This window comes from Sciurus vulgaris, assembly GCF_902686455.1.
Source record: "Sciurus vulgaris genome assembly, chromosome: 6".
Classification (NCBI taxonomy): domain Eukaryota; kingdom Metazoa; phylum Chordata; class Mammalia; order Rodentia; family Sciuridae; genus Sciurus; species Sciurus vulgaris.
Window position 1 is genome coordinate 31,061,539 of NC_136466.1, and position 126,245 is coordinate 31,187,783.

Sequence of the window (126,245 nt, forward strand, 5' to 3'; positions counted from 1 at the left end):
ATAAACTTGACTTTGAAACTTGAATACTTTTCCTCCAAAGAAGATATATGAATGGGCAATAAGCACAGAAATCATTTGTTTTATTGAAATGCAAATTAAAACTATAAACGAGATACGGTCTCACACTCTTTAGGATAACTGCTATTTAAAAAAAAAGTCAACAACAGAATTAACAAGTGTTGGTGAGGATGCCGAGAAACTGAAACCCTTATGCACTGTTGATGGGAATGTAAAAAGCTACAGCTGCTGTGAAAAACAAGATGGCAGTTCCTCAAAAGATTGAACAAGAATTGCCATGATCCAGCAATTCCACTTTTGGGTATACACCCAAAAGAAATGAAAGCAGGGTCTCAAAGAGGTATTTGTACACCCATGTTCACAACAGCATTATTTACAATACCAGAAACATGGAAGCAACCCAAATGTCCATAGACAGATGAATGGATAAACAAAATATGATATGTACACGCAATGGAATCTTAAACTTTAAAAGGGATTAAAATTCTAACAATTGCGACACCACAGATGAATTTTGAGGTCATTATGCTCAGTGAAATAAGCCAGTCACAAAAAGACAAATATTGTAATTGCACTTCCACAAGACTATTAAAAATAGTCAAAAATTATAGAGACAGAACGGTGATTTCCAGGAGCTGAGGGAGGGTAAATGGAGTTATTGTTCAATGGGTATAGATACGCAGTTTTGCAAAATGGAAAGATGGAAGGTGGTGATGGTTGCACTATGTTGTGAATATATTTAATGTCACTGAGCTATATTCTTAAAATGGTCAAGATTTTAAATTTTGTTATGTGTATTTTACCACTTTAAAAATTGGGGATAAAGGGTCTTTAATTTTTCCCATTGTTTTATTACACTGGAGTGCCAACTAAGATATTCATATATATTTTTGATATAATTTGTTGCATTGATAATTTTAAATATCTCTTGTAATAACTTATGTGTTCCTGTCCTCTTACTTAGTCCAAGTGACTACTTGTCATTGGCCCTTCCCACTTGCATTCCTAAACACATGAAATTTTTTGGTTTATGTATTAGGTTCTGTACATTATTTTCTTTGGATTGTGTGACTGGACAGCATTTCCTACATTTTCCAATCTCAGACAGCAGCAAATTATATCATCACATTAATCTGAAGTTTTTGATTTTAATGTCTTCCAGAATTTTTTTTTTTTACATTTTCAAAAATTTACCTATAGGTCCTTTCATGTTGTGTCCTTCCGCGGTTTGTTTCCAAGAAAGCAATATTCTCAATTTCGGAGGGTGATTTCTCTTTCCCTTATTTTAAAGGTATCTATCCTTGCCAGGTGCAGTGGTGCAGGCCTGTAACCCCAGTGGCTTGGGAGACAGAGGCAGGAGGATCCCAAGTTCAAAGCCAGCCTCAGCAGTTTCGTGAAGCCCTAAGTACCAATCCTTGGTACCAAGGGTGGAGGGTGGAGGGAAGGTATCTCTTTCCTGTGGAAGTGCTGTTAGGACTGGATTCCCTTACATTCTATATATTTGTAGAACACTCATGAGTCCTATCATAGCATCGGATTCTGGTCTACAACAGCAGTTCTCAAGATTGACTTAAAAGCCCCTTTACACTCTAAAAAATTACTGTTGCCTTGCCTTCAAACTGTATTTATGTGAATTATAGCTTCACTGTCAATTAGAAATTAAAATTGAGTTTCTTTTAACTGTAAGAATATACAGGTACACATTCCACTGCAATGACGTCTTAACACCATGTGATCAAAGGAAACCACTGGACATTAGCGAGTAAGAGTGAAAAAGGAAACTTTTCTATTGTTAGGAAAATAGTTTTGTCATTTCTGAAACCCGATTCCACTCCATTCCAAGAGGCCCGGGGATGACGCTCTGAGAAACGCAGTGGGGTCCATCGTAAGCCAGGGTCTTCCTTTCACTTAATTCGTGCCTCTCGTGCTGCCCCGCCGCCAGCAAATTTTAAGTCCGCAGTCACCTGCAACGACACCTGGGCCCGACACTCTACCCGAGGCTCAGCACCTGGAAGCCGGCACTGTGCGTGTCTCAGGTCCCCCGATTCCCGGCGTGCATCGGGCGTGCGGCGTGTGACGTGGACGCGCTCGGGCCCACGTGACCTGCGAGGACGCCCAGGCGGGAATCTGTGCGTTCGCGCGGTCGCAGGGTCGCTCGGCCTTTGCTTTTATCTTCGGGCCGGCAGCCCCGGGCCGGTCCCCGCCCCAGCTCTTGCCTTCCAGCAGGAACGGAAGCCAGTGTGGAAGGAAGGGCTCCAGCCTGAGCCCCTGCCCACTGTCGCGGCTCGCCCTCGGACCTTTTGGCCTTCCTGCGGCTTCTTCGTCCCGCGCTAGCCCTGCTGCAGCCTCACTGTTAAACCTCGGTGGGCTCCAGGCTCTTTGGTGTCGAGATACGAAACATTTGCAAACATGTCCCGGATTGAAAAGATGAGCATTCTGGGCGTGCGGAGTTTTGGAATAGAGGACAAAGATAAGCAAATTATCACTTTCTTCAGCCCCCTCACAATTTTGGTTGGACCCAATGGGGCGGGGAAGACGGTAAGTCCTGAATAGCCGCCTTCAGTTTACTCGCCCCATCTTACGAGTCCATAAAATAAAATGCCTGGGGAGTGCAGGATTCTGATTAGGGAAAGGAGAGGCGTTCCTACTACTCAGCCTCCGGAGGCCTAGGAAGCGTCTCGGGGCGTGGCCTGGTGTGCCTTTAAGTCACCCCAGTCTCGGGCAGTTCCGGTGCCCCGGACAGCCCTGTAGACAGGTTTGGTTGAGAAACCCAGAGACTCTTAACTCAGGGTCCTACGAGAAGCCCTTTGGCCCTTGCTGATGTTCTCCACCTCTGCTTCCCCGCTTTTGAAGCACAGTATTCACTTCCCAGTAGTTGGCCCATACAGGAATTCCTTAAAAAGTTCTGAAATATGATAAATATGCAACACTTGGGAAAGATGCCCACTGTTAAGCCCAATAAATGGAAAACAGTGACTTTAAAATGAAACTGATGTCGTGAGACTAGTTAAATTGGAGAACTGTATTTTTTTTACTTTACCCGGTTAAAATAAAGTTGGAGCACAGCTTGATGACTGCTGTTGTTAAAAGACTAGGTAATATTAGAAATTTGAGTGAAAGGTGTAGCCAAGAAGTGTTCTAGTCCGGAAAGAATAGCTTGAGAAAAAGCAAGACATTTTCAGTACAGCAACGAGTATAGTCTAAGGGAAGAATTTGTGAAAAGCATATAGAAAGGGAAGGTTGAGAGTTGAATGCTAGACTGTCTCCTTCTATGTAAAAATGTTATTTATTGAATGTCTATTATGTTGTAAGCATTGTACTAAGTGCACTACTGGAGGGAAGATATTAAATATTAAAGTGTTTTTGAGCACTGGCCTCCTGAATACAAATTTTTTTGCTTCATCATTTATTACCTGTGTGACTGCTGGCTAGTGACCTAACTTCACTGTTAGATCTAATTTTAGGTCTTGATTCATAAAATGGGGTAAAAATAGTCTCTATAGCCTAAGGTTAATGGGAGAAATCACTACTTGGCATATATAGGAAGCTCTGTAATTGTTAGCACTTGTCCTTTTTAGTTTAAAGGGTTTTGATTGGAAATAGAGAATTATTTTTCTTCTAAATTACGAATTATCTTAGGATACTTTTTAAATTATATATCTTTCTATGAACTTACAGCAATCATAATCATATCCTTATTATGAGTGTACATTATCAAATTTTTTCTGATCATATTCTTATAGTCTCCATGATAAATATTTTAGTAATGAATTAATATTTATGGTAAACTTAAGCAGTTCTTTTATAACTAATATAATTTTCCATTTCTTTAGACCATCATTGAATGTCTAAAATATATTTGTACTGGAGATTTCCCTCCTGGAACTAAAGGAAATACATTTGTTCATGATCCCAAGGTAATGGTGCTAGTAAAATTTTTTACTTTCAAAGTAAATTTTTTATAATTATAAAAGTGATAGTAACATTGTAGAAAAATTGTTAATGGTTAAGTATAGAAATGAAAATCACCTATACACACAGTCTTAACACCCAGTGATAACCATTGTTGATATTTTCATGTATTTTTCTCTTCCTTTACATACTGTTTTACATAACTGAGGTCACAGTGTATCTAATTTTGTATTCTGGGGTTTTAAGTTTTGATCCCACTACACATTATCATAAAAGTCCTACGTCATTAAAACACCATAATACATTTTTTGTATTCAGGGTTTTAAATTTTTTTCCCCTCTACGCATTTTCGTAAAAGTCCTACATCATTAAAACACTATAATAAATTCTTAATATGGGCTTATGTTACATGATTGCTTCTTTTCAGTCTACGTTTTATAACATTTTTAGTAGTTGTATTTTTTTTTTTTTTGCTCTTAGATTTCTTTTAGTTTTTTCATTAAAATATACCAAGTTGAACATCTTTCTATATGAGTCCTTATTTGAATTTTGGTGTTTATACAATTACTGTGTGAAAAGGACATAGGAAGCCTGGGGAGATAGCTCAGTCGGTAGAGTGCTTGCCTTGCAAGCACAAGGCCCTGGGTTCGATCCCCAGCAGTGCAAAAAAAAAAAAAAAAAGGACCTAGGATTTGGCCTATATACGAAGCAAAAATGTGTATATGTTCAGGAGGTTATGTGCTTCTCTCACTGGTCCCTGCTCTGAGACCCACTAAGTTAAGAGTTCATTATCTTTTCTTTCAGGCCTTTTTCCACCTTTATAAAACCATGCCCATGTGGTTATATAAATATACTTATACATTTATCTTTAAACAAATCAGTAGAATTTTATTTTATAGTGTAAAATTTATTTAGTGACATACGGTGGATCTATTAGTATATACACACGTTTCTCTTTCATTGTTTTAAGCTACCAAGTAATATTCCATTGAGTTTATATCCTGTAGTTTAACTGACCCCCTACTGGTCAGCTAAGTTGTATCCACTTCTGTGTAACTAAAGATAATTATAATTTTAAAAGTGTTTATGAATTTTCATCTTAAAGTTATAATACTATTTGGTACATTTACTGAGTACATATAATTGTTTTTCTAAAATAACTATTCTCACCTATCTCCTTAAATCCATAATGTACTCTCCTCAATTAATGATCTTGCCTTGTATTTTATTGAGAAATAGGAGGAATCAGATAAATTCTCTCATTTTCCAATCATGAAATCTATGAAACTACCATATACACGTACTTATACAGTTTCCTCTCTTATATTAAGGGTAAATTGTTTTTCATTTTATCTAAACATGAACCAACTCATTTTGGAGACTGGAGTCCATCCATCCCTCTCATCAACTAAAGGATTTTGCTCTTTAGTTCCTTCTGTCAGTATTAGCAGTTTCTCCTTTGTAGGATCATTCACATCAGCATATAAACATGCTCTGGCTGCTCTACTGTTCAGATAAAAAGTTTTTCCTATAGTCCAAAACATCTTCTAGCTATTATCTTTGCTTTCTTCCAGGTTGTAGCAGAATTCACAAGGGTCGTATACACAAATTGCCTTCTCTTCATTGCCGCCCATTTTCCCCTTAGTCTACTCTTCAGATTTTTTCTTTTTTTCTTTCACTAAAATTGCCTTGTAAAGTCACCAGGAATCTCTATGTTGCCAGATAGAGGGGTCAGTTTCAAATTCTCATTAACTTCTCAGATTTGATTCAGTTATTCTTAAAAAAAAAAAAAAAAAAATTCCCTTTTGCTTTTTATGATGTCATAATCTTAATGATTTTCTCCTTTTTTTTTTTTACTTGCCATTTCTTAGTCTTTGGTGGATCTACCTTTGATTTCTAAATACTGTTTTTGTGCCAAGACTCAGCCTCTTTTCTGTCTTCTCTCTTCTTGGGTGATCTCATTCAGTCTCAAGAATTTAAGTACTGATTATGTACTAATGACTCCCAAATTTATATACTTAACCCTGATTTCTTTCTTAAGCTTTAGGTATATATGTCCAGCTGTTTGGATATTTACTAGGCATCTCAAACTTAGTATGTTCAAAATAGAACTTTTGATTCCTGTATCCCCATTCCTCCTACATTGTCAAATCTGCTACTACCTCAGTACACCAGTTTAGTAAATTACATCATCATCCACACATTTGCACATGCCAAACTCTGTGGGTGGTCCTTGATTGATTCTTGCACCTCACCTGGTTTCCAATTCATCAGCAATTCTTAGCTACTCTTTTAAATTGTGCCCAGAATTTGTCCTCTTCCTTCCATTGCCACTACTTTCCTGGTACATGCCACCATCATCTTCCCCTTGAACTGTTAAATACTAGTCTTCTAAGTTTTTTTTCCTGCTCTAATTCTTGAAATTCTCTCCTTTTCACACAACAAGCAGTTATCTTTTAAATATTCATTCAAGGGGAGTGAATTGTTAAGAATCTGGGGGAAGGTACCATTAAATTTTAATATTTAAGTGCAAAGTCCCTGAGGTATGAACATGTTTGGTGTTCTTACCAAGAAGAGCAAAGTGAGGGGCAAAATGGTAGAAAATTCAGTCTCACAACAATAGAAAGGGCTAAATTCTGTGGGACCTTGGATTCTATTTATCTTCAGGGTGTGCTGAGGTTTGAACCCAGGGCCTTATGCATGCAAGGCAAGCACTCTACCAACTGAGCTATATCCACAATCCTGAATTCTGTTCTTTCTTAAGTAGAAATCTATTGGGAAGATTTTGAACAGGGAAAGAACATGGTCTTATTTATGTTTAAAAGTGACCAGGTTTTCCTAAAAACAATATTCTAAGCCAGATGGGGTGACCTACACCTGTAATCCCAGCAGTATGGGAGGCTGAGGCAGGAGGTTCACAAGTTTAAAGCCAGCCTCAGCAACTTAGCGAGTCTGTCTCAAAATAAAAAGGGCTGGAGATGTGACTCAGTTGTTAAGTACCCTTGAGTTCAATCCCTGATACCAAAAAATAATAGTAAAATAAGGGACCAGTTTGGTTGCTGGGAGAAGGCCATCTGTTATCTGTAGCAAAGATAGGAGAACAGAGACTAATTTAGGGGTTTTTGATAATTTGGGTGAGAAATATTGATGGCCTGATTAAGGTAGTGGTAGAAGTGGTGAGAAATGCTTGGATTTGGGATGTTTTGAAGGTAGAACCAAGAGGTGAGCTAATAGTTGGGATAATAGTGTAGAGAAGTAAAAGCACCTAGCATGACTTCAAGGTTTTTTGCTTGAACAGGTGGATAAAAAAGTTTGACCATTTATTGTAGTAGGAAAACTCTAGAAGAGATTTGGGTGGATCTACTTTAAACATGTAAATTCGGGATGCCTGTTAGGTACCCAGAGGAGCTGTCCATTTGGCAAATAGAAGTTTATCCAAGGGAGAGGTTAGGACTAGAGAAAAAATATTAGGAAACACTGATATATACACTTAGTTCTGTATATTCATTTTTAAAGGTTGATTAAATCAAAGGAGGGATGAATAGAAGAGATCCAAGAGCATTAGAGCTAATGCATTTAGAAATCACAAAAAGGAGGAGCCAGCAGAGGATACTATAGTACAATTAATAAGAGGAAAATTGTGAGAATGAGATCTTGGAAGACAAGCAAATAATGTGTTACAAGGAGGGGGCTATCAGCTGTACCCATGCCAATACTTAAATAGGAATGTTTGGATATGTGGTCCATTGCTGCTTTGGTAAAACTGGTTTCAGAGAAAGGAGGAGGCAAGGAAGTGAAACTTAGAATAATTTTAGGAGTTTTGTGAAAACTAACTCAGAAACAGGGCCATAGCTAAAGAAGTGTGCAGGACAAAGAGGAGTTCTGTTGGTTATTTTTATTTTGTTATGTTTTTAAAAGTGGAATATACTGGAACATTTGAAGACTAATGAGAATGAATATGGATAAAGGGAAAAATTGATGCAAGAGAGGGGATATTTGCAGAGCAAAATCCTTGAGAAAGCATGAAGAGATAGGATTCATTGCCTAGCTGGAAGGGTTTAACAGGAGGTGTATTGTTTTTCTAATATAACAATATATGATTGGTAAAGTAAGCAGTGAAAGAATAGTAAATTCTCTTTTGGTTGCGTCTATAGTCTCAATAGAAAAAAGAAGTGAAGTTTTTGTCCTAGAGTGGGAAAAGGGATTGATTTAGGCTTAAAAAATGTGTGAAATGATTTTTACCTCATAAAATAAATTGACTAGGGAAGTGCTATAGGGCTGTATTACAGTGTCAGGAGTCACTTGAAGTTTATATATGAAACATAAAGAGATTTTTTTCACTCCTGTTCAATTATTCAGTGTCAAACAGTAAGTTGGAGAGTTGAATTTAACCAAGGTTGGGGCATTTGCCTGCTTTTAAATACAATGAAGAGAGTGATAATCAAGAAACTAACTACGGGGGCTGGGGTTGTGGCTCAGTGGTAGAGCACTTGCCTAGCATGTGTGAGGCTCTGGGTTCGATTCTCAGCACCACATATAAATAAACGAATAAAGTAAAGGTCTGTCAACATCTAAAAAAAAAATTTTTTTAAACTGACTATATTCTGAACATATTTACTAATTTGATCAATCCCCCTATATGTAATGAATTTGCCATCACCGCACCAGGACTCCAATACCCAATGGTGGGCAGATTGGGCTTCTGTATTTGACCCTTCTTTACTTTGTTTGGGCTCTTAATTCCTCAGCCGGCTCCTTCACATGATGCTGTCCCATTCTACTTGGGCTCTGTCTTGCTGTGCTGATGGACCTCCTCATTCCCCTCCCATGGACACCTTTCTCACCTTTCTCAATTTCATACTTTGTACCAGCTAAAGTCTTGGAGAGATGTTCTCTCTTCTCTAATCTAGATCCCCCAGAAGTTTCCCCTTCATGGGGACCCCTTTTGCGGCATTGTCAGACTCTGAATCCCCCAACCCCACCCCCCCCAGCATGACCACGTACCTTCTTTTGTCCTATCTGATAGTTTTAGGTATATATTGTTTGGAAAGGGAAGGGCCTATTTTGTATTTTATTCTTCTGAATAGAAATTGTCCTCAAGTATAATACACATTGCTTGGCCTATTAAGATTAACACAATCTAAACTTTGAAAGTGACTCTTAGTAAGAACATCAACAACAATATTTTGATAGAAAGATACCCTTTGCTTGAATTCCATTTACTAATTTGATATTTAGTAGATAGATATACCTTTCTAGAAAGATAGATGCCATGGAAAATGAATATGTGTATTTTGGCCTGCTAGTCATGGCATTATAAACAAATTAATTTTCTGGTGCTTAGGTGCATAGCTCCTTAGTTGAACTGCTAGAGATTAAACCCTTAAGACTCCTCTGTTTGGGATGGAATGACAGAATCAAGTCTTCCAAGGCTTTCATAGCTTTGGTTTTTTTTTTTTGTTGTTGTTCAAATTTTTTTTTGGTTGTCAGTGGACCTTTATTTTATTTATTTATGTGTGGTGCTGAGAATTGAATGCAGTGCCTCACACATGCTAGGCAAGTGCTCTACCACTGAGCCACAACTCCTAGCCCTTCCATAGCTTTTTATTAAACTCTAACCACCTCGTCTCTATCCTGAGAGGCTACTTCTAGTCAGCCAGTCTGGAACTCTCTTCCTTGTTACTTGCATCCTCAATGCTAAAACCCTTGTTCATGCCATTTTACTGCCTTACTTCAGTTCAGTCTCTTCACCCTAAAGAGAAAATGATTCTTCTGAAATGTTTACTACATGTAATTCCTCTGGTTCAAATCCTTCAGTGCTTTCTTCTATCACTGTAAGTCCAAAAAACTACATGATTCAGAAAGCTCTTAATTGCTGGGTTCATTGTTTCTCTTTACTTTTCCTTACTTTCTACACCAAACATTTTGAAATTACAGTTGTCCCTTGGAATCCAAAAGGGATTGGTCCCAGGAATCCCTTCCCTCACAAAATACCAAAATTCCACCTATGCTTCAGTCTCTTATAGAAAACATAGAGACAGGTAATATCATATTTGAATATAACCTATGCCCATCCTGTCATATACTTTAAATCATCTCTATACTTATAATGTCTAATACAATGCAAATGCTATGGAAATGGTTGTTATACTCATTTGTTTAGAAAATAATGATAAGGAAAAAAGTCTACATATTCAGTTTAAATGCATTTTTTCCCCCAAATATTTTCTATTGAAATTTGGTTAAATCTGCAGAGTTGAACCCTGTGAGGCCTGCTGTACATGAATCATTCAGTGACTCAGTTCTCTTTATCTAATTCTTTCTCATCTGTCAGGTCTCAGTTTAAACATTCTTTTACAATACCTTTTCCCTGTCCTCTTCTAAATAGATGAGATGCCCCTGCTTTCTGCTTCCTGAGCGCCCTGTCCTTCACTTTATGATGGTGTTTACCATATCTTTTCTACTCTTGTTTAATCTATCAATTTTCCATGCTCTAAAGAAAAAAATTGTCATTTTAAACAAAAAACACATGAAAGCTACAAAATACTTTATAAATATTTATTGATTTATGACAATATCAAAGTCATTGAAACAATGAAGAATATTTTCTAACTTAAAAAAAGCAGAACTTAAGACTTCTAATTTGGTCAGAATAGTGAGACTAGCAGAACAGTTATACTCTCAAGATGAACAACTATGAAAATGGAAAAAATATTTGAAGCAACTGTTTACATGCATTTGACAACAGATCATGTTCATTGAGAAAGAGGAGCATATGAAGTGACTATATTTGTTCTGGCTTTTTACTTAGGGACATTTTGTAAACTTTAGGACATGGAATTTCAATTCAACAGAGAACAGGGACATGGATAAGCAAATAAAATAAGTTTGGGTTTGCTGAGGTGACTGGAATTTATGGAGCAGAGTCCTGGAGTAGGGTCATTGGGGGCACTGGAAAAGTATATAAGGATCCTTTGAATCTTTGGGAAAATACAAGCTAAACATATACAGAATGAGATTAAATGGTGGCCAACAGAGAACAACTACTGAACAGGGTGAGGGCTGGCACCGTGTGCTGAATGCTGATTGTGGAGGTCACACAATGCTGGAAGATGTTTGATTCCTGACATGCCAGAGTGGAAGGACCTTATGGAACTCTCCAATGTTACAGTTGAGACCTCTATCTATCATAACAGAATCTCCAACCAAGCTTTGACAGACTCAAGCTAAGCTGCCAATAAATTAACTGCTAGAACAAAACCCCAGCACCTTTTTAAAAGAAGTCTACAGAATCCAAACTCTCAATGTAACATCCACAGTGTCTAGAATATAGTAAAAATTAAGTAGAACCAGCCAGATGTACTGGCACATGTGTGTAATCCTAGCTACTCAGGAGGCTGAGGCAGGAGAACAGCAAGTTTGAGGCCAGTCTTGGCAACCTCTGCAATTTAGTGAGACCTTGTCTTAATTTTTTTTTGTACTGGGGAATGAACCTAGGGCACACTACCACTGAGCCACACTCCCAGCCATTTTTATTTTGAGACAGATTCTCATTAAGCTGCTTCAAGCCTCACTAAGTTGCTGAGACTGGCCTTGAACTTGCAATCCTCCTGCCTTGGCCTCTAGAGCCTCTGGATTACAGACATGTGATACCACTCCCAGCACAAAATAAAATATTAAAGGGCTAAAGATGTAGCTCAGTGGCAGTACCTATGCATTCAATCCCCAATAAAAAAAATAAATAAATAAAATTAAAAAGGTAATTTGTCACAATCAGACTTATAGAGGAGTTTTTTGAGGCTGAAGGAAAATAATACTAAAGTGTCAGTAAATTTACAAGGAATAAAGTCATACAGAGTGAATTCTCTGACCACACCAGACTTAAACTGTAAATCGGTAAATAGATATCTCCTCAAATATTTGAAAATATGCAGCACATTTCTAAATAATACATCAATCAAAAAAAGTCACAAGAAAAATTAGAAAATATTTTGAGTGAATAAAAACACAGCATATAGCTGGGCACAGTGGTGCAAAACAGTAATCCTAATGTTTGGGAGGCTGAGACAGCAGAATTGCAAGTTCAAAGCCAGCCTCAGCAATCTAGTGAGGCTTAAAGTAACTTAGTGAGAGCCTGTCTCTAACTAAAACATAAAAATAATTGGGGATATGGCTCAGTGATTAAGCACCCCTGGGTTCAATACCTGGTACCAAAAAATAAATAAAAAAGCACAGCATATAAAAATTTGTGGGATGCTTGGAGAGAAATTTATAAAATCAAATGTTTGAAAAGAATAAAGATCCAAAACCAATGACTTTAGTGCCCATCTTTTTAAAAATTTTTTTATTTGTTCTTTTTAGTTATACATGACAGTAGCATGTATTTTGACATACATACATGGACTATAACTTCCCATTCTTGTGGTTGTACATGATGTGGAGTTACACTGGTTGTGTATTCAGATATGAATATAAGAAAGTAATGTCTCATTCTTTCTACTGTCTTTCCTGTTCCCATCCTCCCTCCCTTCCCTTCATCATTCCCTTTTGTCTAATCCGAAGTACTTCTACCCTCCCCCCTCATTGTGTGTTAGCATCTGCATATCAAAGAGAACATTTGACCTTAGGTTTTTGGGGACTGGCTTATTTCACTTAGCATGATAGTCTCCATTTCCTTCCATTTACTAGCAAATGCCAAAATTTTATTTTTCTTTATGCTGAGTAATATTCCATAGTGTGTATATATATATATATCACAATTTCTTAATCCGATCATCTGTTGGTTGGTTCCATATCTTAGCTATTGTGAATTGATCTGCTATAAACATTGATGCGGCCATGTCATTATAGTATGCTGACTTTAAATCCTTTGGGTATATACCTAGGAGTGGGATAGCTGGGTCAATTGGTGATTCCATTCCAAGTTTTCTGAGGAATCTCCATTCTGCTTTCCAGAATGGTTGCACCTATCTGCACTCCCACCAGCGAAGTATGAGTGTATTTGAGTGCCCATCCTAAGAAACTTGAGCTGGGGGCGGTGACATATGCCTGTAATCCCAGAGGCTTTAAAGCCTGAGGCAGGAGGATTGCGAGTTCAAAACCAGCCTCAGCAATTTAGTGAGACCCTGACTCAAAATGAAATATAAAAAGGACTGGGGATGCAGCCCCTGATTCAATACCTGGTATACACACACCCAAAAAAAAGAGAAGAAACTCGAAAAAGAGACTAATAAAACTCAAAATATGCAAAAGGAGGGAAATAATAAAGATGAGAGCAAAAGTCAATGAAATAGAACACATAGACAGTAGAGAAAATCTGTGATGCCAGAAGCTGATTCAGTGAAAAGATTGATAAAATTAATAAACCTCCAAGTAAAGTGATAAAAAAGACAAATTACCAAGATTAGGAATGAAAGAGAAGACAAAGCTACAGATCTTACAGGGAATGTTCTGAACAACTTTATGCCAAAAAATGTAATAAGGGAAATGGACAAGTCTTTTGAAGACACATGCTACTAAAACTCAAGAAGAAATATATCTACTAAAGCAATTGATTTGTAGTTTAAAACCCTCTCAATGAAAATGCTGGAGGGGAGAGGGCGTAGGAATGGGAAGGACAGAGGAATGAGACGGACATTATTACCCTATAGACATGTGTGATTGCACTGAGTATGATTGCACAACCATGTGATTGAAGGACTTTGAAGGACCAGTGTGACTCTGCACCATGTACTGCCAGAGGAATGAGAAGTTGTGCTCCATTTGTGTACAGTGTGTCAAAATGCATTCTGTCTGTATAACTAATTAGAACAAACTCTTTGGTACTTTCCTTTATTCCTGAATAATTAAGTCCAAAAACCATTAGGTGGGCTGAATTATGAATGCATCCACAAAAACTATTGTAGCCTGTGGGGGATTGGAGCCCAAGTAAAGAATCCATGAACTCACACTTATGCAAAAAAAAAAAAAAAAAAGAAAGAAAAGAAAAAAATAGGGAAAGAACAACACTCTTTCTTATAGTAGAATCTTTCTTGTAGTAGAACTAGAAAATTTCTGTTTGGTAGGTCTCATAATAATTCAGATAAAAATAATAGATGCTAAGACAGGTAGAGGAAGTTGGTAGAGAGCTGGCAGATACAACCTTATCAGGAGATTGAAGTTAATGCTCCCAGTAATGAGATGAATTGAAATTCTGTTGTACCTGATGAAAGGCAGAAGAAATCATCATCACTTCTATAATACAATACCAAAGATGGGTAACTTGATTCCGATCATGAGGAAGTGCCAAATGCAAATTTTAAACACATCCTACAATATAATCTTTAATTTTCTAAATTATCAATTATAAAAGTAAAGGCAAATTTGAGCAACTCTTCTAGACTGAAGGAAACTAGAGATATGACTGCCAAACGAATTACACCAAGTGTATAATTCTGAACTGGATCTTTTTGTTGTAAAGGACAACAGTTTGTAGAACTGGAATGGGATCTGTGAACTGCATGGTATTAAAATATCTATCAATTTCCTCATTTTTGTGGTTGAAAAGTTTTTGCTTTGTAAGAAATATTGGTGACAGGATATCAGATCAGCACTATACTTTGAAATGATTCAGGAGTGTGGGAGGTATATATACTTTTTATTTCCAGTTTTCTGTTATGATTTTTTTAAATTAAACAACATTTTTGGTACTTAAAAAGATAAAATTCATTTATTTGAAAAGTCCAAATACCCAGTCTCCTAATAATGTTGAGTATAGAAAGTAAATAATACATTATCATTTTAGTAAATCAATTAAACAGTATTTTTCCTCTCATATTTTGAATAGCTTGTAAAAATGTGACTTATTTTGAATGTATTATTTCTTTTTTTGTTCGCTCATTTTGAATAAGTAAGATTGTTTATGCTTTTTCTTTCAGATTGTGCTTATTATGGTAGCATGATTTTTCTGTTTACCTTCAAAGGTTGCTCATGAAACAGATGTGAGAGCCCAGATTCGTTTGCAGTTTCGTGATGTCAATGGCGAGCTTATAGCTGTGCAGAGATCTATGGTGTGTAGTCAGAAAAGCAAAAAGACAGAATTTAAAACCCTGGAAGGAGTCATTACGAGAACAAAGTAGGTGTTTATATTTGTTTAAATGTTGTTCATTTTTAGTCTTTTAGATGTATAAGACCATGGATTTTTTTTTTTTTTCTGTTACTTTATTTTTAGGATCTTATTGGTTTTCTTTCAACAGACTATTTTTAGAGTAGTTTTAAATTTACAGTAGAAAAAATTGAGTAGAAAGTAAAGTGTTGCCTTATACTTCTCACCCCTACACACACACATAGGCTTCCCCACTATCAACATTTAAAGTTTTGTTTTTTTGTAAACTGGGAATTGAACCCAGGGGCTCTTCACTCCTGAGCTACACCTTAAGTCCTTTTTATTTTTTATTTTGAGACAGGGTCTTGCTAAGTTGTTTTGGGCCTCACTAAGTTGCTGAGGCTGGCCTTGAACTTGTAATTCTCTTGTCTCTGCCTCAAGTTGCTGGTATTACAGGTGAGTGCCACTGAACCTGACAACATTTAATTTTTGATACTATTTATTAGTTAAATAGAGTGATCACATTAAAGATTTAGTGATAATGTTCCATTCCCTTGAGTAATTTATGAACAATTGCAGAGTCAAAAGTATATAATCATCAATTATAGATTTAAAAAAAAGTGCTAGTGTCGCATATAGAGATGAGAAGCAGACAAGTAGGGAAGAAGAATAATTTGTCCCTTTTAGCTGTTATTGTGTTAGAGTCAAGTAATGTCTTCTAATAGATACGGGTTTCGGAATTTAGCTGCTCTGGATTCAGGCTTTTCTCCTTGTTTAGCAAATTACTTAACTATTCACCTCCTCCCCTCATTTTTCTTGTTAAACTGAGCAGATCTTTAATTAGCCAATAATGTTTTGCACCTAGCTAGAGGCACTGTACTGGCCACGGGTTTCTCAAGTAGGTTCTTTTTTCTGACATACATTTATTCATTCATTCATTCATTCATTCATTCATTCATTCATTTACTCATTTATTTTTTGGTACTGGGGATTGAATCCAGGGTTGCTTAACCACTGAACCAGATCTCCAGCCTTTTATATTTTTTTATTTTGAGACAGGGCCTTACTAAGTTGCTTAGGGCCCCACTAAGTTGCTGAGGCTGATTTTGAACTTATAATTCTCTTGCCTTAGCCTCCCAAGCCCCTGGGATTACAAGTGTGCACCCAGCTTTTCTGACTTAAATACACTCAAGTCTGTCTTTTATCTTTGTATTTCTTCCTGTTCTAATTACTGCCTGTTTCCCTCTTCCCCTTTACAGCCCTTTTTCTCAAGGGTTATTTAATACTTGCTGTCTGAGTTTCTTCATCTCTTTTCCTTCTCCAGTTCCATTCTTCCATTAATATAGCTCCATCTAAGGTCACTAATAACATCTTTATTAATTAAAATAATGCTGTTGCTATATAAAGTAAGCCTAATAGCCTGTTTTCTTCATTTGTAAAACAGGGGTTCATTACCCCTGAGTATATCTTTGAAAAAATGTAAGGATTGAGCTAATGCATATAAAATGCTTATTATGTAGTAAGAGCACATGGATTAGTTTTCTGTAACTGCCATAACCACAAACTTGGTGGCTTCAAAAACCATAAATTTATTATTTTATAGTCCCATAGGGTAGAAGTCTGAATTCAGGAAATTAGAATGTGCACATCTTTGGAGGACCGTTGTTCCATGTACCACAGATCAGTAAATGACAATTGTTAATCAGCCCTTACTTCAAAATTCTTTTTTTAGACCCCCTTCATGTAACACTCTTTCTTTCTTATTACAACCTCATCCTGCTTCATTTATCCAGTCAATAAAGGTTAGAGTCAGACAGGCTTAGTCCTTTATCTTCTATTTTGGCTCTATATTTTCTTCCTAGAAAATCTCATTCATATCCATTGTTCAGATTACTGTATGTCTTGAGGGGATGCATAAATCAGATCTCTGCTTCTAGACCCATTTATTCAATTATCTCTCTCATTTCCTACCTATTTCAATAATACCTTGGATTCAACATGCCCAAAACAAAGCATGTGATTTGCTTTGTTTGACCCCTCCTAAAAATCTTTCTGGTTTTTGCAGTACTTTTCATCTCAGTGAATGACACTACTATCCAGGCAGTGACACAAGCCAAGAACCTAAGCCTTGATACCTTCCTTGTCTTCTATATCCAGTTCATTACCAAGTACCATGGATTTAACTTATATGTTTCTTGAATTTGTTTCCATCTCTACAGTGACCATTCTAAAAAATCCAAACTACCATCATCTTTCCCTGGTCTAATGTGATAACCTATGGTCTTATGTGTATACATTCTCATCCCCTACAGGACATTCTCAGTACATTCAGTATAGTATTTTCAAAATTTGAATGTATTCAAAAAAACAAAACAAAAAAACAGTGAAGACAGGTACTGGGTCTACCTGCCTAATCAGTCCATTATTGAACAACCCATTTTCTAAAGTACCTGTTCTTAGGTGTTTATAAGTTGTCTTTGCCTGTCTGCTATTGATCATTGTGTTTTGTTTTACTCATTTAAGTCTCTTATTTTTTATTTCTGTGATGAAAGAGTGTATTTTTGCTGTATGTATTAAGTGTAAATATTTTAAATTATCTTAAAGTTCAAATAGGTAAAAAACAAATTCTTTACTGTACCACCATATTTTACCTAATCTTGTCATCAGTAACCTGCTAAATCATTTAAGAATAGTACTTTTTAGCATGAGGAAGCTGTTGTAACAAGATAGGTGAAGGGACTAGTTTTTGAAAGAAGTACAGTACGATGGATTGACTAAGCAATAGAATATGTATGACCAAAGATTATTTTACTCACATTCTTGATTTTCTTCTCCTCCAGACATGGTGAAAAGGTCAGTCTCAGCTCTAAATGTGCAGAAATTGACCGAGAAATGATAAGTTCTCTTGGGGTTTCCAAATCCGTGCTAAATAATGTCATTTTCTGTCACCAAGAAGACTCTAATTGGCCATTAAGTGAAGGAAAGGCTCTGAAGCAAAAGTTCGATGAAATTTTTTCAGCAACAAGGTTTGTAATTCTTGAATGTACTTTGTAGCCTTTAAGTGGTTGAACTTTTTTTTTCTTTCCATTTTTTGTGTTAATAGGGATTGAACTGAGGAGGATCTCATACATGCTAAGCATATATATTCTACCACTAAGTTCCCTGAGCCTGTTTTTTTTTTTTTTTTTTTCCCCTCTCCCTTGTATTTTGACACAGTCTTCTATGTTATTCAGGCTGGGCTCGAACTCTTGACCTCAAGGAGTTTTCCTGTTTTCACTTCCTGAGCAGCTAGGGCTATTGGCACACCCTACCCCAGAGCTGGGATTTTTTTTTTTTTTTTTGATAGTGGAAATTGAACCCTGATACATTCTACCTCTGAACTATATCGCTACACCTATTTTTGTTTGTTTTGTTTTGTGTTTTTGTTTTATTTTGAGACAGGGTTTCACTAAGTTGCCCATGTGGGCCTCAAACTTTTGATTCTTCTGCTTCCTGCATAGTTAGAATTATGGGCATGCACCACCATGCCTGGCTGGATGCTTCTTTTATTTTACTAAAAGTTTTTTTTTTTTTTTTTTCATTCGTTAATGGACCTTTATTTTACTTATTTTTATTTGGTGCAGAGAATTGAAACCAGTACCTCATACATACTAGGCAAGTACTCTACCAAGTGAGCTACAACCCCAGCCCTAGATGCTTCTTTTCTTAAAGAAAAAACTTAAAAAGCAAAAGGTCATCACTTACTATTTTTTACCTACTGGCAACCATTAAGCATATTTCCTTTCAGTTTTCTTTCTGTACTATGTTTATTTACCAGATTGATAGCATAAATGCAATTTTTTCATTTACCATTATGTCAGGCATTTTCTAAGTTACTGAAATTGGATTTGGAAATTGCCAAGTTTGGATTTGAAAGTAAAGAAATTTATAGCATCACACTAAAACTAGTAGCGTGGATCACTAACTGTCAAATAGCAGTTTAATTGCTCAGTCTTACTATTCTGTGTTCCTAAGATTGTTTTTTTGAGAAATATTTCTAGAGAAAGTTTATAATTTGAAGGCTATTTTTGACATGGCACAAAAAATTTAATTGTAAAGGTCATCTTAAAGACTGACTGGGGATATAGCTCAGTTGGTAGAGTGCTTGCCCCGCAAGTACAAGGCCCTGGGTTCAATCCCCAGCACCACACACACACACACAAAAGAAAGACTGCATAATGTTCTACTGTATGAATATGTCATAATTTACTTAGCCAGAAATTCTATTTTTATTTTCTGTCTTCAAAGGTACATTAAAGCCTTAGATACGCTTCGTCAGGTACGTCAGACACAAGGTCAAAAAGTAAAAGAATGTCAAACAGAGCTGAAATATCTGAAGCAAAATAAGGAAAAAGCTTGTGAAATTCGTGATCAGATTACTAGTAAGGAAGCCCAGTTAACATCTTCAAAAGAAATTGTCAAATCCTATGAGAATGAACTCAATCCATTGAAGGTAATTTGATTTCTATTTTTAATTGACAGATAAAAATTGTATATATTTGTGATATAATTAATGTAAGTATACATTGTGAAATGGCTAAATCAAACTAATTAGCATGTACATTACCTCATTTTTGGGGGGGGATTCTTAAAATCTTTTCTCTTAGCAGTTTTCAAGTACACAATATATTGTTATCAATTGTAGTTATCATCATGTTAAATAGTAGTTATCTGATATACTAGGAAGAAAATAAATTTTTTTTTACCATGATGGCTTTTGCCGCTAAAGTATTTTTATATGAATTTGAATGGCATGTATATTTCTTAAAAAATTATCAGAGACCATATTATTATGGCTAATGTCTTAGGTCTGTATTAGATGACTAGTCTTTAAATTGCCAAGTTTGAAGTTGAAAGTGAACAAATTTATAACAATACACTAAATTAAACTAGTAGTGTAGATCACCACTTGTCAAATAGTGTAAATTCTTGATCTTACAATTCTATGTTTTTAAGATTTTTTTAAATTGAGAAATCTTTGTAGAGAATGTGTATAATTTAAAGGATTTTCTGGAACATAGTAGACATCAATTAGCTATAACTTATTATTAGTAAAATAACTTTGTTCAAGTAATAAAGCTTTTATTTGGCTAACATTATACACCTGTTATGTGATTAGGGATACAGTTTGGGAACAAAGTAAACGAAGTTCCTGTTTCTATGGTGATTATATATTCTCTTAGTATACAGATCACAAGATATAGTATTAGCATAATTTTAATAAATGACAAAGTTGAGGTTGCATTTTGATTGCTACGAAAGTTTACGTTTGATATCTAAAGTTCTGGTAACTGAAGTGTAATATGTTAGTTTCAAATTAGGTTCTAAAAATATCTGGTTGGAGTTGACCAACTTTGGAATTATAGAGCCAAACCTGGGAAGAGTACCCTCAGCTTCATTCAAGGAGAGAATGCTCTGAACCGGATCATACATATTCCAGGAGATGAGACAACCAACTGCCCCTGAAAGTAGGCCTTGGAAACAGGCCACTGAAATAATTTGTTATGTCCCTCTAGCCATACCCCTTCTCAGAGTCCTCTTGTGTTTGAGGACGCTTGGAATTATCATCTTCCATGTAAATTTTCTTGCACACTCAAAATGCATTGCTAAGTCTCTGTGAGTTTTTGGTCCAATCATTGCTTTTGATACTTAAAAAAATAAATGAGAGCTGGGTGTATAGTTCATTTGTAGAGTTCTTGCATTACCATCTGTGGGACCTTGGGTTCAGTCTGCAACACTACAAAATAATGAGTAATAATAGTAAAAAATAAATTCACCTTTTAAGGATTACTTCTTAAACATGGTACTTCCAATACTTTAACTCACAGTACCTTACAAATGAATGATTTTTGTAGAAAGTATTGAGGGTAGGGCATGGGCTTTGGAGTTTTAAGGGGAGTTTAATTTCTTCTTTTATCAGCTAGCTGTGAAAAGTCAGGTAAATTACTTAACATCTCTGAGCCTCAGTATGTTAGCTTTTCATCACTGTGACCAAAAATCCTAGTAAGAACAACTTAGAGGAAGAAAAATGTATTTTAGTCTCATGGATTCAGAGGTCTCAGTCTGTGTATAGCCATCTTCATTACTATGGGCCTGAGGTGAGGCAGAACATCATGGAAGAAGGACATGGTGGAAGAAAGCTGCTCAGCTCATGGCAACTGGGAAACAGAAAGAAAGAAAAAGGGAGTGCCTGGCACATGCATGCAAGGAGCCAGGCATAAGATATAATCCCCAAGGGGATGCCCCCAGTGACGACCTTCCTCTAGCTATACCCCTTCTGCCTAAAGTTATCATCTAGTAGTCCATTCTGATTGTTAATCCATCAAATGAATTAATCTATAGATGAGGTCACAGCTCTCATAATCTCATCATTGCCTAAAAGCCCCACCTCTGAATCTTACTGTATTGGGGATCATACTTGAAAAATTTGAGCTTTTCAGAGGACATTTCTGGATCCAGATTGTTATACTCAATTTCTCTATGCTTCCTTTACATTGCTGTTTTGGTATCAAATGAGATCACTTTTACTAAGAGCCTGGCCCTTGCATGTTTTATTTTCATTCATCCGCAGTGTAAACTAGAATGAATTTTTTTTTAACAAACTGATTCTTTAAAGAATTTTATTTTATTTTTAGGTCTAGATAGACACAGTACCTTTATTTTATTTATTTTTATGTGATGCTAAGGATCGAACCCAGTGCCTTACACACGTTCTAGGCAAGTATTCCACCACTGAGCCACAACCCCAACCCCTAGAGTGAATTTTATTTCTGTAAAATGTTTCTTTGTTTTCAGAATCGCCTAAAAGAAATTGAACACAGCCTCTCTAAAATAATGAGACTTGACAATGAAATTAAAGCCTTGGATAGCAGAAAGAAGCAAATGGAAAAAGATAATAGTGAACTGGAACAGAAAATGGAAAAGGTTTGTGGTAGCAGAATTTTGTTCTGCTTGAAAACTTGGGGATTTATTGAAATGAACCTCATTTCTAGTTTTGCCACCCACATTTTGGAATTTTTGTATTTGTTTATAACACATCTTAATGTTTGTTACTTCTATGTGTATGTTTAAATGAAGGATACTGAATAAGATTTGATTTATATTTGATATCTCAGGATGATTATACCTTCTTATATTTATACATTAAAGCTTTTATTTTGATCCCTCACAGGTGTTTCAAGGGACTGATGAGCAACTAAATGATTTATATCATAATCATCAGAGAATAGTAAGAGAGAAAGAAAGGAGATTAGTAGACTGTCAACGTGAACTGGAAAAACTAAATAAAGAATCTAGACTTCTCAATCAAGAAAAATCAGAACTTCTTGTTGAACAGGGTAGGACACAGTGTTTAGCTGTTCTTTTTGACTACTACAATACATTTTTTGCATGAATGAAGAAACTCCAAGGAATTATACTGAGTGGAAAAAAGCCAGTCTCAAAATGTTATATATAGTATGGTTTCACTTGTATAACATTTTTAAAATGTCAAAATTAAGAAATAGTGGGCACTTGGGAGGCTGAATTGTGAGTTGTGAGAATTGTGAGTTCAAAGCCAGCCTCAGCAACTTAGTGAGACACTGTCTCTAAATGAAATATAAAAAGGGCTGGGGATGTGGCTCAGTAGTTTAACATCCTGGATTCAATCCCTGGTTTGAATACATATGTGTATATGTTTTTTTTTTTCATGGTACTGGGGATTGAATCCAGGAACCTCACGTGTGCTAGGCGAGCACTGTACCACTGAACTACATTCCCTGCCCTTTTTATTTTTATTTTGAGAAAGGGTTTTGCTAAGTTGCTCATGTTGGCTTTAAAGTGATCATCTTGCCTCAGCCTCCCAAGAGGCTGGGATTACAGGTGTGTGCCACTGTGCCTGGCTCATGTTGTGTTATTTTTTAAAAAATCAGCTGAAGAGAAGAATTATTGATTTTTTTTTTTTTTTTTTTTTTTTTTTTAAAGGTCGTCTACAGCTACAAGCAGATCGCCATCAAGAACATATCCAAGCTAGAGACTCATTAATTCAGTCTTTGGCAACACAGCTAGAATTGGATGGCTTTGAGCGTGGACCATTCAGTGAAAGACAGATTAAAAATTTTCACAAACTGGCAAGGGAAAGACAAGAAAGGGAGGCAGAAACTACCAACCAACTAATGGTAATATTTTGAAATATAGTGTTTGCTATTTTCTTTTGTATCAGATTTACTACTTGAATTGTTTAATTTTTGGATGAACCCTATTTTGGAATATTTTTAGTGTTAAATTAGCATCTGCCTTTTAGTGTTAAATTAGAAAAAAGCCTTTATGAAAGCAAATTTTTAAAAATTTATAAGGATAAAAATATGAATAAAATGTAGACCTATTTTTTTATTTGCTTTTAAATAAAATCTCTTAAGGCTAATTTCTGAAGAATGTTCATAATTATTATTATTTCTGGGTGATGCTTTTTATATTTTTTAAAACACTTTATTTTCTTCAGTATACATATGTTACTTTTGTAAAATAGTTTTTTGTTTTATGAAAAAATTATTAACGTAAATTCTTCATGTATGTATTTAGAATGACTTTGCAGAAAAAGAAACTCTGAAACAAAAACAGATAGATGAGATAAGGGATAAGAAGACTGGACTGGGAAGAATAATTGAGCTAAAATCAGAAATCCTAAGTAAGAAGCAAAATGAGCTGAAAAATGTGAAGTACGAATTACAGCAGTTGGAAGGATCATCTGACAGGATTCTTGAACTGGATCAGGAGCTCAAAAAAGCTGTAAGATATTCAGTAATCTAATAATCTCAAGTGCAAGACATTTAGATCTTGTATTCTGAGGCATTTTATCTAATCTTTATTTAACATTATGACACTTTAATAAAAATGTCAGCCTTTGCTGACATATAAACAAACTTATTGGAATATCTTGATCACCCAACTCTTTGGTTCTGGAACCTAGTGGGTTGAAAATTAGAATTACCTTGGGAGCTTGTTAAAGATACCTGTGTTTCTTAAAGCTTCAAACCTTCAAAATCAACTTAATTTTGAGAGAGAGGCATGGGACTGCATGTTCCAAACAACAAAACTAGGTAATTGTTATGAACATCTTGGTTAAAAAATACTTACCTAAGTAAAAAAGCAAGTATTTGTCTTCTAGTTTCCACACACTGCAATTTCACAAGTTTTTTACCTTCTTTTTTCTGTGATGAAAAACTTTCTTAGCCATTCTAAGTCCAAATATTCTTTGTTTCTTACCTGTCCCCTTCCTTCACATTTTTATCACCAAAGTTATCATCCTAAAGTTTGCAAATCCTTTTTGAAATTCCATTTTGATCATTTAAACTTTTTTTTTCCTCCTTAACTCATCATCATACCATATATTTTTATCATTTTTGGCACATATCACAATATTCTTTTGTTGGGGTAAGGAAAGACCAGTCAGGAACTACATCACACTCTTTTTGTAGTTTCTACATGCCAGATGATATTTACATGGCACTTAATTGTTGACTGAAGAGTCATTAATCTAAATACTTAGACATATTTCTCCTAATTTTGCTCTAATTCTCATTTTTCTTTTCTGTTTGACCCTTATAGGTTTATTTACTAATTCTTTACCATTATAACCTAATAAGGTAACCCTAATGAGATTTTTCCCTAAGATATATACAGCCTTATTTTTTTTTTTTTGGATACTAGCAAACAGTAATACTTTGGCTATTCTCAGGAGTAATTTCCTATACACTTTGTCATTATTTTAATTCTGATACAAAATATATGAACTTGGGGCTGGGGTTGTGGCTCAGTGGTAGAGCACTTGCCTAGCATGTGTGAGATACTGGGTTTGATTCTTAGCACTGCATGTAAATAAACTAAATAAAAGACCATCAACAACTAAAAATATATACTTTAAAAAAACAAAATATATGAACTTGTGCATTTGTTTGAATTATTGATTAGGAACGTGAGCTAAGCAAGGCTGAGAAAAATTGCAATGTAGAGACCCTAAAATCAGAAGTAATAAGCCTTCAAAATGAGAAAGTAGACCTAGACAGGACCTTACGTAAATTGGACCAGGAGATGGAGCAGTTAAATCATCATACAACAACCCGTACCCAGATGGAGATGCTGACCAAAGACAAAGTATGATTTTTTTTTTCTGTTCTCATTATACTGTCTGGCATTTAAAATAGCTTATCTTGCATTCATAATTGATAGACTATGAAGTGTTGATTTGGTATTGACATTCTATTTAGAACTCTCTAAATGAGCTTAACACTCTGTAAAGTGAACTGTTAAGCTTAAAAGTTGTTTTTGTTTGTTTATTTAAACAGGGTCTTGCTGTGTTAACCTGGTGGGCTGCAAACTCCCAGGCTCAAGTGATCCTCCTTGCCTTGGCCTCTTGAGTAACTGGGATTACAGGCATGCACCACTAAGCCCAGCAAAAATTTTATTTTTAATTACAAAAAGTTAATAATGCAGAAGTATATAACTAAACATGTATGCTATTAACTTTTAACATACTGAAATTTTTAATTTTTACATTAGATTTGTTGTTCTTCTGTTATGGCTTAGCACTACTATCCCCAGTCGAAGACTTCAAGAAATTTATATTTTCTTTTTGCAATTTTGTAGTTTTATTTAAGTCAATCTAGTTATTTTTGTTCTTGATATCAAATGGAAATACAGACTTGATTTTTAAAAGTTTTTGATTGTTTGTTTGTTTGTTTTGACCTATAGGCTGACAAAGATGAACAAATCAGAAAAATAAAATCTAGGCACAGTGAAGAACTAACTTCATTATTGGGGTATTTTCCCAACAAAAAGCAGCTTGAAGACTGGCTTCATAGTAAATCAAAAGAAATTAATCAGACCAGAGACAGGCTTGCCAAATTGAAGTAAGTTTTTTGAACATTACCATTGTAATACAAATGTCTTTTCATGCTTTTGTTTTTTATTGTTTTCAAATAATTTATTGTTACACAACGATAGTATATCATTAATTGACCTGGTTTTTGTAAGTTAAGTAAATAGTAACAGGTGATGATTTGGGCCTCAGGTCCCTTGAAAATTTGTAGATCTAACTAAGAGGATTAAAATTCTAAACTTCTGCCAGGCACCATGGCACATTCCTGTAATTTCAGCAGCTGGGGAGGCTGAGACAAGGAGGATCATGAATTTAAAGCCAGCCTCAGCAAAATCGAGGTGCTAAGCAACTCAGTGAGACCCTGTCTCTAAAAAAATACAAAATAGGGCTGGGGATGTGGCTCAGTGGTTGAATGCCCCTGAGTTCAATCCCCAGTACCTGGAAAAAAAAAATTTTAAAATTCTCTGTACATTTCTGTAAATAAGCCATTATAAAAATGATTGTTTTTCTTAGATGTTGTCTTAGCTGGTGGTTGGATAAGAAGGTGAGAAATTTCACAGAGATTTTTGTGGGGTTACATTAGATTCCTGGGAAACACCAGGATTCCTGTAGAGGAAGAGGAACAAGTGAAGAAAACAGAGACAAGCTGAGGGATTCAGGGTGGGAGCCAAGCAGGAATGGTATCTAGAGTGCTGTGAGAAGATAATCCTCCAAGGAGAGGGCAACAATGTTTGGTGCTTTTTCAAGATAGTTAGAAGAATGTTCTTGGCATTTAACTTTTTGGTGACTTTGATGAGAAGTGCTCAGTGGAGCCTAAAATGGTGAAAGTATCATCTATATCAATTATTTTTCCCATATTTTTACCATGATTCACAAGGGTAATATGATGAAGTGTGTGTGCACTCACATTTATCTGAAGCAAATTTTCAAAATAACACTTCCACATACTGTTTACTCTAATATATTATGTTCTTTTCTATTTCATTTTTAAGAATATGCTGAGTACAATGCATTAAGTTGATTATATGATTTGCTGGTATATCATAACCTGCATGAAAAAACACAATATGTGTGAACCTTGAAGTTGATCATGATTTAAGAATTAAAGTGGAGATAAATTATACTAGTAAGCAAAATCTTTGATGAATGAAAGATAGAAGCAATTGTAATTAGGTAGATGACCACAACAAAGAGAGGGGACAAAGGAAAGGCTTTTATAGGAAAGTAGGGAGGTAATATTTTTAAAGGAACCCAAGGGAACTAGGAGATGCCTTCTTTTCTTTATCCCTTCTAGTAGACAAAGTGTCTTCAGCATGCTGAGGCTCTTAACCTGGGATTTAAGATTGTGACCCTCCCTCTCCCAAATCAGGCAGAATTATGCCTTTTACATTTTTCTGGGAGAAGATAATGAACAGGATTGGCAAGTGAGTCTGTGTCTGGGGAGCTAATGTTCATAGAAGTGAATTGTTGCCATGACTTATGAAAAAATTATTTGGGCTAGGGCTGTAACCCAGTGTAGAGCACAAGCTTACAGGTCCTGGGTTCAGTCCCTAGCACCTAAATAAATTAGGTAGGTAGGATGGATGGATGGATGGATGGACAGATAGATAGGTAAGGTAGGTAAATAGAGGGAAGGAAGCTATTTGGGGAAAGTATTTGATCACACCATACCCTTGTAATGATTTGTTGGTAAAATTTTTCTTCTACCTAATCAAATTTCTCTCATGTTTATAATCCACATTTATTTTTATTTTAGCAAAGAACTAGCTTCAGCAGAGCAAAATAAAAATCATATAAATAGTGAACTAAGAAGAAAGGAAGAGCAGTTGTCCAGTTATGAAGACAAACTGTTTGATATTTGTGGTAGCCAGGATTTTGAAAGTGATTTAGATAGGCTTAAAGAGGAAATTGAAAAATCTTCAAAACAGCGAGGTAAGTTACCTACTTTATATTATGAAGGCATTTTGACACTTCTGAATTTTTATTCATAGATAAGTAACTATTAAGAATGGGAGATTAAAAAATGTTTTTTAGTTCTTGATGGATTTTTATTTTATTTATATGTAGTGCTGAGAATTGAACCCAGTGCCTCACACATGCTAGGCAAGCACTCTACCACTGAACTACAACCCCAGCCCCAAGAATGGGAATTTTAGAATCTTGTAGTCAAACGGCTTGAACTTTAGTTAAGGCTCTATAGCTTACTGTCTGACTTGGGACGACTTACCTTCCTGAGTGTCAGATTCATTATCTATAAAATGAAGATGCAACTACCTACCACCAAGGGTATTAAAGAGTAATAAATGATATTATAAATGTAAAGTCCTGAGAGCAGTGCCTGGCACACAGCTCTCTCTCAATAAATGTTATTCTTTTTGTATGTTTTAAAAATAACTTGTACATGTATAATGTGTTCGTAAACCAAAAGGAACAATCATACATCTGTAGAAGAAGGTAGATATTTTTCTCATCAGAAATTTATTTATTTTCTTAAAATAGCCATGCTTGCTGGAGCCACAGCAGTTTACTCCCAGTTCATTACTCAGCTAACAGATGAAAACCAGTCATGTTGCCCTGTCTGTCAGAGAGTTTTTCAAACAGAAGCTGAATTACAAGAGGTCATCAGTGATTTGCAGTCTAAGCTGAGGCTTGCTCCAGATAAACTCAAGTCAACAGAGTCAGAGCTAAAGAAAAAAGAAAGGCGGCGTGATGAAATGCTGGGACTTGTGCCCATGAGGTGAGAACAGGGATTTATCATTGCTGTACATGTAGCCGTTGCCTTGTAAGGCCTGGCCACTGTGCCTGGCATATGGTAGGTGCTTGGTAAGGATGTGTTGAAAAATTAGAAATCAAAGTCAGGATTCTGAACCAGTAATACCTTACCTTGTGTTATTTATATGATAGAAGAATCAGTGATTTTGTTTAAAGGTAAGCTTGTTTTTAAAACTAGGTGTATTCTTTATGTGTGTGTGTGTGTGTGTGTGTATAATTCCTGAGGCATACGTTTTGATAGATTTAGAACTATTTGTTGATAGTCACTCTCTAGCAAAAGAATTAAAGTCCTGAAAAATACTTTCAAAGATCAAATTTTAAACTTTTTGTCTTTCCCCCTTCAAAAAGGATGAATCAGATTGTTTCTGTTGTGCTGTTCCCTCACTTACCCAAGAAATTTATTCATTTTTCTCTTTCTACATCTTCATTGGTACATTGTAGTTATACATATGATGGGATTTTTTGTTACATATTCATAAATGCACACAGTATAACAATATAATTTGACCAATATCACTCACCAACACTTCCCCCTTCCCTTCTCTCCTCCTGCCCACTGGGCCCTTTCCTCTACTGATCTTCCTTTGACTTTAATGAGACATCCCTGCCATCTTTCTTTCCTTTTTCCTTTCTAGCTTCCATATTTGAGAGAATATTTGACCTTCTGAGTTTGGCTTATTTTGCGTATCATTCTGTCCATTTTCCTGCAAATGACATAACTTCATTTTTATTTATGGCTGAATGACGCTCCATTGTGTGTGTGTGTGTGTGTGTGTGTGTGTGTGTGTATACACACCTCATTTTCTTTATTCATTCATCTGTTGATGAACACCTAGTCTGGTTCCATAGTTTGGCTATTGTTAATTAAGCTGCTGTAAATAGGAATATACATGTATCACTGTAGTATGATGACTTTAATTCTTTAGGATAAATACCAGGGAGTGGCATAGCTGGATTATATGGTGGTTCCATGCCTAGACATTTGAGGAAACTTCATACTGCTAATTTACAATCCTACCAACAGTTGCACAAGAAGTTTAGATGGTAGTTTTTGTTGTTATTTTGTTTGGTTTGGTATTGGGAATTGAAACCTAGGTGTTCTACCACTGTGCTACATTCCTGTTCCTTTTTATTTAGTTTTCATTTTTTGAAACAGGGACTCACCAAGTTTCTGGGACTGCCCTCAAACTTTTGATCCTCCTGCCTTAGCCTTCTGAGTCCTGGGATTACAGGCTTGCACTGCCACACCTGGCTAGATGATGATTGTCTTTTTATAAATAAAATCAAGTCAGGAAATATATAATGATTGCCCTGATATATCCCAGAACATAGAGTACAAGTCTGATCACAGAGACCAGTAAGATATGATCCAAGAGGAGTCTAATTAAAAAGAGATAAATTCTCAATATTAGATAGAAAGCTGGGCTTAATAATGTGCTTAGAAATACACAAGTTAAAAAAAGAGAAGCCATTGGATACAGAATGAGATAAGTGTTTTGAGAATGAAGTAGGAATGAGAGTATAAAACCTGGAGAAGTCTGTATGACTCAGTTAGAAGGAGGAAAGGGAAGAGGGAAATTAGAACCCTTTATGCACAGGAAGAGCAGTAGGACTTGTGCTGCCACTGAAGTGTTATTTGGTATTTGAGAAATCATTCATAGGGATTGATTCCCATAAGTTGGAAAGTTAAGGCTACATTAAATCAGGCCTAGTTGTTTCATGAGTTATAAAAAATCATCTTAAGGGATTTAATGAAATGTGTATTTTTAGGGAAATTGAGTGATTCAGGATGAGAAAATATCTGGAAGCAGAAAAACCAGGAGAGTATATTGTCCAGGAAAACCAAGGATGAATTTCAGGAAAAAGGAGGAGAGGTCTAAGACGATGTTCTTTGTGGCAGCCAGCTGCTAAGTTGGTCCCTAGTGGACTCTGCCTCCTGGTATTCATGTGTTGTCTCCTCTCATAATATTGCAGGTTTGATCTGTGTAGCCAGTAAAATGGGACAAAAATGATAGCTTGTCCCTTACAAGGTTAGGTTACCTAAAGTGTTATGGCTCCTATACCCCGCTTCTGGGAGAAGGTAGTGGTCGTGTTGTGAACATTCCTGTGGAGAGTCCCATGTGGCAAGAATCTAAGACCTTTGAACACGTAAGTTTGGAAGCAGGTTTTGTAGCATTAAGCCCTGAGAAAACTGTATCCCTTGCTGGCAGCTGGATTATACTTTATGAAAGACCCAATGTCAAAAGCATATTTCCTGATCCTCATAACTTTGAGAAATAATGTGTGTTTGTTTTAAGCTGCTAAGTTTGGGGGTATTTTATTATGTAACAGTAGGTAACTAGTGTAAGCACCAAGTTTCATGAGACCACAGAGAAAATGTGATAAGAGATAGAGCAGTAGTTCAAGAATGAAAAGGAAAGAGAATAAAATAATATCTATAAAAGATCAAATAGAATATAAAGCTTGAAGTTATAGAAAGTACACAAAGAGGATATGTAAAGTTGTTGTTTGTTCTGTGTGATATAATTAGTAACAGAAATTAACATAGTATTAAGTTTTAGGACCCTTCTCAGAGTAAGGTGCTTGTCTTATTCATTGTTGTGTCTCCACAGGTCCTTATTATTTTATAACTTTGATAACTGTTTGATGAGTGAAGGAGAATTGTAGGAGCTGTTCTACTTGTTGCCATGTAACAAACATCCTCAAAATCTAGAGCCTCACAGCGGTGATTTTTTTTTTTTTTAATGATTTTTCTTGGTTTTTGTGAAGTGCCTGGGCTCAACTGAGTGGTTCTCACTGGAGTCTTTCAGGTGGCTGCAGTCAGATATTGGCCATAGTTCTCTCAAGGCTCAACAGGGCTGGGCATTCAAGACAGGCCATTCATGACTACAGTGATGCTGACTGTTGGCTGTGAGCTCAGCTGGAGCTGTCAGACAGGATGCCTTCACATGGCTGGCTTACCAAAGGAAGTCTCCCAAGTGCAAGTATTCTAAGAGACAGGAAATAAAAGCTGCAAGTCTCAAGGCCTGGGCCTGAAACCAACACAGTGGCTCTGCTGCCATTTTTTGTTGATCAGAATAATCAGCAAACCTGCCAAAATTGAATCACAGAAGACACTCTGCCTCTCAATGGGAGGAGAGTCAAAGAATTTATGACTGACCTTAATCTACCTAGTATTCTTAGATCTATGGCAGCACCTTGTGCCATTTGTGTCACCACACATTAAGAAGCTGGGATTGGTAGAACTCAGTGTTAGAGCACTTGCCTAACATGCATGAGGCACTGAGTTACAATTCTCAGCACTGCATGTAAATAAATAAATAAATGTCCATCAACTACTATTTTAAAAAAGAAGAAGAAGAAGCTGAAGCTAGAAAAGGTCCAGAAGAAACACTAAAAGTAGACCAAGATGTTAGCAGGGCTTCTAAGTGAAGACATGGTGAAACCATTTCTATTAAAAATACCAAAACATGAAAACCAGAAGAGCAAGCTAATGATGGCTCCCAGAGTGTTTACCAGCCTCTAGCAGGATGCCATCCTGGAGAGTAATGGAATTAGTTTCTATTGAGAGAAGAAGTCCTCTCTCCCAGAGTGGGAAATAACTTTATGAAACAGATTCCTAATTCTCACTCTGCTGAATGACCTTAGGGATACTTAACCCATCTGGACCTTAATTTTGCCCATGTAAAATGAGGGGGTTGACTTAGATGACCATTAAGTTTCATTCCAGCTCTGGCTGTAGTATAGGACACTGCTTTCATACACCTCTTGGGTCAGCAACATTTTCAAGGTCTATTTGTGATAGTCACTTAGATTTATTTATTGGTGGTGAAATAACATGGAAAGTGAGGATTATTATTGGTGGTGAAGTAATGAAATAAGAAAGGTTATATTTATCAGGTACCATTTGTCTTTTCTTCGGTTGTGCCCTTGATGCCAGTGCTTTCATGAGAACTGTATATTCATTCAGCCAATACATACTTAATGGACACTCTTGTGTGGCACTGGTAATGTAGCAGTAAACAGAGTAGGCAAAGTTTCTGCCCTTACTGAGTTTATATGCTAGTAAGGAGAAGACAGATAGTGAACAAATAAGTAAATTTACAGTATTCTGGTGATGATCAGTGCCATGGAGAAAAGTACAGTAGGATAAGGGAATAGGGAGTGGCAAAGGGTGATGGGGGGGAAGCTGCTGATGAAGGTAGCATTCAATTGGACACCTTAGAGAACTGAGGGAGTCAGCTACACATTTGCCCAGAGGAAGAACATTTCAGTCAGCATGAAATCTCAAGAGGAGCTGCCACAGTTGCACATGCCTGTAATCCCAGTGACTCAGGAGGCTGAGACAGGAGGATTGCACGTTCAAAACCAGCCTTAGCAAAAGCAACTCAGCGAGACCCTGTCTTTAAATAAAATACAAAATAGGGCTGGGGATGTAGCTCAGTGATCGAGTTCCCCTGAGTTTAATCTCTTGTACCCACCCCCCAAAAATAAAAAATAAATAAAATCTCAGACATAACCTGAAGGCCAAAGGAAAAAGTAGTAAAAGATGAGCGTAAGGAGGTAGGAGAAGACGAAATCATGCTAATCTTCTTTGGGGAAAATAATATTTTCATTTAAAGCCCAACACTTAATTTGAGGCTGCCATTGTGAATGAAATCTCAGCTGAAAATATATCTGTTTATCATTTTGTCTAGTACTGATTCAGATTCATTTATTATAGAACGTCATTTAAATAAAAATCAATTAATATTTTCCATTTCCCCCAAAGATTGAGTATTTCCCTTTATTACTATACCTGTGTGAGCCCTTTTATGTACAATGCCTTTAAAAGGAAAAGCTGTCAAAAATAGGTGAATTGAGTTTCTGGGGAAAAAGGAAAAAAAAAAGAAAAAAACAAGAAGAATACATTTTAAATGTCTTACCATAAAAATAAATATGGTAGTTAGATTTAATCATTTCACTTTGTATGCCTATATGAAAACATCACATATCTATCTCATAAATATGTGTAATAATTACTTGTCAAAAATAATAAAAAAAACTTGTGACCCATGAGAAAAATAAATATTGAAAATAAATAATAAAGTGCCAGGGCTGAGGAGATAGCTCAGTTGGTAGAGTGCTTGCCTTGTAAGCACAAGGCCCTGGGTTCGATCCTCAGCACCCAGAAAAACAAAACAAACAAAATGTCATAAAAATAAACCTCAGAGAACCCCTAACAGATCTCAGTAGCCCATTCTCCAAGGAAGTTACTTTTTCTTAGAACAGTTATTTTAGCATCTTATATCTATTATCAAAAAAGGACGTACCCACCAGGGCATGGTAGGACTTAACTATAATCCCAGTGACTCAGGAAGATGAGATAGGAGGATCACAGGTTCAAGGCTAGCCTGGGGAACTTGGCAAGCCCTGTCTCAAAATTTTAAAACATTAAAAGGGCCGGGTATATATTATAGCTCAGTGGTAGAATGCCCCTGAGTTCCATCACCAGTATCAGCAGGGGAGGATTGGGGCACTAAAACCTGCACCTCATTGATGAAGGGTTTTGTGTGTGTATGTATGGAAAGGTAAAAAATGTACACCTATAACTATAGTTTTTCACAAAGACACCCCTAGTTTTGTGAATGCTTGACCATCATTAAGCTCTCTAGTTATGTTACTTTTCAGGTACAAAGTATATAACTAAAGACCAACAGGTCTGTGACAACAATATTCTGTAGGTAACATAAGCATGGAATTAATTACTCATAATATACATACCTTCATACTTACTTATATATGAAATAAGAATACTTCATATTTCTGTGATGTTAAAATAAAGGTCTGTTGCCACAGATCAGTTCAGGTTGGCATTTCTTGATCATATCATAGCATGCACTATTTTTTAACCATTATATGATTACAGTATGGAAGAGCCAACCCTTGAGTTTCTGGGTTTTCTTTTTCTTTATTAAGATTTCCATTAGCAATTAATTTATTATACCACTTTAACACACTATACTAATTTAATTTTAAATAAGAATTTGGAATTTTTCTGAAATAAACTTGATTTTTTAAAAAAGCTGTAATACAAGTTTTATTGCTTCAGAGGCGTTAACAAAAATATGGAGCAAGTACCTGCCTTAGTGGCAGCAATTCATTAGTTAATAACAATAAAAAGATTGACAGTTTTTATACCTTTAACCTTTGTATCGTTTGGCTAAATGGCTGGCTTCTATCCTTCCTCTGTAATTTTTTCAAATTTTTATTTTGAAATAATTTTCTACTTACAGAAAAATTGTAAAATGGTACGGAGAATTCACATGAACCCCTTACCCAGCTTCTCTTGATATTAAAAATTTGTATAACCACAACAGTTTTAAAATCAGGACTATAATGCTACTAAATTATAAATCTTATTTGAATTTCAGCAATTTTTCTATTACTCTTCTTTATTTGTTTCAGGATCCAACCCAGGATCCCACATTGTATCTAGTTGTAATTTTTTCTCAGGCTTCAGCAGTCTATAATAGTTCACCAGTCCTTCTTTGTCTTTCATGACCTTAACACTTTTTTTTTTTGTACCAGGAATTGAACCCAGGGGCACTTGACCATTGAGCCACTTCCCTGACCCTTCTTATTTATTTTGAGACAATGTCTCACTAAGCTGCTTAGGGCCTCACTTAGTTGCTGAGGCTAACTTTCAACTTGTGATGCACTTGCCTCAAATTCCTGAGGGATTTCAAGTGTGTTTCAAGTGTGTTTCACTGAACCGAGCTAACCTTGACACTTATTAATGAGTATGGTCAGTTAATTTGTAGGATCTCTCTGTTTGGCAGGCAACCATAGTAATAATTATTGCAAGCAAGATTGGTATTGGTAGCAATGGATACTAAATCAGTGGGTAGAAGTTTGAGAAGCAGGATAGTTACATATTCTCAATATGTCTATCCTAAGATTTTTTTAAATACAAGGAGAAATATAATAATTTTACAGTGGAGGAACCTGACTGATAACCACCTTAGCCAAGTGAATAATAATAACATCACCATTAATAAAGATGTAGTGACATTGTGTAGCCACTGATATGATGCTCAGGAAAGGAGCAGTGTCATTTTTATGGTACTCTTGCCAAAAATGCATAACCTCAGTCTAACTATGAGAAAATTTCAGGTAGATCGTTCTAATTGTTTGTTTTCTGTTAAGGCAAAGCATAATTGATTTGAAGGAGAAGGAAATACCAGAATTAAGAAACAAACTACAGAATGTCAATAGAGACATACAACGCCTAAAGAATGACATAGAAGAACAGGAAACACTCTTAGGTACAATAATTCCTGAAGAAGATAGTGCTAAAGTATGTCTGACAGATGTTACAATTATGGAGAGGTTCCAGGTAAGTTTATTGTAGTATAAGGCAGAATAAAACTTGTTTCTTTGTGACATGAATGTGAAAGTGTTAAAAATGGTATCTAGTTTTCAGGTATGTATTGTGTTTAGAATTCCAGGTAGCCTCAGGAAATAGCTGATTCATTTACATTCTTGAGTTTTAAATTTTTTATTCATAGATTATAGAAATTTAGACATAATTCTGGTTTTCATTTTTGGTGAACTTCCTTTTGTCTACGTCATTTGAATTGCTAAAAATTAATTTCACTTTTATCCTGATAAACTCTGCTTTAAAACTTTTGAAATATAACACAATAAATTCCTTAGAGGAAATAACTGTTCATTTCTTAAGATGGAACTTAAAGATGTTGAAAGAAAAATTGCACAGCAAGCAGCTAAACTACAAGGAATAGACTTGGATCGAACTGTTCAACAAGTAAACCAGGAGAAACAAGAAAAACAACATAAATTAGATACAGGTAATACAGTCTGTTTCCTCATCCATAAAGATTTCAATGTTGCCAGTATGTGTTTTATGGTGAATTTTATACTTGTTATATGGACAAAGAACTTTCTTCCTTCCAGCCCACAGTATATATCCATTCTCTTTTTTTCAAAAGCATTGCTTCTTTGTTCCCTTTCTTTGCACAACAGATTTGGGGATGGTAAGAGAGTGTCAGATGAACTGTACTCCTCTTGGTCATGTCTGCCCTGGGAGCTTTACCTGTGAGTAGTTAGGAGAGGACAGCAAGCAGTTTTGGGAACTAGAGGGGTTCTTTTTATACTTTCTTTTTATACTTTTATTGCAGTCAGAGGAGCCCACAGAAATTCAGTCTTGGTGGAGTCCATAGAACTATAAAAACTGAAAGGATGCTGCTAAGAGTATTTTGTGTACCCTTTCATTAATCACCATGTCAATATGTTTTCGTGTAGTTTCCAGCAAGATTGAATTGAATCGTAAACTTATACAGGACCAGCAGGAACAAATTCAACACTTAAAAAGTACAACAAATGAGCTTAAATCAGAGAAACTTCAGATATCCACTAACTTGCAGCGTCGCCAGCAACTAGAGGAGCAGAGTGTAGAATTATCCACCGAAGTTCAATCGTTATGTAGAGAGATAAAGGTATGACAGTTCTTACATGTTTGTTTTTAAAATTAGTTCAAATATATGAAATCATGTTTATTGGTATAGTGGCCAGAACTACAGTTGCTATGAGAATCAAATGAAAATGTTATAATTTTGTGGTTCCTAAGTGACAGAATTTGTCCAAATAAGTAAAGATTTCTGGAAAGAGGAGTTTGACTGTGGTAAGAAAGAACCAACTGCTTGGTTAAACAGTGAACTTCATGTTATTGGAAGTGGTCAGGTAGTGGTTGGATTAATATACATAAGGGTTCCTTGTGTGGGATGTTTGTGTTAACTGTGGATGCTAGGTCCATGGTAGTCTCTTATCCATCAGAGCATTGTTTCCATTTGATTCTAGATGTGGTCTCAGAATCCTTACTAATACAATGTAACAGGCACTGAGTTGCCACATGTACTGGCATGCATTTGCCAAGGCTAAAATAGGTTAATCAAACCTAAGACTTAACTAACTAAATTTATGAACAGTTTTAGGAGCATCAACTGAAGTCATCGTCGTCGTCGTCTTCTTCTTCTTCTTTATTATTATTATTAGTATTAGTAGTAGTATTTTATTTTTTTAGTCCTAGAACTTAACCCAGGGGCATTTAACCACTGAGCTACATCCCCAGCCTTTTTTATTTTTTATTTTGAGACAGGGTCTCAGTAGGTTGCATAGGGCCTTGCTTAGTTGCTAAGACTGGCCTTGAACTTTACAGTCCTCCTACCTTAGCCTCCCGAGTTGCTAGGATTACAGGCATATGCCACTGCACCCAGCAGTTTTCATAATTATACATAGTCATTCAGGAAGCACTGAATAAATTACTGAATCCTTTTATCAGTAATTACTATAAATGTTTCTTTAGTTCTTAAATAATTTTAGATCACAGATTATCAGAGGCTTAGAATATAATATAAAATAGTATTACTTTACGCTTTCTTTTTTTCTTTTTTTTTTGACTGACCTTTTATTTATTTGTTTGTTTATTTATTTATTTATTTTGCAGTGCTGGGGATTGAACCCAGGGCCTTATGCTTGACAGGCAAGCACTGTACAAACTGAGCTGTATCCCCAGCCCTAGGCCATGTTTTTTCATTTGTCCTTTTTCTTCAAACAGGATAGCCAATGATACAGATAGTATGTAGTAAAACAAATTCTAAGAGACTGATGTCACATGCTTCATTTAACCTAAGTTTATTCATGCTTGCCTTGGGAGGGGGACTAATCATTTGGTAAAAACATACAATAAAAACAAAAAATGTCCTATCATGTACAACTTTTAAACTACAATAATGATGTACCTTAATTACCAAGTCTAATATTACAGAATTGTATTTTTTTTACTATTTATAAATCACTTTGACATTAAAACATTCAGTGTTTCAGCAACACTATTGAGAGAGATGATTAAGTCCTTTTTTAGAAAAAGAAATGAAGATTTACAAATGTCCCATGAGTTGCCCAAGTTCATGCATCTAGTAGGCAGCACTGATTTTCAGATGTCTTCTTACATTGAAAACATTTGACTTCCCACCAAACCATACCACTTTCCAGTATGAGAAAATATACCTAGTGAAGTAATCCTAAATAATTATATCTGTCTTTATAGATTCAGTAGATATTTCAGGATCATAAGGTGCTCAAGGGTCATTTTTTTGAACAGTAATTATTATACAGATATGTTGTAGAGATGTTACAAAGATGAATAACGGGAACTTATGATTAGTAAAATAGTTTATTACTTGAAAACCCTCTTCCTTTCACAGTAGGTGTGGACACACCAATATGAATATACTTTTATTATTGTACAATAATTGCTTAGCAGACTAAGCTTAAGGACAAAAGTGGTTTTGCCATCATAGTCCCATCTATAAGAGAATATTGAACCAAATGAGCTTTCCTGTTCTTAGAACACACAGAAATGACACAGGCCCCTGTGAAACTCCTGAAAACTCGTGCCTGAAGCCACATGATAATACAATTGGGAGCATATGGCCTGAGCCAAGAATCAAGTCAGTGACTGAGGCAATCTTGCATAGTGGTTAAGAGAGTAAACTCTGTAACTAGATTGGACTAGAATCTTGGCTACATCATTTATTGTTGTGACTCTGGACACATTTTTCTCTGTGCCTGAAATAAAAGGATGAAAATAGTGGTAACTTCCTAACAGAGCAAATGAGTTAGTTGACTTTAAAGCCTGCAACATAAAAAGGGCATTTATTAAAACTGTAAAGTCTAGGAATGGGGTGTGACTCAGTGGAAGAGCACTTGCCTAATATGTGTGAGGCACTGGGTTCAATCTTCAGTATCACATATAAATAAATAAAAATAAAGGTCCATTGACAACTAAAAAAATTTTTTAAAAAAGACTGTTAAGTCTAACACAAAATAAAATAATGGGATGTTATATAAGACTTTCTGTTTTTTGGTTTTTTTTTTTAGGATGCTAAAGAGCAGATAAATCCTTTAGAAACAACATTGGAAAAGTTCCAGCAGGAAAAAGAAGAATTAATCAATAAAAAACATACAAGCAACAAAATCGCACAGGATAAAGTAAGATTTCATTCATGTATTTACTTGTAAAATATCATTATTAAACTCACATTTACAGCACTGTCTTTTCATGTGAAATTAAATAGCTTGATAAGATTAATAGTATTTTTAGATTCATTTTATGTAAGTATATTTGTTGGGAGAGGGGAGGTACTAGGAATTGAACCCAGGGCTTTGAACATGTTAGGCAGGTGCTGTACCATTGTGTTAAATCTACAGATAATTTTGATATTAGAGATTCTTGTTAGAATAAGAAATAAAATTTAAAGTGTTTTGCTTCTTGATCTAATATAGAAGTTAAGAATTGAGACTGTCGAATCCATTCCCATTGGTAATAGAGGGACTTATATGAGACCATAAAGTTTTTTTTTATCTGGGGAAGCTGGAACTGAAGGTTCCTAACTTCCAAGCCATTGTTTCACTGTGCCGTCCTATTAAGTGTCCTGATCCCAAACAGAATAAATTTAATACTTTTCCACAGCTGAATGATATCAAAGAGAAGATTAAAAATATCCATGGTTATGTGAAAGACATTGAGAATTATATTCAAGATGGAAAAGATGACTATAAGAAGGTAATTTAAAACTTAAAATTATTAATTTAGTTATATTTTCATTTCATGCACTTAAAAGTTTTTCCTTTTTTATAGCAAAAAGAAACTGAACTTAATAAAGTAATAACTCAAATAAGTGAATGTGACAAACATAAAGAAAAGATCAATAAAGAAATGGGAATCATGAGACAAGATATTGATACACAGAAGGTAGGTCTTTGTGCTCATCGTATCACTTAGACATTCTTTTCTCTAGCTTTATTATAGAAGATTCATTGAGTAGAAATGCAAATAGAAATCAATTCCAATATCATATTCTTTTTGTTGTTCTTTATTTTTCATTTTTATTTTCAATAAAAGGCCCATCTGGTAAATGTTTAAACATAAAGACATAAGACTAAATGTCCTTCTCCTCCTAATTCCCAGTTTCACTCCTAGATGTCTTTATTGTTGAATTTCATATTTGTTCTTAAAGAAGTTTTTTATTCATAACTAGCAGATAGAAGGATTAATAAGTTTAGATTTATTTGTGTGTATGTTTATATTTATTTTGCAGATGGGATCATACCATTTATATTATTCTGTACAATTTTCAGTTCACAGAATTCGATCTTACATATATATCACTTTCTTTTTAATGATTATAAGATGTCCCATTTTGTGTATGTACTATAACTTGATTACTTTTTTTAAACAGTATAGCAATGAATATTTTTCTACATGCATCTGTATTTTTTTTTTTTTTTTTTTTTTTTTTTTTGGCAGTATTGGGGATCGAACTCAGGGCCTTGTGCTTGTGAGGCAAGCACTCTACCAGCTGAGCTATCTCCCCAGCCCTGTATGTTTTATTATTCTAACAAATCTTTATGTAGAATAAATTGACAAAAGAAAAATTAAAGTCTAATGTATACCTTTTGGGGGCAGGGTACTGAAATTGAACCCAGGGGTACTTTACCACTGAACTACTTTCTGAGTCCTTTTATTTTGAGACAGGGTCTCATTAAGTTGCTGAGACTGACCTCAGACTTGCAGTCCTCCTGCCTAGGCCTCTGAATCATAGGTGTGCACCAGTGTAACTGACTTTAATGTATTCTTTAAAGTTATCTGTAAGGGAAATGTTTATAATATTAAGTTATTTTGCAATTGATTTCATCTGTTTATTAAGGAAATCAATGTAAATAAAATCACATAGAGATATTATATTCAACATGCCTTAGGCAGCCGTGGCAGTTAATGTCATTGAAAACTGCATTTTTCAATAGATGTATTATTAATCAAGATAAATTTCACCCTACTGATCTATATTGTTTTTAACTTTGTGTTATTAAGATAGAACTATATATGGATATAATAGAACTGATGTGAAATTAATATTTTCCTTACAAGTTTCAAGAATCACTTGATTGTATGTCTTGCTGAATTTTATTACATAAACTCATTTTTCAATTTAATTTTTAAATGTAATGACTTTTATGATAATGTATCAATAGAACAGGCATTCTTTTTTTCCCATCAATGACTGATGCTGCCAAGTGGACTCTGCTGCTTGGCTCATTGCCACCCAAACCCACTAAACCCAGTACAAAAGAATATTATTCTAGGTCCTCCTTAGGAAAGGAAGAGACAAGTAGAGTATTTAATTAAATGGTGGGCATATTATCCTTTCCTTCCATTGCAGTGCTGTTTCTTTTGTCCTTTGGTTCTTCCTAGCTACAAAAAGTCTACCAACATCCATCTGGTACACAGCATAACTTTCCCTAAATTAAACTTTGTCCCTATTAAAATTATGTGATTTAATTAAAAATATATTCTTGTTGTAAAAATGTAAATATCACCAAACATTGTAAGATTCAAATTGAGGTGAATAAATCAAACTGCCAAAAAAAAAAAAACCTGCATTTTTCTGTTCCTGATATTTTAAACAAAATTTTCCATCTGACTGTTTTAATCACTTGATTACAAATGGTTAAAAATCTCTTTGAAGATTATCCAGATCAGCTTTCTGCTGAGTTCTCTGATTGTAGCATCAGGAATTTCAAATATCAGTCAAAGGTAAATTGGTCACCTAATAAATGCCAAATACTTATATAATTTATGATATGTGTATTACAAAGAACTTAATTATCACTAGCTTATGTGTGGGTTGACTCTATAATGTAATCACAGTCTATTCATAAGTAACAGCTCCCTGCCTCTCTTTATGTATACACTTATATACAGACACATACAAAAACTTAAGATTTACCATCCTTTTTAAATTGGTCGTCTGAGCCTAGTGAATCTGATGGCATCAGTTTGCTTTGTAACCTGCCTTATTATAGAAATTATTTACAAAGTTACAAACAATAGAACATTGTCAAATATTTATTACATTAAAGTGAAAACAAAGCAATATGAAAATAAAGACAAGAAGGTAATGAAACCAGGAGAGGTGTGTGTGTGTGTGTGTGTGTGTGTGTGTGTATACACACACATACATACTTTATATATGTATATAAATGAAGTCTGACCAGGCATTATGGCACCCACCTGTAATCTCAGCGGCCCTGGAGGCTGAGACAGGAAGATTGTGAGTTCAAAGCCAGCCTCAGCAACTTAGTAAGACCCTAAGCAACTCAGTGAGACCCTATCTCTAAATAAAACACATACATAGAAGGGTGGGTGGCTGCAATGTAGCTCAGTGGTTAAGTGCCCCTGGGTTCAGTTCCTGGTACCAAAAAAAAAAATGAAGTCAAATATGCTTGCTAAAGATTCTAGTAGTCCAATGAAGAGAGAAAGTCACAATTCATTAAGATTTTACTGTGTCAAGGCTAAGAGAAATGAGTTCCCTACACTGAGACCAGAGAACAATGTCTCTGTTCTCAGAAAGGAGGATACTTCGTAGACTAATAAGAACTGTGTCTTCAACAAACTTCATTAGGCTTTTATTTTAAACAACATGTTTCAGCATCAGCTCTTATAGAAAGTGAGGTGATTGAAGCTTAAAATACATGTTACAGTGGTTTTTTTTTTTTTTCCCCTCTAACCTTCATGTCAGGTGTTCTTTTTTTTTTTTTAAACAATATCTATAATTAATTTAAATATAAATGAACTAGATATTGTAATTAAAAGGTATAAATGTTCAACATGTGTAAAAAGCAAGCAATAACGATATGCTTTCTCTATATTGATTCTTTAAGAATCAATATACCAATAGGGTAAAAGCAAAAGATGGGGAAAATAAGCATGAGAAATCTGAAGTAGAACTATTAATACAAATTTCAAGAAAAAGTATTTTCAGAGCTAAAGGGGAACATTTCATAACCATAATAGGATAACTTGTTTAAGAAAGTATAACAATCATAAATGTGTATGTACCTAATAACAAAATTTCAAAATACATGAAGTAAAAATGAATAAAACTAGAAAGGTAAATCCATAATCATATTTGGAGATTTTAAGCCCCCTCACTTTGCTAGAAGGAGTAATCTTATAGAAGGCTTAACAATATTATCAGCCACCTGACCTACTTGTTATTTATAGAAAACTATACACAAAAAATGGCAAGTAGAAAATTAATAAGGATAGATTACATTCTCTCATAAAATAAGCTTTGAGAAATTTTAAAAATTTGAAATCATGCACACTGTTTCCTGCATGATTTATTACATTACAAATCAATTACCTTAAGATATGTGAAACCCCACCCCCCACATCTCAACTACTTCAAAATTAAATGACACACTTATAAATACCTCACAGAGCAAAGAATAAAGCACAAGGAACGTAAATAAAAAGTGCTTTGAACTAAGTGATAATAAAAGTTTAAAATAGCAGAATCTCTGGGATGAAATAGTACTCAGATGAACACTTTTTTTTTTTTTTTTTTTTTTTTTTTTTGGTGCTAGGGATTGAACCCAGGGCCTTGTACATGCAAGGCAAGCACTCTACCAATTGAGCTATATCCCCAGCACCTCAGATGAACATTTATAACTTAAAGTATTTGTATCAGAAAGAGGCCAGATTAACAATCAAATTATTTTCAAATTAGATAGTAAGAAGGAAAAAATAAGAGTAGGAGCAGAAATATGTGAAATAGTAAAGAAATAATATAGCTAAAAGTTGAGAAATATTAACAAGTCTAATCAAGAAAACAAGAAAAAATATCAATGGAAAGGGAGCTATCAAAACAACCCTAAAGATGCTGAAAATGTAGTAAGGTAATATTACAATTGTATAATTATAATTATACAGCTTACATAACTTGGTCTGTTTTAAAAGATAAAAAACCCCGCTTGTTTACACAATCCATGTGAGTGATATATTTTTTCACATCCCTTCACCTTCATTCTGTGGATGTCTTTGCTTATGAGGTGAGTCTCTTGGAGATGGCATATTGTTGGGTCTTGTTTTTAAATCCAGTTTGCCAGTCTGTCTTTTGATTGATCAGTTTAGACCATTAATGTTCAAGGTTATTATTGAGATATGATTTGTGTTCCTGATCATTTTGGTTTATTTCTAGTTTTTAATTTGAATCAGTATCTCCTTTGATTGACTGTCCTTTAGTGTAGTTCCTCTCTTCACTGATTTTCACTTTTTTTTTTTTTTCATTTCATGTTCATGTAATATTTTGTTGAGAATGTTCTGAACTACAGGCTTTCTGGTTGTGAATTCTTTTAATTTTTGTTTATCATGGAAGATTTTTATTTCATCTTCAAATCGGAAGCTTGATTTTGCTGGATATAGGATTCTTGCTTGTCATCCATTTTCTTTCAGAGCTTGGTATATGTTATTCCAGGACCTCTTAGCTTTGAGGGTCTGGGTTGAAAAACCAGCTGAGATCTGAATTGGTTTCCCCCTATATGTAATCTGATATTTTTCTCTTGTAGTCTTTAAAATTCTATCCTTTTTCTGTATGCTTGGCATTTTCATTATAATGTGCCTTGATATAAGTCTGTTGTACTTTTGCACATTTGGAGTCCTGTAAGCCTCTCGTATTTGATTTTCCATTTTATTCTTTAGATTTGAGAAATTTTCTGATATTTTTTCAATAAAAGATTCCTTTGGTTTGTATTACCCTGCCTTCATCTATCCTGATAAATCTTAAATTTGGTCTTTTCATGTTATCCCATTTTTCTTGGAAGTTCTGTTCATGTTTTCTTAACATCTTCTCTCCATGATCAGCTCTATTTTTAAGATTATATATTTTGTCTTCATTGCCAGAGGTTTGGTCTTCCAAGTGGTCTAGTCTGTTGGTGATGCTTCCTATTGAATTTTTAATTTGGTTTATTGTTTCCTTCATTTCAAGGATTTCTGTTATTTCTTTTTTTTCCCCCAGAACCTCTCTTTATTGAAGTGATCTTTTGCTACCTATATTTGCTCTCTGACATCATCCTTTACTTCATAGATCAGTTTAATTATGTACATTCTAAACTCCTTCTCTGAAATTTCTTCCACTGTGATGTTGATGGATTCTGTTATTGCAGTATCTTGGTTTGCTTGGGGCGATTTGTTCCCTTGCTTTTTTATGTGGTTTGTGTGTCTGCCCATCTAAAAATATAATATAAAATATATAAAATCTGAGGCAGCAGAGTTTCTACCCTGTGGACTTATAGTGTCCCTGAAGGTTTCCAGTACCTCGCTATTTAGGGGGAGACAAATAATAACAAAAACCAATGCAAACAATTTACATCATTAAACCAAATAGTTCCTGCTGTGACATCTACAGTGTTAATTACCACAACAAACAAATGATATGATCAGTTATGCCTATAATAAAAACAGCAAGTTTGCAAAAGGGTTTATATTTTTAAATGATGGACAGGGAGAGAACAGAAGTGATATAAGATGTGATGATTATGAGGGAGAGAAGGAGGAGAGAAGACAGAAGTAAAAGATGAAAGGAAAAGTGAAAGAAGAAACAATAGAGATTGGCTGTTAGTAGAAGAAAAGAGAATCAAGGGAAACAGGTAGAAAAAACTTATAAAGCAAAAATTTAAATAAAAAAATTAAAAATACAAATAAAAGAATACAAAACAAGACTAAAACATACTAATCAAACATCCTGGTTCACAAAAAACTAATCTATGTAAAATAAATGGCTTCAAAAATGCTAGTGATGAGAAGAATGAGAAAAAAAAAAAAAAAAAAGGAAACTGTATAAATGTCCATGTACCATTAAGGTCACAATTAAACAGTAAAAAAGAATAAAGAAAAAAAATCTTGATGAAAAGTTAAAGAATTCTTTTTGTTGGAGTTCAAAGTATTCTCAGCTTCTCTTCTCAGAAATTTTAGGTGGGTTCTTCTGGAGTGTGATTCTCCACCCTCTGGATTTCTGGAGCAAGAGAGGTAATCCCATCAGGGGAATTCCTGGAGGCAGGGTTTAGGCTTAGGTGGACTCCAGGCTCTTCACTGAATGCTAATTGGTCTGGAGATTGTAAATCAGCCTACCTCCAGGGCCCACTGTTTATTGGTCCATGCTGGAGGACCTTACTCCAGGGCTCCCTTGGGTTCCACTCGTGTGGTGGGGGAACCAATTCTAAGTCCCCTACATTACCTGCAGACCCCATGTTTTCTAGTCTCCAATTTCTCCTGCCCCTCCCTTCTAAGTTCCTGACCATTGAGTCTCTCTCAGTCCGTCCTGCAAGCAGTCAAATTAGAGGAGACAGGTAGAACCCAAAGGGTTTCCCCAACCTTTGTCCCTTGTGTAAACCTCACTCCACCTTTGGTTTTCTTCTGGTCACTTAAGCACTCTCTGTGTCCTGCAGCATGTGTTTACTGGGCCTGTCTTTTGGGCCAAACTCAGGTTTGCCAAGAATCGGCTTTCTCAGTTGCTGGCTCCTGCACCACAGCTGCAAAATGGTTCCTTCCTTTGCCCTCTGCATCCTGCCTGGAGAGGTGGCAACTTCTTTCCCCACACTCGGATATCTTGCGATGCGTCCATCAGGTTTGTTGGACAATGCCCTTGGTCTCTAAACACTCCATACCCAGACACACCTGGGGCCTCCCCAAAATGGGGATTCCTTTAATTCCCTTAAACCCTCTACTGTGCTCATGGAGGGACCTGTCTGGCTGGAGCTTCCAGCCTGGCTGTGGTAGCAGCAGTGCCCTATTAGTGTTTTGAAAGCAGTGATTCTTAGCTAGAGCAACCCATCAGAATCATCTGGGTTCTTCCACTCCTAGGCATAGAATCAAGAAAATTAAAAACATGTGTTCCCACAAAACTCGTACAATAAGTGTTCTTAGCAGAGTTATTCAGAATAGTTAAAAATGTGGGAGTGACCCAAATGACTATCAGCTGGTGAATGGATAAACATAATATATGAGTGCAGAGGGATATTTTTCAGCCATAAAAAGTAAGTATTGGTATCTTCAATGACATGAACTTTTAAAACATGTTAAGCAAATAAGCTAGTCTAAAAAGATTTATACGTATTGTATAAATCTATCTATATATGAAATGCCCCAAATAAGCAAATTCATGGAGACAGAAAGCAGCCCCTTCCTGGGACATTCTTGAAGGATAGTGGTGAAGGGAAATCCCAATGGGTAGTATACCTGGTGATGCCCTTTGCTTGGAAGGAGAAATAGTCAGATGTGCATTTTGTATAGATTAATGAACTATAGCCAGTGGTTTGGCCAGATGGTCAGGGACTTGAAAAGAACATGGTTAGAAAATTGGTGAAAAAGAAATTTGGGAGGCTGGGTGCAGTGATGTTCTCTTGTAATCCCAGCAACTTGGAAGTTTGAGGCTAGACTAGGCAATTTATTGAGACCCTGTTTCAGATTTTAAAAGGGAACAGGGGGATGCTGGGGATGTAGCTCAGTGGTAGCACGCTTGCCTAGCATGCACCAAACCCTGCCCTCAATCCCTAGTAGCGACCGAAAAAAAAAAAGGATATTGTGGTTAGACCTCACAGAGTAGACAAAAATAAGCAAATATATCTGTGTCCCAGGCAAATGCTTACCAAAGGGTGGTTTCAGCAGAAGAGGACTTTAATAAATCAAGTGGCTAGGATGACCCACCCTGTGAATACTAATTAGCCTCTTCTCCCAGCCACTGTCATCACATCTCCTAAAGGACCTGTGTTTTAGTCAGCTGTTTCGATGCTGTGAATAAATGATCTGACTAGAACAGTTTTAAAGGAAGAAAAGTTTATTTGAGGGCTCACAGTTTCAGAGGTCTCAGTCCATAGACAGCCGACTCCATTCCTCAGGGACTGAGGTGAAACTGAACATCATGGTGGAAAAGCGTGACAGAGGAAAGCAGCTCACACCATCAGGAAGCAGAGAGAGACTCCACTTGCCAGATATAAACATATACCTCAGCCACACCCCCAGTTAACCTCTTACTCCAGCCATGCCCATCCTGCCTCCAGTTACCACTCAGTTAATCCCATCAGGGATTAATTCACTGATTAGGTTAAGGTTCACAAAACTCAATCATTTCTCCTCTAATCCTTTTTGCATCTCACATGTGAGCTTTTGGGGTACACCTCATATCCAAACCATAACAGCCTGTGAACGAAGTGGCCATGGCTGCAGGGATGGAGGTTATATGTGGGCTTGGCAACATAGACTTCCACACTGAAAACTTAACACTGAACCCCTAATATGGCAACATTCCCTGTGGTGGTTAGCCAGCTACCTCTTGGTAGTTTGATTATATTGGACCACTTGCAGCATGGAAGGGATGTGTTTTGTCCTTAGTAAAATAGACATTCTGAGTATGGATTTGCTTTCCCTGAGAGCAGTGCTTCTGTCAGAATCACCATCTGCTGGTTACAGAATTCCTTATCCACCATCATGGTATTCTGCACAGTACTGCCTCTGGCTAAGAAATTCACCTCACAACCAAAGAACTGTAGCAGTGGGCTCCTGCTTATGGAATTCAGTGGTTTTTAACATACTCCCTATCATCCTGAAGCAGCTCACTTGATAGAACTGTGAAATAGCTTTCAGAAGTTGGATTTACAGTGCCAGCTAGGTGATAGTACTTTGCAGGACTGGGGCAAAGTTCTCCAAAAGGTTGTATGTGCTATTAAAAAGGGACCAATTTATATACCATTTCTTTGATAGCCAGGATTCACAGATCTAGGAATCAAGGGGTAGAGATAGAAGTACCTGACACTTATCCATAGGGACCCACTAGCAAAAATTTTTGCTTCATTTTCTCTTGACTTCATGTTCTGCTGGTTTAGAAGTCTTAGTTCCAAAGGAAGGAATGCTGCTACCAGGAGACAAAACAATGATTTCACTGAACTGAAACTTAAGATGGCCACCCAGCCACTTTGGGCTCTTTATGTCTCTGAGTCAACAGATAAAGAAGGAAGTTACAGTATTGACTGTGGTGATTGATCCTGACTACCAAGGGGAAATTGGACTATTGTTGCATAGTGAGGGTAAGGAATAGGATGTCTGGAACACAGACGATCCTTTGGTATCTCTTAATATTACCATGCCCTGTGATTAAGGTCATATGGAAAATTGCAGCAACCCAATCCAGTCAGGACTGTGAATGGCCCAGACTTTCAGGAATGTGAAGATTTTGGTGGCCATATCAGATAGAGAACCATGACCAGCTGAGGTGCTTACTGTGGGCAAAAAGAATAAAGGATGGTAAAAAGAACAAGAGAAGTAAGTTTTGAATACCAGCAATGACCCACGTGACCTGTTATAGAACCAAGAACTGTAATTCTCATAAACATTTTCTTCCTGTTTTGTTAAGAATGTGTGTGTGTGTGTGTATGTGTGTGTGTGTGTGTATACCCATAGTCAAGCATCCCTAAATGATGGGGATAAATTCTGAGAAGTGGGTCATTAGGCAATTTCATTTTTGTACATCACAGAACATATTTGTACAAACTAAAATAGCAACATCATCACTAGGCAATACAATCTTATGAGACCACCATCTTATCATATGTGGTCTGTCATTGACCGAAATGTTGTTACATAATGTGTGACTATACTATTAAGTTTACATCTTACTAATCAAGTTATGGAATATCAGGAGAAGAATGAACATTACCCAGGGACTTTACCTGCTTTTCTGGGGAATGGATTAGTGAGTTTTCAGTTGAATGCAGGATAGTCGTGTCTTGTTAGGCAGAACTATAATCTTGTTTTTATTTGGAGATTAAGTATAGTTTAAGGAGATGTTTGGGTGCCAGGTTGAAAAGGGGTGGGCTTGTGATGGTTAATTTTAAAGGTTTCAATATTATTGAATTAAGGAATACTTAGAGAAATATCAAAATGTTACTCCTGAGTGTGTTTGAAGGTGTTTTTAGAGTTGATTGGTCTGTGAGTCAGTGTACTAAGTGTGGAAGATCTGCCCTCAGAGTGACTAGACATGATCCAATTAGCTGGAGACCTGAATAGGAGAAAAGGGAAGAGGACTTCCTCTTTCTCTGGATCTAGGACACACTTCTTCTGCCCTTGAACGTGAACTCTAAGCTCTCTGGCCTTAGGACTCAGAATGTAAACCAGTGGCCCCCTGGGTTTTCAGTCCTTTGGTCTCCCACTGAGAATTATACCATTGGCCACACCATTGACCTTTCTGGTTCTGAGCCTTTCACTCTTCCACTGAGCCATGCTTCTGGTATCCCAGGTTCTCCAGCTTGCAGACAGCCTATCATGAGACTCCTAACCCTTCACAATTACATAAGCCAATTGCCCTAATAAATCCCTTCTCATATATCTATATTTATATGTCCTATTAGTTCTGTCTTTGGAGAGACCTAATTCAGCCAGCTGTCTGTATAATGTATCATCTGAGCTAAGTGATAAGAGTTGCTATTTTTTGTTATTCTATTTTTTATGTTATCGTATGTATCTTTATTTTATTTATTTATTTTACGTAGTGCTGAGGGTCGAACCCAGTGTCTCACACATACTAGACAAGCACTCTACCACGGAGCTACAACCTCAGTAAGGTTGCTATTTAAGAAATGGGAAGCCTAATGGTATTTGTTTACATGCTTATTTAAGCCCTACTAAATTTAGTCCAAAGAATAAAATAATTTGAAATCTAGTAATCTGCCTCCCTTATTTTTCAGATGAAGGGGTATATGAAGGGGCCTGGAGGCAACCTGGCTTGCCTAAGGACACAAAAATAGTAACAGACTTAGAACTTGACTATTCATTGTCAAATTTCTGGTGTAATGGGAAAAAGTACTGGTATACTATCACTCAATCTGGTTTTATTTCCTCCCTTTCTCGGATGTTTTATAAACTATAATTGGAATTCTCACAGCTTAAAGTTCAAAGTATAAATTTGACCCAGAAGGCATTTTACGCTCAATTATTGAGCCACTCTACTGATTACAGACACTAACTTAATTAACCTTCACAATAGCTCATTATAATAGGTAGTATTCATTAACATGTTACAAGCAAACTGAGGCTCAGAGAATTTAAACTCATTTATCCAAAATTATTGTTTAAAAGTTATAGTACCAAAATTGGAGCCTAGTATACCTGACTTCAAAGCCTATGATTTTTAACTACTCCACTACATACTGTCTTTCAAAACTAAAGAATAATAAAAGCTGACCTAAAAGAAAGACATGCCTGCTTTCCTGGTGATCATGTAGGAAAATAGACCACAAACATCACTTTGTGCCAAAAATCAGTCTCACCTAAAATGTGATAGCCCTTTCCCCCAAGAGTCCTTTCACGAGGTCCTGAAAGCAAATTCAAGTATTACATAGTATCAGATGAAAACAGGCATTGGGACATTCTCCTTTTCCTAATGAGGAAAATGGATATAGTATAGTTTCCCATGTAAGAGCCTTGAAGAGGTGTAGCAGCTAACTACAGTGCCATAGCAGCTATCTACAGCTACATATGGTACTTGCCTCAGCCTCAGAGAACATTTAACACCGTGTTATTCTAGCTACCTTATAATATTGCCATTAGCAAAATTGTGTATATTTATAGTATTTTAAGAAAAATTAAGGTAGGCTTACTTTCTTGACATTTTTAAAAAACATTTAAAATGGTGACTTCTAGATGGTCAAGGGTTGGACATGAACATTAAACATATGAGAGAAAGCCTTGATTTCCCTTCTTGCTCCCACCTGGCTTTTTCCTTGACCTTTGTTGTTGGCAGTAAGGTGTTACCAAAGATCTGACCCTCCCTCCTTGGCTACCTGCATCACTGAGTTTAACTCAGCAGCAAGAGCTATTGTTGGAGGTATCCCACTTTCATCTTGGAGAAGTCCTGACTCCAAACTTAGGTTAAATTTCCCACATTTGGGTTTTTGTGGGCCAGACCACCACTGTTTCTGCAAGATTTTTTTTTTTTTTTTATTCCAAGGAGTCAACTTATAAATTGCTTCCTGATGTTTGTCTCTTAACAATATAATTCAATATAAACACCAGGAAAGCTACTGAGAAAATTTTTTTTGCTGCCATTGCTAAGTGATTATCTTTTTTAAGGAAAAAAGTTCCCTGTAGTAACAAGCAGTTTTTACAAATTCATTTCAGTGGCCAGGAAAAAATGAAGAAATTTGTAGACAAACACTACTTTTATAGTATCTCTTACTGCCTTATATAGAATCTTACCTAAAATGCATGAGACCATAAGTATTTCGGATCTTTTAGATTTGGAGTATTTGCATAGATTTTACTTGTTGAACAGCTCTACTCCAAAAATTTGAAATGCTCCAATCCATGGTAGATGCTTAAATTTGTTTTTTTAAACCTGAAAGCAGAGGTTGTATCTGACATAAACTTACAGAATTTCATTGTCTTGACACATGAAAAGACAAAGTACAGGGAGATTTCAACAGTAGTGATGATCTCTTGTGATTTTTTAAAAATTAGATTTATTTTTAACTGATACCATAAAGACATTAAAATTGTACATATTGATGGAGTCTTGTTATCTTTTAGATCAACAGACTCCATATCAGGGTTTCTGGACAAGATGATCCACTAGGATGTAGATACTAAATATTAAAATGTCTAATTTTGGGGGGTTGGGGATATAGCTCAGTTGGTAGAGTGTTTGCCTTGTAAGCATAAGGCCCTGGGTTCAAATCCCCAGCACCGCAAAAAAAAAAGTCTAATTTTTTATTTCATCATATAAAATTCCTATTTTGTATGTGTTATGAGGAACATGTTTAATAGCATTTTTAGCCATATACTTCATAAGTTAACAAGTATACAAAGATATATGCTCAAATGATTTGTTATGGGACCACCTCATTAAACAGGAAAGTAGCTTTTTACATCATGGTCAGGAAAGGGCAGTAAAAGCTGCATTATAGAAGATGTCCCTTCTGTAACTGTCAGCCATCCAGTTTAGTCTAGTCCTAGAGATAACTTCACACTGGTTTATTCTCCCTCCGTCCAGTTTAACATGATTCTAACATGATTCAACCTGTTGGCATGTGCCTGTTATGGATCTCATTTAGTAACTTGGTTATTTTCATTAACTGACTAAATACTTATATTTAGATACAAGAAAGGTGGCTACAGGACAACCTCACTTTAAGAAAGAGAAATGAAGAGCTAAAAGAAGTTGAAGAAGAAAGAAGACAACATTTGAAGGAAATGGGTCAAATGCAGGTTTTGCAAATGAAAAAGTGTGTTTTTTAAAATAATTTTTAATTTAAATAAATTAAAGTAATGTGAAGAAATTAAATAACTATTCTACAGAAGAATTTAAGCCTCAGCCTAATATCCCTGGAGACTTAACAGGAAGGTGGACAGGGTTTTTATATTTCATGACCTTAAAAATTGAATTACTAAAGAAGTAACATAAAATTGATAATCACACTGTGGGAAGGGGCAGTAATCACTCAGTATTATGTCAAATCCCCAAACTTCTGCTGACCTAGCACAGAATAATGGTACTGAGCACAGGGGATGTATTACTGTGGATCCTACCTGGGTCATAGCTTGGACAGTCTATAATATTGTCAGTGGAGTTATTTCCAGAGCAATTTGCCAATGGAGACCCATGTCCCAGTTATAATTTTGTGCCCACTAGAATAATTTGAGTGTGTGTGTGTGAGTAAGTGGGAGATATTAGTCAGACTCTTCCTTCAGTTGGTATTATTGGTACTTACTGTGGGTGCTACCTTCTTGGTACAACAGGTTCCTGCTTTGTCTGCTTTCGAGTTAACGTAGGAATTCTGAAAGAACCTGGTTGATGCTAAGACACTAAGCTGGTATAAGAGGTTGTACTTGACAGATACTTAAATTTGAACCTCCTCAACTGGTTTAATCCAGGTCTCCCTTATTCATTCAACTCTTGCTTGTGCATTTTTCAGAAATCTGGATCAAAAAATGCTTAGGATTTTCTAAAGCATATAGTAAAAGTGAAGTTCTAATTTAATTTGTAAATAACAAATGGTTGACTTGTGTTAAGTACTTGATTTATCTATTTAAAATCTCTTTGAAATATCAAAGACCATAACTGGAAGAGCTTATTATCTTTGGCTTCTTCATTTTTTGTGGATTTGGACACCAAGACCAAGAGAAGTCACAGAAAAAATTATGATGAAAGCCAAGAATGTGACCCCAACATCCCCTTAGCTCTCAAACCTCAACTCTAACAGTATGATATTAGTGCTTTCTCTGGCAAGTTGTAAAAGGAAGACTTGTGTAAGAAACTTTTAAATGAAATAACTTATTCTTTGCTACTGAAGACCCAAACCAGGTATTTTTAAAATTTCTTCTGTGATTAGTACTTGTGCTTTTTACATTCAGACTACTAAATTCATCTGTTCTTTTTCAAACCTTTCTTCAACTAGGATTCATCAGAAATGTCAACAGAACATACAATCAGGCCAGCTCTCAGATGTCTATAAACTTGAGAGCAATGTCTAGCTCATAAGAGGATGCTTAATAAGTAAACAATTGTTAAATAATTAAAAAAATTTTAAAGTGTACATTGAAGCCTGTATAATCTGCCAGATTATCATAAGATTTTACTTCTTTTTGGTCAGTATTACAGTTTTTATACTTGTGTAAGAGAATTTTTTTCACAGAGAAGTTCAAATTTTTAATAAAAATTACTGTAGAAAACTTTATTTCAGATAAAACTAGACTGCGTTGAACATATTGTGAACAAAAAATTTTCCCTTTTACAGTGAGCATCAGAAGTTGGAAGAGAACATAGAAAATATAAAAAGAAATCACAGTTTGGCATTGGGGCGACAGAAAGGTTATGAGGAAGAAATTATTCATTTTAAGAAAGAACTTCGAGAACCTCAATTTCGGGATGCTGAGGAAAAGTATAGAGAAATGATGATTGTTATGAGAACAACAGAGCTGGTAAACAAAGATCTGGACATTTATTATAAGACCCTTGACCAGTAAGTATTAGATGAAATTTTGTTTCCATTGTCATGAATATATTTTAGTGTTATTTCTTCTTTTTAAATTTATTTTATATATGCCATGTAGAAAAATATATGTATGTATACATATATTTACTTAATTATGAATGTAGGATATAAAGCATGTTAGTATTAAAACGGAGTACCTCTCCCTACCAATCCAGTAATTCTACCATTATCACTAACTGGCCTCCACTTAGATGCGCCTCCCTTTTCACAACCCTTAGTCATCTCCACTTCCTGTAACCAGTGACAAAGACTTTCGCTTTCTCTGCTTTTTAAAAACTAGGTTTGGGGCTGGGGAGATAGCTCAGTTGGTAAAGTGCTTGCCTTACAAGCGCAGGGCCCTGGGTTCGATCCCCAGCACCACAAAAAAAAAAAAAAAAAAATAGGTTTATCATATTTGTGTGGCTTTTGAAGCTTTGTAAAAATGGTATTATATTCTGAGTATTCATTGAGGACTGTGTTATTACATTCTTCTGTTTTTATTTATCCATGTTGCTCATAGCTGTAGGCCATTCATTTGCACTGATATACAGAATTTTACTGTGAAAATATACCACTGTGTATCCATTCTCCCATTGGTTTTTTCCAGTTCTTTACTAATACAAACTTTGCTGCTTGGAACATACTTGTTGTATCTTCTGGAACAAAGGCATAATAAAGTTAAAAATGTGGTGGTGGGTTTCAGCGTTTGCTCACTTTTACAGTCCATTGTTTCCAAAAATGGTTTTGCTAATTTACACCATTAGCAGTATATAAGACTTTTCATTGATGCATTATCTTCGTTAGTTTTGTAAATTTCTTAATATTTGCCAGTCTAATGGGCTTAATAAATCTTTGTGGTCTTCATTTGTAATACCCTTATTTATTAACATGTAGTAATTGTACATACTAATGGGATTAGTGTGATATTTCTGTGTATGCATATAGCATGCACTTATCAAATCCATCCACCCTTTTCCCACCACTTCCCCCAACACATACTTTTCCCAATCTCAAGTAATCACTATCCTTTTCAAGTCAACATTTTTATTCTTCCACACATGAAAGACAACATGTGATACTTATCTTTCTGTGTCTTTTTTCACTTAAAAGTCTTCTAGTTCAATCATTTTGCTGCAATGACAGGATTCCCTTCTTCTTTATGGCTTATGTATATGTGCCACATATTTTTTATCCACTCATTTGTTGATGGGCACATAAGCTGATTCTGTATGTCAGCTCTTGTAAATAGTGCTGCAATAAACTTGGGCATGCAGGTATTTAATGAATATGCTAGTTTCATTTCCTCTGGATATATACCCAGAAGTGGAATAGCTGGGTAATATGGTAAATCTGTTTTCAGTTTTTTGAAGAATCTTTGTTCTGTTCTTCATGATGGCTATACTAACTTTCATTCCCTCCAAGAGTGTACAAACTCCTTTTTCTCCACATCCTTGCCAGTATTTTTTTTCAATAATAACCATTCTGTGGCATTAAAATAGTTATTTATAATACCCACTCAGTGGTATCTTATTGTAGTTTTGATATGTGTTTTTTTACCTTACAACTAATGATATTGAACATTTTTCATTTATTTGTTGGTCATTTGTATTTCTTCTTTTGAGAAGTGTCTCTTCAGATCATTTGCCCAGTTTTTAATTGAATTACCTGTTAAGTTTTTTGAGTTTTTTATATATTCTGGATATTAACCATCTGTCAGGCATATATTTTCTCCCATTCTGTAGGTTGTCTCTCACTCCATTGATTATTCCTTTGCTATGCAGAAGACTTTTTATTTTTATCTGTTTTTTTCTGTGTGTGTGTGTGTGTGTGTGTGTGTGTGTGTGTGTGTGTAGTACTGGGGATGGAACCCTGTGATACTCTACTACTGAGCTTACATGCTCAGCCCTTTTTATTTATTTATTATAATTTTGCTGAATTGCTGAGGCTGGTCTCAAACTTGCAGTCCTCCTGCCTTGGCTTCCCAAGTCTCTGGGATTATAGATGTGTACCACTGTGCCTAGCAGAAGCCTTGTAGTTTGATGTGATCATGTTAATCAGATTTTTGCTTTTGTTCCCTGTGCTTTTCTGTCCTTTCTAGAAAACCATTTCCTGTACTAATGTTTTGAAGTTTTGTCCCCATGTTTTCTTCTGGTAGTTTCAGAATTTCAAGTCTTAACATTTTACTCTTTGGTCCATTTTGTGTTGATCCTTGAACAGGCTGAGAGAGAAAGGTCATGTTTCTGTCTTCTACAGGTGGATACCCAGTTTTCCTACTGCCCTTTATTGAAGAGGCTATCCTTTGTCCAGTGTGTGTTGTTAGTACCTTTATTGAGAATCAGGTGACATTAAATATGGGGGGATGGGTATATCTGGGATGTCTGCTGTTCTGTGGTCCATTTTTATGCCAATATGATGCTATTTATAACTGTAGTATATTTGGAATCGGGCATTATACAATGTTTCCAGCGTGGGTCTTTTGCTTGAAACCACTTCAGCAATTCACAGTCTTTTGTGGTTCCATATTAATTTGAGATTGTTTTTTCTAGTTCTGTGAAGGATGTCATTGATATTTTGATTGGGATCATTTTGCATCTGTATATCACTTTGGGTAGTGTGGACATTTTAACAGTATCAAGTCTTCTAATCCATGAACACGAGAGGGCTTCTGTGTGTGTGTGTGTGTGTGTGTTCAGTTTACTTTATTGGTGTTTCATAATTTTTTTTTTAATTGTAGAGGTCTTTTACTTCTGTGGTAAATTTTATTCCTAGGGAGTTTTGTTGTTTGTTTTTTCATAGTTATTGTGAATGAGAGTATTTTCATGATTTCTTTCTCAACAGATTCATTATTGATACATAGAAAAGTTACTTATTTGTATGTGTGTGTGTGTTTATTCTGCTACTTAACTGAATTTGCTTATCAGGTCTTACAGTCTTTTGGTGGAGATTTAAGTTTTTCTACATATAGAATTGTATCTTCTGCAAACAGATAATTTGACTTCTTCCCTTCTTAATTGTATGCCTCTTATTTCTTTCTCTTGCCTAATTTTCTGGCTAAAACTTCTAGTACTACATTGAATAAGCACAGTGATAGTGGACAGCCTGTTTTTTTTTTTAATTATTTATTTTTTTTATTTTTTTACAAACTACATTTTGATTCATTGTACACAAATGGTACATCATTTTGTTTCTGTGGTTGTAGATGATGTAGATTCATACCATTTGTGTAATCATACGTGTACATAGGGTAATGATGTCTGTCTCATTCTATGATTTTTCATATTATGTATGACAGGCTGTGTTCTTGTTCCTGATCTCAGAGGTACTGCTTTCAGCTTTTCCTCATTAAAAAAAATTTTTTTTTTAGTTGTTGATGGACCTTTATTTACATGTGGTGCTGAGAATTGAACCCAATGCCTTACACATGCTAGGCAAGCATTTATGTTTATGAGAGGTATTGACCGATAGTTTTTTGTTGTTGTTGTTGTTGTTTTCATCCTTTTCTGGTTTGGGTAACAGGGTAATGCTATCTCATAAGATGAGTTTGGAAGGGTTCCCTCCCTTTCAGTTCTGTGGAATACTTAGAAAATAATTGGCATTAGTTCTTTAAAAAGTTTGGTAATCTGTAATCCCTGTTATTTAGTAGTCTAAAGCAAGAGGATCACAAGTTTAAGGCCAGTCTTGGCAACATAGCAAGACTCCCCTACCTCCCACCCAAAAAGAAAAAAAGTTTGGTAAAATTCAGCAGCAGTAAAATTATCTGGTCCTAGACTTTTCTTTGGGAGACTTTATTACTAATTCAGTTTCATTACTTGATTTTGCTCTAGTCAGGTTTTTTGTTTGTTTGTTTGTTTGTTTGTTTTCTTGTCCTCATGGTTCAATTTTGGTAGGTCTTTTTTTTTTTTTTTTTTTTTTTGTGGTGCTGTGGTTCGAACCCAGGGCCCTGTGCTTGCAAGGCAAGCACTTTACCAGCTGAGCTATCTCCCCAGCCCTGGTAGGTCTCAAGTGTTCAGAAATGTGTCCATTTCTTTTAGGGTTTCCACATTTTGGCATATAAATTTTTATAATCCTAATGGTCCTTTGTATTTCTGTGGCATAAGTTGTAATGTCTCCTTTTTCATCTCTCGTTTTGAGTTTTCTCTCTTTTTTCTTGGTTGGTGTAGATAAAGATTTGTCAGTTTTGTTCATCTTTTTCAAAGAACCTACTCTGTTTCATGAATCATTTTTTTTTTTTTTTCTATTTCACTTATTTCTTCTCTGATCTTTGTTATTTCTTTCCTTTTACTAATTTGGGGTTTGGTTTATTCTTGCTGTACACAGTCCATGAGATGCATCATTAGGTTGTTGATTTTAAATATATGTTTTTTAATGTAGGCACTCAGTGCATAAACTTCCCTTGCAGTACTTATACTGCTTTTGCTACATTGCACATTTTTGGAATGTTGACTTTCCATTTTCTTTCTTTTTTTTTTTTTTTTTTTTTTTTAAAGAAATTTTAAAATTTTAGACAGGCACATTGGCACATGCCTGTAATCCCAGCAGCTCAGGAGGCTAAGGCAGGAGCATTGCAAATTCAAAGCCAGCCTCAGCAACAGTGGGGTGCTAAGCAACTCAGTAAGACCCTATCTCTAAAGAAAATACAAAATAGGGCTGGGGATTGTGGCTCAGTGGTTGAGTACCCCTGAGTTAATAATTTTTTTTTTTATTTCCCTTTTTACTTCCTCAGTGATTCAGAGTGGATCATATAGCTCAATGGTAATGTATGCTTTGTGTGCCTGAGGTCAGGTGTTCAGTCTCCACTGGAAAAAATAAATGTGTTGATTCAGTCTCCATGCATTTGTATAATTTCTAAAATTTCTTTTATTGTTGGCTTCTGGTTTGTGACCAGAAAATACACTTGTAGGCAGGATATGATCTTTTTTTAAATTTGTTAAAACTTGTTTTATAAACCAATACATGGTCTATTCTAGAGAATGTTTCATGTGCTAATGAAAAGATTTTTTGTTCTATAGTTGTAGGATGGAATGTCTATAAATGTCTGTTCAGTCCAATTGATCTACAATAGCTCTGTTTATTGATTTTTTTTTGGTGGGGTCTGGGTGATCAGTACATTGATGAAAGTAGGAAATTGAAATCCCCCATTCTTATTGAAGCCTGTCTCTCCCTTTAGGTCTAATACTTTATTTTATAAAATAGGGTGCTTAGGAAATGAAATTGACCAAATTATATTGTGTGCATGTACAAATATGCAATAATGAATCCCACTATTATATGATTATAATGTACCAATAAAAATGAAAATAAAAATAAATTTTTAAAAATTTGATCCTCTGGGGCTGGGGAGATAGCTCAGTCGGTAGAGTGCTTGCCTTGTAAGCACAAGGCCCTGGGTTTGATCCCCAGCACAAAAAAAAAAAAAAAAAAAAAAAAAAATAGATCCTCTAACATTAGCTGCATATAGACTTATAATCATTCTTTTTGTTGAATTTATCCCTTGATCATTTTATAGTGACCTTCGTTTCTTGCAGTTTTTGTCTTAAAATCCATGTTGTCAGATATAAGTATAGCTATCCCTGCTTGCTTTTGGTTTCCATTTACTTCGAACATCATTTTCCATACTTTTACTTCTAGTCTGTGTTTCCTTACTGGTGAAGTAAGTTACTTGTAGGCAGCATATTGTTGGGTCTTGTATTTTATCCATTCTGGCAGTTTATATCTTTCAATTGGAGAACTTAGTCTGTTTACATTCAAGATTATTATTGATATGTAAAGACTTATTCCTGTCATTTTGTTGATTTCTTCTAGTTGTTTCAAATTTTTTTTGTTTTTTTTGGTTCAGTGGTTTGCTGTATTGCCAGTGTTTGATTCTTTTCTGTTTCTCCTTTTTGTATGTAGTCTTCTAGTGAGATTTGCAATTTCACATGCTTTCATGATGGTAGTTCTTTATCTTTCCCTTCTGAGTGTAGGACTCCCTTACACATCTTTTTCATAATAGTCATGAATTCCCTCAGTTTTTGCTTGTCTTAGAACATCTTTATTTCTGAAGGATAGCCTTGCTGGGTATAGAAGTGTAGTTTGAGAGTTATTTTGTTTCAGGACTTGGAATATATCATTCCATTCTCTCCGGGTCTATAAGATATCTGCTGAGAGTCTGCTGTTAGTCTAATGGGAATCCTTTAAATGTGGTGTGGTGTTTTCCCCTAGAAGATTTTTAAATTATTTCTTGGACTTATACTTCTGACAGCTTGTGAATACTTTTTCTGATTATGTCTTTTGGCAGTTCTCTAAGCCTTCTGTACATGGATATTTATCTATGTTTTTTCTGAAGATTAGGAAAGTTTTCTGTACCTTGAACTTTTTTCTCCTTGCCTTTGGTTACTCCAGAAATAAATACAGGTGTATTAAAGTGGCCCATAGGAATGAATCTAACATAATTTTCCCATGTACACATATGAAAACAACACAGTGAATCCCACCATCATATACATCCATAAGAATGGGACTCTTAACTAGAATAAGATACATTCTGTGCTTGAATAATTATATGAAAATGGTTTTTGCCGTCATGTATAATTAAAAAGAACCAATAAATAAAAGTAAAGTGTTTCATAGGTCTCAAATAACATTCCCTCCATTCCTTCCTTTTCTTCTTCTTTCTTTCTTTTTTCTTTTTTGTTCTGTCTCAAGATATTTCTAAAGACTTGTCTTCAAGTTTCTAGTTCAAATCTTTTTTTATTTCACTTAGTATAGTTTGTTGTTGAGACTTGCAACTGTTTTTTGTTTGTTTTTAACTTACTGAGCTCTTCATTTCCAGGATTTCTTTTTGATTCTTTTTCAGAATCTCTCTTTGCTGAATTTTTCACTTATATCTTACATTATCTTCCTGATTTTATTTATTTATTTATCTATATTCTCTTGGATCTCTTTTAGCTTATAATTGTTGTTTTAAATTCTATGACTTTGATCCATTTCTACTTCTTTGGAATCTGTTTTTAGAGAGTTACTATGCTCTTTTGAATGCCTCACATGACCTTATTTTTTCATATTTCTTGTGCTCCTACATTGAGATTTGCACATCTCATGGATCGTTATCTCTATTATCTTTTACAGGATGGCCTTCTTAGTAGCCCCTTTCTCCTGAAGATATGTCTTGGGATATGAGTTTGTTATGCAGCAGTGGCTTTTAATTCTGTGTGGGAACCATAGTGTAGTCTCTATATAGCTTCTTGGGTTATGATAATGATTTTGGCACAGTGCATTCTATGGTCAAGTCAGAGAGACCCATCATCTCTGCAGACCATGCAAGAGTGGGGACACGCTAAAAGTTTTAAGAAGTTGTGGTGTACATAGCACCCTGGGTGCAGGGTCCTCACAGTGGCTACTCCTACAGTGGGGGTGGTGGCCCCTGTCAGGTGTTAAGATTCCTTAGGCACTGCTGACGCTAGCTATGCTACTGACATGGGCCTCTCTGGCATTCTGGCCCCAGCAGTAGTGAGGGACATGAATCACTTGTCCTCCCACCAGATAATGGTGCTAGATGCTCCCTTGGGAGAGGTAGTGGCAGGAACTGTAACATTCACTCTGTGGTGCTCACATTCAGTTCCAGCAGCAGTGTGTTATCAGACAAGGTATGGAGTTGGAGTGGTTGGAACCATGTAGGTGGGGTGGCAACAGGAACTGTGGTGTTCCTCTCTACCACATTGGTGGCAAGTCCTTTGGGATTGGGACCATGGACAGAGCCAGGCAAATTCCTCTCAGAGGTGAGCTCCCCTTTAACTATGTATACCCAGTGGTAGAGAAGTGTCTGGAGCCATGGAGTTGCCCAAAGCCCCCTCAGTGCCCCTATGGGCAGGGCTTCAGCATGAACTATAGTGTTCCCTCCCTGCCCTATCAGCAACAGGCACTTGAGTGTGACACAGAGGAGAGGGGCCACAGGAATCACAGGAGTGCCCTGCCTTTAGTCCTAGCACCAGCACATATAACTGGCCATGCCCTAGACGTTAGAGGGCAAGTGCCCTCTTCCCCTGATTCTTAAGAGTGGTATATCTTCCATATCACAACACCCGTCCCCTACAGTGCAGGCACCTAGCAGGCTTACATTACAATGACTCTGCTGGGCCAAGTTGGGTTTATGAGGCAGTAACCCCCTGAACCAGCTCTGTAGAATGTCTGTGGAGTACCAGAGATGGAAAAATGCAAATGTTTCTGACCCATAGAGCAGTCCAAATTCAGACAGTAACTCACTTCTCAAGATGACTCCTGGCTATATCATCCTGGTGGTTCACTGGGACATGATGTGATATCCTTTTCCAAAACAAGGCTACTGTGCTACTGTGCACATTCCATATTGTCTAATTGAGCTCTAAGTCTGTGAAGATTGTGAAACTTACTAGTATCTAAGATTGCCAGTATCTGCACTGATAGTTTGCTGGGACTTATCTTTTACCTTTACCTCTGCAGTGAGATTTGCCTTTCCCCCACTGTGAAGCTGGGGTGGCAGATGCCAAGGTGTTTTGTTTCTCATGCCATGCTCTTGTCCCAGGTCTCTGAATCTTACAAGGTTTCACTGTCTTTTGCTGATTTCCAGTTATTCCTGTGGTCATTCACTTTGAAATACAGTTCTACACCTGTTACTATGGTTCTCCTTTGTGAAGGAGGTGGTAAGTGCTGAGCATCTGTTTAGCCATCTTGGATCATTCTGATCCCTCCTTTCTTATGATGCTGAATTTCTTTTTGTCTTGATGGTCATATTATTTCCTCTTTTATTAAATGTTATGTCTTTGACACATTTTTTATGTATTGCTGGCCTTTTTTTTTTTTCAACTGATTCATAGGCATTCTGTATCTCTTCATCATTTTAATTCTTTTTAAATTTTTATATAATCTGGGAGCAGCGGTGCACACCTGTAATCTTAGCAACTTAGGGAGACCCTGTCTCCAAATGGGGGGAAAAGAAGGACTGGATATGTGGCTTAGTGGTAAAGTCCCTCTGAATTCAATTCCCGGCACCAAATAAATAAATAAACAAACAACAAAACAAAACAATTATATATATTACAAATGTCTATTAAAGCTTTATGATTTTACTTAGTGTCTTTTGATGACACTTTGATTTTAAGGTAATTGAATTTATCAGTCAGTTCTTTGTCTTGTTCAGAAATCTCCCTATTCTTACATTTTCTTCTAAAATGTTAAAGTTTTGTCTTTTTGCATCTAAGTACATTTAGTTATTTAATTTTAAATTGAATTTTATGTACAGATGTAAAGTGTGAGGTAGAAATTCAATTTCATTTCTTCTCTTACAAATAACCAGTTGTCCCAGTTCTGTATATTGTCATTTTTTTCTCATTGATATGCCACATCATTTCTGTAATATATTAGAATGCCATATGTGCATGGTTTGGTTCTAGGTTCTCCTTTCACCGGTCACTTTGTCTATCTGTGTGCCATTACCAACAAAACATGGTTGCAATTTCTGCAACTTTATAATATTTCCAGCATGTGGCAGAATTTTTTAGTTGAGTCCGACAGTCTTTATCTTTTACTGAACTTAATCCTTTCTTATTCATTGTAATTATTTAATAGAGCCAAATTTCTGCCCTTTTGAGTAATCCTTTCCTACCTTTTATAGGATTGATACATTGTGTATTCCTTCTTTTTCCCTTTGGATTGTAAATGATTTACTATACTTTTGTTATTTGGGTACTTACCTTTAAATATTTGACATACTTATTTGACTTCAGGTCAAACACATTAATTTTCAAAGTGGCCCTGGAGCAGCATTCAGCACAACCTTGGCACTCAGCCTCCAACCCAGACTTATTAGATCTTGGAGGAAGGCTGAGGTAGGAGGATTGGAAGTTCAAAGCCAGCCTCAGCAACTTAGACCCTAAGCAACTTAGCAAGATCCTGACTTTAAATAAAATTCTAAAAAGCGGTATGGATGTAGCTCAGTGGTTAAGGCCCCTGGTTCAATCCATGATGCCAGAAAAAAAAAAAAAATTTGGTTTTGTCTTTTTTTTTTTTTTTGTATGAGGAATTGAGGAGCTTAACCACTGAGCCACATCCTGAGGCCTTTTTTATGTTTTATGTCAAGACAGGTTCTCACTGGGTTGCATAGGGCCTCACTAAGTTACTGAGTCTCTCTTTGAACTTGTAATCCTCCTGCCTCAGCCTCCTGAACCATTGAGATTATAGGTGTGTACTACCATGCCTGCCCAATTTTGTCATTTTTTTGACACATAAACATTGTACATATTTATTGAGTATCATGTGATGTTTGATAATTGTATATATTGTGTGATGTTCAAATGATACCTATCTCTTCATATAGCTATCATTTCTTTGTGGTAAAACATTCAAAATCCTTTCAGCTTTTTTGAAACTTAAGTATATTACCATTGCAGACACCTTACTGTGCAATATAACACAGAATTTATTTATTCTAATTCTTAGTACCAGTTGACCAGCCTTTCCCCATCCCTCCATTTCCCCTATCTCTCCAGCCTCTGGTAACTACTCTGTTATTCTCAGCTTCTTTGAGTTCAACTTTTTAAGATTCTACATGTGATCATATGGCATTTTTCTGTACCGGTTTATTTCACTAAACATAATGATCTGCATTTCCATCCATGTTGTTGAAAGTGACAGGATATCATCCTTTTAGGATTGAAATGTATTCCATTGTGTGTATTTACCACATTTTCTTTATTCAGTTGATGAACGCTTAGGTTGATTCCATTTCTTAAGCTATTGTGAGTAGTGCTGCAATGAACATGGGCATAATGTCCTTTTGACATATTGATTTCATTTTCCTTGAAAATATACTCAGTAGTAGTATTGCTGAGTATGGTAGCTCTATTTTTAATAATTTGAGGAACCTCTATACTGTTTTCCATAATAGATGTGTTATTTACATCCCCACCAACAGTATCTAACTATCTTTTCTCCACATTCTTACCAGAACTAATCTTTGTCTTTTTGATAATAGCCATTTTAACTAGAGTGAGGTGATATCTCAGTATACTTTTCATTTACATTTCCCTGATATTACTGGTACTGAGCATACATCTGTTGGCCATTTGTATGTCTTATGAGAAATCTATTTAGGTCTATTACACATTTTAAAAATGTTTTGTTTAATTTTTTGAGGGGATTTTTTGGGGTTATTGTTTTATTTTTGCCATTGAATTGAGTTCCTATTTCTGGATATTAACCAGATGTGTAGCTTGCACATACATTCTCCCATACTCTAGGTTGTCTCTTCACTCTCTGGATTGCTTCCTTTGTTGCACAAAAGTTTTATAGTTTGATGTACTCCCATTTGTCTATTTTTGCTTTTGTCTCCTGTGCTTTTGGGGGTCTTTTACCAAAAAATCCTTGCCTATTTCAATGTCCTAAAGCACTTCCCCTATATTTTCTCCTAGTAGTTTTGTAGTTTCAGCCTTTAACATTTACTTATTTATCTATTTTGAGTCGATTATTGTATAGGGTAAGAAATAAGTCCAGATTTATTTTTCTGCACGTGAATGGATATCCCTTTTTTCCAGCAGTATCTGTCAAAGAGACTACCCTCTCCTCAGTGCATTTTCTTACCACCTTTGTTGATAAGTTGACTGGAGATGCATGGGTTTACTTCTGAGCTCTCTATTCTATTGCATTAGCCCATTACTGTGCTGTTTTAATGGCTATAGCTTTGTAGTGGTAGTGTATTTTGCAGTTACTTAGTATAATGCCTTCAGCTTTGTTCTTTTTGCTCAAGATTACTTTGCCTGTTTGGGTTTTTTTTTTTTTTTTTTTTTTTTTGTGGTTCCATCTGAATTTTTAGAAAATTTGTACTGGTTCTATGATATTTTGATAAGGATTGCATTGAATCTGTAGATCTCTTGGGGTAACATGGACATTTTAACAATATTGATTCTTCCAATCTATTAACACAGTATATAAATATTGCCACTTTTCTTGTGTCCTCTTCAGTTTCTTTCATATATGTTTTATGGTTTTCTTTGTAGAGATTTTTCTCCTTGGTAGTTAAATACATATGCTAGGTTTTTGTTTTCATAGCTGTTGTAAATGGCATTGCTTTCTTGATTTCTTCTTCACATAATTTGCTACTGGCATATAGAAACATTACTGATTTTTGTGTGTTGATTTTGTATCCTGCAACGTTGGTAAGAAATTAAGGTTTTGGAACAAGAACATAAGCAAGACTTATTAAAGCATCCTTGCCCAGTAGACTACACATATACATATTTTTCCCTTTTTTTTTTTTTTTTTTTTTTTTTTTTTTTTCATTAATTCTCTTTAGGCTTTTCCTATGCCTGCAGGAGACATTTTACTTTTAGTTCTTTAGCAACAGGTGCTGTGAATCCAAAAGACTCAACACCGTACATTCATTGAACACTAAGGAATGGGAGACCCAGATCCTGCTGATAAGGATATTTTAAATTTATTTGAAGAAACACAATTCAAAACAGATTTCTGTTAGTAAGAACCTATTAAATGGAATAAGATAATTTAAAGTGGTTGTGATAGAAAAACACAAAAGAGGGAATTACAAAGCAGGAATGGACTGTGTGAAAGGTGATAAATTTTGCCATCATGAAACCTCAGAATTCCATAATACATGGTTAAAAGTACTGTTCCTTAAAACTGAATTTGAATTCTCTTGTATTAAGCAAATTATTTAAATACCCCAAGTTTCCATTTCCTTGTCTTTAAAATGGAAAAAAAGATTTTAAATCCATAATAGCATTCAGTATGAAGAAAGTTAAAAGGAAAACTCAAGGACAAAACTTAGAGTTTTGTCCACCTTTCTCTGTCATGTTCCATTCTTTAATATGAGTTCTTTTTTTTTTTTCATATTGATCATGACCTTTAGTTTATAATTCTGCTTCTTTTTTTACACAGCTTATAAATAGCTTCTTGATTTTACCATAAATATTGTGTTCAATATTTTTCCATTTTCTTTTTGAGGCTATTCTCTTTTTTCCTACATTATTTTATTGAACACAGTGAACATAGTGATGGGATTTGTTGTTACATATTCATACATGCATATGATATAACATTATAATTGGCCAATATTCACTCCCCAGTGCTTGCCTCCTCCTTCCTTCCTTCCTTCCACCCCCTCGTCCCTTGCCTCTGATCTACTCACCTCCCTTTGATTTTCATAAGATCTCTGCCCCCCCCACACACCTTTCTTTTACTTCTTTCACTCTTTCACATTCTTCTATGTAAGTTCTTAAACTCTATTCCTTAATAGCACTAAGGAACTCTATTAAGAAAATATATATATTTTCTGGGGATATAGCTCAGTTGGTAGAGTGCTTGCCTCACAAGCACAAGGCCCTGGGTTCAAATCCCCAGCACCACAAAAAAAAAAAAAAGAAAGAAAATATAAATTTCTTTTGTTCCTATTTAAACTTTTTTAAAGTTTAAATGTCCCCAAGTTGGCTGTGCAGAGGAGACACTAATATTAATTGAATATTTACTGCAGGTTAGTCATAATCTAATTTAATTCTTATGTCTACCCTGTAAAAGATAAGTATTGGAGAGATTAAGTAGACTGCTCAAAATTGCACAGCTGAATGGCAGAGATAAAATTAGATCTCAGACCCAAGAGCTGTGCCTCCTCCTATGCCAGGATGCTACTATAATAGCCCATTTTACAACCTTTTTAAAAAGTAGTATTTATATAATAGTGTTGTAACTGTTACTTAATTCATGCTTCCTGATTTATAGCCACAGTAATCAACTAATTTTCATATATTTTATAACTGCTCATTGAGGTGTGTCCATATGTGATGATACATATTGTCATTATATTAGGATTTTGAGTGCTTATATGCTTGCTTGATACTGTTCTAGACACTAAGTAAGTATACAGGAATGAAGAAACATAAAATTAAGAAAATAACAAGTGATGGTAGGTGCTACAAAAAAAATTAACATTATGAGAGTAACTGAGGGGCTACTTGAAGGCTTTTCTAAGGTAAGACACTTTCTGAGAATGTGACATCTAAGCTGGGCCCTAACTGATGTGAGAGAGCAAGATATGCAAAATTCAGGGAACTTGTGCTCCAGGGGGAAAGTAGCTAATACAGTGGTCCAAAGACCAGTATGAACAGAACATGTTCAAGGAACAGGAAGAAGGAAAGTGTGGTTGAAGAGAATCAGATGAATTGTTGGCAGAGTATGTCATGGTAAACAGTTTGGTTTTATTTTAAGTACATTGAGAAGTCACTAGAGGGATTAAGGCAGGAAAGTAATATAATCCAATTGATAATTTGAAGGAATGGCCCCAGCTGCTATGTAGAAAACAGGTTCTAAGGAGCATGAGGAGACTGCTATGGGGCCCTAGGAGATGGCAACGGACTTGGGTGGTAGTAATGGAAATGGAGAGAAGTGAAGGATCAGGATTTGTTCTGGGAATAGAGTAGACGAGCCTTGCTTCTGAATTGAGGGTAGAGAAGGAAAAGAAAGAATTAAATATTACTTCTACCCTATTTTTACTTGGGCAACAGAACATTGGAGAAACAAGATGCCATTCTTGAAATGGAAAGAATGGGAGGGAAAACAAAGAATTGTATGTTGAACACTTTAAGTTTGAGGTGTCTATGGATTTCTAAGTAGAGATGTCAAGCAAGCATTTGGATATATAATCCAGTCTAGAGTTCTGGGGAGAGAAACTTGGGAATTGTCAGCATAAATGTGGTATTTAAAATCATGGAATGAGATTACATATGGAATGACTAGACAGAGAGGGGAAATCAAGATTCACTATGTTTACAGATAAATACAGTAAATTAACAGCTGGAGAGGTGGGGAAAATTTTTTTAAAGGTGTGGGATATTGAAAACCAAGTGGAAAAAAAATACTTCAAGAATCTAATGCTAGGGGCTGGGGATGTCACCCAGTAGTAAAGCACTTGATTCAATTCCCCACACCACAAAAAACAACAAACCAGCAACAACAAAAAAAATGCTGTTGAGAGGTTGAATAAGATGAGGACTAAGACGTGACCCTTGAATTTGACAAAATGGAGATTGTTAATGACTTTGAGGAATAGTGAACCGAGTTAGGTAGCAAGTTGGTTTTGTTTTAAATTTACTTATAAGTATTGTATTCTGCACCAAAACCAGTTTCCTTTTACTGTGGTGCACTGCCCTGACAACCTGGGGTTTCGTGTGTGTTAAATGAATAGAACGCTACACCTAAAGCCCTCCACCTGTCCCTGCATACCCTGAGAGCCAGTGACAGAGGATCCAGAGAAATTCCCACAATAAGACCTGTCCATCCTCTAAACTGCCTACCAACAGATGGGGGAAAACTTGGTAGGTGCTCCACCCTCTATTGACCTTGACCTATAATCAGGAAGGAAGGATAGTTCACAAAATGCCTTAGTCACAGAGTCATCACACGGAGCACAGCGAGGACATGTGGGGGAGCTTGATGGAGCCAGGCAGGGTGGGTGGGAGTGGGAGGTACAAGGGTGCTTTCCAGCAGTTTAGACCGGTTTAAGGAACAAAGCTGGGTTGTTTGCTGAGATCTGTTATCTGGTAATCAGATGGATTCTTCTAAATGAGAAGAAAAAAGTGGTACAAATTTCCCCAAAACTGTGTCTTTGTGGGCTTATGCTTGCAAACAATGGACTTCTCAAGGTTTATACTGTGAGCCCTAAATTTGCCTTCTTCCCCGGAAGAAAATAAGGTCTAAAATTTCCCTCATTGTTTCACATCTTAGAATAAGGCATGCTATCAGTGTAATTGTTGCATTCAGCTGTCTATTTAAGGTAACACAGGAAATTAGCAGTGCATTTTCAAGAAAAGCTGATTACCATCTGTTATTAGTAATCATCTAAAAACATCACTAAGTAGAAGCATTGGCAATGGTCAGAGACACAGCAGATGAGAAGAGGAAAACATGCATCATTTAGAATGTATTACCTCAGAATATAGTCACTTAAATGATTTTGGAATATTATCACTAAAGGTGTAATGTTCTACTCTGTGCCCAAAATATTCTACTCTCATCTTTTTCCTAGATATGGAACATTGCATATTAGGTCATACTTCTTCTGAGACTCAGAGAAATGTGCAACTTTGACAGTTTTGTATCTGAGGCAGCCATCTTTCTCTCAGGCTGTTGGAGCATGGGTGCCTGCATTCGAGAACTTTGGATGAGGTCTTTATTCAGGGCTCACCTTGTGGCCATCATTCTAGTCCAGACCATGGGGTGCAGTAAGATTTCACATTAGTAGCATCTTGGGAAGGGTAGATTACAAAATAAAAAGATAACCAGTGGCATTTCATATCTACTGAAGGTTATTTTAACCAAATGTTTATCTTGCAATAATGATTGTACATTGCCTGAATTTTAAAAACTGATGGTTAGGAGTCTAGCCACAGGAAATTAGTTTAGTACTTTGGAGGATTGTATCTTAAAAAAGAGCCACTTTCCTTTTAAATGTACAATTTAAGATTGGCAAATTAGGGATTTTGAATTTTGCTAAATAAGAAAAGTCATTAGTAGGTTGGAACACAATAATCATGATACCATATCCCTTATGCAAGAGGACTTTCACTGACCCAGATGTAGGGAAGCAAGATGTTCCACCAGTGCTAAGTTCCAAGGCAGTAGGGAAGCATAGCCACTGTAACAAAGAATAATAATCATAGCCAGTTTTTCAGCAACCTACATATCTCAGAGTTTGGTACAATTTTAAATACAAGGATAAGGATAATATATTTTTGGGAAATGACTTTTGTAAATATAATCTTTACTGCTTTTTTCCAACTTGTTTAATTTTTCATTATTTAGTTTTTTATTATACTTTAGAATTAATGTTGGCCTTTCCAGATAATGTTCTCATCAATGAGATAGCTTTGAGATTACAGGGAAATTCAGTCAAGATTCACCTTTCCTGTGTACTTCTGATTTTGAGCATCAGTTCACATTTTGCACAGTTTAGCCAATCTTCTTAGTAGCTTGAGTCCTGAAGATGGTTTAAGTATGGAAAGAAGTAGAGAGCTGGACAAGTCTTCTAAAAAGCGGGGTTTTGGTCTGTTTAGGTGACACTGTTCTAATACCTTAGATACCTGTTTTCTCATGGTGTGTCTCAGGCATTCAGTTCAATGCTAGTGGCTAAGTTCTGAGATGGTCAGAAAAGTGATCAGAGCAGCAACAAGACCCCTAGCTGGGTGTGATGGTGCACTCCTGTGATCCCAGCCACTTGGGAGGCTGAGGCAGGAGGATCACAAGTTCAAGGCCAGCCTGGGAACTTATCAAGATCCTGTCTCCAAAAAAAAAAAAAAAAAAAAAAAAAATATATATATATATATATATATATATTATATTAAATATATATATATATATTAAAAGGTCTGGAGATGCAGCTCAGTGGTAGAATGCTTGCCTAGCATGATTGAGCCAAGGTTTGATCTCTGTTACTGCAAAATATAATAATAATAAATGATAAAAAGAACCCTAACTGCTCTCCTGGGTAGGCTTAATATGCTGCTTCCTTTGTGACATGAGGCTGGAAGCCATGTATGCTTAGAAAGAAAGTAACTCAGAGGCTCTAAGAAGCTATTCCTTAAATGCCAAGTATTGGAGGCATTGGATAGCTTAGAACCAAAGAGAAAATTCTCTCATAGCTGGGGCAGAAGCTCTGGTAGAAAGACGTGCTGAAGGACGATAGAGTCCGCTAGGCATTTAAAGGTAAAGGCATGTCTGTATACAGAAGGAAAAGGGGCACAGATGGAAACAGCTCCACCACTGGCACATGTCTGTTTTGTTTTGTTTTGTTTTGCAGCACTGGGGATCAAATCTATGGCCTTATATACACTAGACAAATGCTCTACCACTAAGCAGCGTCCCCAGCCCATTGTTGTTGTTGTTTTAAATAGACTTTATTAAAGCAATTTTAGGTTGACGGCAAAATTGAGCAGGAAAAAAAAGCACAGATATTTCCCATGTGCTCACTGCCCTCACACATGTACAGCCTCCCCCACTGTCAGTGTCCTACACCAATGATACATTTGTTATGCTCTGTGAACCTACATTGATATACCATAATCCAAAATCCATAGATAGCATTAATTCACTCTTGGTGACATATGTTCTGTGAGTTTTGATTAATATCTAATGGCATTTATCTATCAGTATAGTATCACATAGAATAGTTTCACTGGCATATGTCTTTTTGTCTTTCTGGCCTCTCGATGCCTCCTTTCAAACAGGAAACATGTTAGACTTTTGTCATTTGTGGGGAATCACATCCTAAAACTTTCATGGATCACCAGAATTATAAATGCCTCTAAAGCCAGTATGCATCCTCACAAAATGCAATATATTTTTGCAAATTTCTGGATGAAATCTTTTTTAGACTCTTAACAAGTATTTCAATATAAGGCTAAAGTAATTTATAAACCATTATTTTCTTAGATATTAGAGTTTCTCACTTCCATTTGGGAACCTGATTTCACACACACACAAAGTATACCATTTCACATGAGTTAGTATGTGCAATTAAACTGAAAGACATGCACACTGCAGGTGGTGGGGCTAATGTATGAGGTAACCACTTGCCTACAACAGTTTCTAGCCCAAGAAGTTCAAATCTTGGCTTCAGGAAAAGGTCATGGACTTTCATGGTCTTTCTTTAAGTTACTTAGTACTAAATATCTATAAAAACCAGAATGTAGCTCAGTGGGACAGCATTTGCCTAGCATTTAAGAGGCCCTGGGTTCAATCCCCAGCACCCCAAAGAAAAAAAAAAATTCAGGTGCTCAGTGTGTGTAAAGTTAATTAGTCCACTGTCAGTAAGCAGGCAGTTAGGTCCACAGGGTTCCTGCCAGGGACAGTTTCAGAACTGCTTTCTTCCATGGCCCCAGCCTAACTCTTACATATTACTATGGTAGCCTACTCTACCTCTTATCTCTTACTATTCCTCCCACCCTTACATACACACTCTTCTTTTTCTACCAGGTTAACCTTCCGAAAGATGGTGGTCCCTATTCCTTTCCTTTTAGGAAACACTTCCATACCTGGCCCTTCGCATTTTTATCTCTCACTCTTTACTGCATTCCTAACCAAACTGAACGGTTTTGTTCCCTTAAAGTACACCACATTTTCCTACACCACTTCTCCACAAAATACTGCCTCGGTGAAACCCTTCCCAGATATTTTTTCCTTCCTTCGTACTCCATAATACTTTGTACACTTAACCCATTCACCTTTGTCTTATAGATAATTTCTGCTTCCCCATACTTCATGATTATACAAATCATAGAACACACTTCAGACTAGACTCAGCTTCATTTCCATGACAAGTGTCTATTGTTTATTCATCACTTCAGTATTACATCAGTGACATATTTTCATTTCCCTCACAATGTCTTTATATATAGTATGCAAATATATCTTTTGTTTTTATGTGAATGGTATCACATTATTTTTCTATTTTCTCTTTTCATTTAACACAACGAAATTCATTTATATTCATGTTAGTACCTCATTACTTTTAATGGCTTCATAATCTAAATGGATATTATTTGCCATATTTAACCAGTGATAGACATACAAGGAAGCTTTTAAAAGTTGGCTACTACCAGTTATGCTGTAGTGTGTATCTTTGCACACTTATGCAGATATACCAGAAAGATATCTGAAGTTACTGGGTCAGGGGGAATGTACATTTTTAACTTGTTAATGCTACATTGTCTTCCAAAAACGATTATTAAATGTATATTTCCACCAGTAACATCATTAAAGTGACCATTTCCATGTCTGCCTTTTATCATCAGCCCTTTTAACTTTTGCCAGTCTTTTGCACAAAAAATGCTTTCACTGTAATTTGCATTTCCCTCCTTATTAGTAAGGTTAAATGTCTTTTCATATGTTGGCTACTTGTATTTCTACTGAGAATTTCCTTTCAGTATCTCTTTGCCGACTCTCTACTAGATTGTCTTTTTCTTACTGATTTACATCACTTTTTCATAGACTTTAGATATGAATCCATTTCACAAACATCATAAGTACCTATTCCCTGTTTGTCATTTGTCCTTTAACTTTCTTTATGGTGTCATTTGTAACTTAATTTTTACATAGTCAAATCTTTAGTCTTCTTATTTATGGCTCCTCAATTCTATGCCTTAGAAAAGTCTTACCAATGTAAGATTATGAAAAATGTTTTCTTCTGGTAGTTTTATTTTGCTTTTTTTTCCTTTCCTTCTTTTTCTTTGAAATCGGGTCTGACTCTGTTGCCCATGCTGGGCTCAAACTCCTGGGCTCAAGCAATCCTCCTGAATAGCTGTAATTACAGACCAGTATACCAGCTTACTTTAACATTTAATCATTCTGTTCATTTGAGTTTATTTTGGGGTCTGATGAAGAGTAGTTATTCCATTTTAATTTTTTTCTCTTTTCCAGCCATATTGAAAGTTTTGTAGTTGGTTTGAAATGTCATGACAAAAATTCTATGTGTATTGGGCTTATTTCTGTATTTTCTGTGTCTACCGTTTATTGTTTGTTTGTTTGTTTGTTTTTTGGTAACAGGGATTTAACCCAGGGGTACTTAACCACTGAGCCATATCCCCAGCCCTTTTTATGTTCTTTTTATTTTGAGACAGGGTCTTGATAAGCTATTTAGGGCCTCACTAAGATGGCTGGCTTTGAACCTGCGGACCTCCTGCCTCAGCCTCCCACGCTGCTGGAATTACAGGCATATACCACCTCGCCTGGCTCTCCCAGCTGTTTTATTCTTATTACCAAACTTTTATTCTTTTGCATTATCTGTTAGAACTTTAGAGTCACCTTGTGGATACCATTAAATTTTTTTTTTTAATCTTTGGATTTCTGTTGGATTGCATTTTATTTATGGATTACTTGGGGAGAATAGATATCTTTGCAATATTGGGTCTACCATTTTGGACCTTTTACTGTATGTCTCCTATTTAATCAATTTTTTTGTCCTGCTATAATGTTTTATGGCTTTTTCTTCTAGATTCTGTACCTTTTTGCTAGATTTCTATGTATGTTATAGTTTTTTAAATAGTTGCTATTGTGAATAGGATCCCTTTTTTTTTTTACTATTGTCTTTCCTAATCTTATTAACCATTAGATACTAAAATTACCAATTATGTGTATTTATTTATGACCATCTTATTAGTCTTAATAATTTTTCAGTTTACTTTCGGATTTCCTAGGTATACAATTATATCATCTACAAAAACAATAAGTTCCCCCACACATACCCCCATCATTTATGCCTCATTTATTTTTGTTGTCCTACTAAACTGTTGAAGATCCCCAGGACATCATTTTAGAGTGGACATAATAGCAGGCATTTTCCTCTAGTTCTTAGCTGTACAAAGAATGCTTCTGTATATTTTAAATTAGATTGGTGGCTTGCTGTAGGTACCTGAGAGAGGAATTTTGTAAGATTAAGGAAATTTACTTCTATTTTTCTCTTATTGAAGATTTTTAATCAGAACTCAGTGGTACACTGTATCAAAAGCTTCTTTGACATCTATCAAGATCATCTTTTTTTCTGTTGTACTAGTCTAGCTTTCTTGGTGATAAATACCACATGGTCATGTGTTCTTTATAATACCCTCACTTACTAAATTTTGTTTTAATTAGAGTGTTTCTTTCTCTTTTCATACACATAATAGGCCTGACGTTTTTCTGTCCTCTTTTCACTTATGTTTTTCCTGGCTATTTAATACTTTATATATTTGGTTGGGAGCTAGGTCTATCTCAAGGATTTAATAATACCCACCGATAAATCTGAGACTGGTAACTTCAGAAGATGAAGTTAACTGCCTGTTGAGTTTTTGCTGTTGTAATCAAGGACTGTTAATATCCTACCCACTTTTCTCTGATCTAAAACAGGTTACTAATTTCATCATATCTGTTTTATTAATGGTAAGTGGAGACAAAATCTAACTTCCAGTATTGTTGTAAGGGTTAAATGAGATGATATGGCTATTTAGCATTGTTGTGGCTCACATAAGGTAAATGTCCATCAGTAATAACCACTATATTGTTACTCCATTAGGTAGATTTTATCTTAGTCATCTCCAATTGTTGCACAGTATGGTTGTAAACTCCATACCAGAAAGAGAGAGGACATAAAGATTAGTTTGTGGAGCAGCCAACAGTGGCAGACATCAGCTCCCTGTGACACACTTGGGTGGGTCTGGATCTCTCTGACTAGAGCTTCTTTCTGCAGTGCTGTGTTTTGGCAGACCTATATGGCTGGAATGCACCACCTCTGCTCTACAGGGGAATCAGGACAGACTGTGTGCTCTACTGAATACCCCTGCTCTACTGGAATTTGTTTTCCACATTAGGAATACTTGCTTACATTAATTATTGAAGATGTTTAACTTGGATGGAAAAATAACTTTTTTAAAAAGTTCCTTGAAAAATCAGGCTCATAATACATAATGCTATGGAAAGAAGTCTTTATACAGTTGGCCCAAGCACAGTCTATGAGCTTTATTTTGACTTTTTAGGAAATTCTTAAGTGTTTTATCACTTTTTTTTTTTTTTTCTTTTCCTTTTTTTCTTTTTCTCAGTACTAGGGATTGAACCCAGAACCTCATGCATCTAGGCAAATGCTCTACCACTAAGCTACATCTCCAGCCCCCATTTTTATTTTATTTTGAGACAGGTTCTCACTAAATTACCAAGGCTGTGCTTGAACTTGCAATCCTCCTGTTTCAGCTTCCCACATAGCTTGGATTATAGGCATGTGCCACCACCAACAACATATCTGTCTTTTGAAAGGAACTTAAGAGGTGTAACGTAGAAAATGGAGACTTGCTGCATTCTTATCAAGAAGCAGAGTATGGTTTTTTTCCAGGGTTCACTACTTCAATAATCCCTCATCTGATATTTAAGATGTATTTATGTTGAGTCATTTCTTTCTCTTTTGCTGGTGAACCAAGAGATCATGAAATGATTCTGCAGAGGCAGTAGCATTACGTTCAGTTTCTTTTTTTGTATACATCAGATAAGAGGCCTGCAAATGGAAGTAAGTTCACCTCACATCCTTTGTATGGTAATGGCAGTGATGTTTGCCTTTTTATCATTGGAGTGACATTTATGAGTTCATAAACTTACTTCCAAAGAACCTAAGGTCTTTTTGATGAAAGGTGACTATAAAAGAACTATAAAATATTTTGACAGGCTACTTTTATTTTTACAAACATTATTTTTAGTGTTTAGGAGCTATCTTAAAGAGATTTGTGGGGAGGGGCGTGCCAGGACCAAATGGAAGTTAATACACTCATTTAGAATTAGGATTTCTGAATCTGCAATTAGTAAGGAAAAATAAAATTTTTAAGTTCATAATAATTTAAGCTTCTAAATCACCCTCTGTGAAGTAGAACCTCCTTCTAATTGGAAAAAATTTCACAGATCTGAAGAATAGAAGCATCACAAATGGCCTGGCTTTTGGTAAACCTTAATAGTAAGAGAAGAGGGACCATGAAGCAGTTTCCAAGATTTGTTAATTTCCCCAGGGACTGAGGACCCCTTCCTGTAACTCACCTACCTGCATTCATCAGGCCTTCCTATAACCGTGGGCATCAGGGGAAACAGTCCCTCCAGTAAGTTATCATGCCTAAGAAAGAAGCCTACGAAAGAATTATGTTTTCTGAAATTTTTACAGTTTCTAAGTATTTGCTAAAAGAGGTATTTGTTGTATCATAGAATGACAATGGAGAAGGGTAAAGATTCTGAAATATTAAGAATATGCCTCACAATATTTAGTACTAGTGAAGCAACAAGGTTTTGGCCTTACTTATTTTTTTTCTAGCTTTTTTTTTCTCCCCTTGATACTGGGGATTGAACTCGGGGGGCACTCAACCACTGAGCTACATCCCCAGCCCTGTTTTATATTTTATTTAGACTTTTTTTTTTTTTTTTCCCCCAGGGCCGAGGACCGAACTCAGGGCCCTGCACATGCAAGGCGAGCGCTCTGCCACTGAGCTAAATCCCCGACCCCTATATTTTATTTAGAGACAGAGTCTCACCAAGTTGCTTAGCACCTTGCTGAGGCTGGCTTTGAACTCAAGACCTCCTGAGCCTCCTGAGCTGCTGGGATTACAGGCATGCACCACTGTGCCCAACTCTTCTCATATTCTGCTTTTGTAATTGAAAGTTTTAGGAAATTATTTCATGATATTATGTTATTTCTATTATTATTTATAATTATATATTTTGACATACATTAGTGCATATAATCACACATCTTTTATATATAATAGTATGTATTATTTTTCCATTAAAGTACCAATGGCCTCTCTTTCCAGAGCAATAATGAAATTTCATAGTATGAAAATGGAAGAAATCAATAAAATTATTCGTGATCTTTGGCGAAGTACCTATCGTGGACAAGGTAATTAACATAGTGTGTCATAAACTCCCTTTACAAAGCCTTCCTCACAGCTTTTTTCCCATATGACCTCTCATCATGCAAGTATTACCTCCTTGGATCCCTTTCTAAGCATCTCTTTGAGATTTTCTAAGAAATCTTATAGCAAAAAAAAAAAGGCAAAGTTTTCTATTCCAAAGCCTGATAGGACTTACATCCTTGGCTGTAGAAGGCATTATATTTGACTGATGACATAATAGGTTTTATTGAAGTGTAGCTAGGGATAAACCCTGATATAAGAAAACCTGCCCAAGGAAACGCTCAGAGAAAGAGCAGAGGGTTTGGGGTATCCAGGTTGCTTCTGGCCAGACTTCCAGGTTCTTAAATCCCCCCAGCCAGAGAAATAAGTTTGAAACCAGCCAGTGTTTTCCCCAGGTGACATCAGCTTCATGTGTTGCTCCTAGGCTTACTTGGTGATGTTAGAAAATGACAAAAGGCCGCAGAGGATAAAGTATTTTACATTAAAGTATTTTTCTTTCTGCATCAGACATTGAATACATAGAAATACGATCTGATGCTGATGAAAACGTATCAGCTTCTGATAAAAGGCGGAATTATAACTACCGAGTGGTGATGCTGAAGGGAGACACAGCCTTGGATATGCGAGGACGATGCAGCGCCGGACAGAAGGCAAGTATCTCGGAAATCTGACAGAAACAGTACCAGGAAGCACCCAGGGCTGCCCTTAAATGACAGGAAGCTCCTTTCAGCTCCCGTGGTTACCCTTCCTGATGCCAACCAACATTTCCTGCAGCATTCTGTACAGTGGTTTTAACAGAAGGGCCTGAAGGGTCTCAGGATAGGCTCTTGTCGAACAAGGGGCTGAACCCATTATCATTTCACAGCATTCCTTCTCAGAGTAAGGTCACTCACTGCTTCATCTACTGCTCTTTAATGTGCCACCAAGAAAAAAAATACTAACAACTATAAGACATATTCTGATTTCAGAGAAATAAAAATTTCAGTATTAATATTAATTATATTAATAATAGTATCTATACTGTTAATCATAGTAGTATTAACAAGTCAGATCCTAGGTTGACCCAGATAAGACAGTCCAGTAGATAAGAGAATCTCCTTGAGAAAGTAGCCCCCATGTAGGACCAAGCCCCTCCACCAACCCAGCCTAGTTTCTGGGCCCACAGACCCTCTAAAAGAAGGCTCTTGCCAGTCAGTTACCTTGATACCCACAGGTGCTTCTGTCACCAGCACCACATATACAAGACAGGTGCCAGGTCAGGCCAACTGGCTGTATATGAGTCTCTTGGAAGGACAGCAAAATCAGAAAGAAGAATGATGTTTTAAAGAGTCAGGATAATGGGGTCTGCATCCTTCAGTATAAGGCTAGGTCCTTTCACTGTGCAAGGTTTCTACCAAAGACTTCCCAGATTTTTCAGCTTTCTCTTTCTCAGATTAGAAGTAGATTATACTTGATATACCTCTGGACCCCGATTTTCATAAAATTTCAAAAAGAAAAGGATGTCCATGTTATCTTAATTATTTCTATAGTTTTCAATTTTTTACTTAAAGAATACACCATGCAGTGGCTGGGGGTGTGGTTCAGTGGTAGAGCAGTAGAGCACTAGCACTAGCCTAGCACACGTAAGGCCCTGGGTTCAATCCTCAGCACCACATAATAATAAAAAGAGGTTTTGAGTCCAAAAAAAAAAAAAAAAAAAGAAAGAAAGAAAGAATACATCATGCAGCTGGGCATGGTGGCACACATCTGTAATCCCAATGACTTAGGAGGATCGCAAGTTCAAAGCCAACCTTAGTAATTTAGCAAGTGCCCCTGGGTTCAATTCCTGGTCCCCCACCACATACAAAAAAATGAATAAACCATGCATGTTTGTATTGTCAGCCCAAAAAGCTGATAGCAATTTAAGACATCTGCAGATTACTATCTAAATCATAGTCTGCAAAAATGACAAACTTATGATCTATAATCAGTATCCCTACTTACTTTTGTGATTTTTTAGTGTTAATTATAAGGGAATTTGAATCATGATACCTCTGGATTTAAAATGCTTTCAAAATTACTTTCTTTTTGTGTGTGCGATACTGGGAATTGTCCCCTTGGATGCTCTACCACTCTATACCCCCATCCCTTTCTATTTTTTGAGGCAGGGCCTCGCTAAGTTACCAAGACTGGCCTCAAATTTGCAATCCTCCTGCTTCAGCCTCCTGAGTAGCCACAGTTGCCTCACTACACCCAACTCAAAAATACTTTCTAAGCAAAAATAGACTTACTATAGTTAGTAGTAATTGCTTTATAGTAACAATTGCTTTCTTGGCATTGGGAGAGAGGGACAAATGGTTTGTACCTAACACTGGCTTTTGCTGAAGCCTTAGAGGCCAGTGTGAGTGGGTCGTGGTAAAATTGGCAGCAGTGGAATTCAAAGGCAGGAAGTGCCTGTCCCCAAAGGGGAAGCAGTGGCCCGGGTTTCTGCAATCTGTTGGCCTGCCCTGGACATCAGTGAGAAGGTGTGTACTACTGTAAAATCAATTCACTCACAAATTCAGTAGGAGAAGGAATTTATAGCTCACATAAATGTAGTTTATACTTCACAGAATAGTCCTGCACTCTTAATTCTGTGTTCCTTGTACTCTCAGTTGGCTTCATTTGAGTGTGAGGGTTTTAGTATTAGGTTTCTGTTAATCATGAAAGTGATAATGCTTCCAGTTACTTGGATTTCCTGCAGGTAAGCGTAAACAAAACCACACTTCTATACTCATCCTGATACTGTGACCCATGATTGTTTTTTCCCTCTTACTTTCTCAAAATTATACACACAAACATTTCAGTGTTGACCAGAACACAATACCTGGTGCCAAGTCTCTTTATCAGGAAACTCTAAAGGTCAGGTGAAGAACTTTTAAGGTCATAAATTATAGTTTTATTAAAATTATTAGATACAGCCAAATGGTAATACATCTCTGTTTTAAACCTGTGATTTCAAGTTTTGATTATAGCTGATGTTTTTTATTGGCAGGTAGGGGAGGATCAGCACTGCATTTAACACTTCATTTCATTGCAAATGATGGGCTGTGAGAGTGCAGCTGCTGGATGACCTTTCAGAGGGACATAAGAATCTGGTTGCAGGGCTGGGCTGGACCCTCCCACACAGCAGCGATTTCTCTAATGTCACTGATCCTGTGACATTTACCCACCTTTGCTTCTGAAGCAATCATGCCAGTCTGTGCCATGCAACTCACTCCTGGGCTTTTCCCCAGGTGTTAGCCTCACTCATCATTCGCCTGGCGCTGGCTGAAACTTTCTGCCTGAACTGTGGCATCCTTGCCTTGGATGAGCCAACGACAAATCTCGACCGAGAAAACATTGAATCTCTTGCACATGCTCTGGTTGAGTAAGTGTCTCACGTTTGGGAGATTGTGATAGTTTTTATCAAGAGACCTAGATGTGTCCTTCTTAGGGAAGCCAGTTGATGACAGACTCTCTGCTTTTCCTTTTGATAATAATTCTTCAGATTCTCTTGAGAAGGAGATAGTGAACAGCAGTCCCAGGCATGTTCTGCTTCTTCCCAAGCATGTTCATAAGGAAAGTCACAGTGAGGGGTTCTGGCTTTGTCTGGTTTTCTTGTGAACCCACACATTGCGTACAGGAGTTGGCGTGCCCTGCTGAAATGTCTGTATGTGGTAGTAGTGGGTTTAGGACTGTCTCTCCAGCTTTTTACAATGCATGAAACAACTCTGAGGAATGACAAAGCTCTTATTCAAAAAGCACACTAGTGATTAAGTAGACTGCAAAGGGTAAAACTGCACACACCTTTTACCACATTCACCTGTGTGGGCGCAGGCTCCTTGGTTGGGCAGCTCTTGCCTTAGCATCATGCTAACAGAGGAAGGGCCCTCACCCTAAGGTAGAAGGGAATGTTTGGGGGCACTCCCAACTCCAGAGAGACTTTCTGGCAGAGGTGATGTTTCCTGCCTGACAGCACAGCATGGGCCAGTGCCCTGAGCAGCATGGAGCTATCCTTCTCAGTCTGCTCACAGTAGTCATGTGGGACCAACGAGGAAGGGCTGCTGCTTTAGAAACCTCAAGTGCATCCAGCTTCAGGCAAGAGATAAATAAGTGGTTAGTTAAAAGTCTTTCAGGTCTCAGTCTCATAGCTGGTTACCTCATCATATAGATGAGCAAAAAATGTTCCCAGTCCACCCACTCAGGTCTCCTGTATGTCATAGAACTGATGCATCTAGTGACTAGTGGTGGCAGAATTCTAAGTAGACCCAGCTCTCAAGAAGGCAGTGTTATTCCCCTGTCTGTCATCTTTTTAAAAATTTTTTTCTTCCAGAGAAAACTAGCAACGGGTCAGGAAAATGTAGGGAAAGAAGTCAGATTCCTGAAGTTGAGCAGTTGAGGCATTCCTCGAACGCCTCCACCTTCTTTAGTAGGAAAAACTTTGCAGTCTAGAGAAGTGAGTCCAAGTTCTTGGCCTGGTTCTTCACAGTCCCTAAGACAGGGAATCAGGCCATCCATTCCCACTGCCTGGACAGGGGATGGGACTCCTCCCCTGCTGGCTGAAGGCCCCTGACCACCCCAGCCCTCCCCCACTTCCTGCAGGGTAGCCAGAGGCCCCGACACACACAGCACAGGAAAAGCTTGGTTGCCACATGCAGCAGTTCATGTGTCTGACAGGGTTTGTGATGACTTTTCCAAATTTATGCTCTTAAATCATAAAATATTCTAAATATATTGTTTCAGGATCATAAAGAGTCGCTCCCAGCAGCGTAACTTCCAGCTTCTGATCATCACTCATGATGAAGATTTTGTGGAACTCTTAGGACGTTCTGAATATGTGGAGAAATTCTACAGGATTAAGAAGAACATTGATCAGTGCTCAGAGATTGTGAAATGCAGTGTTAGTTCCCTGGGATCGTATGTTCATTAGCTGCTCACTTTGTGTGTGTGTGTGTGTGTGTGTGTGTTGCTGGGGATCGAACCCAGGGCCTTGCAGTTACTAGGCAAGTACTTCACCAACTGAGCTACATCCCCACCAGCAGCTCACTTCTGATATCAACTGAACCAGTTGATGAAATAGTCTTTAAAGAAACCTTGTATCTAGGATGTTGAATGTTTAAGAAGTTCTAAGATCATAAAGTTGTTTTACATGAAATTCCCTGATTCCATGATCTGTGTCCCCCTGCAGCATCCTCTAACAGGCCTGCAGGGCTCAGCAACTCTATAGCTGGACTCAGCCACTCTTCTTTCCTCCATAGGATAAATGAATGTCTCCTCCCCTCACTGTTAAGAAGAAGGGGCTCCTTTATCTATAAATCTGTGCAAATGACCTCTCTGCCTGGGTCTTGGTTTCCCCTGAATCTGAAGTAGTTGAATGGGTCTCAAGGTTTGACAGAAACCTTAAGTAGTTATCGCATAGAATACCCACCATCTTCTCTCCTCACATACCTGCCAGATAGTCATCAAGACTCAGGGCTCTCTGGAGAGGAAATTGCCCACTTGAGGCCTGGTCTGTCCACCATGCAGAAGCCAGTCACTCTCTCTACATCTCCTGTGTATCAACTCAGCTTCATCATAAATCCTGACTACTCTTCAAGGGCAGGTTTCAGTGTGGAAGACAAGCCAGGCTCACCCAGAGAGTCAGGTCCTGCTCCCAGTGCCTCCAGCCAGACCCAGAAAAACAAACCTCTCATTTCCACTCCAGAGGACAGTTCTGATAAAGCTCGGTACACTCTCCCCTGGAATTGTCAGCTAATCTCTTGAAGCCATTTGCAGTTGTTCTATACAGGATACTTCCAAGTCACACTTCAGAATTCTACTTTGTGGAGTTTTATCATTCAGAACTGTGTTGGATCTTGATTCAGTCAAGCTTTGGGCCATCTTCAGATCTGGTGAGCATATTGTCTAGACTGCCTTTTTCATGCTGGGTCCAGAAGATGTTTGAGCCCTAAGACCCTAAATTATCTTTGCTTAGCTAAATAGTGGCCCCCAAAGACATCCAGGTTCTCATAACCTGAACCTTTGAATGTTACCTTAAATGGCAAAGGTGACTTCATAGAAGTGATAGAAGCTGAGGATCTCAGAAATAGGGAGATTATCCTGGTGGGTGCTAAATGTATTCATAAATAATCTAATAAGAGGTGGCAGAGGGAGGTCAGATTATTAGAGAAGGTGATGTGTTGATGGATGCAGATTGGATAGATGCACTTTGAAGATGGAGGGAGGGCCATAAGCCAAGGGATAGAGGCAACCACTAGAAGCTGGAAAAGGTAAAGAAACATTCTTCCCTCACAGCCCACAGGAGGAGTCAGCCCTTGACTTCAGTTCACTGAAATTGATTCTGAGCTTCTGACCTTCAGAACTATTAAGAGAGTAAGTCTGTGCTATTTCAAGCTGCTGCATTTTGGGTAATTACTAGAGCAGTACTAGGAAATGAATATAGAAATCAGTTTCTCTGCATCTAAAATGATACTAGTTATGTACTATCCTTGAGAGAACTGAGAAAGGAAATGCTTTAATCATGTTCTGAGGTTCACATAAGAAGCCTGGTTAAGAAAAGGGGGCCCAGAGCCTCACCCAAGCTCGGGAGGACCAGGCAGGAGGACATACCACTCCAACCTCAGCTCCTGTCTGCTCCAAGGCCCATCTTATGACAAGGTTCAGCCATCCTACTTAGTTTTGACAAACTGAAAATCACCTCTTAACCAATTTGCATAATCCTGGCAAAAGAATCACAAAGAAGAACAGATCACTCTCACAGCAAGCACAGGCCCATGGACTCCTGAATTCAATAAAAGCAAATCAACTCCAGTCATACATTAAAGCAAATATCTACAGTAACCAAACTCTGTTTATCCCAATACTGCAAGAATAAGTTGATTGAATTGATAAAATTCATATCCCAGGTTTAGCATATTTGTAACTATTTTCTGAATGTTACTTATCAAGTCAAAAACAAAAACATTTGTCAGTATTAAAACTGGGTACCTTCTATCAGTATGTTTCTGAAAGCCGTGGTTTTTGCAGTAAAGAATGAACAAAAAGAAATACAAGTTTAACATAGTGAAACAAAATTATGATTTACAAGTTAAAACAGACTTCCCATTTATAATCTAGGCCCCACCCACACCCAGGATGCAGCTTCCCTCACAGCCCCTTTGAGTGACCCTTCCAACCCCGTAACACTCATTTCATTGGACTTGGAAATGAGATAGGTACCCTTCTTATTGTTGCTGCTTGGAGACTATATTCTCCATTAAATGCCCCCGCCCCCAGAATGAATGGTCATAGCAATTTGGAGGTTAACCATCTAGTTAACCGGCGCTCAAATTCCAGCACCATCACTAGCCAACTGAGGGACCTTTAGTACTTACCCTCTTTTTGCCTCTGCTTCCTTATCGGTAAAGTGGGTAAAATGGCACCTGTCTTGTAGGGCCATTATAAAGATTAAATGACTTAGTATTTATAAACTGCTTAGACCTGCTTGGCACATAGTAAGCACTATTTAAGTGTTTGATCAAGAAAAACCTCACATCTTCAGTTTATTGTTGCAGTATCCTAGCATCTGGGCTAGTCAGTCCCTTTTAACAGTGAAGATTTTAGCTGCCTTTTCAGTGTCACTCTTTCTAAACTACTTTAGTAATCACTGATGATTTCAATATACAAATAATGATTTCACATAATAATAGTGATTCCCCTGACCTCTCTGCTCCTGTTCTTCCCATTGAAAACCCATGGTCTTACTCTGGAGCTTGATTCTTTTAATAATAAGAACTGCAACCCTCTATTGGAGAGTGAAGAATTTCACATTGGGGTTAAATTCTTCACTCTCCAATAACCCCTCTGTGACAGTTCACTTCTGGAGATGCCAACCCCAGCAATTCTTTGATCCCACCAAGATTGAATTTCTACTACCTATTCACAGTTCATTTCCTTCATACCTTTACTTATACCGCTTAAATGCTGTATTATACCCACCTCTTCCATCCTGTGCTTTCCTGGCTGCTCTAGCTCTGGGTAGATTTCCCTCTTCCCTTTCCTGCACATGCCACTTCCTTTGCAGTTTCCCTGATCTCTTGCTGCTGCAACCCTTCAGTGCTGAGACTGAATCTGTACATCTTCTCTCTACACCCACTTATTTTGTGATATCATCTATTCTCATAACTTTCAAACAATTTTTAGTTTGGGCTCTCCCAGAAGCAGAACCTGAAACAAGATTTTCAAGTGAAAGTAATAAGGAGATTGGGGGAATTATATAGAAAAAGAAGACAGCCATTGGCAAACCTACCACAGTGGACAACAGGAGTTTAATCCCCCAAGGGAACTCTGGATAATTTGGCAAAAAAATCTGTGACATGTCATTATATCCTGCCTGAGGGGCAAGAATATGGGATATTTATATTTCAACTTCCCAGTTGCTGAGGACTATTCTAGCACATGTTAGGTGCCAGCAAAGCTACCTTCCACAGTTGAAGAAAATTTCAGACAATGGCAGCAGTTGGCCAGTGTCAGGAACATACTGGCAGTCCTAGGATCAGAGCAAAGCACGACAGCCCCTGTAACAACCACCTTTATGCTGTTGACTCATAAATGTCTCCAATCTGAATTCCCAGCTCATATCCAGCTGCCTGTGGACAACTGGACATCTAGATGCACTTGAATATTTAACAGACATCTGAAACTCTTCTTCACCCAGAACCCACACCCACTACAGGCTTTCAGTTAATAGCAATTCCATTCTAACAGTCGCTCAAGCAAAACTTTGCATTCACATCCTTGATTCTTCTATCTCACATTGTACATCCAGTGCATCAGTTAATACTATGGAGTCACTTTCGAAAATGCATTTAGAATCTGAGTGTGCCTTGCCATCTTAACCACCCAAGCCCAAGCCAGTACCATCTCTAATCTAAATTATCTGAATAACCGTCTAACTGCCCTAACAGTCCTGCTCCCCTCTTGCTTAACACAGGAGCAGTGATCTTTTAAAATGGTAAATCAAGTAAATGTGTTTCTCACAGAGCCATGGGGGAGCAATTCTGAAACTTTTATGTACAGATGCTTCTTGATGTACAATGGATTTACATCCCTGTAAACCCATCACAAAGGTGGTGGCTCAGTGGTAGAGTGCTTGCCTAGCATTTGTGAGGCACTGGGTTCAATTCTCAGTGCCACATATAAATAAATAAAGGTTTATGAACATCTAAAAAAATTTAAAAACCATTATAAGCTGAAAATCTAAGTCAAATGCACTTATCACCCCTAACCTACCAACATCTTAGGTTAGCAACCTAGTGTAGTTACATAGTGTCATTTGTTTCCCTTTGAGATTGCTTGGCTGATTGGGCTCACTGCCACTGCCTAGCACTGTAACAGAGTACCATAAAGCATATTGCTAGCCCCGGAAAAGTTCACAGTTAAAATTCAAAATGTGAAGTATGGTTTCTCCCAAATATATACTGCTCTAACACCATAAAATCAGACAAGTTGAACCATTCTAAGTTAGGATCTATATGTGCTAAAACAACGCATACATATTTTGTAGATTAATAAGAATCCAGTGTTGAGTACATGTATAACAAATAGACGTATTCAGTTAGTAATCAACTAATTTAATAATCAAACCTCCTACAAAGAAAACCCAGGCTCAGTGATAAACTGGTGATTTCCACTATAAATTTAAAAAATATCAATCCTTTAGCATAAAAATTTAGAATTACCATGGAAGCCATATATACCACTCCTGGGTATATAGCCAAAAGAATCAGAAGTGGGGGTCTCAACCCTTGTTGATGGCAGCATAAAAACAGCCCACATGGACAGATAAAATATTGGGTATTCATATAATGGAATATTAGCCTTAAAAAGGAAGGAAATTCTGGCTATGCTGCAACATGGATGAACTTTGAGGACATTGTGCTAAGTGAAATAAACCAGTCAGCAAAGGAAAAATACCATATGGTTCCACATATATGAGGTACTTAGAGTAGACAAATTCATAGAGACTAAAGTGAAAAGGGTGCTCACTGGGGGCTGAGGTAGGGGAGGATGGGGGTTTGTTTAATAGGCACAATTCCTATTTTGTAAGATAGAAAGTTCTGGGAGATTGGTTATACAACACTGCAAATGTACTTAAAAATCCTGAACTGTACACTTAAAAATGGTTTAGACCATAAGTTTTATGTGTGTTTTACCACAACTTAAAAGCTTTAAAGGAGATAGAGCTAAGTGCATACCATCACAGGCTGGTATGCACGCATACATTCCACCTCTGTCCACTGAGGGCACCTTAGTAATAATGAGCACACTTACTGCTCTGATTATGATCTTGTCACTTTTATATAAGGAAACCATGCTGCTTGGAGAAATGACTGATTCTAGGGCTATAGCAGGAAAAAATACAAAAAGAGCCTGGAACACCTTGTGTTCCAATTTTTTACATATATATTCAAAGAAAAGTGTTTGTTCAAAGACCTAACCTGAAGTGACTGACCAAAGGTGGAATAACGTAACAAAATACAGTATTAGATTATAACCCATAGAAAAACAAATACCTGTGAGCTTACACTCATATGATAAGTACTTAACCAAATAAAATGGACAAGACAGCCTGTCCTTATAGGACCACAAATAATAAATGTAGAAGGAGAGAAGGAAATTGAAAAATCACCATTAGGCAAATAACCACAGTAAGAGTCATTGAAGCCAGTGTGGTGGCACACACCTGGAATCCCAGCAGCTGGAGAGGCTGAGGCAGGAGAATCTTGAATTCAAAGCCAGTCTCAGCAAAAGCAAGGTGCTAAAGCAACTCAGTGAGATAAAATACAAAATAGGGTTGGGTGCCCCTGAGTTCAATCCCTCATACCAAAAAAAAGAGTTGTTGTTTGGTGCTAATATTAGTGGGAACACATTATTTAAGGAGAAATGATTTTACATAGTCTCAGACTATCTCCCTCAATATATTTATTAACTAGTATAAGAGAAAGGTGTTAACTTAATAGTGGAAAAATCTGGCAGAAACCACCTTAACCAAGTCAAGGTCAACATCCAGTGATGGATGACATGAATCCTGTGACAAGATGCACTGAGAAAGGACACAACTTCATTTCTCTGATATTCTTGCCAAAAATGCATAACCTCAATCTAATTACAAGAAAATCCCATAATTTTCTCATAAGACACACCCAAACTGAAGAGCATAAACTGGTCAGTATTCTTAGAAAGTACAAGAAAACACTGAGGGACCATTCCAAAGTACAGGAGACCAGGGAGAATTAACAATTGAATGCATCGTGGGATGTGGATTGGATTTTTTTTATTTTATTCTCCCTCTCTCCCTCTCTCTCTCTCTCTCTCCCTCTCTCCCTCTCCCTCCCTCCCTCTCTCTCTCTCTCTCTCTCTCTCTCTCTCTCTCCCCCTCTCCCCCTCCCCCTCTCCCTCTCCCCCTCCCCCTCCCCCTCCCCCTCCCTCTCCCTCTCTCTCTCTCTCTCTCTCTCTCTCTCTCTGGTGGTGCTGGAAATCAAACCCAGGGCCTCACGTATGCCAAGCAAGCACTCTACCACTGAGCCACATTGCCAACTCCTTCTGGCAAAAAAGGGCTTTGGGGGAAACACTGGTGAGATTCAAATTAAGGAGTGTAGTTTACTCAATAAATCAATGTTTTCTGGGTTTTTTTTTGTTTTTGCTTTTGTTTTTGTTTTTTTTTGCGGTGCTGGGGATCGAACCCAGGGCCTTTAAGCACTCTACCGACTGAGCTATCTCCCCAGCCCAGTGTTTTCTGGTTTTGATTATTGTATTATGGTTATGTAAGGTGTCACCATTAGGAAAAGATGGGGAAGGGGAATTATGAAAACCCTACTATTTTTTGTGACTTTTCTGTAAACCTAAAATTAGTTCAGAAAAAAGGGTCTTTTTTATAAAAGAAAAAAAAGGTATATTGGGTTATGCTACTATTCTGCTCAAAACCTGTGAATTCCCACATCACTGGTCATGAAAGCCCCGGTTCGCATAGTGGCTTAAAAGACCGGATGCTCTGGGCAGATTGGTCTCCCCACTCACTACCCCAGCTTCCTTGCTAATCCTCCACACTACACATCTTCCTGCTCCAAGGCTGCTCCAGTCTGAATGTATGTGTCCCTCCAAAACTCCTATGTTGAAATGTAACCCCCAGGGTGATGGTGTTAAAGGGTGGAGCCCTTGGGCAGTGATTAGGCCATGAGGGCTCCACTGCACAGGTGGGCTTAGTGCCCTTATAAATGGGCTTGAAGGAGAGAGTCCACCCTTTTGCCCTTCTGCCAAGGGCAAAAGAAGACAACGACACCCTCTTGGAAGCAGAAAGCACTCATCAGACACCAAATCTTCTGGTGCCTTACCTTGGACTTCTCAGTCTCCAGAACTGTGAGAATTGAGTGCATGTCTTTTTATAAACCACCAATCTCAGATATTGTGTTATCTGAGATAGCACAAAAGGACTCACACAGGGCCTTTGCACTTGCTCATGCCTTCTGCTTGGAAACTTCTTCCCCAAAATATCTGCATAGTTGCTTCCTCTCAATCTTAAGGTTCCTCTACTCAAATGGCAGCTTCCCAATGAGACCCTTCCTCAGCACCCCTACACAACAGCACACCCACGTAGCCTCCCTGTCCCCATCTCCACCCCATCCCACCCGCCCTTCATTGCACTTCTAACCATCTGCCATACTGTGCAGTTACTTGTTCATTTGTTCAGATAGATTGATCTCCCCACCCACTACAATACATCTCTAAGAGGGCAAGAACTGTGCTGTTTTATTTGATGCCCAGCATACAGTAAGCACATAGTAAACATTTACTTAATAAATAAGTGAACTTATAATTGTTAGAATTTCTTTGTTTCAAATATGTTTTCCATACCAGACTGAATTTGTTCCACTGAGCTACATCCCCAGTCTTCACCCCCTCAAGGTGTATACAGGATCTTGCTAAATTGCTGGGGCTGCTCTCGAATTTCCATCCTCCTGCCTCAGCTTCCAAAATTGCTGGGATTACAGGTGTGCTGCGCCCTAACTAGATATTTACAAAGGCACAGGTTTCACTTTGATTTCAGGAAACAGTACTTGTTCTACACACATCCATCTACTAGAATACTAGAATGACAGCCACCAAATTATTACAGTGATTATTATCTTTGGCTGCTGGGATTATGGGGGCTTTTTATTCATCTGTGTCTCTGCATTTTACACAAGAACATATTTTGTGAAATGTTTTTTAAATGCAGAATACTGATAATAGAGAAAAAAGACAAAAAGAAGTTATACAATGAATTACTCCAGTTTTGCAACAAAATACAAATATACACAGCAAAAAGATTGGGAATAGCTACTGAGTCCAGGTTAAAAGGGCTTGAGATTAGTGTTTGCTTCTTACTACTTGTCTCTTTAAAATTCTCTACATTAAAAACATAAATTTCAAGCAGAAACAATGGAATGAACACAAACTATTGTCTGATAACCCACTAAAGTGACAATAAGTAAATTTTTCAGTTTTTAGCGCACTGGACCAGGAGCAACGAGAACCACAATAGCACAATAGCAATTTGCAAGGTGGAGAGCAGAGGGCCAGCAAGCAGGCACTGACTGACCCAGCACAGCAGAATTGTGAACCAGCCACAGGGAAGGTGAGACCTACTCTGAGTGTGAAATCCCCAGCGCTCACGAACTGGCAGAAGACCAAGTACCTTTGAAAGGGGAGGACTGCAAATATGGAAAGTGAGTTGAAACTTGGCTGAAGAAGCAGTCAGATGGCTCCTACTCCTCAAAGTCAGCTGAGCCCCCTCTAGCAGACAGAAGCCAGGTATCTGCACCAAGAAACACGAGGCTTACCTAAGGGCAGACTGACTGTCCTCAGATTGGGGCACCAAGTCAACAGTTAACAGACGTGGGGACCCCCAGCCCAGCCCTTGCCCTCTGCCCACTCATGGCTGCCAGAGTACGGGCAGCAGGAGAGTCATGGAGAATCTTTGCTGGGGAAGCTACCTTCCCCGCAGAAAAAAATGACTTCAGAAACTGGTAGGGCAGGTCCCCCAAAGAAACAACTAGCTATTGGCCCTAGAATGAACACCTCCCAACCACATCCACACCCTCATCCTCTCAACTCCATATCTGCTTTCAGTGGACCCCCAACGCAGGGCCACCCAACACCCAAGAAAAGCCCATAACATGAAAAAGAATAAACACGCAAAAAACCTGGCGACGTGGCTCAGTGGCAGAGCACTTGCTTGCCTAGCAAGTGTGCGTGGTGGGATGGGGGCAGAATTTGGAGAAAATAAAGACTGTATGGAGAAGGAAACAAACCGGTAAAATTCTCATATTGCTAAGAGAGGCTACCCCATTAAATAAGAATGTGGTAGGTACCATGAGGACACGCACATGTTCAGACAAGAATAAAACACCTTTGGGATGAAAGATGAAGCTATGAAAATATACAAGAGGAGGGAAATTTTAATGGAAAATAGAGAAAAGAAAAGGAATATAGAATATAAAAACTAGAAAATATATAAACTAGAATTATAATTTTTAACTGATGTTTCCAATAAGAGAGAAGAAAAAGTCATAGCATGTCCCAAATTCTATAACTGTGGATACAAAAATAACTTCTTACAAAGACAAGAAAAAGCAAGGTGCAAAATGTCTCCTCACATGTACAAAGTAAGTTGTTTATATTTACGTAAACCCCAATAAGTTACACAAAAGCACAGTAAAAGTAGTCATTTGTAAGAGGGAGTAGAGATGCCCCCCTAAAATGTACATAGTTTTTGATTTTTGTGTCTCATGAATGGAATACCAGAAATAAGAAGTAAAAGAAAATAGCCAAGTTTTGTGGGGATTTTCTCTGTTTGTTAGGAAAGAAAAGTTACCTAAATTTAATGACATGCTCTCTGTTTGAAAGGGTCCTCCGTGTGTCTGATACATGAGATGAAAACAGAACCACTCCAAAGCACGTCACTGTGACATTTGGAGCCCAAGAACCAAGAAAATTCCTACACATTTCCAGAGAAAAGATGTAGATTCAAAATGAGCAGGAAACAGTGGCACCTGCCTGTAATTCTAGCTTCTACCACGGCTAAAGCAGGAGGATCAAACGTTCAAGAGGCAATTTAATGAGATGGGATCTCACAAAAAATGGAAAAAAAAAAAAAAAGATTGATGGATATAGCTCTGATCATTTACGTAGCATGTGGGAGACGCTGGGTTCAATCCTTAGTAGGGGTAGGGGATGGGGTTGAAACAAAATTGTCTCTGGAAGATAAAACTGAGAATTACTGATTTAACCAAATCTCTTAAAAGGAGATTTATGTAAGTGACCAAGAACTTAGGGTTAAATCGCTGAGAACATAGAAAACTAAACAAATGGGAAAACAAGACAACTCCAGAGGGAAAATGCTTTCAGGGAAAATAAAAATGATCATAATTAACCCCCTTTGTGCTGTGAATATATTAGAATAATTATTTAAACAAACAAGGCTTTTGACCCAAATTATGATCTTAGATTGGTAACAAGAGGAAATGGAAAGATGTAAGTGGAGGATGCTCAGAAGGAGGGAAGAAGAAACATTTATCCTAGACAACAATGCCTATATCTAAAAATCAAGAAATAGCAACAAGTTTAACTTAGAAACTGGGAGGGAGGTAAAAACCAAAACAACTTGTCAAAAATGGAAGGATCTGAGATTTTTCCGTATTTACAAGCTATCAAGTCAATATGTCACAGTTTCATAGATGCCGGCAGTAAACCAGGGGTTCTTGGCTCAGAGACAAAGACATTTATGATGCACAGAAGCAGTAGAATATCAACGTTTTTGTTCCCAGAATCCCAATGTTCAGGGGGTGGTGCAAGGGACCAGAGCGCACCTGTGCACTCAGTGGGTTGCTTCAGGAGAGGAAGTCTTAGCTTAGGGAACCTGAACTTTTTATAATGAGCAGGTGCGCCTGCCTTTTGCGCTGGAGGAAGAGTGTATCTCTCCCAAGGTTGTTTGCTGTACAAATGTCCTTTAAAAGAATGAGGAGGGCTGGAGATGTAGCTCAGTGGGAGAGAACCTCTGCCTAGCATGTGAGGCCGGGGGTTCAAGCCCCAGTACTCAGTACTGCAAAAAGAAAAAAGAGACAAAGTAGAACAGTCAGTACCTCACTCCACGAGACAAACAGAAATGCAAGAGACCCATGGGGAACTTTTACCCAACACTGGCGGTTTTCATGGTCAAACTTCATGAATTATTTCATTGTATAAATTACTTGCAAGTTTAACTCTCCTAAAAATCTAAAGAGTAGTTTTACTTACTAAAACAACTCACCCTTACGCTTCCCAACTGTGAATTTTTTCTTTGCAACCGAGACCCCCCAGACAGCAGGAAAATTGATACAGCCACCCCCAGCTTTCCTCACTGTGCAGGGCGATTCGATCCCAGAAAAAGACTGTCCCATTCCCAGCAGCCCAGAACAAGAACCAGGCGAGAATCGCCGACTCCCACGGGTTCACAACTGTAAGAGCGCGAGGGGGCGGCCCACGCCGCGGCCCGAAGGTTAGATGCACGCCACGTTTGTCAAGTACTGGGAGTTCGTGTGTTCTTTCCAGTGTGACAGGTGAACAGGCCACGCCGCCAATCAAGAACATGCAACGCAAGACCACTCGATGCAGCGATGCAGCGAGCCTGGGTGCTCATCTCGGCGTGGCCGCGTCTTCTCGTCTGGGAAGGCCACCGCCGCGCGACGGCCGGGCCGGAGGAGGGCAGGTCTCCGCCCGCACGGTCAGGGCTGCAGCCGAGGCGCTCCCTGGCCTATGCGCACCGCGCTCTGGGCGTCGGAGGGCGTGATGGGCCATGGTGCCCCTGCCCACCAGGAGCTGGATCGCTCACTTCCACCCTTGCCTCCCCCTCGCTTCCCGGGGAGGCCGCTCTGCGCCCTTAGCCCTCCTCGCACCGGCCACCTCCGGAGGCCGCGGGGGAGGGCCGTGCGGCTGGGATCCCGCTTATCTGCCCCATCTCCCGTTACATAAGGCCGCTCCCCTATCTCGCGGGCCATCGCCGCGCCAGCGCGCCTTCTCCCACGCGCGGGGGCGAGCCGGCCCACCGCTGCCCGCATGCCTTCTGCTGGTCAGGAGGGGTAGGGGCACGTTGACTCATGCATGCGCCGGGCTCTGGGGACTTGCACAGCCCAAGGTGTTTTCCCAGTCCTTCCCCCACCACGGAGACCCCATGGGAGATGTCATGGGCCCTATTCTACAGAGGTGGAAAATGCCGCCAGGCGCTGGGAGGACTCCCTGAGCAGGGGCGGGCTCCCAGGTGTCAGGGTCTGTAGTTGGGCTGCAAAGCTTTGAGTGTGGGCCTCAGACTGGGAATTGTGGTCCCAGTGGAAAGAGAAGCAAATCGAAGGTTCTGGCATCCTTGGGAATACCTTCATAAAGTTGAGCCACAACGAGGAGGGGATCAAGGGGACCTGAGCAGGCCAAGAGGGGACCTGGGGTGGCAGGCACTGGCCTAGGAGAGGAAGCGGGTAAGAGGGTGATCTTTACGTCAGCGCTCAATAAGAAATGCTGTAGCCTCTGCAGTGGGGGTTTCTGGAGGAATTCTAGGGAAATGTGGGAAGAGCAGGGAAAAGGCGACATGCCAGCGTCCCTGCAGGGGTGCTGCTTGCAGGGGACAGGCTCAGGAGCTACCCTCCCCAGCGCTTATTCTGCACAGGGGAAATGGGAGGATTTTGGGGGCAGGGGCTGCTCCTACAGAGACTGGTGGGCAAAGGTGGTGGCCCCAAGCCTCATTTGGCACTGGGAACAGTTACACACTCAGGCCTGGGCTGGTGTTAGGGCACTAAAGGGTGTCCTAACAGGATGTCTCTGACTGCAGGCCGTGGTGAGCCCCAGGGTCCAGGCTGCTCATACCCAAAGTTACCATCAAAGCATCTTTAAAAATTAAAAGTCCCAAGAGGACCTTAAGTCTGATTGGCTCTTTCAGAGACTTGGGAGTCTGACCATTTTGAATCCTTTCCATGGTGGAGGCCAAGGAGGAATCACGTGGGACAGAAAAACTGAACTTCAGTCTCTCCTTTTGTCCCGTTTGAATGTTGTATTTAATGTCAAGCATTACTTTGGTAATTTAAGTAAAAAATACAAGTCCCAAATTCCCACAGCTCATAGACCTGTCACAGATACAGTGCCACTTGGACTGCCCAACACTTTTGTTGACACAGAGGGGTCTGAGGACAGGAGTTCAGAATCGGGTTGACTGTCCAGGAGCTCAGGGTGGTCACCAGGTGTAAGTGCTGCAGTGTTGATGCCAACCGCCCTCGGCGCCTTCTCACCCACACCTGGAATTAAGTCATTCCAACCTTGGAAACTCTGTACTAGATCCTTCTCAATAAATCCACTAGAAATCAAGCTCTTTCCTTTATACTATGCTGGATTTTCCACAAACTAAAATCAAGATGAGTAAAGATGTGGTTTCTAGATAGTGCCCGACAAAGCGGAGGCCAGGGTATGAGGCGTCACCATTTGGGCCTATAAAAAGCCGCTGCAAGAAGCAAAGGCCACAAGCCGCTCAGCTTTGGCCAGCTCACGACACGTCTGCTCCTCTGTTCCGTGCTGGTTCTGGGTCTCATGGCGCCCTGGTTGACTGTGGTCCTCACCCTTGCCTGCCTCAGTGGCCTGGCTGCCCCAGGCCCCGTGCTTCTATCCACAGAACTCAAGGAGCTCATTGAGGAGCTGGTCAACATCACACAGGACCAGAAGGTGAGTATGGGCTGACCAAGCATGGCTCTGAGGGGCTGCACGGGCACCTATCAGGAAGAGGTCATGAGCAGGTTGGGCTGGATCTGTATGTCTGTGGGTGAGCAAAAGCCTCATGGACGAGGGGCCAGGCCCAGCCATGAGGAAGAGAGAGGAGCCAGCTGGGGTGCAGCAATATGGACCTAGGAAGGGGTTCAGCAGAGCCCCCAGAAACCACCGCTCCTCTGACCTGGCCCTACCACTCCCAGCTCCTGCTCAGCCAGTTGTTAGCAGAGAAGGGCCAGGACCCTCCTAGAACTGTTTGGAATTTGCCATCTAGGTTTTGAACATAGTAATCCAGCCAGCCCTGTCAGTGATTAGTGAAGCCCACTCTGCGGGAAGATTCATCATAGAGTTGGCCCTTCTCCCCATGGGCACCAGCTCGCACCCAGGACCCATGCCAGCTGATTAACATGTCCTTTTATTGCTACCCACACCTCCAGAGGCAAGCGTCATGACCCCCATTTTGCTAAGATTCAGTGAGGTTAATTGACAGAGGCCAGGTTCAAACTAGGTCTGGTTGACACCAGAGGGTTCTTAACGGTAGTGCTCCTAAAGAACACAGGTACCTAATACTCCAGACCCCCACTGCCTCCCATCTGATTAGTCCTGGTCACCAGCAGACTGGGCCATCACCTCCCTCACCCAACCTGGCTCAGAGCCCTTCTCTGCAAGTCCCCTACTCCAAGTGTGGTGCACGTTGAAGAAAGCTTATGTCTTACCAATTTTTCTCTCTCAGCTCCGGGACCCTCTCTAATGGCTTCCAAGCCCCTTATGCAGAGTAGGAAATGAAGCTCAGGAGGGCTGAGGGGTTGCCAGCCCTGACTGCCTCACCAGGGCTGCTGGTGGGGCCTGTTCTTGTGGGAACCTGGCCTGGGCTGGCTGGGGCCCTCCCAGTCTGCTCACCGTCACTTTGCCCCCTCAGGCTCCCCTCTGCAATGGCAGCATGGTGTGGAGTGTCAACCTGGCAGCTGGTGAGGTAAGGACCTTTGGCTGCTGGTGGGGAAGTGGCAGCAGCTGTAGGCCTTGGGATTGTCTTCTCTGAGCCCCACTCACACCCTGGGGCTTTCCAAACGAGCTCAAGAGCTACCCTCTCTCCCTAACCACTGGGGCCCTTCCCCCAACCCAGACCCACTCTGCCAGGCTCTGGCCCCTCTTCCTGTAAACACACCAGCCGCCCCCTCTGGACCTGACACCTGTCGTCTTCTTCCCACAGTACTGTGCAGCCCTGGAGTCCCTGATCAACGTCTCCAACTGCAGTGCCATCCAGAAGACACAGAGGATACTGAGAGGCCTCTGCACACGCAAGACCACTGCTGGGGTAAGTCTTCCCCCGACCTCTCACGCCCTCAGGTCCCCCTCCCACAGCCACCCCCTGGGTCCCAGGGAGCTCCAGTGGAACAAGGCTGAGCACCTGAATGAAGTGTACGCTCACCCAGGAATGGGTCCTCTGTGACAATAGGAACATGGCCTTTGGGATTTACAGGCCTTGGGATCAAGGGCTCCTGACTCCTGCTTAAGCCTCAGTTTCCACTTCTGTAAAATATGGATAATGACAGTACCCACCTTGGGGAACTTTTGTAAGGACCGAATGAGACAATCCCTGGAAAGCCCCTGGTTGTCCTCATCCATGACATCCACTAAGGCACTGCCTTCTTTGTCCTACAGCAGATGTTCACCATGCCCATCCCAGACACCAAAATTGAAGTGGGCCAGTTTGTGAAGAAACTGCTCACACATTTACGGAGTCTTATTCGCAACAAAAACCTCCACTGAAGCATGAAATTTGGAGACGGGCCCTGATTATTTAAGTTGCAGATTCATTTTCTTACCAATGTCAGAAACTTGGGGGAGACATGGGGAGGAGGGTTTGGAGGGGAAAGATTGCCTTAGCTTAGACCTCAGCCTGTGCCACCTGCCTTCAGTCGTGCCAACCCCTTGCCTGGGTGCCCAGGGTTCAGCCTAGTCACCTCTTTTGTCCAGGGCTCTGAGCTCAGGGGACTGGGGTGAAGACACTGCCCTGTACCTGGACCCCCTCTCTAGAGCAAACTGTAGCATTACAGTAGGTGCTGTTCTTGCCAGACATGTGGTGGGAGAGGGACCCGCCTCACACAGGTGACTGAGGCAGAGAGCAGCTCAGGCACGTGTCTTCTTTCTTATTTATTATTGTGTGTTATTTAAGTGTCTGTTAGTGTTGGGTGGGGAGGCTGTTGCCACCTGGGTGCCTATGACTTAGGGGCTCTAGCATAAAGCAGTGGGCACTGGTGGGGTCCCTAGTAACAAGTACTATGCACACAATCCTGCTACCTCAATGGGGCTCCGGAGCCAAGGAATAATTTATTATTTTATCCTCGTATTTAAAGTTAAATATTAAATATGTTAACAAAGAGTTAATAATATATGGAAACTCGGCCTACAACACTGAAGGCCGTGTGTGTGGATCGGGGGAGAGGGGGGTCACTGAACAAGCTGTTCCATTGTGTCAAACTGAAAGCCAGAAATAAAGATGGTGACAGACAAGCTTGGTGATGTTTGCCTTTTATTTTGGCCTCTGGGGACACCAGTCTGGTTACAGAACTCTGAGGAGCTCTGGGAGAGGCAGGCTGGTTGGAGGAAGAGGGAGTGAGGTCTGACCTGAGCTGGAAAGAGTAAGCCAGCCTTGGGATTGGGGTGCGTGGTTTTGGGGTTGGGGGCTGCCTCCATTGAGGAGAGGAAGCTGAGGTCAGCATGGGGTTCAAGGAGGGCATGTGGAATGGGTGGAGACCTTGAAGATGAGATCATTTCTACCACTCCTGATGTGTCCACCTGTGTCTGGCACCACCCACACTCTCTCATGTCACCTTCGGGGGCAGATGAGGATTCTGAGGCTCAGGAGAGTAGGTGGCTCACCGGAGATTACTAGGGATCAAAGCCAGAGTTTGAACCCAGGTTCACTTGAACTCCAAAGCCCACACTCCAAGGGCTTTGCCTCTGTCCAAATTCCATCTGTCTGAATGCACTATTTTCCTGTCATCAGCCTCCTGGGACACCCCCTTCTGACAGGAAGTTCACTGTCTGTTTCCTGGGACAGCCCATTCTGTGTCTGGACACCACTCAGTAGGAAGTGCTCGCCCCCAGACCAGAATGGGTCCCAGGGCTCCAGCTACCTCACTCCTCAGAGCAGGTCTATTTTATGTGGGCCCAGCATCAATGGAGTCTGGGAGCAACAGGCCACAGCTAAATCTTGCCTGCCAGCATCTCTTGGAGGCGCCCAGAGGGTGGCTCCAGAGGACAAGATGCTTTGCAGCAGGTGGGGGGTTGCTAGGGCAGTCTCACACTCTATCAGGCAGGTACCTCCTGACAGGTACCTCAGGGTTGCATACCTCCCAGTAAATGCAGCGGACATGGCAGGGATTTGGTAGGGAGCCCATGTCTGTGGCTGAGTGCTCAGGAACCAGCCCTTCCATTTCCTCACCTCATTGCCCTTTGGGGTGCCAAGAAGTTCACAGGACCTAAGTCCCACTACATTTGCTGAGGACATCCTGTGGCCCCACGTAGTAGAAGCCACCTGGGCTGTTGAGGACAAGGTATCACATAGCCTCGAGGTTTGGCACCACAGAGAACTTAAACAATGGAGGGTCTGGGGGAAGCGGCTCTCCCTTGCCCTCTGGAGGGGCGGCTTCGCTGCTTCCTGGGAGGTAGAAGAAACTGGAAAGCCTGGGACAGTGCAGGGGGTAAGCCAGGCTCTTAGCATCCTTCTCCATCCAGAGAACAGGACTTTAAGACCAAGGATATTTATGGAAAAGTAATATTTTTTTTCTCTTAAACAGAACTTAGTGATCCATCCTCCAGTAGCATGATTTTCAAACTGTATCTTTTCTACCCTCTCCATGACCACGACATTAGCCCGTCTGTTCAAAAAGAAGATGGAAACTCTTCGGTGAAATTCCATGGGAATCCCTCAAGAACAAAAACTGGCATTTGATTTGATAAAATACAGCACCCCTTCATGCTCAAAACACTAGAAAAAATAGGGATAGTGGGAACATTCCTTAACATTGTAAAGGCCATTTATGCTACGCCCATGGCTAATATCATTCTAAATGGTGAAAAACTGAAAGCATTCCTCCTAAAAACTGGAACAAGGCAGGGATGCCCTCTTTCACCACTTCTATTCAACATCGTTCTTGAGACTCTGGCCAGAGCAATTAGACAAACCAAAGAGATTAAAGGGATACGAATTGGAAAAGAAGAACTCAAACTATCCCTGTTCGCTGATGACATGATTATATATTTAGAGGAACCTGGAAATTCCACCAGAAAACTCTTAGAACTCATAAGTGAATTCAGTAAAGTAGCAGGTTACAAGATCAATGCCCATAAATCCAACGCATTTTTATACATAAGTGATGAATCTTCAGAAAGAGAAATTAGGAAAACTACCCCATTCACAATAGCCTCGAAAAAAATAAAATACTTGGGAATCAATCCCACAAAAGAGGTGAAAGACCTCTACAATGAGAACTATACAACACTAAAGAAAGAAATTAAAGAACACCTTAGAAGATGGAAAGATCTTCCATGTTCTTGGATAGGAAGAATTAATATTGTCAAAATGGCCATACTACCTAAAGTGCTATACAAATTCAATGCAATTCCAATTAAAATCCCAATGACGTACCTTACAGAAATAGAGCAAGCAATTATGAAATTCATCTGGAAGAATAAGAAACCCAGAATAGCTAAAGCAATCCTTAGCAGGAAGAGTGAAACAGGGGGTATTGCAATACCAGATCTTCAACTCTACTACAAAGCAATAGTTACAAAAACGGCATGGTATTGGTACCAAAATAGAAAGGTAGATCAATGGTACAGAATAGAGGACACGGACACAAACCCAAATAAATACAATTTTCTCATACTAGACAAAGGTGCCAAAAATATGCAATGGAGAAAAGATAGCCTCTTCAACAAATGGTGCTGGGAGAATTGGAAATCCATATGCAACAGAATGAAACTAAACCCATATCTCTCACCATGCACGAAACTAAACTCAAAATGGATTAAGGACCTCGGAATCAGACCAGAGACCCTGCAGATTATAGAAGAAAAAGTAGGTCCAGATCTTCACCTTGTTGGTCTAGGATCAGACTTCCTTAACAGGACTCCCATAGCACAAGAAATAAAAGCTAGAATCAACCACTGGGATAGATTCAAACTAAAAAGCTTTCTCTCAGCAAAGGAAACTATCAGCAATGCGAAGAAAGAGCCTACAGAGTGGGAGAATATCTTTGCCAATCATACTTCAGATAGAGCACTAATCTCCAGAATCTATAAAGAACTCAAAAAACTTTACTCCAAGAATTCAAATAATCCAGTCGACAAATGGGCTAAGGAAATGAATAGACACTTCACAGAAGAAGATCTACAAGCAATCAACAAACATATGGAAAAATGTTCAACATCTCTAGTAATAAGAGAAATGCAAATCAAAACCACCCTAAGATTCCACCTCACCCCAATTAGAATGGCGATTATCAAGAATACGAGCAACAACAGGTGTTGGCGAGGATGTGGGGAGAAAGGTACACTCATACATTGCTGGTGGGGCTGCAAATTAGTGCAGCCACTCTGGAAAGCAGTGTGGAGATTCCTTAGAAAACTTGGAATGGACCCTCCATTTGACCCAGCTATCCCACTCCTTGGCCTATACCCAAAGGACTTAAAATCAGCATACTACAGAGATACAGCCACATCAATGTTCATAGCTGCTCAATTCACAATAGCCAGACTGTGGAACCAACCTAGATGCCCTTCAATTGATGAGTGGATAAAGAAACTGTGGTATATATATACAATGGAATATTACTCAGCCATAAAGAATGATAAAATGATGGCATTTGCAGGCAAATGGATGAAATTGGAGAATATCATGCTAAGTGAGATAAGCCAATCTCAAAAAGCCAAAGGACGAATGATATCGCTAATAAGTGGAGGATGACACATAATGGGGGGGAGGGAAGGGTTAGTGTTAGGGTTAGAGTTAGGGTTAGGGAGGGGGGCAAGTATGGAGGAAGGAAGTACTGTATAGAGGGTAAAGAGGGGTGGGAGGGGTGGGGGGAAGGGAAAAAATAACAGAATGAATCAAACAACATTACTCTATGTAAATTTATGATTACACAAATGGTATGCCTTTACGCCATGTACAAACAGAGAAACAACATGTATCCCATTTGTTTACAATTAAAAAAAAAAAAAAAAAAGAAAAACTAGCATTTGGGCTGGTGTGGGTCCCTTAGGATTTTTCCCAGGATGCATCCCAAGCCACCCTTTCAGGTCGTCCTGGTGCATCAACCAGGTGGTGCACGGAGCTGTGCCAGGACCTGCCACTAGGGGTCCACAGCTTGCCACATCCTCAGCCCTGCCACAACTGCCAGTCCCAAGAGACTGTCCCCAGACAGGGGGACGTGTGGTCCCTATTGGTGTGCAGTGGGCTGGAGCAGGCACAGGGCCTTCCAGGGATGAAGGATGCCTTTCAGAGCCGCAGAACCAAGCTGCTGTTGGCGACAATAGGGAGATGGGGCAGTCAGGCATGAGAAAGAAGGAGAAGAAACAAAAAAATGTAGGTGTCAGCCACAGTGGCTGGGAACATTGCTGCCTGGGGACCAACCCCTGGGTTGTTTGCTGGGAGTTTTCAGATGTCGGCCTGGCCTCTTTCATACACAGGGCAAATCCTTAGCAGGGCCAGGAGAGAAGGGGTCGAGAAGAGATAAGAGTAGTTGTGAGTGGGAGGCAGAGGCATGTCAGGGGCCCGGGTGGGGAGCCCCTTGGTACCACCTGGAACCCCAGGTCAGGGAGGTTTCACTGGAAGAGGGGCCAGGGCTCAAGTGAGAAGTGAGACACAAGCTCGAGTTTCCTGTGAAACACACCTCTGTTTGCTGCTCAGATGAGGTGTCAGAAAACACTGCAAGTCACATCAGGGGTTTCTCTTAGGACGACTCCTGAAGGCTCAGGATGAGGAGGAGCAAGACCAGGGAACAGGCCAACGTCTGGGTTCCTGTGACAGAGGAGCGACCTGAGGGCTGGGGTTATCAGTTCATCAGCTTGTCACTTTTTCATTATGGCCAATGGGGAGGTGTCTTCTGCTCAGTCTCTCCAGTCAGTTAGATGGTCAGTTGTAATAAACATACCCTGCTTCTCCTTGGCCAGGCTCCCTTGTGGGAAAGCCAGTGGTGGAGGCTGACGGAGCTCCAGAAGGGGTGCCCAGCCTGGACACGCTGGCCAAGTCGAGCCCCGGGGCTCGCTAGGATGGCCTCCCACACACTGCCCTCTCTTACTCTGAAAAAAATAAAAGTCATGAGGCCTCATTATCTTCATTCATTTCTCAGCTCCACCCAAAAGCGACAGGGCGCATGGCTTGCAACGAACTTTCCCAGATCAACTGATTTCTCGGCAGCCAGGGAGGGCCCCATGACAAAGCCATTTGAAATCCCAGAAGCAATTTTCTACTTACGACCTCACTTTCTGTTGCTCTCTCTCCCTTCCCTTCCACAGTGCCTTCTCTTGTGGAAAGTGGCTCTCTCACAGTGTCACTCAGAAACGCCCCCAGCCCGTGCACTGCCTGGGCTGCTGTGTGGTCAGAGGTGACGCAGACACCAAAATTAAATATAGTAACTCTCGTCAGCTTGCTCTCCGCATCACTATGGACAAGACTGCCGGGGAGCACGGCTTTTCCTGAAACCCACGTGGGGAGGAAGACCCAAGTCAGTCATGGCGACTCCTATGATCTATTGACCACCCAGACCAGAAGATCTATGATCCTTTGGCCAGTCCCAGGCCTACACCAGAGGAACCGAGTGACACCATCCAGGAAAAGCAATTTCTCATCTATTTACTCTTCTTCCTTCTTCTCTCTGTTTCCCACATGTTCTATAATGAGCATACATTCATTTCCCAATGGGGGACAAAGAAATTTAAATTTAAAAAAGCGAAAAGAAACTGAGATCGGTATGTGATCCCTAATGGAGCTGATCAGGAGTGAAGCAGGTGAAGGGCCTAGGAGTATTCCCCTGATCCCTGGCTCTCTCAGGAGAGGAGCTGGGGACCTGCAGGAGGCCTGAGAGGCAGCACCTACCACCTGGCCAGGAGCCTGCCCTCCTACTGGGGCTGAGTCTCTTGGGCCCCTCATATCCTTCATTGACCAAGAGAGAGGAAGGTACTCTATTCTTGGGGATCTTCACCTGGCTCTGATCTGGGTCAGAGGAGCCAGTGGGAGTGAGATGGGAAAGGATGGGTGGCCAGTTCAGCTCTGAGGGTGACCCTAGGACAGACAGAAGATTCCTGTTGACTCCTCAGCAGATTCCCCCTCTCTAGAGAAAGACTTCCACCTGCATCTCAAAGAACAAAGAGGACAGCAGCCTGCGTAGCTATGTGTCCATATGCTCACTGAAGCCAGAGTCCAGCCCTGCCCAGCTTATTTCCCTCCTCCTGGTCCCTGTGTCCTTGAGCAGGGTCCTCCCTGCATCTGTGCTCAGGGTTCCTTCCCTGCCCTCTCAGGGATGCCGGCAAAACATGTAGCCTAAGGCTTGCAGCAGGGACTCCCAAGTAGACCCAGCCCTGGCTTCAAGTCCCACTGTGACCCAGACCTCTGTTGTCTCAGTTGCCCCTCTGCGAATTGGAGTTCATCCATCATTCATTCAACAAGAACTTATGGAGGCCTTGCTAGGTGTAAGGCACTGTTCTAGGCACTGGGATCCACCATGAACCAAACAAGGTTACTTCTAGTTTCGGGCAGAATATGTGAAGCAGCAGCACAGGGCATGTCAGGTGGCCCAAGTGTGCTCCAGAGGCAGCCAGAGAGGTCCAGGAGATCCTCCCTCATGAGATGGAATGAGAACAGAGACCCAGAGGGAGGGAGGGAAGGACAGGGGAGAGCCATTCACATATGGGAGGAAACGCTAGGAAGAGGGTGCTGCCAGTGGGCCCCTTTCCTCCACGTGACTGCAGCCCAGACAGGCGGCCACTGTTGAGGGCCAGAAGACAGGCCATGCTCCCGGGCTGAGTCACTCTCAGCCATTCTGGCTGTTACGAGAAGTAAGAAAGGTGGTCTATGGGGGATGGAACAGGTAGGATCCCAAAGAAATCCAGGTGGGAAGTGATGGCGGACACAGCAATGGAGGGGTGAGAGGGGGGCACATTCTAGAGAGAGGTGTGTGTGGGAGTGTGTGACATGTATGCATGGTTTAATATAAATATTAACACACATTTACATAGATATATAACAAGTTATGGATATAAATATATACAAAGGTGTACATGACACATTAATAAATAGTAAATACATTTAAATTTGTTATCTATACAAGCTTTTGTTGTCATTGTTGTTTGCTTTTTGAGATGCTGGGGATTGAACCCAGGGCCTGGCCCATGCTAGGTGAGCACACTCTCAGTGAGCTACACTCCCAGCTCCCCTAAGGCTTTTAAGTCTTTTATTATAGAAAAGTTCGAACATTTAAGCCATGCGTGGTGGCACGTGCCTCTAATCCCAGCAACTGGGATTACAGGAGGATCACAAATTTGAATCCAGCCTCAGCAGCTAAGCAAGGCCCTAAGCAACTCCGTGAGACCCTGTCTCAAAAAATGAAAAGGGTTGAGGATGTGGCTTAGTGGTTAAGCACCTCTGGGTTCATTCCCCAGTACCAAAAAAAGAAAGAAAAAAGAAAAAAAAAAATGACTTCCAGGTGTCCATTGTCCAACCTCATCAGTTAGTGACTGACGGTCAGTTTCATCTCATCTCTCTCACCCTCATTTCTCCCCTAAAACATCGAATCATTAAGTGCTGAACACAGTGCAGAGGCTGTGGAGCGGTTGAGTGTGGGTGTGTGAGATTTTCAGGAACAACCTGAAGGATGGAGTTGCCATTTGCTGAGCTGGGGAGGCCTATGCTCCAGAAGATTCCATCAGAATGCAACTATCAACTGGGCCTAGATCCCCTTGCAGCCTGCGCCCCGGCAGTCTGCCCCCTCGCACACCGCAGGCTCCTTCCAGTCTGCGTCTGTTCCCACGGCGCTCGGAAACCACCTCACTGGTGTCACTACTTATCAGTCCATCACTTAATCCAGCTGACAGTCTTGTGCCCTCATCTCGCCTCACCTATGAGGATCATCTGATGTGCTGACCACTTGCTTCTCCTTCCTGAGGCTCTCATGTCTGGGTTCTGAGCCTGCCCCGCCGGGGTCCCTTGTCAGGCCACCTGCCCCCCTCTTCTGCCCCCTCACCTCCAGTGTTTCCAGTTTGACCTAAATACCTTAGGTCATTTCTTGTCCTGCCTCTCCCCTTGACCCCTGACAATACATTTTTCCCTGTGGCTTGGTCACTGTGCCTGCAGACTTTCCTTTGTGCTCAGAGCTGTGACCAACCCTGAACCTACCACCTGCCCTCCTAAACCACCATCTTTGTGAAGGGCAGCTCCCAAGCCAGGAACCTGGGACCCCATGATTCCCCATTCTCCCTCACCCGATTCAGCCAATTCCAATGCTGGCTGCTGCTGCTGCTGCTTGTGGTGACAACTGGCTTTTCCGAAGACTTATCATGTGCCTGGCGCCATGCAAATACTTCCTATGTATTACCTCACACAATCTCCCACCCCTATTATTAGGCCAGATTTTTTTGTTTGTTTGTTTGTTTTTGATACTGGGGATTTGGTACCCAGGGGTGCTTAATCACTGAACCACATCCCCAGGAAATATTTTATTTAGAGACAGGGTCTCACTGCGTTGCTTAGGGCCTTGCTAAGTTGCTGAGGCTGGCTTTGAACTCGTGATCCTCCTGCTGCAGTTTCCCAAGCTGCTGGGATGACAGGTGTGTGCCACTGTGCCTGGCTTTTAACCCAGTTTTACAGAGATGCCTGGGTGGGGTAGCTTTTCCAAGATCAGAACTGGCTAAGTGCCCTCAATCCCAGGTCTTAACTTGGACACTATACAGCTGCCAAGTGACTGGAATCCATACGTTCTTTCCCACAGCACATTTTCCAGCCCGACCTTGCCAGAGCCTCTGTCCAGGGACGACTCCCTGCCATGACACTAGTCCCCACCCTGCCAGCCCCCTACTCATAGCAGAAAGTCATTTATTCTGATCGCTGCTTAAATATCATTCACGCAGAGAATGATCATTTCTTTGGTAAGCCTGTTAGGAGCTGGACAGGGCTCTTGCCACCCAAGAAAGGTAGGAGGAAGGAAGATGAGGCTCCCAGGGCACAGGGTAGAGCAGGAGCTCTGGGGATGGCTGCCTGGCACAACCCCGGTTCCTCTCCCCTTCCAACACTGCAGACTTGAATGTGCACAGCGGCATTTCTCAGACTCCCCTGAAGTGAGGGTTTGGGTGTGAACTGGCTTCTCCAGTGGGCTGTGGACGGGGGGGAGAAGAGGTCCCCACCATCTTCCTTTTCCTTTGGGCTGTGGGGAGATGAGATTTTCTCCTGGAGCAGTTTCATAGGTGATGGGAGGCTGTTGGAGCAGTGACCCGCCTTGCAGCCCTGCAGGGTAGGGCACCAACGACCACAGCCTCCGAGGCTGGAGCCCCGCTGCGGGTCAGCCCTTAGAATCCAGAGCCCAGGCTGGAGACTGCTCCTCTCCCTCCCAACGCGGTTACAAGCGCCTGCCTCAAGTCCTTTTCTGACTAGAACACAGTGGCAGTGTCTACTTCCTGCCAGGAATCCAGGTATGAAAGACTGAGGACTGCAGAGTAACAGTTATAACTCACTAGAAACAAGGACAGGGACACCCAGGCTAACAAGGAGACACCTGGGAGGGACACGGGTGGACAGCGTCCACCAGGCTCTCATTGCCCCGGCCAGGCTTGGGTTTTCTAAAACACCCGATTTACGGAGACAGGACAGGTAACAATCTTGCCACTTCCGGAGCACTCACACGTGTGGGCACTTTTCTAAGTACTTTAAATTTTAACTTATTTATTCCTCGGAACAACCTCAAGAGCCAGGTACAGCTGTCCCCCCACTTCAGAGAGGCTGAGGGCGCATCTGAGATCACTTGGGAGGACACAGTGCAGCCAGGCCTGAAGTGCTATGGGGCTGAGTCCCCTTTCTTAGCCACATGAGCTCGGGCAGCCTCTGGGAACAGCCATCCTTTAAAGAGTGACATGTGCCAAGTGCTAATTTTTCCCTTGCTCCTCAGAGGAATTCAAGGGGAAGAGCTGCATCATCCCTGAGGAAACTGAGACCCAAAGTTAGTGCTCTGCCCACATCACACAGTCAACAAGTGACTCGCCTTCTGGCACCACCCAGGGCTTGTAACTGCTGTCTCAGGGTCTGAAAGGAAATTTCTGGGGCTATGCTGGTTCCCAGCTGTCTGCAGGGCAAGGGTAAGGGTCTGAGATGGACGCTGCCAGAGCCCAGGAGAGTCTTCAACTTCCCTCCTAAACTTTGGGGCCCACCTGGCCGCCAGTCACTGCCCACAGCTCTTGCCGCCTTGGTGGTTCCTTTGTGGTGGTGGCTGCTGCTGTCTCTGTGTGTGACAGTGCAGACACCCGTCTTCCCAACCTCTGCCAGCCACACTCACACTGCAGGGCAGGACAGCCACCTTCTTCCTCTACCCTTTGAGGGAAACTTCTGGTCACTGTCGAAGTTCATCCTTTTTTCTCTGGCCTCATTTAACTATTGAAACAAACAGAACTCAGTCAGTGTTCTGCTTCTGAGCTAAAGGCTTCCACATTATATTCCTTTTCTGACTCATCTTCCGCTGCCTCTCAGACGCTCCAGGACACAGACTACCTCCAGAGGTGGCTCTGCTGCCTGGCCTTTCCTCGAGAGCCTACACTAGTGAGCAGGACTCCTCCGGTATGGCCGTGCTGTCAACAAGCTCCCTCCTGCTCAGACTGGAGCCTCTGCTCTGCCTCACTCCACGTGAGTGTTGATCTGAGCTGATGTCCCCACCTGTCCTGCTCCTGCAAGAAACCTCATGTTCTTCTCACAAACCGCTTCACCCAGAGAGGTCTGGCCTTTGTCCTGGCTCTTGGTCCAATGGCTACACCCCTTGGAATAAAGAATGTGGTTGTTCTTTGTCACAAGTGCCTGGAAGTAACCCCTAAATCCATGGAATTTCCTGAGCCATAGGCCTATTTTTGGTATTTGTGGAGGGATGTGATCATTTGTGCCAGTCAAGAGACTCCTGGTGGCTCCCTAGAAACTTTTTGCTAATGAGATGAATCAGTACGAGGCTGGCCACACCACTGATACTGTGGTCTTGGCCTGGACTCTGGGGTGGAGGGGGCTTGGAGGATGGTTTTAACGGAGTGACTGATGGTCCAGTCAACCATGCCTACACAGCACAACTCCAGGAAACACTCTGGACACCAACACCCAGGGGAGTCTCCCTGGTTTGGAAATACTCTGCATTTTGTCGCATCCTGAGATGCTGAAAAGGTGAGGCATGGGACTTCAGGGAGAGAAGGTAATGGAAGCTGAGTTTGGGACACTCCTAGACCTCACCCTCCACATCTCTTCTTTGGGCTGGTTCTCATTTATATTTTTATTCCAAGGGGAAAAAAATTGTGCCAGGTGTGGTGCACACGCCCACAATCCCTGTGGCTCAGGAGGCTGAAGTAGGAGGATCAAGAGTTCAAAGCCAGCCTCAGCAACTCAGTGAGACCCTAAACAACTCAGTGAGACCCTCTCTCTCAATAAAATGCAAAAAAGGGCTGGGGATGTGGCACAGTGGTTGAGGGCTCTCGGGTTTGATCCCTAGTACCAAAAAGAAAAGAAAAAAATTGTGACTTTATATATAGCACTTTTCTGATTCCCTGAGTCATTCTAGCAAATTATTGAAACTGAGGGATAGTGGAACCCCAAAATTTGTAGCCAGATGATCAGAAGTGAGGGTAGGATGGGGACCCCTGAATTTGCAGCTGATATCTGCAGGGGCGGGGGGTCTTGTGGAGAACTGTGCCCTTAAGTGTGAAGTGTGGCTCAACTCCAGGCAGCTGGCCTCAGAAGTCACAACTCGGAGTTTGGCAACGTCATTGCGTGGTCTCATGAGAACAATCCTGAACAAGGTCTAAAGAACTTCCTGACACATTTTCCAGAGTCTCACGTTCTCAGAGTCTGAGACACTGTGAAAAGTTCCAAAGCTGTATGTGCACAATTCAACGCTATTCAGCCTTAATAAAGAGTGCCACCCGGACACCTGTGACCACACCGATGACCCCAGAGGATGTTATGCTTAGAGAAATAAGCCAGGCCCAGGACAAATACCATATGATCTCCCTTACTTGGGGAATCTAAAAAGTTAAATTGACAGAAGCAGAGCAGGATGGTGGTCACCAGGAGGAGGCAGAGGGAAGACTGGGGAGATACTGGTCAAGGTCAAGACATACACAATTCTTCTTATAGTTAATAATCAGGGTCTATAGGTAGATTTTAAGTGTTCTCACTACAAATGAATACTGCATATGTTAAATAGCTTCATTTAGTAGTTCCACAATATACACATTTAAAAAAATATATTCATGGGGTTGGGGCTGTAGCTCAGTGGTAAAGCGCTTGCCTTGGATGTGCAAGGCACTGGGTTTGGTCTCCAGCATCACAAAAAAATCAAAACAACAACAAAAATTTCATTTGCCATCAATATTTTGTCCTTAGGCTCACGGACAGTGTGAGGCAATGTTCACCTCACCAGGGTCACACAAATTAGATTAAAAGAGCACGTGGGTGCCACAAAGAGAACTGATGGGTGACTTGGTAAGATTTTAGTCCTTTTTCCTAACTAGCTGGGAATGTGTCTAAGTTTCATTTTAAAAGTGGTCACTTCTGAAGCCTCAGGATAGGGCTTCCTTCCTGATTAAGACCTTAATGGACCTGATGGGATCCAAGCTGAGACCCACCTGATGTTACCTGTCCCTCGATGAGGACCTCAATTTGCAAGAAGAGCAGGCCCTGTGCTAGGACAGGAGAAGGCCTGTGTTCTTCCACTCAGAGAACAACCCAGGTCAGCTTTCCCATGACAGGAGAGTTTCCAAGATTCCCCCCATACCTGGAAGAAGCCAGGTAGAAATACCATGCAAGTCAAACTTTCCTGACATTACTCGATCTTTCCCCAGGAGGATGGCACTAACACAAATTCGGACACCTGTGGCCTCTTCCTTCTATGCAAAGTAAAAAGCCAGCAGCAACCCCAAGCTGATAAGATTAATCTAAAGAGCAAATTATGGTGTAATTTCCTATGCTGAAACTTTGTAGTTTATTTTAAAAAAAGGTTTCATTTTCCTATTGGTCTGATTTCACAGGAACATTTTACCTGTTTTTATGAAGCATTTTTTCTCCTGGAAGAGAAGCACTGATTGGCCTCAAATAACTGGCACTCTGGTGTAACGAAAATTTCCAATGTAAACTCATTTTCCTTTGGTTTCAGCAATTTTAAGTCTATATATAGAGATATCTTTGTCATAATTGCATTGTTAACCTCCCCTGATAAACTAATCGTCTCACATTGTCACTGCCAAGAGACATCTATTGATGGGTCTCACCCCCCAGCTGATTGCCACTCTCTGCTGTCTTCTAGTATGCTCTGGCGACTTCACCCATGGATACGATGTTACCTTGGAAGAGATCATCAAAACTTTGAACACACTCTCAGGGAAAAAGGTGAGTAGCCTATCTGGTCCCATCTCTCCAGATGTTCTGGTGATGTTGGTGGGTAGTTCCAGACCACGAGAAGGACATAGTTTGCCAGAGAAATTGATAGCGGGTGGTTGGTGGCCAGGCAGGGAACATAGCCAGACGTCTCCCTGCCACTTTCTTCTGGGGAATTCTGGGAAGTTTTCCAGTGCGAGGGAGTGGAGATGCTTATCAAGGATTCCTCTGTCCTGTTGGAGGCTAACTCTGTCTCTCGCTCTCTTGTTCTTGCCTATGCAAAAGACTACATGCATGGAGCTGATGGTAGCAGACGTCTTTGCTGTCCCCAAGGTAAGAAGCTGTCCCGTGGTCTGCTTTGGCAGACGGGTAACTTGGGAGAGGAGGGCCACCCACAAATGTTTGAACAAGACATTTCTCTAATGAAATATGAATGGGCACAAATTAACTATAGGGTATTAAATGTTTTAATATAATGAGAATTCTGATTTTTACTCTTAAGCATGTTTTGAAGTTTTCGGTTTCACCTGATTTAGAAGATACCTAAGCTTGGAGTTTGTAATCCTAATTCAGATCTTGTCAAGGAAAAGCTCTCTAGGGTTTAACTGAGTTGGGTATAGTACCTGGAACACAGGAGGGACTCCATACATGCCTGTTGAATGGGAGAATTTTTTTGGCTCATGCATTTTTGAGAACCAAATACTCTCACAAAAACAGATATTGAGATTACAGGTTGAGGGCGCTTTCACTTTGTCTAAGAGACTTCCTATGGCAACAGAGAAGGTATTGCCAGAGCCCCTTCTCTTTCACAGCCTGGTCACCTAGCAGTCTACTGGGATCTGGGGCTGGCTGTCCAGAGACCTCAGCTTGCTTGGTCCTGCCAAAGCCCCTGCAGCCTGCTCTGCAGCCATCCTGTCAGACAGAGTCCAACATATTCCTGCTTCTGACTGCTTGGGCATCTTGCCTCTCTGCCTCCTGTACTGTCTCACCACCCCCCATCCGTAGTGGGAGGAGATAGATGTGACAGCTGATAGTGCATTTTCTCTGACAAACACATGACTACAGCCATATCAATAGCTTTGTGCACTTCAGTTCCTGTTTTCATGGAAACACACAACTGAGAATGAAAGCCCCAAAGCCTCAATTCACCAGTGGTCCCCTAGCTACCTGCTTTCCATGTGAACTAAGGGCTGACTTGGCCAGCAGGGAAGCCCCTTCCTAGCGCTCAGGCCATGAACAGGGCCCATCCTATACCCCACAAGGAAAACTCTTCTTCAGGTCTTTATCTGGACTATCTCATTTCATTAAAGCTATTTCAAACTCTGATGCAGGATGAGATTCTGAAGGACAATATATAAATCACATACATATATACACACACACACACACACATATGTCACTTTATATATATATAAAATCTCCAAGTCCTTCCAACCCACACAGTATCCACTGGAAGCCAAGCGTCTCCCGGGTTGTGCCTTGGGTTCTTCCAAGACCTGCTGCATGCAGAGAGGGCTGTACCAAAGCCAAGGGAAGGGACCAGCTTGCCAGCACCTGGCCCTTGAGGAGGTATGGGGGTCTGGAAGTGAGACAGTGTGAAATTTTAGCCTCATTGCTGCCGTTAACTATCTGTCTGGCCTTTGACAAATCTTCACATCTCTTGGAGCCTAAGTTTCCACATTTGAGGATATGAAAGTGATTCTGAAGGTGATTTTAAGGTTGATTGAAATCTGGCTCTTGAGTTAGTGGAGAGTGTTAATATAAGATAATATAACCCTGATTAGAAGCACAAACTGGTTGTAGAAAAGCAATGATTCTGAGAGAGAGGACCAACGGTTGGAAATGATGGGACCCTCCCTCCTTGGTTCTGGGCTGCTTCTAGATGAGCACACTGACTCCTTCTCACACGCAGGCCTGTCTGAAACAAGCCCCCTTTGCTTGCCTTTCTGCTGACCCATCTCACAGCCTCCCCAGCCTTCCCCAGACTTCCTCCTGGAATTAACACTCTCACTCTTCCATTCTTTTCTTTCCTTCAAACACTCAGCACTGCTTACTTAAATATTAAGACGTTTCTGAGTGGAGAAAGAGTGTTATTTTCAAAAACCCACAAAAGTGGTGTGTGGTAGGAAAAGTTACTTCTTTGTGTTCCCAAAAGATAATACCGTTCCAAAACCCAGTGTATTCATTTTATTTCTTTTGGGAATCAAGAATTCCAGTAGCTTGGTCAGGTGTGGTGGCGCACACTTGTAATCCCAGCAACTCAGGAGGCTGAGGCAGGAGGATCACAAATTCAAGACCGGACTCAGCAACTGAGTGAGGTGCTAAGCAACTTAGAGAGAATGTGTCTTAAAATAAAAAATAAATAAATAAAAGGACTGACAATGTAGCTCAGTGAAAAAGTGCTCTTGGGGCCAATGGTCACATTTGGAGTCTCTTTCTGAGCAGTTCTGAACTGCAAAATCTGCTGGGTTGTCAAAGTATGCTCCATGAGCCACAGCCAGACCCACTGGCAGAGAGTTCCACAGGCAGATGGCAAGAAGCCGGGGATGGGAGAGAGTGTCACCCTTTGGCAGCACAACCAATAGCTAAAATTTTAAGGTCTTTAACTAAAACTGCCTTTAAATTAGTTCCTTTAAAGTTTTTCCATTTGATGCAGATTACTTTCAATTACAATTTTATCTTAATTACTTTTAGAAAGCTCTTTGAAAAGTATCTTTAGAGGGTTTTTGTTTGTTTGTTTTTATGTGATGTGGCTATAGACTGGTTAAAACTAAGAGGTATTTTAATTCCCAGGCTCCAGGGCAAAGTTTCAGAAAATTCTCACTAGGTTTTTATGGGGAAATAAGCAGAGGGGTTCTTCTTTCGGCCCTCTTGGATCTCACATCCTCTGTACAGAGACCTGTACTGACCCTCTACCCTACTGAGCCCCGAGCCCCTGGCACTGCTCTCACCTTTGCAACCAGAGCCAGAGATCAGGAGTGACTTGCAACCGGTTCACTAGGGGTCCCTCCATTTGCCCAACCCTGGGACCCCAACCCCGTGTGGGAAAGGAGAGGCCTGTGCAGTCTGGGGTTCTGGTGCCTCAGTCTGGGTCTAAGTCTTCCTGGAAAAACCTTAGAATATAATCTGCACTTCTAGAATTCAATCTACAGAAATGAGATGAACATGAGGATCACTCACTGCTACATTATTTACAGAAGCAAAAAACCTGCTACCACAGAAGATTGATAAGTCATGGTACAAATACCATGGGAACAGCAGGTTCCTCTGCAGCTCTTGGTCCCGCTTTTTATTTTTTTAAAGCAGCACTGAGGTTTGAACCCAGGAGTTCTTCACCATTGAGCTCCATCTCGAGTCCTTTTAATTTTTATGTTTTAAATTTTGAGACAGGACCTCACTATGTTGCTCAGGCTGACCTCTTGCAATCCTCCTGCTTTTGCCTCTCTAACCACTGGTATTACAGGCATGTGTCACCGCACCCTGCACAATCCCACATTCTTAAAAGACTATTGAATGACTTAAGAAAGTGTTTTTAGTCTATGATAAGTGTGAAAAGATTATGAAACAGTTGGTTCCTATTTGGGGAAAAATGTATTTTAAAAAACCTGGGACGATATTTACCAAAATAGTAACAGTAGTTATCTCTGGCAGGTTGAATGAATTTAATTTTTTTTAATGAATGAGGAAATGCTATATTATTTTGATAATTATGGGGAAAAAACATAACTGTAAGAACTTAGATGCTTTTTGGACTGTGCTTCTCACGTAAATTCTCCGGGGATCTTGTCATCACACATTCTGACTCAGTGGGTCCAGGGTAGGGGTCAGAGTGTTGTTTCTAACAAATCGCCAGGTGATGTCCATGCTGCTGGTACATGGATCACACTGAGTAATGGGGGCCCTGGTCATGTCCTAGCAGAGGCTAGAAGCAGCTTTTCATCAAACCTGGATACAGAAACTGGGCTCAAGCTAAGACTACTCTAGGTTCTGTGCCTGTGTTCTTCAATGGAAAATGGGAGGACACACAGGCCTGGTATAGACGGAGACATAGGTTCCCAAGGAGAGCTGCTGTGCTGCTTGTACATTCCCTCTTCTGAGGATCTCTGTCCCCAGGAAGAGCCATGTGGCCAGACCCACATCAGCACTGCCAGCATTCACTCTGTACCATTTGAGGCCAAAGGCCTGTTACAGAAGCTCTGTCCAAGGCCCACCTCAATGATGCCTCTCCCAGGAACCTCCCCGATCTCCCCAGGCCAGACTCCTGGGCATCTTTGCCAGAACTGGCATCTACCTCATGCTACATGGGGACATGCCTGAATTTCTTACTTGGATCATGGCCTTTTACACACACTGCTCTATCTCACAGGGAGGGTCACGTGGAAAGGACCATGCAATGCAGCCATGTCCAGGCCAAAGGACAGGCACTGCTTTATTCAACAAGCATGCTGGATTCCAGGGAAAGCTGGATTTTAACCCCTTGAAGGAATGAAAGCACCCAAAAGCTCATGTGGGCACCTCACATGGTGCATAGACATGGCTCCAGCTGCAGTGCCAGGTGTCCTGCATTCAAATCCCCACTGTCAAGTACCTAGCCGGTGACTTTATTCAAGTACCTCTTCAGCAAAACCCTCCAAGGGAAGAGAAATTTGGAGGTTCAGAGAAGGTGGCTGCATTTCCAGGTAACAAGGAGAGGTTCTTTACAGAGATGTATGACTGACAACAGCATTTATTCATGTTGCAGAAAGACTTGAATATAGATCCGGAGGTGAGCAAACTCGCCTTCTCCATAAGAAGAAACAAACAGGAAAACTCTCTCTCCCATGCTCAAAACAGAGTAGCACATGGTTATCTATGACATTTCTCTTCCTAGAACACAACCGAGAAGGAAATTCTCTGCAGGGCTACAACTGTGCTTCGGCAGATCTATCGAAACCACCCAGTGCCTACGTGTTTGAACAAAAATGGAAAACTTGACATTCTCAAATTCCTGCGAGGACTCTACAGGAACCTCCACAGTATGGCCCAGCTGGTAAGCTGAACTGTACTACTGGCGGGCTGAGAGCTTGGCTCCTGGTGGACAGCAGCGTCCCTTGTAAATGACCCTCCATATTAGTTGCAATGCCCTTGATTAATGAACCTGTTAATTCAGCAAGTATTTGTTGAGGCTCTACAAGTGCCAGGTGCTGACCTAGGTATTGGGGATGCAGCATTAAAGATTGGGGGCAGCAGAGTAGGACTTATGAAATGTTCTAATGGGGGAGTTAGACAAAAGAATATGTAATCAGATGTCTAGTTGTAATACTGGCTATGAACAAAAATATAGGAGTACAGAACATAGGTCATAGGAGAGGGGGTTATTTAGTAGTCAGTGACATTCTCTGAGCAGATACTTGAATTAAGTGCAGTTACAGGCCACATGACTTACTACGCAAAGGGCCTAAGGTGGAAATTAGCTTTAAGTGTGGCTGGAGCAGAGCAAGAGAGGGAGACTTTACCCCATCAGGTTACACAGGCCTTTGGATTCTGCCCCAGGTGTGGTGGAAACACCTGTATAAGTTCAGGCAGGTTAGAGATGATGATGTGATTATGTGACTCACAGGGATCCCTCTGGCTCCCATGTGAACACACTGAGTAGGGGTAAGTGAAGAAGCCAGGGGCCTGCTGGGAGGCTACCACAGCAGACCAGGCTGGACATAATAGTGGCTTGGTCAGGCTGGGACAAGGGGGGTGGTTAGATGGGGAATATAACAATAAATAGATCCAAAAGGACTTGCTGACAGGTCAATTGTGAGGGGTGAGGGAAAGGAGTAAAAGGTACCCTCCTGGTTTCCGTCTGACACCTTTGGGGATGTCTGAGATTGTTTACAGACATGGAAGACGGGGCAAAGCAGGGCTAGAGCCAGCAGATGAAGAGTTCAACATTGTTCATAATAAATGCAAGCTTCTGAGCAGAGCATGGGGCTCAGAGGTAGAGCACTTGCCTAGCATGCACAGGGTCCTGGGATCGACCCCAGCACCATGCCCCACCCCCCCAAAAAAAACCAAGGTACCTATAGCAAAGTGGAGATATTGAGAAGAGGGTTAAAAAGCTTAGGGGAGAAGTCAGGACTCATAACATAAAATGGAGAGTCCTCTGATAAGAACTATTTAAAGTATAAAGGAAAGAATAGAAAAAGGAAGAGATTCAGGGCCTGAGCCCACAGGTACCCCGTTGTATATAGAGAGGTCAGGAAGAGGAGGAACCAGCAAACGAGACCGAGGACTATTGCCAGGGAAGTAGGAGAAATCAGAGTATGGTGCCCTGAAGGGAAATGAAGAAACCCCTGGGCAGGGCATCAACCATGTCAAACATCCTGATGCGTCAAGTGAGAAGAAGTTGAGGATGGCGGCCCCCGGGTTTGGCATGATGGAGGCAATCAGTGATACTTATGTAAATGGAGAGGAGGGATGAAACCCCACCTGGAGCAGGCTCAGTAGAGGATGGGTGGGCAGAGGTAATAAAGAAGTCACTGAGTGTATGGAAAGCTCTTTTGAAGTGTTTTGCTATAAGGCTGCAGAGAAATGAAATCACAGCTGAAGGACAGTTCTGGAGCGAGGAAAGTTCTTGAAGGTGGGGTCTACTCAGCATGTTAGTATTCCAGTGGGAGTGATGCAGTAAGAAGAGAAAATGGATGCCCCAGGAAAGGGAAGAGGTAGAATAAATGAGGCCAGAAATCTTGCAGCCAAGGGTGGGTGTTGTCTAATGCCAAGTGAAGGAACTGGCTTTGGAGAAGGGCTGGGACATTCATCCCCTTCCTGAGCTCACTGCGTCATTTATAAGGAAAGCTAATGAATAGGAGCTGGCACAACACACATTCTCCTTTAATTCTCTTAACTGACTTATGAAGTAGGCACTATTGTCCCCACCTTACAAAAGAAGGAACTGAAGATTTTGTAAATTAAGTCATTTGTCCTAAGCAATGCAATTAAAAAATGGTAGAGCTGAGATTCAGACTGGAGTGCAGACCTGGTGGTAGGAACCTGGACACCTTCCCACAGTTAGTCACTCTGTTGTGCTGCAGCTGTTCCATGAGCAGGAGGGTAATTGGGAGGCCAGGCAGAGGCCCAGGATGGCAATGGGCAGGCCTGAGCCTCACCTAGCTGTGACACACTCCCCAGAGACTGCGGCACCCCTGAAGGCAGGCGGGGGTTGTGCTACAGTAACCAGTTCTGGAAGTGGAAGTGAGTATCCTGCTGGCCAAGTGGCAGAGTCAGACTCCCAGTCAAGCTAGACGGGAGGTCCCGGTTTGCCCATTGTTCAGGTCACAGTAAACTTGATCAAGTAGACAGGCATAATGGTGGGACTTGGATGCTTACTGATGCAAGCTAATGAAATGTTTCTTTTGCAGCACAACTGTCCTATGAGTGAATCCAAGCAGAGACCCCTGAAAGACTTCTTGGAAAGCCTGAGAAGTACCATGCAAAAGAAATATTCAGAATGTGGAAGGTCAATGTTTTAATTTATGAGTTTTTAATAGCTTTATTTTAAAAAATATTTATATATTTATAACTCATTATAAAATAAAGTATATGTAGAATCTAACATTAATGACATTTAATGGTATCGGCTATGTTTGTTTACTCAGCAAATGAAGTTATAGTTCACAACTTTTAGGGAAACTGATTTAATTTCTATTGAGAAGCTACAAACAGCGCAGGAACAAAATAGACCACCTTCTTTTTAAGGAGTTCCCTGTCCAGTTGAGAACATAAGGCACAAGACAGCTAAAGAATAAAAGGTCACATAAGATGTAAGTGGTAGAAGAATGAGTCCATGATTCCTCCTGACTACCACATATTTCTGAATCAGAAAAGTATCAAACAGATGCTTAGAACATTTTCCCCCACTGGAACAAGGAGCATTTTATTGAGTCTGTAGAAAAAAAAAAAAAAAACAAGTAATCCTTTTACAACATATGGCTCTGCCGTGAACAACATCTAAAGCCACAATAATGCAGACTCTCTTGATTTTCAAGTCCAAGAACCAACCAACAGACAAAGTCCAGAAGACTTATGGTTAGAGATCAGGCTGTCAGTGCTGCACTTGACAATACTAAAGGCACAGCCGGCTACCGTCAAAGCAGAAGCAAAGAAAGAGGTGTAGCAATAACACCCCCAGCCTCCGCGGGGAGGTACGATTAAACGATAGTAATAAAGTTGTTGGAACAAGGTCAAGAGATTAAGGTGCTCAAAACTGCCAACATAATTAGAACTCAAAATAACTTACTCTAAAAAATTTGGAAGGGAAGCCAGGCATGGTGGTACCACCATGTGGTTCCAGCTCCTCAGAAGTCTGAAAAGGGAGGATCACTTGAGTCCAGCCTGGGCAACATGGTGAGATGAGATCCGATCTCAAAAACAAAACAAAAGCAAGCAAAAATACACTTGGAAGGTGTAAGTGAGGGGTTAACCCTCATTTTTTCAGTGGGGAAGTTAATACATAATATTTGAAGTTGATATAAAATAGTTGGAAAGAGTGGTCACGGGTTGTCAATCAATCATCATAGCTGGGGATGGGGTCATGGGGGTACCCATCTGCTTTTATACATATTTATAAGTTTTTGTTTAAAAAAGTGAAAAAAAAAAAACCCAGTAATGAATCAAGAAGTCTTTAGATTATGATGATAGCCACTAGAAAGAACAAAAACAAACGCAGGATGGTTTGCTGGGAACACTATTTGGATGAAGTAGGGCTAGAGACTGTAGGCTTCCTGTGTGTGCGTGCGCACACGCGCGCATGCACATATACCTAAGTGATTACACATATTTTAAAATAAAAGAAGAAATAAAATTTAAAAACCAAACAATAACTAGTGTAGGTGAAGATGTGGAAAAACTGGAATACAGAACTGGTGTATTGGAAAGTGGTGTGGCCGCTTTGGAAAACAGTTTGGCAGTTCATCAAATGCTTAAACATAGTTGATGACCAAGCGATTTCAATCCCCTCCATCCCCCAGAGACCTGAAAACATATGTCCACACAAACTCCTCTACACAAATGTTCATGGCAACATTATTCACAATAGTAAAAAAGTAGAAGTAATTCAAATGCCCATCAACTGAAGAATGACTAGACAAAATGTAGTATATCCACAAAATGGAAGAAGTACTTGATGATAAAAAGAAATGAAGTACTAATACCAGCCCCAAATGGATAAACCCTGGAAACATTATGATGAGTGAAAGTAGCCCAGGTCCTGAAGGCCGCATATTACCATTAAGATTCTATTTGTATGAAATAGGACAGGAAAATACACAGTGGCAAAAACAGAATATTGGTTGCTCTGGGGTGGAGCAGTAGATAGAAGAATGGGGACTGAGTGCTAACGGGTATGGAGTTTCTCTTGGGGGTGACGACAATGTTCTGATATAAGACAGTGGCACAGGATGCACAATTCTATGAATAGACTAAAAACCACTGAGCTGTATGCTTTAAGAGGATGAATTTTATAGAATGTGAATTATATCTCAATAAAGTTCTTATTTAATGAAATTAAAGGGAGAGAAAAACAAAATCAGGTGTCAAGTCATCGAAATTTTCCTTTTGAAATTTTCCTCTTCGCAAGAATATGGATCGCGTAACAGTGATTGAGTGCTCTTTTTATCCTGGTTTACATATGTGACAAAAATTAATACTAGTTCTAAAATTACACCAAAATATATAACATCTTTTTAACCCTTTCAAAATAAGGGAAAAAATCAAAAGCTTAGTCTCACCCTGACCACAGTCAGTTTCACCCTGCCCACATAAAATACCAGCATGCCAAGGGCAATAAGTAACAGAGAGAGTCATGGAGGCTCATAAGGCCAATCGGAGAAGAAACACACTGAAAATTTTAATTTCCTTTCTCCTTTGATTGAGACTCATTTGCATTCAATGGCTAATGTGAGCTGTAGTCTGCCACAGGATATGAATTGTGGGTTACACTTTGGGTATGAGGCCAGGATGATAAAGGAAAGGCTGTCAAAAAGAAAGAATTAGAAGAGGCCACAGAAAGGACACGTGTGCCCGCCCCAGGCCTGTGATAAGATGAAACTGGATGGTCAAGATGAAACTAACATTCCTATTTACTTCTGGACAGGAAGTCCTGGGATCTGGATTTAAACATCCAACAAGAAGTCTTTGAGTTTACCGAAAATATGAATCAATGATACACATTAAAAAAGTGAGTGAAGGCAAATCAGATTAAGTGAAAGTTAAGATGGCATTTGAGTAGTTACTTAGGCAACTTAGCAGCAGCCAGTGTCTACTCCATGGGATGAGCCTCCCGTTTGTGCAGTCTGTGACATTGGCAGCAAAGGCTAAACTCCATGTCCCGACCTGGCTACCTCCACATTTCCTCAAGGAAGATTACCTCTGACATCTAGTAGTAGGTAGTAAATATTTACTGAATGAATGAACGAATGGAAAAGCCCATCAGGCTCATATCTACAGCTGTGTCTCCCTGAAACATTCTTGGGTCATAATTAGAAATGCCACCCTCTAATAAAAATGCCACAGTGACTTTATTTTTGGTCTGTCCATGCTTTTGACTCTGCCTTTGGTTTTCCTTCACCCTCTGCCACGTATCTCAGCTAGCTGCCAGGAAAGAACACTGAACCTAGCAGCTCACCATTTATCTTCCTTTACCTCAGCCTTCAACTCGTTCATTCTCCATTTTTGAGGCTAACTCCCATCCTCAGGAAGGCTGAGTTTTGCAAGGGCTGCCATTTCTGTGTTTCCAAGGACATTCTACTCAGTACAGGGCAGGGGCATTGTAAGTAAAAAGGAGACGTATGTGTATAACATAATGGGCCAAGGCAGAAGAGATACATTAAAAAGAGGAAATTAAGGCCAGTATACAATTTCTGCAATGACTCTGGCACTTTTAGGTTGGATTAAGCAATATCCTCTTGCTAAGATTCATATCGACCTTGAGAAATATTTTATTCAGTTTGTAAAGTCCCAGTTATTTTGTACAATTGGAGAAATAAGAGCTTTTGATTACAAACTAAAATTTCCCCAACCCTCTATAAAGGGGTGGGGGAGGGAAACTGGTGTGGAAGAATGTCTGATCTGTCATATTCTGTAGTCAGAGCCATAAACGTGTTTGGGTAAGACAATCTGATGTTCTGATAACGTTGATAAAAGTAACATGAAGATTGGGTCACAGGAAGCCCAAGATAAATGCTGAGAGGAAACAAGTTCTTTTTGAAGTAGCCTCTTCATAATCATTTTCCCACACATTTGTTCAACTTCCGAAGGAAGACAATACCTGATTTGCTTTGCAAATGAAAGAGCTTAAGAACAAGATATTCAGCTAATATTCTAACATATGTGTTTGGAGGCTGCTCCAGTTCACTTTGAGTTCAGGTTGAGGCTTCAGAGCTGTGCTAATTACTCTCATCGAGGCACAGACTGTGGTCTTTCTTTGGATATATTTGTTTTATAGGTAGATTCTAAGGGATTTATTGGAAAAGATTAGGGCAGAAAAATAACAGAAATGTTATTAGAACCAAAGAAGAAAGGGAGAAGTGGTGATCCAGAGTCACACAGATGGTACCAGAGGCCATCAGATTTCATAGTCCCATCAGCCAAAGCAAAATGAAAACTGCCTTCTTTTACCTAATTCTCATCATCCACAAGGAGAAAACAGTCCCTCTGGCTGGTACTTAGCTTTAAAAGATTTAATGAGATGACATAATGGACAACGTGCTCAGCCACTGCCTGATGACACAGGCAGTTGCAGAAAGGAGCGCCTTAGTGGTACTGTGGGAAGAA

General features: G+C 39.4%; 3 protein-coding genes and 1 long non-coding RNA gene across 7 annotated transcripts; all 4 read left to right on the forward strand.

Moving 5' to 3' along the window:
- The first annotated feature begins 2,118 nt into the window (after window positions 1-2,118).
- RAD50 (RAD50 double strand break repair protein) lies at window positions 2,119-95,481 on the forward strand. Of its 4 annotated transcripts, XR_013764500.1 has the most exons (26): window positions 2,119-2,556; window positions 3,852-3,935; window positions 14,892-15,043; window positions 17,854-18,039; window positions 19,301-19,505; window positions 21,848-21,976; window positions 22,224-22,389; window positions 23,015-23,208; window positions 23,612-23,818; window positions 25,001-25,183; window positions 25,781-25,938; window positions 27,664-27,839; window positions 28,407-28,644; window positions 35,868-36,057; window positions 36,403-36,529; window positions 36,984-37,177; window positions 39,621-39,731; window positions 40,213-40,305; window positions 40,381-40,494; window positions 53,728-53,855; window positions 55,368-55,592; window positions 79,931-80,016; window positions 80,540-80,682; window positions 83,287-83,420; window positions 84,776-85,923; window positions 93,553-95,481. XR_013764500.1 is itself a non-coding variant. In XM_079144106.1 (25 exons), the coding sequence occupies exons 1-25, from the start codon at window positions 2,428-2,430 to the stop codon at window positions 84,960-84,962; spliced, it is 3,939 nt and encodes a 1,312-aa protein (XP_079000232.1). In that variant the 5' UTR covers window positions 2,119-2,427; the 3' UTR covers window positions 84,963-90,439. The 4 variants fall into 4 exon arrangements, 3 of the variants coding, with proteins under 3 accessions (XP_079000232.1, XP_079000234.1, XP_079000233.1); XM_079144106.1 differs by lacking the exon at window positions 93,553-95,481 and having other exon boundaries at window positions 84,776-90,439; XM_079144107.1 differs by lacking the exons at window positions 2,119-2,556; window positions 3,852-3,935; window positions 14,892-15,043; window positions 93,553-95,481 and adding an exon at window positions 15,202-15,469 and having other exon boundaries at window positions 84,776-90,440.
- LOC306663766 lies at window positions 58,988-60,078 on the forward strand. Its single transcript, XR_013764529.1, has 2 exons — window positions 58,988-59,491; window positions 59,600-60,078. It is a non-coding gene; the product is annotated as an uncharacterized lncRNA (long non-coding RNA).
- A 3,098-nt stretch (window positions 95,482-98,579) lies between the features above and the next one.
- On the forward strand, window positions 98,580-101,344 carry IL13 (interleukin 13). Its single transcript, XM_079144711.1, has 4 exons — window positions 98,580-98,788; window positions 99,750-99,803; window positions 100,041-100,145; window positions 100,493-101,344. Exons 1-4 carry the CDS (start codon window positions 98,657-98,659, stop codon window positions 100,598-100,600), a joined length of 399 nt encoding a protein of 132 aa, XP_079000837.1. The 5' UTR covers window positions 98,580-98,656; the 3' UTR covers window positions 100,601-101,344.
- Window positions 101,345-113,457: 12,113 nt separating this feature from the next.
- IL4 (interleukin 4) lies at window positions 113,458-121,945 on the forward strand (the record flags this gene model as incomplete). The annotated part of the gene is made up of 4 exons (XM_079145593.1): window positions 113,458-114,458; window positions 114,732-114,779; window positions 119,317-119,475; window positions 121,835-121,945. Exons 1-4 carry the CDS (start codon window positions 114,330-114,332, stop codon window positions 121,943-121,945), a joined length of 447 nt encoding a protein of 148 aa, XP_079001719.1. The 5' UTR covers window positions 113,458-114,329.
- Window positions 121,946-126,245: the final 4,300 nt, after the last annotated feature.

Bases quoted from the DNA above. Each gene is read 5' to 3' on its own strand.
- RAD50 (XM_079144106.1), top strand. From the start codon at position 2,428: ATGTCCCGGATTGAAAAGATGAGCATTCTGGGCGTGCGGAGTTTTGGA. The intron at 19,506-21,847 runs GTAATTTGATTT...CTTTGTTTTCAG, and splicing joins ATGAACTCAATCCATTGAAG to AATCGCCTAAAAGAAATTGA. The intron at 80,683-83,286 runs GCAAGTATCTCG...GCTTTTCCCCAG, and splicing joins GATGCAGCGCCGGACAGAAG to GTGTTAGCCTCACTCATCAT.
- IL13 (XM_079144711.1), top strand. From the start codon at position 98,657: ATGGCGCCCTGGTTGACTGTGGTCCTCACCCTTGCCTGCCTCAGTGGC. The intron at 99,804-100,040 runs GTAAGGACCTTT...TTCTTCCCACAG, and splicing joins TCAACCTGGCAGCTGGTGAG to TACTGTGCAGCCCTGGAGTC. The intron at 100,146-100,492 runs GTAAGTCTTCCC...TTTGTCCTACAG, and splicing joins CACGCAAGACCACTGCTGGG to CAGATGTTCACCATGCCCAT.